The sequence below is a fragment of the Amphiprion ocellaris genome, chromosome 2 (genome assembly GCF_022539595.1).
Source record: "Amphiprion ocellaris isolate individual 3 ecotype Okinawa chromosome 2, ASM2253959v1, whole genome shotgun sequence".
Classification (NCBI taxonomy): domain Eukaryota; kingdom Metazoa; phylum Chordata; class Actinopteri; family Pomacentridae; genus Amphiprion; species Amphiprion ocellaris.
In genome coordinates, this window is record NC_072767.1 from 15,043,433 (window position 1) to 15,187,611 (window position 144,179).

At 39.4% G+C, this 144,179-nt stretch overlaps 1 protein-coding gene across 2 annotated transcripts; it reads right to left on the bottom strand.

The window, feature by feature from the left end:
* Nucleotides 1-20,365: 20,365 nt before the first annotated feature.
* On the bottom strand, nt 20,366-84,702 carry brinp3a.1 (bone morphogenetic protein/retinoic acid inducible neural-specific 3a, tandem duplicate 1). 2 transcript variants are annotated; one of them, XM_023282603.3, is made up of 8 exons: nt 84,078-84,702; nt 83,442-83,749; nt 61,663-61,853; nt 57,584-57,768; nt 36,098-36,203; nt 35,409-35,645; nt 31,420-31,642; nt 20,366-22,315 (listed from the first exon to the last, which is right to left on the bottom strand). In XM_023282603.3, the coding sequence occupies exons 2-8, from the start codon at nt 83,693-83,695 to the stop codon at nt 21,199-21,201; spliced, it is 2,313 nt and encodes a 770-aa protein (XP_023138371.1). In that variant the 5' UTR covers nt 83,696-83,749; nt 84,078-84,702; the 3' UTR covers nt 20,366-21,198. The 2 variants fall into 2 exon arrangements, with proteins under 2 accessions (XP_023138371.1, XP_023138370.1); XM_023282602.3 differs by having other exon boundaries at nt 83,442-83,752.
* Nucleotides 84,703-144,179: the final 59,477 nt, after the last annotated feature.

Consider the following 144,179-nt stretch of genomic DNA (forward strand, 5'->3'; position numbering starts at 1 on the left):
GGCCTGTTTCGGCCAAGAGACTCGTTTAAACCCCTAGTCTCTACCCAGCCTACAAGGGACCAAATGGCTGCCAATAAACATTCGGACTGATTCCTGAGCCATTGAAGTGGGGGAGGCTCAGGAATCTGGATAACAACTTCAAAGACATTCCACTCGCTGACAAAGGAACTCTGGACTCAAATCAGAATCAACAAAGACAATCATCCCACAATTCGGGACTCAACTCCTTTTTATGTACATCCATTTCACAGAACAAATTAACTTTTCAATAACATCACAGCCAATCTACATCTTGCTTGCCTTTAATCTTTTATTTCTCCTGATTGGTATCTATATGATAATTCATGACATGTCTGTCATTCACATGATCATATTTGGTATCGTTCTGATCCCCTGTCTGTCAGTAATGCACCAAGGTATATCCTGTTCAGTTATGGTTACCGCAAAATTATCTGCAATTGTAATTATGCGAGGGACATCTGGACTTTAGCCCTCCCCAACAGAGGTTGGTCCATATGCTCTCCTTCCTTAATGAGATGCAAGAATCCGTTTTAAAAGATCACATCTGAAAGCAGTCCTCCTTTACCATCAGAGCCTTCCAACTAAGGAGGTCTCCTTGACCATCGCGTCCTCCTATCTGAGAACAATCCATCGTTCCGATGTTCCACTCTGTCCACCGCTGTTCTGACCCACATCAGCAAAGGCCGACCAAAGAGGCATCATCATCATCATCATCATCATCATCATCATCACGGCACACAAGTACCTTTCAGTCACTGGAACTTTGTGCAACTTTCTCAAATTATCTTTTCAAATTTACTGGCTAACAAATTAGCCTACTGTCAAATTGACGGCTGCTTTCAGGTGTGGTCTCTTAATCCCTTTCCCTCAGAACACCATAGTTCAAGTCTAATATTAATCCCAGTGTTACGTTAAAATATTGTATTCTCTTCCTTCCCTTTTCCCATCATTGACGTTTCACCATCCGTTTTGTTTTGTGTTGTAGTTGTTTTTCATCTGAATGTGTATTGTTGTTGTTGCTATTGTTTAGTTTAACAAATGTACACAAATATAAGTTCAGCGCCTCAATTGTTTTGTTGTTCACATTTTGGTCCTTAACTTGTATAGATTCCAGCTGCCTCAACTTTATACATAACGTGTCAAGCTAAATAATTCCCCTTACAATTCCTGAAGCTCTTCTTGACAGTGCAACAAGAAGTGTTTCACATGCTGCATTATTATATTTGTCTAATCTAAATACTTCGCTGGTCAAATATTAGTTAGACTGTGTAATAATACTGCATGAAAACCTTAACCCCTTTTAAGCAAACATTTATCCTACATTTTATACATTGGTGGAGAAACATTACTAATAATCTTACAGTTATAATTGGTGGAGAAACTATTGAACCCTTACAAACACATATTAAGAAATCATAATGTATGCATTACCATGTTTTGATTTTTTTTATTTTTTTTGCTGCATTATTAACACCAAGTCACAATTTTTGCACTTTTCATAATTATCTCCTACAGTCTAAATCCACTTTATCCGAGAATCTCACAGAATCTAAGCAGGCAAATCAACTAAAAATCTATGTAAAAGCATTTAAAGACTTTACATCATGAACAATTATCTCTGAGATTCTAAGTGTCCTCAGCTGCACAGACGAATTCTTATTACACATCCATCCATCAGTGGATGAGATTATATCAATATGATGTCTTGCCAAAGCATTACTGTGCAGGTATTGACTGAATATTGTCTTCAGTTCAGAGCATCACAATATATTGCAACTCATTAGGCTTCTCCACTGTCTGGATAATATATCATGTGGCTTGTCTTTTGATAAGCATCAAAGCCAAATGACCAGGGCCCATCTGTAAATCAAAATTTATCATGAGTCCACCTTGTGCAGCAAATTTAACCACGCTCACTTAAAATTCTCCTGTCCCTTTATCACCCTGTAGAGGACTTTCAGATACTTGGAATGAAAGTTTCCTCCACTTTAATATAGCAAAGTCAAATGTTCTTCTTTCTGGATAAAGACTGAAACTCAGTTAATGGCCTTCTTTGTTATATTTAGACTGAGGTAAAGTAATGGGACTATAGAACTACTGGCCAGTAGTGATGCTAGAATATGTCTAGCACTGACTACATATTTTAAAGAAAAGCAAATGCACCATCCAAAGTTTATGCATTTGACTTTGCACAAATTTGACTTCCAGACTATTTGTGTTTATTCACTCCATTAGCCGGAATGCTGAGCATGACCCTCCCATCCTTACTGCTATTTCTCTCAAGACCTTCTCCCTTTCCCTCTCATCTTTTATGTTTACGAAGCCCTCAGAAACACAAAAATTGAAGTTAAAGCCCTTTTTCAGCTCATGTGTACAAATCTTTGTGTCAGTTCATGCCAGCAACATCTAATTGTGTCTTTGCAATGCGTCTCCTTTAAAATTTATTTTATGTTCACAGTCAAATATCCAGTTGTGTGCTTAGTTTTAGGGACATCTCCTCATGCATGATGGAGTTGTGTGCAGAGCTGTGTGCTCTAACATTTTTCTAGCACTCTGTGCTAAATCCTAAACTTGTGTGAAACTTTGTTGTTGGTGCCACACTGCTCTACATTGTTTCCAGGAATTGGAGTGCAAGTTAGCTATGACTCAGCGGGACATCTGACAAAATGAATGAGCTCCAGTCAGGTATTTTATTGCATGAGTGAGCTCAGGTGTGCGGCTCAGTTGTGTGTGAGAACACTTTCCAAATGTAATTTATTTAGCAAGAGTTTGGTGATGACATTTACTGCAATTGCTCAGTATGACTAAACCTATGAAACCGAGATCATAATCTGCAAATATTTCCAGAACAATGGTTAGATATTTGGCCATAGTTTTTCCCAAAAAATGACACTCTTGTACCACTATGCTCCATTTTTGTATTATAAATATATTTTTAATCAACATGTTTTTGCAATTTATTGAAGTGCTTTATTGTTGCATCTTTTCAGACAAATGAGCACATATTATGGGGATGCTTCTCCTCCCAGAATATGGAGGAAAAGCATCAAATTAGTTATTTTATAATCCAAACCAACATAATTTCCTAAACCTAACCACATAGTATTGGTGCCTAAGCTTTTCCAAGCTTCAGAAGTGTTCATATGTCAACCAAAGTAGGATATTTTCTGAATACCAACCATGCACATTTGGTGTCTAAACTTCACCAAACAATGAGTGAAAATTAAATTTATCTCTAAAAGTCATGCTCTATTATGACTTCAACAGCCTCCTTGGTAAAAGTTGTGTAGCAACATCATTTTCAGAAGACAGGGTGATTTGGTAAGCATAAAATCTGAATTTTAAATCCCTGTAAATGAAACTGTCTGCTGCATAGGCCCTGCTGTGGGTAGATACTGCAGTTTCTCTCCTACCTGCTGAGAGATGGCTGGCAGTGGTTAAATACAAAAAGTAATACAGCGTGGTTACTTAAAAATTGCCTGTGTTAAAAAGGCAAAGATAAAATGGCAATAATTCCCAATATAACCTGTAGTTTTGAGTAACCTCAGTGATCCAGGCCTATGGAAAGTACATTCTGTTGTAATGAAAAGGTGTGTCGTCCAGTACAACTGTGTGGCTCAGTGATGTTTTAAATGGTTTTTGGACAGCACTGAAGCAGAGGAATAAGCTCAGTCAAGCTTTGGGCACAGCTAATACATGAATTCTTTCTGGCGTTTTTTTCATTGGATTTATTGACAATAACAAAAAATGGAAAATCACTAAAGTTATCTATTAAAGTGGTGTGTGTGTGATTTATCTCGACTTCATTCAAATCAGTGTCTGATTGCTATTGTATCAGAAATGGCTGCCAGTTTCTGGATCCCTGTTCTCTGTGAAGCCATTTGACGATTAGAAAACTAACAAGATTACAGGCAAAACACTATTTAAATACAAAAGTCAGGAGCATTTATTGAAGCAAAATCTGAAATGCTGCCGTGATTAGAAACTTGGTAAAAATGTCACAGGAGACTTGGTATAAAATGTCACATCACATAATCTGTAAAGAATGTGATGAGAAGACTAGCGACAGTATTTGTGCAAAGTGTGCTTGGGTTTCTATTCATGCTGTCAAACTGATGGTAAATGACATGAACTACTTATGCAGGCCATTTTTACACCCAATCTAGACTCCAATCAGTATAACTCCTAGTTGCTCCTCGCACTGACAACTTGTTCTCTTATCTCCTCAACACTCCATCTCCTGTGTCTTATATGGCTGCAGCAAAAAGACAAGCACAAATTTACATCCAGGACTGCACTCATCAGTTAGCTTGTGTTTTGATCACCACGCTGATTGTTGTAATTTGTCGAAACAGCATTCCTTGAAAATGGCTTCAAGTAAAAGGAAAATATTCTGCAAAGAGGGTTTTTGGCTTTCGAGACATTTTCAGGATTGCTGGTGTGACTTTGTTGCTACGACCTGCGTACATGAACAGAATGCTCTTGTAGAGCTGAGCAGATTTTTGGAATGTCACAGTGTCTGTGTTCTCTCTCTGCTAAGATTGCTGCATAATGTTCAGCAGTGTGTTTAGTAAGTGTGTAGCAACAATAAACGATGGAAGCAAATGGGAAGCAGCTGCTGCTGCTATTTTTTCATGTTCTGGTTTGTGCAGATGGGAAGTTCAGATTTAAAAACGGATTAATTCATTATTTCATGTTTTTTTTTTTTTTAAAGCCAGAACATCAAACTTCATTTACCACAGATAGAATATGCCCATTTTCACTCTTTTCCTCTGTGTTAACCCTTAGATGCACGAGTGACTGGACCCTACACTTTTCCATAAGAAGGTCAAAAATGACCCATATAAGAATCAGTGTGTTTTTATACCATTTTTGTAATTTTCATTGAGAACAATAATTTGTACTAATGTTTGTATTATAATTTTGCCCATACAAAAATTATTTCATATTTGAAACATCTTTTTTTCACTTTATACCAGATTTTGAGCATATTATTACACAGAGCAGCAGTAGAAGCATCTCAGTCTCCATTTTGTTGACATTTTTCCGCTCTTTTTTCTCCAGTGGCTGCTGCTCTCCATCCCTCCAAGTCTGTGCACTACAGCACCTCTTATACAGTATTATCAGTGATAAAGAGGTTGGGGGTAGTAACACAAGTATTGCAATTTCTTTGAAAGCATAAAAGGTAACTTAAAAATTTAAATGGGATGATATCAACAACATGTTTTTTGAGGAATAGCTGGAATATGAAATGATAACAACTTTTCATTACAAAGATATTGCAAGAAAATGACCTCACTGGGTTATTTTTGACCCACTTATGCATCTAAGGGTTAACCAACAAAACTGATAATTGCATGACATTTAGGCATCTCAGTAGACCGTTGGACATTAATGTTAATAACTAGACATTAATAGTATTAGTCATTTTTACTTTGTGAAAAGATTCACTTCTATACATGAAAAACAACAGGCAAAACCTGTCATTTCAGGCATGCTGACAGCATTTCAAATTTCTATGAAAACAAACTTGAATTCAGCTCATTCTCATTTTGGTCTCCACATCTTTCATCCGAGACAGTGGATGAATTAAAATTCTTTTGTGAGCATTTTGGGCTCCTCACAGTTGAGCTGTAGCAGGGCATCAGCTTTGATTGCTCCTTGGCCTGGAGTGGAGCTGCAGACCTGCACGCGGGGCAGCAGTGGGCAGGTGCAGGAAAAAGGCCCTGATAATTGGCTGGCTAGCGTGGCCAGGCCTCCAGTGGGGCTGGGCTGTGACTCCTGAGGAAGACACACAAAATGAGCTACTGCATCAAAAATTGAGGTTGGCAACCTCCATGCACGTCTGGGCGATTTTTCAAATGAGCATTTCTCGGCCCCAGAGGAAACCACGGCTCTCCTGCTATCATAAGCAATTGGAATGGAAATGGACACAAAATACTTTTTTCTTGGCATGCATAAGTAGGTTGGGCAAGAGGGCAAGCTGTGATGTTCAAAGAGCGGCGGATAAGAGAGCAAGAACAAAAAGAGACGTGTTTTATTTTCTAAAGAAATGAGGTTAGCATATTTTTGTGACTGTAGTTTTTCTTTCAAGCCTCACTTTTCCTTCCCTGCTCTTTAAAGAACAAAAACAGATCAGAGAAATGGGCTCTGAGTCTTAATAAGAACTATGAGGGCTGTGTGGTGCATTTTGCTGCCACTGACAGAGCTTTGAAAAGCTCACAGCAGAAATAGCTCAGTTTTCACATCAGAGGCTCTAAACCTCTTTTAAAAGTTTGATAAATGTTATTCTAGACGTGTGTTATCAACTTTCTTTAATTCCAAGCAGCTATAATAACACGAGGGTCTGCATTGTTTTTTAGCTGCATATTTAAACACAGAGGGAAAGTGCTCTTTAGCTTGTGCGATATGACAAATTCTGGGAACAGAAAATCTGAATATATTTCAGATGGGATTTCATCAAATTGTGCAGAGATTTGATTTAATCTCTCAAAAGTGGGTGTGTTTTCGCAGGCATGGAGTCTGTGCGCCACACTTTCACCCACAACACGCTGCCACTGAAAAGGGAGCCAGAGAAAACAGAGCTTCAGTGTTTGGAAATGAAAAATAAAAAGAAGTTTTTGCAAAACGCTTTGTGCCAACAGATATCCAAACACAGCTAAAACACAAGTAGTGTCCCAGAAATAATGTTTCTGTACGACAAAACTACAACCACAAAATTGCAAGTTGTAAATATATTCATTCTGGTCATCCCCCCCCCCCCCCTCCCCCATCAACAATATTTGATCTGGCAGTACAAATCCACTTCTGGTGACTACAGTATTAGTTTAGGCACTTGAAGCACTTGGTGTACAGATGGTGTTCTTGAAATATAGTGAAAAGCATTTATGCAACCACAGTCTTTAATCTCAACTTTTACCAAAGTGCAGAAACTGAAGCACAGAGTCTAATGTGTGTCCTGGTCTCCGGTAGGAGAGTCAAGAGCTCTTTGTGCCTGGCATCCACCTCAACCACCTCCTGCCCACATGCACTTTCTAAATGTGATGGTTCACTCATTAAAACACAAAACCCCTCGCCTCCTAATGTTATCCAGGACCAAATGCAATTTGGAAAAACAATTTGTGGGTTATACAGCCATGCAGTTTGTTCTATGCCATCTTGACACTCTAACGTTTACGAGTACAACAATTTGCAGAATCTGGCTGCGTTACATCAGTTTAATGATATTAGATTGTGTAAGCTTCAAAGTTTGGGATGATTAATCAAAATATGGTGACGTTTCACAGAAGGATAAAAAATAAGGCTTTTCATATGTCATAGGCTACTCAAAACCATTTCCACACTGTATATTTTGCTCTTATATTTTGGTTGTATACATTTTTTAGTATGTGTTAATGTTGCTTTATATAGTTTATTTTTAATGTTGCTATACGGAGAGTAATAAACTGATTTTCATTGTTTTCTGTAACAATGACAATAAAGACCTATTCTATTCTATTCTATAACTACTTACATATTTTGTATTTTACATATACAAAGACTTATTGCAACAAATCAAAGAGATAATCAATTAAAACATGAAGAACATTTTTTTCCTTACTTTTATCGTACCGATAAAGTGTCAATAATTATTTTTGGTCTCTTATGGGAAATAGAGAAAGTTCAAAACAACATCTGATGTGTTCCGAGCTTTTACAGTTGGCTGATATATTAGAAAATTACACATGGAAGCAGCACGGAGCAACATTAGCATGTATTGTGATTCATTTTTTCATTTGATATTATTTATATGCACATACATTTTCCATTTTATGCAAAGATCTGTTTTAATCCCATTTTTGACAAATGTGCAAAAGTAAGTTAGCAAATGAATGTTAAAGTAAAGAAAGAAAAGTAAAGTTTGAGAGTTATATGGCTCTTGGATGCAATAATGGTATGACATCTATGATCCAAATACATGAATATACACTGTCGTTCAAAAGTTTGGGATTACTTAGAAATGTCCTTTTTTTTGAAAGAATTTCCCACCCCCAAAGAAGATAACATTAAAGCAATCATATATACAGTCTAGACATTGTTAATGTGGTAAATGATTATTCTAGCTGGAAACAGCTGATTTTTAATGGAATATCTCCATAGGGGTACAGAGGAACATTTCCAGCAACCATCACTCCTGTGTTCTAATGCTACATTGTGTTAGCTAATGGTGTTGACAGGCTAATTGATGATTATAAAACCCTTGTGCTATTATGTTACCACGTGAATAAAAGTGTGAGTTTTCTTGGAAACCATGAAATTGTCTGGGTGACCCCAAACTTTTGAACGGTACCTCTTCTTTAGGAATACTTTTGTGTTTCTTTCTGACACCCTCTCTCTTCAATCTCCTTTTCAGCAGGTAAAAAGTTCAAAAGCGTTTAAATGTGACTTGACCAGTGTAAGTCCAATTTGTGATGCTGATAAAAGCCACCGTGTTTGAGGTCACATGTTGTTGCAGGATGAAGGTTTGAGCAAAGAGATTAAAGGATGAGCTGTTTTTGTTTTCTCTCCCTACAGATGAGTTGTTTTCCTCTCACAGTCACTTCTCTGGTCTTCTTCTCGGTGTATGCCTTCTGGCTTCAATTGCAAACTGAAAAGATGAAAAGGAATGAAGGCCAGACTCCTCTACCCTTTCATGTGCTCAGTTGTTAACTCACTTTTGCACACCTGAACTTGGGGGCAGTGAACACAGCACGGGTAATTTTGTGAAGGAGTCAAATGTATGTGAATGTGGAGACCATTAAATGAATGTTGATAATCTCTCTTTGTGTTTCACATGTAACGGTTACATTTTGAATCCAAATATATGAATTTAATAGCGAAGACATCGAATTCCACTATATTGTTAACTTATACGCTGCCTGGCCAAAAGAAAGTCACCACCTGGATTTAACTAAGCAAATAGGTAATGGCCTTCCATTGGATAATTACTGCAGTGATGCTGATTCAGTGAGAAACTTCCCATTTCTTAAACAACCGTGCTGGAAGACATATCCTGTGATCATGGAAGGGATGTTAATCTGTTTCAGAAGGGTCAAATTATTGGTCTGCAACAAGCAAAGAAAACAACTAAGGAGATTTCAGAAACTACCGAAATCAGGTTAAGAACCATCCAACACATTATTAAAGCCTGAAGGATAGTGGTGAACCATTTTCTTTGAGGAACAAATATGGTCAGAAGAAACTCTTAGATGATCATAGGAAATCAACAGGAGAACTCAAGGCCATGTTTAATAGTGAAAGTAAGAGCATTTCCACGCCCACGATGCGAAGGGAACTCAAAGGATTGAGACTTAACAGCTGTGCAGCTCTGAGAAAACCACTGATCAGTGAGGCTAATCAGAAAAAAGGCTTCAATTTGTTAAGGAGCTTAAAGATTGGACTCTGTAGGGCTGAAAGAAGGTCATGGGGTCTGATGAGTCCAGATTTACCCTGTTCCAAAGTGATGGGCGCATCAGGGTAAGAAGAGAGGTGGATGAAGTGATGCACACTCATCGTGTCTAGTTCCTACAAGCCTGCGGGGGTTAGAGTTATGATCTGGGGTTGGTCAGGTTCAGCAACATTATGTTCCCAAAGAATGAGGTCAGCTGATGACCTGAATATACTGAATGACCAGGTCTTTCCATTAATAGAATTTTTCTTCCCTGATGGCATGAGCATGTTCCAAGATGATGATGATAAGATTCATGGGGCTCATATTGTGAATGAATGGATCAGGCAGCATGAGACATCATTTTCACACATGGACTGACCTCCACATAGTCCAGACCTCAGGCCCATTGAGAATCTTTGAGATGTGCTGGAGAAGACTTTAAGCAGCGATCCGACTCTCCCATCATCAATATAAGATCTTGGTAGAAAATGAATCCAACTCTGTGCAGAAATAAATGCTGTGACGTTGTAGAAGCTTATCGAAATGATGCCACAGTGAATGTGTGTTGTTCTCAAAGCTAAAGGTGATCCAATGAAATATTGGAACATTGTTTTTGGAAGGGCAGTGTATTTGGAGGCTACTGGACTTTGTCTGCTTGCTGTGGCATACAGTTGGTTTATCAGAAGACACTGGCCTACACCTGGAAATTATGCTAATGAGAGTCCTTAGAATGAACCTTGATAGTAAAACTGTGGGTTTTTTACAGCTTAGTTGATTTCTTCATCGGCAGTTGCTAACTTTATCCATCCATCTGCCATTTGGTACTTAATTTATCAGAGCTTGTTAGCTAAAAGCAGCTATTAACTAGAAATTATTTGGATGAGATGAGAGTTTCTGAGGCAAAAGAAAACCTTATTAGCTTAAAGAATCTATAAATTTCCTAAAATCTTTCTCTGTGGGTTTATACAAGCAAATCTTTTCACACTGTGACAGCTTTAAAGGCAGCTAATGGGACAGGAGACACACTACTATAGCAGGTAATTTCTTGAAGCTGAAGCTGTAATCTTTATATGCCATTATCCCACATATTTTGCTCTCAAATCAGATGGTTTTTAAAAAAAAAAAAAAAGAGCCTGCCTCCGATCCAGCTGCATGTCACGCCTGAACAGAACTTGGCAGAGTTGATTGAGGAACACATTTGCATTTGGCCGACCAAATCACTATTTTTATAGACCTCTTTCGCAATTACATATTCCCTGTGTTAATGTTACTTTCAGATGGAATTAGTTCTTTATGTGCTCCGATGCTTGTAGTCCATTAATTTAGTTTTATTGCCGCTAAATTAGATTCACTTACTCCCTCTGGCAAGGCGGCATAATGTGCATAAAAATAACTTATACCCCTAAACATTTGTTCTCAAAATATTCATCTCAAGTACACTGTAGGTAGGCCACATGAATGTCAATAACCTTCAAAACTCCTTCATGTTTCTGACATTTATTATGATATGAGCTGAACCACTCTCTCGTTTTGTCATTTGAGTTCTTCAAAAAGTCACAGGCTGCCTGTGCCAGGCTAGGACACCGTGTCTCACCGCCTACTTCAAATTTCTGAGGGAATGTTTTCTCTGAGGATCTGGCATTGAGATAATGATAATACTGTCACCTTCACCCACTGCATTCTGTGCAGACGGTGCTCTTTCTCTTTTATCCGTTAACATTATGCTTTAGTGCCACTATTAAGGCATTATGAGTTTGCAGGAGTGTTTTCTTTCTGCTGGAGAAAGAGCTGCGACTCTCGGGGTCACTTTGGGAATTGTGTCTGATTGCAGCTTGTGTGGTGAACTATGAAGTACATTTTCAAAGAGCCATACAGATTGTTCTTCAGCGAGGACTAAACTCAGGAGAAACAACACGACGCTGAATAATAAAAGCAGAGCAGCACATGCTGATTGTAGAAATAGTTGGACTCCCAAATGGCATCACATCTGTCTTTTAAGAAGGGAGATGCTGCTACTTGAAAGCTTTAAGGCCATCGTATAAAGAATCTATGTCAACAAAAGATTAGCATCTTATGTTATGCATTCAGGGTTTTCTAGTTTTGTCTTTGTTTCTGATGTAGACTTTATTTTCAGTCATATGATACATTAATCACAACATGTTGTTGTTTATGTAAAGCACTAGAGCATATTTCCTGATTGTTCTTGAATGAAAGGTGCTATACAAATATATGCAATTCATCTTCCTCTTCTTCTTCCTTGTTATTGTTATTATTGTTGTTATTATTATCATCATTATTATTATTAATATGGGTCTGCAGAGTGTCTTGGTGGTTAGCCCTGTTGCCTTACAGGCAGTTTAAATAATATTTAAAAAATAAGGACATTTCTAAGTGACCTGAACTTTTGAATGGCAGTGTATTGAAAACAAAAGATAGAGAGATTGTGTAAAATATGGCCAATGCTAATTATAATCTGGGTAAATTCTGCTTAAAGGCCAACTGACATCTGATTTGATTTAATTACTGTACATGACAGCTTTATGAATCCAACATTAAACATGCATACATGCTGTTTTTACTGTGTAAGGAGCTTCCTTAGTGTGAAATGTAAGGTTTAACAGAGTCTAAGACTTGACCACGTTCAAATGTCCAAAAGACTTCTTTAAAGATCTTCCAAAAAATCACCAGAAGTCAGCATTCAGAGGCAGCAGGATTTATTTTATTTATTTTACAGAAATCCAGGCGTAGTTCTTAGCAGTGATAACACCACAAGAATTGCTGAAGATAATGAAATGAGCTGGTCATTTTTTCTATGCCTATAGAACATATTATTGGAGTGACACTTTTGACACCATTGTACTTTTCTAAAAGTCAGATCTTGACGTCAGGTTATCATATCTCACCACTAGATCACACTCTATGGATCACATTAGGTTATCATTAGGTCATGTTTTAGAGAGAACATGTCCAGACATGTTCAGAGTCTGCCCTAGTCTTCTGTACACTTATCCATATTATTATGTGACAGTTTTTTATGCATGTTACACCATTATGTATTGTGTCTTCTACATTTTTTAACAGTTATATTGCCTTAAGTTTACACCATTATGTTCTGAGCACTCCATATTTATTTTTTCTGCAAAGCATGTGATTTGTCTTTACACCAAAAATACGTTTTACTTTATGATCTTCCAGCTGTGTGTGTGTGTGTGTGTGTGTGTCCTCCACAGAAACACGCACCCTCTCATCAAAACATGTCATTACTAGAATATTCATCATTATCTACTTTATACACACATTTTAACTTTATTCTTTAGTCTAATAGCATTTGAAATAATTATATCATCTTTTACTTTAAGCACATAGTACCCAGTAATATTGCACTACAGTGTATCCACCTGTACGACTGGCTAGATGTGTGTTTGTCTGCTGCTAGTTGGCTGCTTTGCAACTTCCTGCCATTTAAATTTCCTCAGTTTACCAGAACTCTGGTGACAGAAACCTGGCAGCAATGTTCCGTCCTCAGCCTTCAAATCTCTTTTGCAGTTTACTTTACTTTCCTGTGTCAAACTTGGGTTTTTGTTAGGCCCAGTGCCTTATTGTTTATGGAGTAACTCTGTATTTTTGTTGAAACATGAATCCACATTAGTTGTAAATAGCACTGTAGCTATAGGAGTGAACTGCCAATTCACTTCAAACCATCTGCTCCTGTTTTGTGTATTTTAGGGAGCTGGGTTCAGTGAATGTCTTTTGTTCTGCTTTCTTTCACCTAATGTTAGTCTTCACCTTCGAATGAGATAGTGTCTGCTAATAGCTTCAGCCTTGGTTCACTCTGCAGTAACATTGTTTCTAGTTATCATCACCTCTTTCAGCTTTAGTAGATGATGAATGATCGTACTTTATTGATAAATCCGTGCTCTCACTGATCCTTTGCTCTTATGTTATTTTGATCATGTCAGTATAAACATGTGGATTACGTGTAGTGCTAGGATCAGTTTCACGATAGGTTTTACTTTGTAATTCATGTAGGGTTTTTTTCTCCCCATTTTTGTCTCTTGTTTTGAATTATATTTGTGCTTCTCTAATTTATCTGTTTTTCCTGTGTTAACCTCAAACCAATTAGTGCACAAAATGTCAGTGTGCTTAAGTGGACCATAAATATTGATGTTCTTGTCTGGCAATGTGGTTGTTTTGTGGACATAACCACAAACTTCCATCAACCTGATTTGCTATGCACAGATGAAAACTTTGCCAGTGAATATACTTTTTAAAAAAAATCAGCAGAATACAGAATACTGTCACGTTGAATAAAATGGCCTTGCCTAAAAGTACTCAGTGAAGTTTTTTTTTTTTTTTTTTTACTTTTAGTGGCACTCTGGAGCAAAGTTTTTAAAAGCAGACTGTTTGTATCTTCAATACTCATGAGCAATGTTCCAGCACTGGCGAGCACGATGAAGGTTGCTAGCCAGGAATACAGAATTTAGAATATTCAAAAGATTATTTAGAAAACATTTTATGAAGAATGAAATGCATTTGGTACCTTTGTTCTCTCTCTGATCTCAAGGATACACTTTACATTCAGCGTTTCTCACAAACACAGAAACAGAACTTTTGTTGGTTTTCAAGCAAATTCCAGAGGGTACTTTGATAGAGCCTGAAGCATCCATGTGTTTAAATAAACTATTGCTATCAATAAAAAGAAAAATAAAAGAAGAAGTTTGCCTGCCATCTTAATTAGGCAAAGCAGAATAAATAAGCTGTACATCTTTCATTTTCTTTCGTTGCCAAATTACACGAGCATTCAAATATTCCACACTTGGAAAACGTGTTTATGAAACTTTCAGTCCATCAAAATAATCTTCCACTCAGCTCAGTTTGCTCTTCTAATCTTCCACTGAAACAGTAGATGAAGTGAAATTATTTTCTTTGAGGACTTTTGAAATGTAGCGCTCAGTGTTCTTGAGCATTGAGTTGATTGAAACTGACAAATTCTGAAGACCAAAACCTTGGAACACAATGCAGCCTGAAAAACTGGAACTTTTCCACAGCTACAGCTCTGCTAGCCTCTCACAGCTAAACAGCATTAAACTTTGATTGCTCCCTGACCTGGGAGGGAGCACACGTGGGATTTCAAGCAAGTTCGACCTCAGTTCATAGCCTATAATTTTTTATGTGGAATGGGGTAATCTTTGGTCTTATTTTTAAAGATATTATGTACTCTTGCCATGATCTTGGCCACGTCTCCAGTTCATCTCTTGCATTTGTACTGTTTCCCATTCCCTGTCAGTCTCTGTCCTCCTCACTGCATCAGACTACAAACCTGTTTCCCATCATCTCATCAATGCTGCACTACTTTAGCCCTGGTTCTCCATCCACTGCATCATACTGTTCAGTCTGCTAGTGTGGTACTAATGCTATGGCCTCTTAAGAGTTCGCTCTGTTTTTTCGAGTCCTTGTGGTTTTGACTGTTGAATTAATCCTGTTTTGTTTGCTGTCCTGTGCTTCAGGTCCACTTCTCACTCTGTTTGCCAGTCTGCTCCGCTCCGTCCTGCTTCTTCCTGGCATCCCACGACTAATCCAGCCTGCCATGCTCACTCCCTGGCCTCATTCCCTGCTCTGCTGCTGCCTGCTTGCCACTCATTCAGCAAACACACTCCCTCTGCAGCCTGCCACTTGTATCAGCGTTCTCTGTCATCAGCTTCCCTCAACTCTCTGCCTTCACCAGCCATACCTCCATTGCCTCCCTTGAACCTTACAATACACTGCTCGGAACCGTTGCTTATGCATTCTGCTTTTGGATTCAACCGCAACATCTTTTCAGTGAAGTCAGATGTTTTTCTTCGTAATGGACGAGCTATACAATGTTTGTGTTAGAGCGTACCGATCATTTCATGGCCTTGAGACAAAATGAAGACTCCACATGAGTGAATACAAATGTTCCATGCATGGTAGCAAAGCCTAGATGGTCTTAAGATCTTGAAAATGTATTCACATATTAATGCTGCCGTCATCAGCAACTGCTTTGGATGGAATCTCTGTTAATGTGAATGAGAGGGATTCAGATTTCTGCTTTCAGCTCAAGGCCAAGATTTGAGTCTCTTAAGTGTGGACAGAAACATCACACCATTTAATCGCGTCCCAAATATCACAGGGCTGTTATCAGCCAGCTCCTGTCTGAGCATCTGAAGATCGATATGAGAGGTCAGACACAGTCCTTATCACCAAAACAGTAAAAAGTCAAAGGAAATCTTAACTTTTAAAGTTCTTTGTGGCAAAAATTGCCCTTATAATAAATGACTGTGCAGACACTCTCATGGCATTTCCTTTGCTTTAGTTGGCTGAGCTTAATGCTCTAATTAGCACTTGAAATATTACTAAATAAAATCTTTTGCATGCACTGCTCTTGCACTTTGACTTTGCTGTTCTTTGCTTTGATGAATGAGCTATGACAGCTGCCTGAACATTAAGAAATGTGATTCATTCTGGCCTCATTGTTCCATTTTGACCTGTGTTTACTGAAAGTATCAAATGAGAAGCCAGATAACAGCGCTGGTTTCCTCTGTCTTACAGAGAGTCATAAAGCAAAACATTCCACGCAGATGTTACTTTTGATTGTTGTAATTTATGAACAATTTCAAACCAAATCACTTTGGAGAAAAATAATGACAAAAGCAAAATACCCGGCACAGTGATGCATGATGGGACTTAGACTATGTTTCATAAAATGTTGGCAGAGGATAATTCCCTGCTGGTATGGTGTAATTACAGTGTTAGTATGCTGAGCTCAGATATGAAAAAGGAAATGAATTTAACACTGCTGCTTGTGTGATTAGATTTAACCAGCAAATATATATGTTTTCATGCAAATGTTAATGTTGCACTATGTCAGTGCAAGCTATATATCAGTTAGATACTCATATCAAGCATCTCTTGTTCAGGATCCAGGATGCTGCAGTCTGTCTCAGCATGCACTAGAGACCAAAACTAAACTGATGTTAAAACTCCTATATTTCATGCTTAGTTTTGCTTAAAATAATAACAATTTTGAGATGACAATCATGTTAAAAATAACCACAGCAGAGTTTGTTTTTTTAGCTGTTTTTATGCTAATGTCAGTTAGCACAATCTTGGAAAATTTGTGGTTGAGAAATCTCTCTCACTCTACTTGTAATTTCCACTGGATCCGTCCTTTCAGTATTCTAGCAGGAAAGAACAATTTGCATTTTTCTGACATCTCTGGCATAAAAGCGTCACTGCTGACTTCACATGTGATGGGGAATACTCTGGGCGCTTTGCGTCTCCATCATATGAAATGGTTAAACATCAGAGAGGTGGCAGAGAATGGCTGCGTGTGGTGCAGTTGGGGCTGTAGCACAAAGCACCTGCAGGACTTGGAGTGTGATGCTTTTATTTCACGGCTTGGAGAAAGACATAAACTACAGCAAATTGCAACCGACTATAAAGCATGTGGGAAAAGTACCTGAGATAACGAGCTTTGATGCCGTGTCTTCCCTGCTGCTTCGAGCAGCCATCCATCAGCATAAATCTGACGTTCAGAAGAGATCTAAACCCCAGAAAATCTCTTCCTCTTGCTGAAGAGTGTTGCACGTCTCAAAAACCCAGCAAACATCAGTTAACCGAACACAGAATTACAAAAATGCTTGACGTTTATCAAATTCCCCATAAGTTGCTATTGTTTGATCAGAGATAATAAAAAAAGTTAATAAGAGTTGGTGTCTGTTATCAGCAATTGATGTCCAAACAAATAAACGACCATTTAATGAGCCATAGAGGTTTTAAATGTAACACAGCCATACAAGCTGCTGGTTTATCAGTAATTGTTTTGGCTACCTGACCTCTTACAAAGCCAAAAAAAAAAAAAAAAAAAAAAATCATCCTTATGTACTTTTAAAACAGTACATTGTAGAACGGCACTCAGAAATGTAATTTTTAAACTGTAATGAGAGTCTTAGCTCTTCATGATATATACCAACTAAGGCTTTTGGTGAAGATGTAATGAATTTGATTGCGGCTTTCTACGTTGCTGCTGTACGCCAATCGTCACATAACTCCGCCGTTCCTTGGCGGAGTAAATATATATATAAAATATGTAACAGCATAAAGAACATCTTTTGATAATGCTGAACACAGTGGCTCAATTTGTCTCCTGAATATATTATTTCCATGTACAAATCGGTGACAATAAAAGGAAAAGCCTGACGCCTTGAGTCTACAGTAGGGGGATACGAAGGCTCTGTTATGCTGTAGGGGACATTTTGCTTGCATGTTTTGTGTCCACTTTTAGAGGGAAGAGTCACTGCAAATCAACGCAAAGCTGTTGTTTACCCCATGATGAAAAACTTCTATACTGAAGGGAGTGGTGTCTTCCAGGATGACATGCCTCCATCCATACGGCACAATGGGTCAATTAATGGTTTGATTAAAAAAATCTAAATAAAAAACAAGATGTAAATCATGTGCTATGGCCTTCACAGTCACCAGATCTCAACCTAATTGAAAAGCTATCTGAGCATTCCCCTTTACCATCATTTAAACACCAAATTAAGGAGCATGATGTTCCATCTCTCTAGTTGAGTTCCAGAAAATTGGAGGATCAGCACTAAGAATACTAAAACACTTCATGTTGGCTTTCTCTTTAATTTGTACTATGAATTAGTTTTTGTGTGTATTACTGAGAGTATTACTACTGCTGCTCAAATTATGTTCATTCTTCAGCATTAGTTGCATACAAATTAGCAAAGCAACCTTATGCATCTGTTTCATCTGAAAATTACAGCTTAAAAATATTCTTGATGGAGCATTAACTTGCATACAGGTAAAGAGGATAACTTAGGTAATCAGGCACAAACTCCTGGAAAAACTATGTCAGGATTTTTGGCACTAAATCACACATCACCAGCTGTGGGTCTTCAGCTAGCTATAGAGTATGAACATCACGGCAGTGGGCGAGGAGACCCAAGTGTGTGTCAATGGAGGATGCTATGAGCAGAAAAATGGAGAATCACCTGGCAAGAGACTGGATAATAGCAAAGGTTGTGAAACAGATGCTGAGCGGACAAAATTAGCTGGATTGCTATGTTTTGTGTTGTAGCATTTGCTTGATGTTTGGCTGTGTTAGCAAAGTTGTTGAATCACAAATTTTTGGTTTTAAGCCAAGACAACCAATTTTGAGACATATGAAGTCATCAGACACGTGAATGGAGAGCATCTGGTTGTAAAACTTACAACAAACCTTTTACTGTTTTTAGTTTAAGCGAAAGTTTGGTAAGGGAATTACGTTTATCTCATTGCTGTCTGTTGCTGTCAACAATAAAACTGCCAATTTATATTCATACGTTGATGATGTTCTTTTGTTTCTTGTGGGAGAAATAGGTAAACTACCATTCAAAGGTTTGGGGTCACCCATTCAACTTCATGCTTTCCATGAAAACACATTTTATTCATGTACTAACATAACTGCACAAGCCTTGCAATGCCATTAGCAAGCACAATGTAGCATTAGAACACAAGCGTGATGGTTGCTGGAAATGTTCCTCTATGTAGCTATTCCATTATAAAATCAGCTGTTTCCAGCTAGAATAGTCATTTACAACATTAAAAATGTCTAGACTGGATTTCTGATTCACTTAATGTTGTCTTCATTGAGAAAAAAATGCTTTTCTTTCAAAAATAAGGACATTAGTTCTGAGTAACTAGCCCTGAAAAGTTTAAAATACACCAGAATCCTGTAATTACCACTTGTTGCCGCAGAAGCTGCTGTCGTTAGTACTCATCTAAAGTTATGAAGTGTTGCTCTAATGATATATAAATTGTTCACCAACAAATCAAACTTGCATTCATTTACGTGTGAATTATTCAAATCAAAAAGTTTCTATTAATGAGGCAAGCATAGTTAATAAATGTGTGTACAAATGGCAACAACAACTATCAATATTGTTAATGATGCTTCTCTTCTGTTTAAATGGCCCAGCAATCAAAATGAAACGGCAGCCAAAAAGATGTATTTCCATCATTACTATACTTAGGAGTTAGATGTCATGTTTCCTGGCTCCATTGTTGAATAATGTGAAACCTATATTTGTGCATTGTGACATTTTTAGATATTTATAGATATATAGTATTGCAGTTCTGGGTCGCTGCTCTTGTGGCTGACTGGTCAGCTAGTAGAGCAGATATATATGTATTTCACTTTGGATAGAAAATTGCGATAATTTCCCCAACAGACTGAAATGTAACCTACATGTCTTCTACTGGCTGCACAGTGTCTTGGCGGGTATCACTTTCGCCTTGCAGCTAGAAGATCTTCGGTTTGTGTTCTGGCTTGACCCTGGGATCTTTCTGCATGGAGTCTGCATGTTCTCCCTGTGTATGTGTGGGTTTTCTCCAAGTACTCTGACTTCCTCCCACAGTCCAAAAACATGCTGAGGTGAACTGGTAACTCTAAATTGTTGTAGGGGTGAATGTGAGTGTGACTGTATATGTAGCCCTGTGATGGACTGGTGACCTGTCCTCTGCCTTCACCCTAAGTCAGTTGGAATAGACTTCAGTGCCCCGTGACCCTAATGAGGAATGAACAATGTATAGACAATGGATGGATGGATGTTTTCTACTGAAGTCCTTCTTTATCATACATTTAAGAGATGTGGCCTTTTGTATTAGAGTTTCCATCTTGAATATGGTGTTAAACAGTGAGCAACTGTAGGTTTGACTTCATGCAATCGTTGCTCTGACAACAGCTCCTAAATTTTAAGCAGGCTTTGAAGAACTGAAGAACTGAAAACCATCCATAATCCACCAACAGAGAACATGGTCTCGAAGGTTTTGACAGCCAGACATTTGAAATGTCTTCGCAAAGAAAAGTTATTTATAACCTTAATGAAGGTTGCGTTCAAGTCCATGCATGACAAGTACACCGTCTATAGACCACACATAAAAATGTATTTTATTTAGTGTATTAACAAATTGTATTTTACATTTTATAGACAGTGTTTTTGTAACTTTTGTTTCACAAACAACAGCATTATAAAAATAAAAGCACATGTAACATATATTGTGATCATTGTACATTTTTTTTTCCTCAGCAAAACTGGAGTAATACAGCATCTATTTATTCTTTTTGTTCATTTTGTTCTTTTCTTACAAAAGTAGTGTGTAGTAGAGCTTAAAAAATGAGTGACTTAATCATTGCAGTGAAAGCTAAAACGAATGAGGTGCCCATCATGTCCCAGGTTAAAAGGGAAGGCCATGATATTAAAACAAACACTGGTGCTATTTTTGCACCTGAAGATAAATGTGATGAGGAAAATACAAATAAAAGACATGCTGGTGCTGCAGTGTTTGTTTTGTGAGATGATTACGTTGCTCGGGTAATACTTTATCAGCAAAAGCTTCTGTTTACGTATGTGAGTGATTCAAATTTGTGCAATCTACAAACGTCAGCACATTAGCAACATATCAGTGACGGCAGAGTTTTAAATTTATATTATCAACTGTCAAAGTTATCGGTTTCATCAGGAGAAAGAAAACGCTATGAGGCAAGTATGGTGAAATCCTCCTTAATTCTAATATGTTATACAAATTTATACGAAAAGCTGACATGAGAATCCCAAATGCACTCTCGAGATCCATGACGACGATGACAGTGTCCCCCAAATGTCCCTTGCATGGCTCCAGAATTGGTCTTAACCATCATCAGGCCTGTGTGATAACTGCTCTTCCATCTGTGCACCTGGCCACCTGCCCACTTATTAGCTACATAATTTGGTTGTTTCATATTCCATCGAGTTGGGCTGCTTGGCACTGAAAGTCTGCAGCGCTGCCTGAATCCTGGCAACGTCTGTGGTGGACAGTTTGAGTCGGTGCCGCAGCAGACAGGAGAAGAGATCCAGAGGCTGAGCTCCGGGCGGGGAAAGCCTGTTGACCCGATCCCGGATCTCCAGCAGCTGCAGCAGGGCTGAGTCCTGCGATCCCTGAGTATATGGGTAGTCCAGCTGTAAAATCAAGTCCTGGATCGCTTCCGGGTCAAAGTGCATACTATAGCCATATACCTGGATGCTGTTGATCTTCATGTAGCCTAGATTCCGTCCTGGTTCCAGGTACTCCAATGGTTCATAGTATACAGTTCCATTTCCGTTACTCGAGGTGCCCCTGATCCGGCTCCGTAGGTAAAAGTGGACTGTTTCAAAAAATGTTTTCCACTTGTTGCCTAAAGTCAAAGTCCAATTATAACAGTCATAGGGAAGGTCTAATTTAGTCCTCTCCCAGTCTGGGTAGTTGTTCTGGTCAATGGGCATGATCCAGCTCTCTGAGTGACTCCCCCCAAACGGGTTGATATAGACAGACAGCATGGGGTCCAGAGTGCTGTTCTTGGTAAGGCAGATCTGTAGAGACATGCCCAGCAGCATGTGGACATGGTTTGACTTGTATTTATTACTTTTCAGCGTCAGCAGCATCCTCTTCCTCCATGACGGGTCGAACCAATTATTCAGCCTGACGTCGTTGCTGACAAAGATCCCGTGGATGCTGATGCGGTTGTCACGTTTCTGCAGGAGGAAGCGCAGCTCCAGGTCCTGCAGGTCGGTCTCAAAGCCGATGTAGTGGTCCGTGGAGTCCGGCACTTCGTTGCGACACACGCCCTGGCTCAGCATGTAACCCTGGTTGCAGGTGGCGCAGCGGGAGCGGTTCTCATAGGAGCAGGATGCGCAAGAGGTGCCCTCCCCCACCGAGCAGGGGATGACACCCTGGCAGGGGGGATGCTCGTAGGGGCAGGAGCAGCTCCGGGTCTCCTCCAGGTAAGAGCCGATGTGGTTGTTTTCACTGCAGTACATGATGGAGAGGATGTAGTTGAGCCAGTAGCTTAAGGGCCTGCAACAGAGACAGAGCAGTGTGTGAGCTTCACTGCAGCTTGAATACATTCACGACAGAAAATTAAAATGCATGCAGCATTTTCTGTTTTGCTCAGAAACAAAATTAAATCAAATAAATAATTGCCTTATGGGGAACTGCCAAAATGTGCATGAAAAATGAAAAGAATAGTTTGAAATCTAAGCAACTAAATTATAAAGAAGTAAATGAGCAAGTTCAAACTTCTTCCAAGATTTATCATGTATTGATTGCTTAGTTATCTCTTAGCATCTGTCAAATGCAAATAGAATAGTACCATTTTTCTGCCTGCAGTGGATACAGACCAGAAGAAAGAAGACAGCATGAAACACAACTATGGTGGATACAGTATCACATTCACATGAAGATTGCAGTCATGAACATGTGTCTTAACAATCAGACTACCATAGCTTTCTGACCCAATAGTATACATTTATCAAATTAAATCTGATTTAGGGAAACCAATAGACTCTTCCATTAGATAAAAAATGGCTCATCATAGCAGAGTGATAACACGGGTTTGAGATGCGTGTTTAAATTTAATCTGAAAAAAGCAAAGCTGAGTTCAAACATCTCCCGTGTCTTCTTCCTGACCTATCAGTGTGGGGGAGGGAGCTATAGGTGAAGGTTAACAGTCCTCCACAGCTCTGTATCGCTTCGTATTCTTTAGGGACTCCTGCCTGCTGAGAAAGACCCAGGTTTTAGCCATCCATTTAAATTCTGAAACATTTTGATCAAATCCCTGTCGAAATGTTATTCCGTCCATATATTTGGTCTCACTCCAAACTACACCCACATTCAGAAGCTAAAAATGATTTAACTGCCGTTTCACTGGGCCTTCAATACAGTTAGATTAAAAAAGAAGAAGAAAAAGAAAAAAGCGGGCTAAATGCTTTATGGGTTGATCGACAATTGTGTCTCCATTGGTGAGATAAACTAACAGCAGGAGAACTTTATCAGATTCTGATGCTTGCTGGAAACATATTTTTGATTTTATTTTGTTTTTCCCATTACGGTCTCATCCATTTTAAAAGTGACAAATGCATAAGGAAAAATCGCATCACTTGCAGTAATAATACATTTATAGGATATATGTCTTCTGGGTCTTTAGGAACAGTGTTTAATGTCACAATATCTGATTTTGAAAACATCTGAGTTTTGTTCAGTCCAGAGGCACGATGTAAAACAGCATGTCTAAGTATTATCTGTTCCAAAACACAAACTGTAATGGTAAATCAAAATTCCTGAGATTGTTTATGAATAAAGGAGCAGATGGACTTCATGACAAGAATATTATCAGTCTTTCACTTGCTTTGTTTCACATCTGTCACATTCCTGAATCCATTTCAGTTCCCAGGCAGAGCTACCGGCTCCATTATCGTAGCCGTGTGCAGCTGCTAAATTAATTTAGAGGAAACAATAGTGCATGTATAAGTAATTTACATTCAAAGACATATTTCTGAAAGGGAAAAACAACATTTGTCCAAATAGTTGTTTGACTAAATAATAGCTGGGCTGCAAAGTGTGTGTGAGAGACGCTGGGGATTTAAACTTTAATGAACATTATATCAGAGTCATTAAAAGTCAGCCAAGTTTCTTTCCACTTCCAGACACCAGGTTTAGAGCGATATGAAAGGCATATTTCAATATTTTCAAGTGTCTGCTCCATCACTGCTGGATTATGTCACATTCCTATGCAGAAACTAAAGCTGTGTTTGTGGCTGGCTTTTCTTTAATAAACATGTAAATGCACCAAGCAGTTTCCAAATGAGGCAAAATGTTTTTCTCAAACTCAGCTGATAAACGCTTTGAGACCTTACATACAAAGTTTGAAACAAAAAAAAAATACAACAAAGAAGCAAAGAAATAAAAAAAAAAACACATATGGTCTCAATTTTTGCTGCTGTGGTTAAACAGCACAAAAAACAAGGGAAAAAATCTTTTAATTCCATCTTAACTAACTCATGAGTGGGTGATATATATATATATACATATATATTTAGAAATACAGATACATATCACACCTTGTGAAGGAAACAAATGAAACAGTGACAGATTGTGTTTCTCCATTTACCAGCATTACGCTTTGTTCCCGCAGGTGCATCACTCACTAAGTGTGCATATCTTAAGTATAAAAATAAATAAATAAGCGTCTATAGACAGTTTCAGGTGTGGTTTGTCAAATCAGTTTCTATACAAGTGCTTTGAACCAGTAAGCCACTCTAATATTCCAACATGACAGTGAGTGTCATCAGTGTGTTGCGGGGACGAAAAATGGAAAAGAGCGAGCGACATCTTTTCAAATCATCAAATTTAAAGACCGGTTTTGTCACAAGGTGGCCGATGTAATGCGTTAACAGCCTTAACAGCGCCCAGCTTCTCTGAAACTCATCAGCGAGAGTCAGCTGTGCATATCTCACCTCCAGAGTGGAGACTGTGCACAGCAAGAGAGAGGAAGCTGTCTCGCCGTCGTAAAGCGCACACTGTCAGCAGGACATGTAAACTGTCATGGAGACGCAGTGTGCAGTAGGAGCCAAAGAGAAGCTGGGTGTTCTCTCTGCAATCTGTTCATTGTCTGTCAGTTCATTTCACACAGATCAATGCCACACACCAACTTTCTCCTTCTGCTACAGATTCTATTTCTGCTGCTGAGCAAAACTTTTTTCATCACAGAGGACATATTCGTTTTTTTCTCAATTACAAGCATATATATATATATATATATATATATATATATATTGATTTGTTAAAACACACACAAAAAATGGCACATCAGTTGTTTTGTGCTACTCCATTACAGCGGTTCTGACGCATCTTGTATTCTCAGATAGTTCAGCTAAAACCTCACAAAAAAACCCCTACTTTTCTCCAAACAAATGTGCTTGAAAGTTACAAAAGAAACTCCAAAATGGATTTGTGGCGAATAGAGCCTACAATATTTTTCTGTTTACTTAGTCTTCCTCTGACAAAGACCATTATGCTTTTGTACATGAATAATAGTTCCAAAGATACACCAATATTACTCTTAATAAAAAGGGGAAAAAAAAGAATCCTCCATAAACTGGGTCATTACACACAGGGGACTATGAAAAGACATTGTTGTATATTGTTAGGGTTGAATAAGAAATTGTGCATTTTTACTTAACTTTTCAAAGTACGATGCATAAATGCATAAATGTGTATCTGTGCAAATTTTAAAAAACAAAACTGATGTCCACCTTTAATTATACTATATTCACATAAAAAGACTTTGAAGAAAATTTCACTGCTCACAATAGTGTTTTCTTTGTCTTATCAGACATAAATCATCTTCCTATTTGGCTGTGACAGAATTTTGATTGGTTTCTAAGAACCTCAATTCTTAGCAGGAATAAGGAGCAAAAGAATAAATCACTATTAAACAGATGATCCTGTTCAGATTAAGAATAGCAGGACAACCACAAGAAAAGCAGGGCCCATATGTGTCTCTGCTCACACCTCCAGCCAATGTGGAGTCACCAATATAACATACATGGAAGGCCTCGACAAATGAGGATTTGTCACTGATACTTGGAGTCAATAACCAACAACCTTGTATTACATACACTACCGTTCAAAAGTTTGGGGTCACCCAGAGAATTTCATGTTTTCTAAAACTCACACTTGTGCTAACATAATTGCGTCAATTAGCCTTCCATTAGCTAACACAATGTAGTATTAGAACACAGGAGTGATGGTTGCTGGAAATGTTCCTCTGTACCTCTATGTAGATATTCCATTAAAAATCAGCCGTTTCCAGCCAGAATAGTCATTTACCACATTAACAATGTCTAGACTGGACTTCTGATTCATTTAATGTTATCGGAATTGAAAAAAAGTGCTTTTCTTTCAAAAATAAGAACATTTCTAAGTGACCCCGAACTTTTGAATGGTACTGTATGTTTAATTAAAAGAGAATCTTTCAACATTTATCCTTCATTTATCCTAAGATTAGCTATTACTTGTGATGTTTAACCAATCAGATAACACTGTGGGTGGGACATCGTTCCAGACCACTGGCATGACTATAGATAGAGCGGCTGCATCATAGGCAACATAACACATTTTAGATGCATTTATTTTATTGGATATCAGTTAAAGATTAACAATGATACCTAGCCTAATGCCTGTTTGTGATAGGCTGACCTCCACCATACATGTTGCAAGCAGAAACCCTCTAGCTGACCAGCAGGTTCGCAGCTACAACCTTCTTGTGGGGCAACTATGCCCACTCTACCACCATGACACCCTCGTGAAGCTGTGTAACAACTTAAATCCAATAGATGTTCACAGAAATGGCACATAAAAAGTATGTTCTGACAATAAAAGCAGTGTTTCCTCTGTATTTACTCAGCTGTGATGCATCACATGAAGAACATCAGTATCACAGCAACCTGGAAACCACCAATTTTCACTGGACTCCACAAATGGCTACTGCACGTCCAAACTACTCAACACTGCACCTTCTCAAGTCCCCAGTAATCCACCCACCGAGACTGCAGAAGTGGTGAAGTTGAAGAAGTAGTGTTAGTATTTGTGACAAATCTTAGAAGTGAGACAACTCCCAGAAGAGACACAATACACAGACTTGAATTTGATCACACGATTCTGATATTGTACAGACTCATTTATATGCCAATCAAGTTTTCTTTTGAGTCTTATTATTATCTCAAGAGCTGATTATTTCAGACAAATAAAGATCAGAGCAGTGAGATGGAAGGGAGGCTGTTTCTCAGGAGCTGAATTTAAGAAATATGAGAAACAAGTGAAAACCTCACATCGATATTAAAGTGAGTTCAGTTATATCTAAGTGAAAAAGGCTGGACAAAGAGGAGATCTTATTTTGAATTCTTCTCTCCTCCTAAAGTGGCTGGCTTTGAACCTCGTTGATATGAACCAATAGACTTTTCCTCAGATCATCTGAGAACACCAGGTTATATCACAGCGGGATCTAAAGTATCTACTCAAGTATTTACTTTTATCATTCCCACTCATCTCATTACTGCATTTACTGTTCTCTGTAAATTTGCTCCAGGTAGTGTCCATCTTAATTGTGGAGAAATACTGCATATTAGATTTGGTGCACACACTGCTACAAATGTGCTTTGTATCTGGGCTCCACATGTTCTTACTACTTCATCATCATAGTTTAGCTATTTGCAAGTTCACATTTACTCACCCTGTCAAGTCCTCTTACATAACAATGACACTGCCATACAGATAAACTGTATTCTCAGTTATGTTCTGACAGAAGCATGTTTTCTGCTAGATTATGTTTCACTGATGTATCACAAGCATGTTTCCAATCAAATCCTTGCCACGTATTGAATTGTTTGGCTTCTGTTGCTGATTTTTCTGGTGATCCAGAAAATGGAGGAGATGTGTGGTTAATGTTGTGAAAGGGTTTATGTTAACCTATAACATGATGTTGTCGTAAGCTAATAAAACTGCGAGTGAAACCAAAACTCAAGGCTATGAATAAAAATCTCAGACCCGATTCTCCTGGGTGAAAATTTGATTCTTGACTTGTACAACTACCCCTACAGCCTGCTCACATGCCTTTTGGCTTTTTGAAAGTGAAGAAAGTTTCTATTATATTATAGCACTGCTTCCAAAAATTTGATACCCATACAACTAAACTGCATTTAAATTGAGAGAAACTGCATTTTCTGCTGAATTTTTTGTCTCTTTTTTTGAGGTATCGCAATTGTGTGTCAAATTGACATATCTTTGTAATTTATTTTGTTTTGCTGTTCCTTTTCAGGGCTTGGTGGTTAGCATTTTTGCTTCACAGCTAGAAGATCTTTCTACATTGAGTTTGCATGTTCTCCCTGTGCATGCGTGTATTTTCTCCGGGTACTCCGGCTTCCTCCCACAGTCTAAAACCATGCTGAGGTTGACTGGTAACTCTAAATTGTCCGTAAGTGTGAGCATGAGTGTGATTGTTTGTCTCTATGTGTAGCCCTGTGATTGACTGGTGACATGTCCAGGGTGTCCCCTGTCTTTGCCCTAAGTCAGCTGGGATGGACTCCAGCACCGCCGTGACCATACTGAGGATTAAGCGGTGTATAGAAAATGGATGGATGGATGTTCCTTTTTCAGGGCTGTTTGGTGGTTAGCACTGTGGCCTCACTGCTAGAAGATCCCTGGAGTCTTTCTGTGTGAGCTCATGCTCTCACTGTGCCTGTGTGGGTTTTCACCGGCTGCTCCACGTTCTTCCAACTGATTTTAAATTGCCTGTAGTTGTAAATATGTGTGCTTGTTTGTCTCTATGTGTAACCCTGCAATAGACTGGTGGCCTATTCAGGTGTCCCCTGCCTTCGCCTTTATTCAGTCTGGATAGACTCCAGCGCCCCCGAAGCCCGACAGAGGACTACGTGGTATATAGATCATGCATAGATAGATGGATGTTCCTTTTCAGCCACCAATCTGAAAAGATGGAATCTGACTATCACCCTGGTAACCCTGAAATTTTGAACCCAAGCCGTGATATTTTCCTAACCTTGACCACGCAGTCTGAGTCTCTAAACATCGTCAAACAGCGAAAAGTGAAAACCGAAAGTAAACAAAGAATGGATATGAAACTTCAGTGTAAGAATATTGGCCTCATGTGTCCTTTAAACTTCGGTGAAAGTCATGTTGTCGGCTAAAGCCTCCATCCACTCCTCCCACTGATGTGGACTTTGTGACTCCTTCAAACTAGACGTCTTTCCTCCTACATCATAATCTTACCATTCAGGGAGAAAATGTGTTTCTTTCAAAACATAAATGAGGATGCAATTTAGTTATATAAGGACATCATTTTAAGGAGGCAGGTCTGGCCTCGCAATTTTCATCAGCGATGCACATTTTGCATCTCTGCAATTTGTCATGTGGCTGAGCTTTGACTCAAACTATAGCTGCAAATGAGCTCTGTAGCAAAACACCTGATTTGGATAAAGTGCTGCTAAGTAAGATGTGATGCAGCATTGTTCTGGAAATATATGCAAGGAAAATTTGGTTAAATACGACATTACACTGGACTTGAACCGCTGTGAGCCATAAATTTAGGAAAATATATTTATCAGAGGAACAGTAATGAAATCTTGTGGAAAAATAACAGATGGTTGTTGCATTGCCGGTCCTTTGTTTTGTGTTGCTGCTGAACTCAGTACTCCACTTACGTAACTTTGATGCATCATTTAGTTTTCATTCCTTTCTCTTACTCACTGCACTTTAAATTTCAGAATTGCAGTTTCTCTGTGTCAGTGGTCAGTCTACGATGATGAATAAGGTATGCCAGCTTTGTGAATTCCGTTCCCCATCTACCATCATTTATAAATCCAAACAGGAATGCCTGTAGACATAAATGAAACCAGACCTGCAACTATCAGCTGTGCATATTTCTTCCATTTAATCAGTGCAAAACCTGTGTGCACTTTGGTAAAAAAGCAACAAAAAAAAAAAAACAAGGGCTTTAAATCCTCAGTAAATATATTTCACAGTGTTCACCAACTCACTGCCTGTTGAGACTGATGCTAAAACTTTCTATCTGAATTTGTAATGAATGTCTCTCCAGAAGCCGAAAATATGAACTTGTAGGGAGCCTCGTTTTGCAAAGCAGAGAGGAGAGCTGGTGAGGCTGTGGAACTGCTTTGTTCAGTTGCCACAGGAAACACAGACCAAAAAGATCTTTAACTGGGATCGTGCACACAATTATCCTGGGTGCAGAGAGGTCACCGCAGTATTTTACATTTGAATTTCATTTAATGGAACAGCTTGCAGTCCAACAGAAATACATTCAAACATAAAAACTGCCAGGGTGCATAAGGGACACTGGAAGAACATTTATGTGAAGTCTTAGTAATTACATTTAAATTAAAGATGATCACTGTGAAAACATGCGGGTATATAGAATTTAATTTACAGAGAATACAAAGGTCCCTGTGTGCTCAGGAATTGGTGCTTCGCCACTCAGGTAGGCGGATATAATGGTTTTCCTGAGGAGGATCATTTGTGTGTTTTTTGTCATGTTGGATTTTTTGCTGCTGTTTTCTTGAGGCGGATTTGAATATGGAGTCTGTTATTCCTTACAGGGATTTATCGAAGATGCTTGGCAAATGAGACACTGGATGCTACGTTCAATATAACTGTGATTTTTTTTTTTGTTATGCAAATTGAATGTTCTGAAATGCACTGTTTTTGGAATTTGTGAAGCTGTACATTATGACGTCCAGGATAATGAAACGCGTCATGTTACCTCGTATGCACTGAGAAAAAGATGAGCACAGGACACTCAAACAATCAGTCGTCTAACAGCTGCAAGATTCTGTAGATGAATAATACACTGTTTGGACGTTCATGAATTATTATTTAACAGAAAGTAAAGATGGGGGCATTGAGAGACTGCAGCTCCAGCTAAAAATCACATTGCATCGGATAAATATCTGGTTTCTCACCTGAAGTAGCTCCTAAAATAAACCTAGCTGTATCAGCTGCACTGACATAATCACATTTCTTTTTCATAAGCTTGTCTTGCAGGCAATGTGACTGATTTTTGTGGGGAAAAAAACACAAAAATAGATGGAATGATTTTCCGACGATGCATGGAAGACTTTTTTTTTTTTTTTTTTTTGTATACGATTTTATCATAGTCGAGCTAACCAACAGTGGAAATCTCCTAAACTTTGCATATTCCTTTAAAACACTGCAAACTTTAATTTCACAGGAGGATAGCTTTGATTTCCTGGATGTAAAGGAGACCTGAGCTGGGCATGCAGCCAAGTCATCAGGTGTGACACTATAGCTCACTTCTGTAGGACCTCAGTGGAATATCAAAGCGTAAATGTATTGTGTGTATTATTAGCATAATGCCTAGTTCAGGGGATAACAAAGTGCTGCGGACAGAGCGGGCTGAGGAAAATAAATGAGCACTGCAGTTCACAGCTTGCTTGAAAGGACTTGTGATGTGGCTGCAGGCTTTGGAATTTTTGCTCGTTTTCACACAGGCACACACACACACACACACACACACACTTCCACAACCACATCAACAGAAAGGTCAGCAGGAAAACTTATCAGCTTCTCACCTCTCCCTCAGCATAATAATTTTGGGCTGAGTTTGACACCTCTTGCTGAGGGTGAAGAGCTTGTGGACGATACGCCGCGCTTTGCTCAGGAGCTGCTGGGTGCTGAGCTCCAGCTGCTTGTAGCGCTGGTGAACAGTCGGCTCCATCTTCCAGAAATACTGGATGGCAGACGTATTGAGGGCGTAGAATGTTGGAAGCCGTCGGACGAAGTTCTGAAACTCATCTGGAAAGGCAGAGAGAAAGATGAGAGAGGGCTAATCTATTTCCCTTCCAACACAGGCCAAACTAACTCTCTTATTTGCTTCCAACTATATTTGGCTAATTTAGTCGGACCAAATGAGGGAATCACTTTGCAGAAGCCACAAGGACTCAAGAGCCGCAGGGCAAACTGGAAGTGATATTGTTTGACGCATATGCTAATAGAAGAAGGCAGGGCTAAATACGGGGATGGGGTTAGATTTTTTTCTTTCATTAATGAACAGCCAGCAGCTTTTCCAGGGCTTATTCTGCAAGTGTGTCTTGGGGAAAATAGGATGGACATGGAGCTCAGAGGATAATGTCTGTCAGCCCTTCAGAGTTACTGTCTGCAGCGTGCACAATGCAGAGTAAACAGATTACATTTCCAGGGCATTCAATAACAATATCATCATCACCATAATCATAATTTGCTGTATGGATAATCGAAGCATATGCAAGACTGATCTGAAAATATCCATACCGCTGTTTGTAATTAGTTAACGTTATCTTGATAATGAAGTATCTGATTAGAAAATCAATTAAGTGTCAAAGGCTTCCCTGGTGATTATTCAAGGTGTATTACATGTGCCTGTGAAATTAATAAGTTGATTAAACAGGTTGTCATAAAATATATTAAAGGGTATTTGCGGGGGGGGGGGGGGCTCTCCGTGGCCTACATTGGATTGTCGAGAGGAAAAGAGAAATTACACGGTGCAGCTTTCATATTCTTATTTAATTACACGTGTTCCTTGGAAGCTGCCTTCTGACATCTTCATTTGTCTGATGTTATAAAATGAAGGATGAATCCATTGGAAATACCAAAACCAAAACGCGTTAATTCTTCCTTTCAAAACTTCACACGTTTGTGCTCATTGAAATCAACATCAACAGTGGGGCTCCTTAATAATCCACAACAATGGAACATTCAATTTTGGATACACACACACATTCCAGCTTTCATATTCTTTATTTGTTTGAGTTAGTGAAACATGATTCCTCATGACAAGCAATAACAAGCTCAGTGGAGATATGCAAATGTGACAAGGCAAAGCAAACAATAGTGACATGAGCTGTTAAAGAAAGAGCGAATAGGAAAATTACAATTAAGGTTAAAGTAAAAAAAAAAAAAAAAAATCAGCTTGATATCGAGACTCTACAGTCCACAACTATGGTATGTTTAACAGGCTTCAGGATGTGTGAAATCTGCTTTTATACACTTATTGTTATTTGATTGTGTGTATTTCATTGTCAGCTTTAATTTTCAAGAGAAGCCAAAACAATTCACACTCAAAAATTGGCAAATAATGTAAATGACTCCTAAGTACTACTAATTATTTCATGCTGCCTTTTGGCAAAGCTTCCTCGAATAGAAAATATACTATCTTTGGACGCTTGCTGGTTAATAAGCAAAATAAATTAAATCATTTTATTAAAAACTGTTAGCAAAATATTAAAATCATAGCGTCGAGTGTCCTGGGAAAGTGGTGAAGTGCAAGCATTGGCTGAAGCAGACCATTATATCATCACCGAGAGAACAATAGCTCATCCCTGGAAAGCTGCTCTCTAACCACCATTATTATCTTGTCAGAGACTGAACCCAGGAAGGTAACAGCGCTTCCCGTTTGTATGATTTTAAAAATAGAAGACACTGTCAGATTTGGCGAAGCACAAGTGAAGACACTGTGGGCATTATTAAAAATAACACGAGGAGGTTGGAGGGTAATGTTGTGTAGCATGAGGATTATTGGCAGAATCTTCTTAAATTATTGAACTATGAGGTTACAATTTAAAAAAAAACTGTCTCACATAATCAAATTATTGCAACATATTGAAATATAATTTGACTAAGAGCTCTTGGATCTGTCTTTGATATGTATTGTACCCTTCAGCCAATGCCTTTAAGTATTTCAATTCACTCTTATGATTCTGAATTGTTACGGTTAAAACAAAAGATAAAAAAAAAAATCTATGCAGCCAGTCAGAATTAAGCATATGCTATCTTAATTAGACCATATCACCCTCAGTGGGAAGTTAAAGCAAATCATCAGCTGACTGTAGAAACCTCATTTCACAATCACAGTTATAATTATTAATCTCTCTGCTACTGATGTTAGTTCCTCTCAATTAGATCACCTATACAAGTAGATCCGTGGGGTGTTTAACGCGAACGTATTTTTCTTTATTTAATACAGCCCAGCAACTGCCATTCTCAGGGCACCTTGCTGCTAAAGTTATTGCCAACTGTGCGCTAATCAAGTTGCCCTTAGCACAGAAGCATGTAGCCAGTAATAACACTCTCAGCCGGCAAAGTGCTTAAGAAAGAACAGCTTAAGGCCGAGCTGGAAATGACTGAAACAGCAAGATGCCCTCAGACCCTGTGGTTGCAGCTCAGTTTCAGTAATGACGGTGGAACACAGAAACAGAGCTACATGTCGGAGGATCGAGTAAATGTGATACACAACTCTGAGAGAGTGCAACGTTTTACATCTTTGTCAGCATGTGCACCGGACAGCGTGTTTATTACTGAAAGCAGGACGTAAAAAAAGCTTGTTGGAGAGCTTGAATTTAGTACACACTTCCACCATGTTAATCAGCTAAGAGTGAACTGATAAAATGGCAACAACCGTGCTGTGATGTGTGGTATTAGAGGTTGCATTATATGCCGCTAATAGAATACAGCGACGGCAGTTTTGTTTCTGGGGCATGACAGCTCCTCCTCTCGATGCTGCAGAGCCTTCATTTGACTGAATCACTGTTGACCCAGTCATTTTATTCTAAACGCTCCCCTTTCATTTTCTGGACTTTGAAATTTGAACCATGCAATTTCTCTACACACACACACCGGCTCAAACGGCAGCAGACGGTAGTTGTTTGAATGCCAACGAAGAGGGTTGGGTGTTTTTGACAATCTACACTGTGGGATGTCAGATTTGTCAAGTCTTACAGATTTTGCTCTGCTCTTTCTACTGACTCAGCTAACCCTTTGATATCTCTGCCTGTATCAGGCCACAGAGGGAAATGTTGCCAATCAATAAGCAGCGCTGCTTTATGGCAGTATTGGATTTACAGGATTTTTGCATCAATGTGATGAAGTACCTTAATTTGTAAGGCATTTCATTTAGCTGATTGTTTGTAGATAAAATGCTCACAAACATTTACAGAGGTGAATATGCAGAATTTTTATTTTTTTTTAAATACCACTAATAAAATGGCATAACAGATTAATTTGGAGGCATTGTGTAGCATGACATCAATTGCAACGTCGTCATATCTGCTGATTTTGCAATGATGTTTTCAATTCAATTTCAGTTCAATTCGATATTGTTTATACAGCATTAATTTACAATATATGTCATTTCATAGCAAAGTGAAGACCTTACACATTTGCAACACAGAACGCAACATATCCAAAGTTTTATTCAACAAAGTCACATCAAAATTTACAGAGGAGTTATATCTGATGTGGTGATTCTGGGAAAATCCATCAAATGTAAGTGATTATACTTAATAGAGATGAGATGCTCTTCTCAGTTATTTTTATATTATTTATGTATTTTTTTTTCCAAGATGCTGCTCTACAAATGGTCCCTCTGTCTAGTGATGAATTCTCATTACATGGATTGGATGTAATTGCGCCTTTTTCATGGTCCGTCTGTTTTCTTTGCCCATCAGCCCTTTTAACAGCAGGGTGTAATTTGCTGTCAGTGGGAGGGTCACCGCCACTGAGTGAGTGCAAGAAAGGAAACACTGACCTGACTCCTCAAAGTCTTGGTTGGCCATGTTCCAGGAATCTCGGATTTGCAGCAAACTGGCTTCCATAGCCCTCAGATCCACCTCGGGGCAATTACATTGTGGATAGTCGACGGCACACTGGCACCAGCAGTCATTGTCCCGGCACACAAACTGGCCTTCCTCATTACAGCCGATGTAGCTGAGAGCTGCCTGCACAAACCTGGCCCTCAGATACTCTGGCAGTATGGCCTGGAGCCCTGAGGCAAGGACAAAATCAGGACAAAAACATGGAGATGTCACATGGACGAATGAAGAGGGAGCTCTAAGTACTTTAGGTATTGCAGAAAATGTGTTTAGATGGCTGTTGTAAGCTCGATCTGTAAATCACTGAAGGCTGGCGCTCCTTTTCTCTGTTTTCTTTCTTTTTTTTTTTTTTTGCCACACTCGGCATATGCTTGGCGTCACATGCAATATGCTGAGATTCACTTAAAGTTGTATTTTTGCTGCACAGTTCTGCTACTTTTGTTCGGAATCATTACTGCCTGGGATTCACTTCAGAACTCCGCGAGCATGCATGGCCAAAAAGTGAAAGAGTGATTGAAGCTAAATTCGTTCTGACACTCTCGTGCTGCAGTTATAAGCTTGCCAGAGAACAGACACTGTGACAATTCCATCAGAAATTGGGGGAGTTCAATTATGGATGGCCAACCTTGCAAATGAATCTTGTTTTCAGGGCTCTGAACCAAAACGGAGCTGACAGAGTCGAGGTTGTCATAGTTACTGCATCCGAGAGGGCCCGTCCTTGTTTCGGTCACCTAAAGGGAGGAAAACAGAGGCACATAACAATAATCCATACTGAGAAAGAAATCCACTAATGTCATTAAATATACAGATTGACACACAGAGACAGAGGATAAACAAAGGAAAAGGAAAGACAGAGCACATGACTAAATGTCACGCACAATAAGATTAGCCGCCTTTCCCTTTACTGTCTCCTCTTCTGAGAAACACAAACTATATTACGCACTATTTTGAGTCCTCCATTGTGCAAATCACATTTAGGATAATGACTTTGTGAGCCAGCGAGCTGGAAATTAAGTTGTGATAAAGATCTCTGGTGTAATGTGTAATGAGTAAGTTGTGGTGTCATCTGTCAAATTTATATCTACATGGTGTTTACCAATTATAAAGCCCACCGACACTCATAACATGCTAAAATCCACTGTATGATAGTGAAAGCATGTCATCTTCAATTACATATGCACTCGAGGATTCATGTAATTGCTTGGTGCAAACTTTTACACGAGGTATGCAATATTGTTACGGAACTACGCAGGCTCAAATGCGATGAGAGGATTGGAAACACACTCATCACAGTCGACTGTGGAGCCATTCTTCAAACGTGGCTCAACTAATCAGGACTTTGATGGTGACAGTCAGATAAAGCGCCTCGTCTTCGGCTTAGGCTGCCTTTCTTGACATAATGCCACACAAATAAACATTAGCTCCGCAGCAGTTGGAGGATTGATTTGTTAATCCTAAATAAAGTTATCTTGAAAGTTTTCTCTTATTTTAACAAGACCTAGAGTCATGCTAGAGGCTCTGTGAGACTGTAGGCACAGCAGGGTGTAGAGCTGAAAGCAAATGTCAGCATGCTCGCAGGAACATTGCTAAGAAGCATCATGTTCACTTTTAGTTTTGGCGGGTTATCGTGCTAGGGTTTTCTAATTTGCACAAAACACAAATGTGCAGCTGAGGCTGAAGAGAAAGTCACAAATTTTGCCAGTATTGGTTATAACACCATCAATGTGCTACATGGGGATGTGAAATAAGTCTTGGGATCAAAAAATTAAAAAATCATCTTGATGTGCACTCAGTAGTTTCTTATACAGAAAAGAAACATCTATAGAAAGTTTCATGGCAGTTCATCCAGTAGTTGTTGACATATTTTAGTGCAGACGAAAGTGGTAAAGAGACAGACATTGCCAACTGTAAAAGCCACAGTACGGTGGATAAATAACTAAATAATGAAGCAACTGTGACTGAGAAAAACCTTTATCTGATATGCAGATTTCAGTTTTAAGATCTGTTGCGCTGACACAGTTCATAGTAGTCTTTACTCAATGTGTAAAAATAATTAGACACAAAAGTAATTTCAGTAACTCTCATATGTTAACTGGCAACTTGTCATACATCCGTCCATTATCTATTCACTGCTTAATCCTCATTATGGTTGTGGGGGGCTGGAGTCTATCTCAGCTGACTCAGGGTGAAGACAGGGCCAGGTCACCAGTCTATCACAGGGCTACACATACAGACAATCACACTCACATTCACATGGACAATTTAGAATTACTATAATTGTTTTTGAGTTGTGTGGGAGGAAGCCAGAGTACCCAGAGAAAACTCACACATGCACAGGGAGAACATGCAAACTCCATGCAGAAAGATCCCAGGAACACCGGGAAGCGAACCGGGGATCTTCTAGCTCTAAGGCGAGAGCACTAACCACCGAGGCACTGTGCAGCCCGGCAACATGTCAGTGCTCTTTTCCTTTACTATTCTTTACTTTCTTGATTTCAGAATCATCTACCTCTGACAAACTATTTCCAAATTGTAGTGCCAGTGCAAATGTTGAGATACTGAACAGAATTAATCATAAAATAACATGCTGTCAACAGATAAAAGGGAGAAAATTTCTGGACAGCCATCTGAGCAGCTGTGGTAAACAGAACATGCTGTAATATTGTCTGGTTCATTTCTCTTATCATGTTGCAAATGTGATCCTGAGTATCTCTAAGTTTGCTAAAGGATGTAAGAAAGGAGAGCTGCAGGGGATTAACATCGATCTACCATACTCTGTTAAAACTGAGAAAGAAATTAAACTTTAACAAATAAGTAAACACAAAACATAGAACAATGTTTTATTTCATACGGATATAGAAACACACACACATACACACATACATATGCAATCTTCTTCTCTATATATTAAGCAGACTATTTTATTAACTGTTGAGCTCTTTTACCAGAGTACATCACCATGGTAACCAATGCTGCATACCTAAACTGCTCCAGAGCAGGTAATCTTCGAGATAACAGAGCAACATGTATAAAAGCACTGCCTACTGACCAGAAAATTGTCTTGGAAAATGGCATCACCATTCATGGAAGATCCCATGGAGCTCAGTGCACACAGAGTGAAAGGGTCTCAAAGGAGGGCATCAGATTTTGGAGACCATCTAAACCCTTTGGCTTTTCCTAACAAGCATCTATATCAAGATATAGATTCTCAGTGGAGGGAACTGTTTTCCTTTGTGTGCTTCTTGAGCCGTGTGTTGTCAGTGCAACACAGCGAAGTCGTGCACTTGCGAAGTCCCTCAGACTGTTTGCGCTGACTTGTGTTGTTTTGGAACAGGCACTTTTATGTATGCTGTGGGTGAAACAGAGAACCTAAGCAAACACGTGGTCTGTGCACAATTCGCAAAGGTGGTTTTTGGTCCAACAGAGATGCTTGATGCATTTGTTTTGTTCCTTGGCCACCTGTTCACACAGTCTATATGAGGGAGTTTTATGAAACAGTGGATAATATCTTGAGTTGACTACCTGATCTATACAGTAAATAATGTAGATCCTTTAGTGTTGTTTATTAAACTCTATCCATAGGGTTCCCAAGACGGATTGATGCCGAAGCATATCTGGGTGAGATGCAGGCGACGTTTTCAATTACAAGTCGTTCCACAGCGTCAATGTTCAGGTAAAGATAAATAAGAATACTTTGGTCATACTGGCACATTGCCTGCACAGGCACTTGCAGTTTTCAGAAAAAGCAGTAGTGTGGATAATTAAAGGTCATTCCTTTTTAGCACAGCACATTGGTGTCAGTTGGAATATCTTTCTCTCCTTTATGCAGTCATTTGAAATACATATTGGTTCTACATTTACTTTAATGCTGTTGTGTGACTACCCCAAATGTCTGAATTCGTTCTCTATATGCTCCCAGGATTCTTTAACACCACCAGGTTTGCAGCTTAAACAAAAACTTACACACTGTAAGAATACATCCAAGCAGTTTTTTTTTTTAAACAATTGCTTACATTAGTTTAGGGTTACAGTTTGAGAAATATGCATCCCTAGTCCTGTCTGTGTTTATGATTGATCATCTGGTACAAAAATTGCATTTTTTTCCCTTTTTACACATGAATTGGCTCATGGTTAGATTCAGAAAACCTGGGCTGATTCACCAAGCTGATAACCAGCTTTGTGACACCACTTATGCATGGTTGTCGTTGTTAGGCTTAGTGAAGCCAGATGTCAAAAAGATATCCAGGATATGTCTTGCTTCGTGGTATGAGTCCCTGGAGTGGTATGTGTCAGTGAGAAATGAAATAAAACTGGCAGCAGCCTTGTTAAAAGTCTTTCCTGTATGTAAGAAAGAATGGGGTTAAAATTTTCTCTAATGTATGATGGTGTTGCATAAAACTAATTACATATCAAATATCTCATTACATAGCTCAATCTCTCAGTTAGTTGTTAATTAATCAGTGTGGCTAGACTTACTCTAATTATGTCAGCTAAGTCAAGTTCATATATAAATACCTCTTGAAGTGACAAACATAGATGATACTGCTTCACAATCAGACATTTTTAAACATGTTACTAAGCAATAGAAAGGACCAGAGTAGTCTGTCAATGTTGATTCTCAGTCATTTAGATCATAGTAATCCTAGGCACTTCCATAAAAAGCAATTGGACTTCTCTTTTTGGTTTTTGAAGAGGCTTCACCCCTCATCTAAGAGGCTACTAGAACCAGAGTAGTCTCATCAATGATTTTAAGCACATTTACTTGCACTGTATTGCCAGTGTAAATAAACTTGGAAATAATAATAACAAGAAGACACTCAGAGAACGCAGTACTCCGGCAAGGCTGCTCAGTCTTTGTATCATTTCCAAAGGATGAAATCTTTAATAAACAATTACCGTGCGGTGTTATGCATGTGTTAATTATGTACAGATACCGAACTGCATGACCAAAATATGTAGTGGGCGGCGAGAATTAATGGAACTCAGAAACAGCTCCACAATTTAATCAATTGTTCCTTGTATCATCTCCGACTGATAAGTCCTGATAAGTTTGCAACGGTCAATTTGTAGTATCAATCATGTGATCATCAGCAGGCAGATGAGATAGTGTTCACTTGTTGTCATGGTTACAGTGACACCATGCTGCTATCTCGCAATGATACAGAAATCTTTAACAAATCCATAGATCCAGACTATAAGCCACATTACTACCAAAATCTAATCACTTGGTCCTTGTGTCATTTCTGACCTTCCCTGAAAACTTCATCCAAATCTGTTAGTCCGTTTTTGAGTAATGTTGCTAATAGACAGATAGACAGACAAACAGATGGACAAAAATACGCCGATCGTCACATAACTCCGCCACATTTCTTGGCACAGTAATAAAAAAGAATATATATATAGATATTTATATATTTGGGGGTTAGAGTAAGATCCTTAGCATTAAATTTGCACATTATGTATTTAGTGGTACTGATGTGACAGTCTGATCACCAGCCAGGAGTGGCCACCCAATATCAAGCAGCCCCTGCTGTAGGAAAGCGGGATGTGTCGATAAAATGTAAGTGGCATACCATCTGACCACTGTGAAATTGGAACATGCCACTACACCGGCAGCTGTATACCATCAGCCAATTTTCAAGCTGCTCAAGCTGCTTCTTCAGTAATTAGAGTTCCTTCATGATAAACATCCCTTGTTGTCTGTCAGGACTTTTTGAGCTGCATTGTGGTTATAAATTCATCATGTAAAATTTTGCTTAATACTGGTCACTTGTTTCACAAGTGTTACATGTTGCACAACGATAAGCACGATCAAGTGCAAAATAATTTCTCACACCCATTTTATGGTTTTATTTTTGAAATCAGTGACGCACAACACAAAGCTCTGTCAAAGGTGTATAATGTGAGCTTACATGGCGTAACAAATGATTTTTGGCAACTCTTGGTACACCTGTGAAGGAGCTGAAAACAGAACTACAATTAGATTACATTATCAGTAGGTGTGACTGCTTCAGGCATGACCAGTTAAGCTGTACTTTTTCATTGAAACGAGAGCATTTTGCTCAGTGACAGTCTGACAAATTGGAGATTGAGAGAAGAGAGTGGGAAGGTTTCGCAAAAACTTTACCAAGAGGAGACGGATGTGGCTTTGTGGAAGGTGTAAAATCTTCATGAGAGAATAAAGTACATTCTAAGTAGGCTATCAGTCTGAGGATGTTAAATTACTGCAGCTTGAAAGGAGTAAACACATTTGGTTAGCACAAGTTTCTCTCGTCCCAGGAGGACTCTTGTACAGATCGCAGAAACAGTTCAGTGACATGAAGTGAGGCGCCGAACATGTTGGCAGAGGTTGTTGGTTTAACACTGACAGAGGGTGAGATACCAGTTAGTCTATGGAGGATTCGGCCAACATATTTATCCGCACTTCATGCACCATTATGGTATTTCTGTATACCTACCAATCTGTCACACAGCAGTAATGTGTATGCAATTATTCCTACTTTAAAGACCCCCCTTGGTGAAAATCTAGTTTTTTATGTTGTTAACGTATCCATATGGTGTTTTTATATGCTGGACGACATGTGAGAGAAATCACCAACACCATGGCTGAGCAGTTCCACCTTGAAGCTGCAGTGTACCAATGACAGTCAAAAACACAGACTCAGCAGGATTTCACATATAGAAAAGCTATATAAGGAACCGATCATGTCCCGTGTGCAGCTTTCTCTATCATTATTCTTCCTCAAATTCTTCCATTTTGCCAGTGTGTAGTGTTGAGTGGGCTGACAGTATGTGAGCAGTCCTGGGTGAGCTGGTGTGCTGGAGTTGCTGTGGGAGTGGAAGCGTTAGTAAAGAGAACGGCAAAGGCTATGCGATCCAGAGAGCTATATCTAAGCCATTTTAAGGCAAGAAAGATTTACATTAAAACACATTCTGAATAGGTAACTCTGATACAAAGACATCAGTTCCTAAGGTTTAAATCAAGGACCACAGAGGTACTTTAAGGATGCAAATTTAAGTCACATTAAACCGCAATTACAGTAAAAATCCCTGGAAACAAGATTTGATCATGACTGTTCTGTCCTGAGTGGGAGTGTTGGAAGCATCGGCTGGAGGCGGTGAGGTCGTTTCGTTTCACACTCCTGCTCGAAGTCAGGTTAATTGACTCAACAGAACAGGTAGGAGTAGGAGATGAAAACAAATCACATCGACTGACGCACACGGAGGGCAATTCCGTCCAGCCTTTTTGCACTTCGTATTTGGGAAGCGAGTGTTTACTTGAAGAAAGATGAGCATGCACAGTCCTGTATGCAGTTAAGCGGTGAGTTGTGTGGGCAAGGACTGTCCAGATTGCCTGAAAGCCGCTGTTTGCCTGAATAAACAGTCTGTGTAGTAATCATCCCCATGTCCTTTTGTCTGTGTTGGACAGCCAAGTGAAATAACATGCAGTTCGCTCTGTAAATTTGTGGAAATAGCACCTGTGATTCATACTTGGAGCTTGTCAACTCCCACCCTAAATCACCATAACGCTTAACAACAGTGAAGAAAAAGCAATAGCCAACAGTCATGGTAAAGCTGTTTTTGCAACAGATGTGGAATCTATGAAGAGTGTCCAATACTAGTGTAACATTTTGGAAAACAGGACCTAAATGACAGCGAATCTAACAGAGTGTAGAAGATTAGATAATATTTCTTGTGGAGCATCTGTTGCTTGCTTGTACTTACTTATGAACAAGGAAAGTGAACCTGTCCTTGCTTCTTCTTTTTTTTTTTTTAATCCCCTCCTGTGCGCCAGGGGAAATGATTCTCTGGGACAAATGATGCTTTAGAGGCTGTTTAGGCAGATAACTGATCCACAGCTTCACTCGAGCTGAATGTGTTTATTTCTGCAACTGCTTGGGTGATCTATTAAAACTCACTGCTTATTCTCTGCTGGCTAAACTCTGTAACAGATTCTTTATGGGTGAGCTCAGTATAATAACACTGAGAGAGCAAGACAAAGAGCAAACTTGCTTTTGGAAGCTGCTTCAATTTTCCGGTGCCATTAGGTCATTCTCTGGTGTCAAAATTAATCTAAACTGCTGAAATACAACACATTGTGGACAAATGGGGTCTAAAACACATTAACTGAGTGCAAGAATATGTAGCAGCTGGTCATACTCATAGTATTTAATGTACCAGGAACCATCTAGCCAAATTCAGCCTGTTTAGCCCTTCAAAATACAGTCACTATTAGTTGTTCTGGATCAAAGCTAGGTTATTTGTATGTATGAAGGGGTGGTGGCATTTTGGTTTAAAAACTTTGAAAGGGTTGTGCTTCAAAGTTAGCGTTCATATTATTCAATCTCAGGCAAATACTCTGTCAACCAATCCACTCCATAGATGGAGAGGAAAAAATTCCAAGGACTAATTTCTAACGTACTTAGTCATTTCCAAAAACTGTGTTGTGGTTTTCATGCAGGCGAGCCCACTCTCAACAGAGCATGAGTGCACCTAATATTTCTCTAGTATATAAGGACATGAAAGTATTTGTAGAAGAGGAAAAACAAGCGAAAAACCTTTTGTTGATGTTGCAGCTGCAGATTTTATATCACCCAGGTCTGTTCCGATGGTAGTTTTGTTCAAAAAGTTGCAAAATGGTAAAAATTGAAATTACAGGAGCTGCTAACATTCATGCAAAAGTGTATGAAGTAACAAAATGGCACAGGCCAGCATGCACACAGACACAGAAAACTTACAAGCCTGTCTAAAGAAGCTTAAAGGGCAGACTGTTATCTTTTTAGATTACATGGCGATACGGATATTGTGAAAGAACACAATTCTCCCCTGAAGAAGATGTGTAAAGTCCTCATAGCAGGAACTGTAAAGGAAAACCAGAACAACTGTTGTGACAGACGTACAAAAAGTTTGCCGGAGGTCTTGAAAGATGTAAGCCTCGAAGACACAACGCCAGATTTGTGCTGACAAATCATGGACTGTATAAAAAAACAAAACAAAAAAGTCACCGTAGAACCCCTCCTCTCCTTCGAGCTCATAGTTAGATTGTTCACAATCTCAGTTCAATCATCCTTGACAAAAGCTTGATTTAGAGCATGCGTGTATCCATGGTCCACCGGCAGCAAAGATAAACTGCCAACCTGAAGGGAAATCCATCTCCTCAGCTGTCACTTGCGAATTATTGCCAAACACCATGACGGTGTCTTCTTTTAATATTTTCCCAAAGGTCCAATAAAATTAACCACATCTCCTTGCTAGATTAATGACAGCAACCATGGTAACCAGCCAGGAGGAAAAGGAAGACTTTTGCTACTTTGGGCAGAAAAGTTGTGTTTCTTTTGACATCTACTTTTGACAAGTACAAGGTCAATGAGGAACATCGAGTACAGAGACGTGAGGAGGAATAAAAGCCGGGAGCTCTGTAGTAGTCATACATCTAGTGTCTCTGTCAGTCTCTCACTAAAAAAAACCCTGAAGTGCGGAACTGTTTTTTTAATTTACAGTTCCTAAAATATAGTCTTTTGAATACAAAGACATCATCAATTTACCCAGGACAGGCAGACTGGGAAAGAAAATGTGTGGGAGAGGGAGAGAAACTGACTTCCATTCTTCTTTTTATTATTGATGCGTTAACACAATTAATTAAAATCCGAGCAGCCTCCATAGGGAGCCACAGATTAATTTCTAACACAGACAGATGTCCAACTTAAAGGAGAAAATTGACCAAATGCAAATCTAAAGATGGCTTTTCTATGCATAGCAATGAGACCATCTGCAAAAAGAACCCAGTGGAGCAGAGCATGTGCGCACAGTCAGCCTTCTCTATTAGGAAGCGACCCCAAAATGGAAAAAAAAAAAAAGGATTTTTGTATATTTGACTGATTTCAAGACCTCCACGGGCATTTTTATTTTTATTTTTTGGCTAAAAGGGAGAAAACACACAAGTTATTCTAAAAATGCGATATGTAAATGACATGGATCAGTTAGCGGGGGAATTATTAATGTACCATAATTTAAGTACAAGATAATTGTGCTGACTGTGTTGGAATAACTAACAGCTGCATTTAATGGAACATTTAATTGCACTTAAAGGCTTTCCTAGAATAAGCAGTTTGCGATGCTCATACTCACTGTGGACGTGACTTGTTTATCTTATCGAGATGAATTTAACTCTGCCCTCCAGGAACGCCGTTTGATGTCTTCTCACTGTCTAAATACTTCTCTGGAATTTATTAAGCCTGAAAACATTCCTTATGTAAATTCCTAATTTCTTTTTCTTAGTGTCTTTGGGGCTGCCTAATCGAGCTGTAAAGTAACATCACTGCAGTAATCGAAGTATTTCTTATCACAGAGTAATAAATCAGAATCATTCATTTGAATAATAGAAATCTAAAACTAAAACACAAGATAATCACATCATTGTAATACAATCCCCACCGGAGTGCAGATGACAGTATTGAAATGTCATCCTGCCCTACACGTTTCTGTGATAGCAGCAGTGAATCACAAAAAGTAATCATTTTCAAAGTGTTACAAAACAAGACAGGGTTTCAGGTTTTGCGGGTTGGACTGCAGGAACACTGTGCACCAACCGTGGCAGTATAGCAGCACAACTGACACTGGCAATTTTCACAAACTCACACTCCAATCATTCCACTCAAGTCTACTCGTACAGAAGTTAATGCCCATTTCAATGTTCCATTAAGCTACAATTTTTGACCTTTTAGGTAATTTTTCTCCTGCACTGTACCTGTCTGTTTTCCGCCAATTACATCTGTGAACAGAAGCTGCGAACCTGCAGCCTTTTTGAGCTTGCAAGAGAAAATCACTCACCAGATCAGCGTTGACGTTTCAAAAGTATGAATCTGTATTGATAGTCTGGTGACATGAATGACAGCAATCGACTCTTCAATGTAATGTTCTGTTGGGAAAACTTTGATCCTGCATCCATATACACTACCGTTCAAAAGTTTGGGGTCACCCAGGCAATTCATGTTTTCCATGAAAACTCTCCCTTTTATTCATGTGCTAACATAATTGCACAAGGGTTTTCTAATCATCAATTAGCCTTTCAACACCATTAGCTAACACAATGTAGCATTAGAACACAGGAGTGATGGTTGCTGGAAATGTTCCTCTGTACCTCTATGTAGATATTCCATTAATCAGCTGTTTCCAGCTAGAATAGTCATTTACCACATTAACAATGTCTAGATTGGATTTCTGATTAGTTCAGTGTTATCTTTGTTGAAATAAAATGCTTTTCTTTCAAAAATAAGGACATTTCTAAGTGACCCCAAACTTTTGAATAATAGTGTACATGTTTACTCTGCCACCCACCGCATCATTGTTTCAGATTAAGTACACACCCTCATGGCAACAGCACTCCCAGACGACTGTGGTTTCTCTCAACAGGACAATGCTGCCCTCATTTTGCCAAAATTCCCCAGATTCTAAACCAATCAAGCATCCAAGAGATGTGCCAGAAAAAGCCTGATCCACAGAGGACCCACCCATCAACCCACAGGACCCAAAGGATCCACTGCCAACGTCCTGGTGCCACATATTGCAGTACACCTCCAGAGGTCCTGCTTCCATGGGTCAGAGCTGTTTTGGCAGCACATTCAGGGCCAGCACATTACTAGGTAGGTGGTTTTAATGTTGTGGCTGATTACTGTGCAGATAGGCATATAAGAACGATCAAGAGATCCATTGTGAAACATTAAACAGGAATTTAGGGAAATCAACTGATCTTTTCTTGTTAACTTGATGTTCACTAGGGACAACCGTCAATTTGAAGCTTGATTGTTTATTGGATGCAAATGAATGTCATGTTGATTGATGCGGTGTAGGGAAATGATTAGTCAGAGATCAGCAGCGGCCGGCAGACCCCCTAAAACAGAGGGAAGACAGGAAGATGAGGCAGAAATAAAGGGAGTGTGGGTGGGAGAAGTATGTATAGACGTATGACAGGAAGTGGAGTGATTGAGGTGTTGCCCTGCTCCTGAACCTCAGCTAAAGATTTCATCTCCATTAAATACATAAGTTTTGTTATTTCAAGTTAATTCAACCTAAAATATTTAGTTCTGGACCTGTCCAGGGTGTCCCCTGCCTTCACCCTAAGTAAGCTAAGATAGACTCCAGTCCCCCGCGACACTAATGAGGATTAAGTGGTGTATCAATAATGGATGGATGGATATCTAGCATTGCTTCTCAGACAGTTTGAGAACTTGTGAACGCTAGTCTGGTACAAGGTCTTTTACCTTAAAGAATGCTAAACTGGATTCACCTTCATCTGCGATTTTAATCAAAACACTCTCCTTTTGTATCTTAAAGAACCCTTCCACAATGAAAACTTGCTGTGCCATTTTAAGATGTGTTAAATCCTGGTTGTTTCTCTACATAATGATGAAGAACGGTGCAGATCATGAGGAAGGCTAGTATTAATCAGTCCATCTCGTGTACTTCCATTTTAAAACAAAGTCAGTGGAAGCAACCTCTCATGTTGTTTTACTGTAGGTATGAAATAGTTCAACACTTGCAGCTGATTATTCTCAATATTAAACAAAGAACTGACTCCTTAAACTGAGAAATTTTTTTTTTAAAGTAATTCTCTCTAACAACTGTCTGAGAGAGTGCACAGTTGATTTGATTTAATATCTTAATGTAATTGAATCTGGACTTATTCCGTTAACTCAGCTGATTGTACATGTTGAAATGATTACTTAATTTAAGTTCATTTAATTTTTAAGGCAACAGGGGAATTTGTGTTAATTACAATGTTTAACAGTCTACAAACAGGTGACAAATTAATGGAAAAACCAACATACAATTAAGTGTTCCAATATTTGTTATTTTACTGCAAACTGCCACAACAACTGCAGTTTTCCAAGTCTGTGGAAGTTTATGTGAATAATGAATACAATTACTCCCAATTTCTCTCACATTTAGTGTATCTAAAATCTCCCATGGGCACTGAGATCTCCAAATGCCGCTGCATGCGTGATTCATATAATTTCATTATCCAGTGAGCTTCTGTGCTCTGTATGGAACTATTGACATGTGCTGTGTCTCTCCTCTTGTTTATTCCTCTTTTATTTCTCTGTAAAATCACAGGCAAAAATTCCCAAGTGAGCCCTGAAGGCATCCTTCTCAGCTCCGTATGTAAAAACGCGACTCTGTCTTCTGCCACACACATTAGTTCAGGGAAACACTGCTGCTTGTAAAGTTGACATAGCTCCCCTCTGAGATCGCACACAGCGGCCCAGCACACAAGTGCGCTGGCTCAGAACGAGTCATTTCAGCTTCTGGAGCAGGTGAGAGCCACAGCCGGTATTTGGCATCGTAACTGGATTGAACACTGCACAGCTGCTGGTTTTACTCAGTTTCTACAGCGGAGGGATGTATATAGTGGAGCTGAGTTCTCCCACTAGAGAGGTTAAGCACACACACAGAAAAGAAAAAAAGGTGCCTCAATTCCTCCCCCAAGTTCAAATATGTTTTATTTGCTACAACAGTAAATATGGGTGTTGTTGCAAAGGCAAGTGTATAATGCAGCAACTAGGAATGCATAATGAAAAACAATAAAGCAAATGTTGATTATTCAATATAGGAAGGATGAAATATATTTTCATTTTTATTTGATTTCACTGAGAACCTGGAACTGGATATTTACCGCTAGAAAATCAAATGAAAGCAACTTGATAAAAGGAAAGTATGCTACAAGTTGGCTATTAAAATACCTGTCTTATCTAAATCAGATTATGCCATGTCTTGGCTGTATAGATGGATGATAGCCTGTGTGCCACTGGTGTTAAGTCTTTGCAGGGCAACACAGCACTTAGCCTGTTAACATGGTCCACTGATACAGAAGGCTCTGAGGCACATCCATTATTTAAAAATGTAAGGCTTTAATATTATTATAAGACCAGTTAGGCGAGAGCATTTTACTGATGAAGATTCATCACTGCTGCGAATCCCTCATATGAATAATTCTACAAAACAGCATAAAATGTCACTTAGTGAGCTTGTGTTGTCAGATGTTTGAGCAACAATGGACTTTAAATGGCTGCACTTTCCGCTTGCCGGAGAGAAAAAAAAAAAGAAAGTACAAGCCAGCATTAATGTTTCATGAAAATCATCTCTCATCTCAAAATTGCCTCATTCGCTGCACCTTCAAGAATTGTCATTGGCTTAATCACCACGGTATAGGAGATGTGCAAATCCACATTTGCATCTGAGATACGTTTCCGCCTGTTTATTCAGTCTTTGAGGATTTCACTGCATGTTTTAAGACCACTTTGTTGCTCTGGCTTACACTCTAATGTCAACCAGAGAGGGATAAGCTTATAAAGTATAAGCAAGAAAACGGAGAAGAGGAAGAAAATAGCATCAGAATGAGATTATTGTGTGCCTTCAGAAGAAGAGAAAAAAAAAAGCCACTTGGAGCCACAGGGGAGCATAGGGGGACCTTTGGTGGAAGAAAGTGCAATTTAATACTGCATGTGGTGTTATGTTCACTGAGGGAAGCCAAGCTAGGCTATTTTACAGGAAGTACGAGTCACTTGAAGATGGGCCAAGGGAGCAAATTTGATTTTGTGTATCTTGTTTTTGCACTTCAGGCTTCACTTCTTTTAACCAGCTGCAGATTTAAGAGGAATAGCTGGAAGAAGTGACATCCTTAAAAAATCTTGACACAAGAAGTCAGAAATCAGACTAAAGCCACGAGCTATCATCCCTCTATTTACCATACAGTTATCGGAGGCCCCCTCATCTACAGCACATCAGGGGAGGAAACTTATCGCGTTGAAATTTAAAGGGATTGAAGACATGGTGAAATGACAAAAAATGGAACATTTATCATCCTTTCTGAATAATGAAGATGCAGAGAAAAGAAAAATCTTATGAATTATTCATGCGTGCCAATGATAACAGAAGACAGAGTGCTTTGTTTTTTATTTGGTTTTGTTTTGTTTATCCTGCCTTCAAAACCGGTCCAAACTTCGGGAGTCGTGTTCCCTGTAACTGTTGCTCAGCAGCTGTTATCTGATTTTTGATGCTTCAGTCCTACTTGTGTTTTCTTCTACTATGACAAATGAAGTGTAACACTGCATGACTGACTGAACACTCAAGGCTGGCACTGCAAATTGGGTCAAACATTCCTTATCGCTTCTCCTCCCCGTCAGTGATATTCTCCTCTCAACTTTGGTTTAATGAATCTTCAATAGAGACGAGCCTGCGCTGAAAATAAAAGGTAAGCACGGTGATTGATGCAGCTTTTCCTGTGTACCTGCCGCACCGCGAACCCGGGCTAAAAGGCCTGCTAAATAAGGCCTTTCTGTCCTCGTCTCATCTCTTCTGTTCAGTCGCATATGACACCTTAACTCATTCCACAAAATGTTTGACAAATGACAGAGGCTCTCAAAGGAAATTACTGGAATGGAGGGGCTGATTCATCACACTATGTAACAGCAGTGCCATTTTTTCCTGCACTCTTATCTCATTTTTCCCGTCTCTGATTATTCTGCAGAGCTGCTGCACTCAGTCCTGCAGGCCTTCAGGCCAGGCATTTCTACCATTTAAATATGTTATCTCTTAAAACCAGGGGACCAGTGCTCTTCTTAAATGCAGCTTTGTTTTGGCATCTGTCTTCATTGGGGTGAAGTAAAAACCCATGTTCGGAATTAAAGCCTGCTGACGCTGTGAATATTTTACATCAGTCACCTGAAAATGCCTCACAAACAAATGTACCCCAGAGGGCTTTTTCTCTATTCATCTCAATCAGAGGGGTTTTTAGCAGCACTTTGGTTCAGTGGTGGCTGCCAAATCAGCTCAACGTCCTCTTGCCAATTCACTTTAGAGAATGTACAGTTTTATCTCTGATGGACTGCATAGTGGGGCATCACTAAGGACAAGTCAATGAAAAATGGGCTGCATCTCAGAGAAAGGAAAGCAATTTAGTTTTTTTTTAAAGCTGCAGCTGCACAGTCAGATCGGGGGAATTAAACAGTCATGTTTCTGCTTTTCAAACAGAGTTCTGTCTCAGAACTCCTGTTGGCTCCGTGTGGCACAGCGACAACTGCTTAGTGTCTGTTTACTACCTGGTCTATGGATGATGTCCCTTTCACAGCGTACTATTCCAGCATTCTACAAAGCAGGCATGCGGTGTAATAGAAAATGTTGACCAGGCCTTACAGAACATCTGAACATGTCTGTGTGTGCCGGTGGAAAATACGTCCTGTACGACTCAGGCCTCAAATGCAACCTTTGAAATGGAATATCTGAGCACTGGAAAGGGGTTTTTAAACACACTGTACGAGCCATTCTTGTTCATGTTTCTATTTATAATATGAATTTAAACCTCACAATTTAAAATCAGACCAAATGCAGCTGATGTAATGCACATATAGTACTCACAGCTGTTCATTCACCCAGTTAGGACATTATAAGCCTTTAATGCCATTAAATGGCATTCATCATCCCACATTATTCCAATACATAAAGGCCAGTACGCACATTTTCCACCTTCTTGTAGGTCAGAAGGAGCATTGTGACCTATTCTGATCACTGATAAACAGAAAGTAACCCTGATAACATAGCTGACCTCCTTGTTGTGTGAAAAGTGCATGCAAAATCTCCAGTGGAGTCGTCACCATGGAAACCTCCTTTTTTTAAAAACTTAACCCAGTGGTTTTGGTGTCTAAACCTGACCAGCCAAGTGCAGTACAGTGAGTCAATGAAGACGTTGAAACAAGACTTACACTACTGTTGAAAAATTTGGAGTCAATTAGAAATGTCCTCATTTTTGAAAGTGAAGCAGTTTTTTTTTAAATGAAGATAATGTTAATTTAATCATAAATACAGTCTAGACATTGTTAATGTGGTAAATGACTATTCTAGCTGGAAACGGCTGATTTTTAATGGAATATCTCCATAGGGGTACAGAGGAACATTTCCAGCAACCATCACTCCTGTGTTCTAATGCTACATTGTGTTAGCTAATGGTGCTGAAAGGCTAATTGATGATTAGAAAACCTTTGTGCAATTATGTTAGCACATGAATAAAAGTGTGAGTTTTCATGGAAAATGTGAAATTGTCCGAGTGACACCAAAGTTTTGAACGGTAGTGTACATCAAGGAAGAATATTGCAAGGATAGTTCAAGACAGAACTGGAAAAATCAGGTGACTCCATCCTCTCCAACCTCTAGTATAAAATCAAGGTTTCACTGCCATTAAATAATGTAATGATGGAGCGCCATTAAATGGGATGATAGTGGCCCACTGAGGAGTCCCTACTGGCTCATATGTATAGGAATGGTGTGTGATGATAACAGCCATTTACAAAGCAGACAGCATCTGAAAAGGTTGGTTCATTTCCTTGTACACCTCAAGGTCTTAGCAACATGAGTGTAAGACTAGAACCAAAAACAGAGTTTCCTCCTTGTTCCAACATCTTATCATTTTATCATATTAGAGTTTCTCTATTATCACACTTTGATTTAAAAAAAAAAAAAAAAAAGCAGGTACTGTTGGTTGAGAAACAATTCTAATGATTCGATTTTCAACAAAATAGATACAAACAGCAAGGACTTTGGCAAACAATTACCTGATTGTCCTTAACAAACATCTGTGCCAAAGTTGTTAGTTCTGGGGCTTCCAATGTGAGCTTGTGTTGTTTGTTTTCTGTTCTGTTGTCATTGTAATGCGGTCTGTTAGTCAGAGGGAAACAAGCAATTTGAATACATCACCCTGGGCTCTAGGCCAAATAGTTAGTAGAAAAAAAAATGTTTATGGCTTCAGTTCCACATAATACATAATACTGTCATCAGCGACAATTATGCTAACATAATATATCAGAATAATTGTATTGTGTTTTGTGGTGCCGGTACTTAAGTGTGTGTTTCCTAAAGCTGGTTTGGGTCATGTGACCTCTTACACGTCTTGTAATGACACCTGGAACAGATGCCATCACTTAGACGGTGCAGGTTTACATTTTGCAAATGCTGGTGACTGAAGCTTTTCAGTTGAGAACATTTTTACAATGTTTTATTAAATCTTTTTAATTTACTGTTTTTGTTTTGTTCTCTCCCCAAAGCCAAATTAATTTCAGCGCTCACTTTAGGGCCCTTATGTGCCAGATGCATCTCATCAGAGGACATTTTCAGATTATCTTTTTCAGTACAACACGTGTCTTCAAGATGTAAATGTGCTCTCGCGTCAAACACGCAAGAAAACAAATCCCACCACAGATCTATATACAGCTGATATTGACCAATATAAACGTGGATCTGTTAGTCTGGCCTGAGTTTTCTGCTTCTGATGCATTCAGTGACAAAACTATCCCTGCAGGAACAGGTGCAATCACATGACAAACAGACTGTAGAAGCTGACAGTGTCTCAGAATGGCGGTTTTGCAGATTGCTGTCATTACCTGCATTCTGTGACGTTAATCTGTTGTTTAGCACAAGCAAGCGCAAACAAAATTAAAGCCACGTGAGAGAACAGATTTCTCAGAAGACAAGAAGAAGAGAAGTCTGCTGCGAAGGGCGAACTCTGCCTATTCAATTCTTCGGGCTTGATAACAACTGACAGAGTGATGAATGAACACACCCTGAAGGTATTAAGCAGTAAAAGATGCGGGGTGATATTTACATCATAAGCATATCTTGATATGCACAGCAGGCTGTTCTATGTACAAGCTTGTGAAAACACACATGAACGAGTGAGGAGGGAAGTAAACAATGCTGCTCGCTTCAGCTCTCTTCTTGGTTGAACTCTGTGTTGCTCGGCGAGCAGAAACATTTACTCAAATGTCACATCAAAGCACCGTAAAGTGAACACAATGCAATGTTGGCAAGGAAGCATATATTCTTAATCATACAGCTGAATAATATCAAACAGATCATTCAGTTAAGCGGCATGTTTCTTCTAGTAAATGTACATATTTTACATTTCGGTTTGATCAAGTCTAACAGCAGCACATGAATATCATGTTTCACAACCAAGTGGTTGTTTTTGGATGTATTATGATGAAGGCTCCCTAATCTAAGTAAAGTTATTTTACCTTACTCAAATAGCATCAAATAAGAAAATGCTCTTTTTAAAACATGGATTTGTTTTTGGAGACGCTGACACACAATTACTTTCTGCTCACTGGTGACAGTGAGCAGAAAGACAGAATGTACACTAGCGTTTAGAAATGTTTGGGGTCACTTAGAAAGGTCCTTATTTTTGAAAGAAAAGCATTTTTTTTCAGTGAAGATATTGATCAAATATGCAGTCTAGACATTGTTAATGGGATAAATGACTATTCTAGCTGGAAACAGCTATTTTTTGAAGTTATTTTCTGGTCTTTTTGTTGGCTTTATTAGACAGGTTAGTAGAGAGGCAGACAGGAACGTAAGAAGAAAAGGATGGAGAACCTGCAGCAAAGGGCCATGAGCAGGAATCAAACCCAGGCTGCTGCATCAGGGACTATAACCCCTTTTAATGGGTCACCCACTCAGCCAGCTGAGCAATCTGGGCACCAAAATGGCTGATTTTTAATGGAATATCTCCATAGGGGTACAGAGGAACATTTCCAGCAACCATCACTCCTGTGTTCTAATGCTACATTGTGTTAGCTAATGGTGTTGAAAGGCTAATTGATGATTAGAAAACCCTTGTGCAATTATGTTAGCACATAGCAAAAAAAAACTATGAAATGCCTAGGTGACCCCAAACATTTGAGCAGTAGTGTGTGTGATTTTCTGGGAGGTGTGGACAACAACATATTTTGTGTTTTAATCTGAGCCTTCTGTCAGGGTTTTGTAGTATGGAAGTGTTGTGTTTTACTCATATCTCCCCATAGCACAGCTGTCAGTAGGGTTATCAGTAGAGCTACGATGGTAGGACACTGTATAATTTATCAATCAGGAACACAGTATGTGTCTAGTGCTGAACAGAGAAAGATGCCAGGCAAATGTTTCCCTGTAACCATCAAACTAGGGGCCCTTAATGGCCATTTTGAGTCTAAGATTGACACGTGACCTGCCAGTGTCTTTTGAACACAAGTTTTCATTGCAGTGAAAAGCAAATGCATTATTTTGTGTGTATGTGTCATTAATTGGAATGTAACATCAGCCTTCTGTTGGAGGGAATGCAGCCATTTACTGTGGTTTTAAATCAGACTACTCTTTGGTGAACAGAGAAACAACCTGTATCATCGGAAAGATTAAGTTTAGCTCTTCATTTTTTCTATTATTTACTAAAGTCCGGTTCCACTCTTACTTGTGATACTAACATTTGAATGCATAAACACAAATTGTAGGCATGATTGCATTGCGTACATATTAACATATCCATGCAATGAAGAGTTCGGGAGTAATTCAGATCTGAGCAATGGCTGTGGAGATGTACACAGAGCTTTATGCAGATTGTAACTGTGATTACATTTGATGTAAATTCAAGAATATTTGTTTTTGCTGACACCTGGTTGCACAGACAAGCAACCAGCATTGTTGGAAAGGTCAATTCTTGTAGCTGCTGCACCTCGTTGCAATAAATACTTTAAGAGCAATTCAACCAGAAAAAGAGATGTGAATTTGGATGCAAAGTGTGTCTGTTGAGCTGTGAGAATTAATCTTGAGGAATTTTGTCAAAAGTTTGAATCAAACCTGCCTGTAGCCAACAAACAAATATGTTTAGCTACTAAGAGACATAGTGGAGCAGAAGTGTCTTGTGTTTAAACTAACTTCTGCAAAGAAAGAAATACATTTAACCAATTTAAATACAGTATTTCCACTGTCATATCTGTGCAGCAAATGCAGAACTTAAGAAACTTGATGATCTTATGAAGCTTATCTTCACATTAACAGAAGAAACGGGAAAAAGGAATCCTGTGATTTCAAGAAAAGCTTGGCAACCACCTCTGTAACCCGACAGTTTTCTGACACAAATCTGTGAAGTAAGAAAGAACCTGCCTCACTGAAGACATTTTCTCTGGATAATTTCACTTTAAAGCACTGTCGAAATATTGAAATGACTGCCACTGGATCTTGGCTTGAACATTTGGTGAGGTCTTCAAATGTGTTCACTCTTAATGGTCCATTCATTAAAAACGGTAAGAAAAAAAAAGCTGTCTTTTATTAGTCCATATGGAGGTTCTGGTCTTTAAAAAGTTCTAATTCTCTCAACCAAGGGCTTTAAAATATGTTTTAATAATGATATCCTGCTTTTGAAGCAAGCCAAGGTTGCCCATTGAGGGTCTATCCATGGGTTGTAAACTGCATACAGTAATTGGTAGTAAGTGGGAAGTACTTGGCAAGTACTGACCACTGTAGAGTGCGGTTTTCTTAATTTGTTCCAACATGAATTCCCAGAAGGGAGAATGAGTGCAATTACCATCTCAAAAACATCAGCACAAAAAACAACAGTGAGTCAGAGTCAGGTAAAGATCCCATGATATTCTGCTCACATCGTTCTGTGTTTTATTTAAACAAGAGTCTCATGTCAGCCGGTGCATTAGAGGTAATGTCTGATAGTTCAAATACAGTGAAATACAGTGTCTGCAGGGGTATATATGGAATCAATTTGGAGATTAAATCCACAAAGATGAAATAATTGGCTGCACTTTTATAAATGAGCTGAATCTGCTGATTGTAGAGCTGCATTAAAATGCCCCATACTGCCCATGATTTTGGTAATTCTTTAGTCAGAAATCAAATCACGGTCACTTGCCCTATTTTGAAAAATACGATAATTACATTCATCCATTGAAAATAATTAGAAGAAGGATGTCATAAAATGGCTGTAATTATACACTCCCAGTCAAAAGTTTGGACACACCTCCTCATTCAATACTTTTTGTTTAGACTAATACTGAAGATGAACACTTTTTTTTGTTTACAACATAATTCCATATTTATTCTTTTATAGTTTTGATGTCTTCAGTTTCAATCTACAATGTAGAAAATAATCAAATAAAAACCACTGAATAAGGAGGTGTGTCCAAACTTTTGACTAGTAGTGTATGTGGGAAAATTCCAGCAATGGGGGGGGGGGAATTTAAAACTTGTACAAAATTTCTGAGTCTCATTGTGTCTGACAGAAGCCCAGAAAGAAGCAGGCTTTTACCTTGATGGCAGTGGAGGCGATCTGGATGTGGTGCAGCTTGTGCAGGGTGCTCTCCCTGTCGATGAAGTAGGAGGCAGCCAGCTGGTGCAGAGCTTCCAGAGTCACAGCTGTGCCATTGGATTCGCTCACTTCAGACGTCCGACTCAACTTCCGCTTGTCCACAAAGATCATTAACGACTCCTCGCCTAGGAACACAGACCCACAACGACACGTACACAAGCTTAATGACTCATCCCCTGCGAACACACACATACCGTGTTCCAACGTTCTCAGCGGGGCGGTGGTAAATATTAACCCGTGAACACCTGCTCATTATATCATCACGTAAACAGGGAAAAAATTCCTTCTGAAGGTGGAAAGCCGCCGAGAAACCAAACAGCCCCCTGTTAATTTTATACTATAGTCAGACTTGGTGATAAATCTGCACCTATAATGCAGAAAATTTAGATGGTTTGTAGAACAAGTCTTTCAATAAAAAGAGGGACGAGGCTTTCAGAGGACAGTGTATTGACACATGCGCGAGGGGAAGATCGATTGAAATTCCTTTCTAACAAGATTAGGTTTTATGGACAATGTGGCTTTCTTCTGGAGAGACAGTGGAACCAACATGCACTACATTACCACTGTAGATAGATAAAAGGTTAGCACTCTTCACCATCATGCTGCTGCGGCATCTCAATTTACACAATTATGTCTGTTGTACAAAACAGAAATGCGGGGGATTTTTCTTCGGATGTGTTTCCAATACAAGTTACAGGAACAATAAAGCATGCGTTTCTTGATCACGCTGCAATGAGCTTCTTCATTTTGTCTTTTTTCAAGATATTGACACGCTTTTGACAATATCCTTTGGAAAGACTTTTAATTGTTATCTTGTAAAATTACTGTACTGTTTTTCAAATTTAATAGGTAGAATATTATTATTGTTAATTCTGAAACAAATCTGTGTTTGAAATGCTACATAAAGCACCTTCAAACCATTCTGCACCTTCCTCTAATAAAAACTACTAATATATTCTTCAACCTTCATTCTACCAACATAGTTACCACACAGGGACTCTTGACTGACGTCCCTGAGGGCCGCAATAATAAATGACTGTAAGAATAATCATCATGGCCATTTGTTAACTTATTTCTTCTCTAAACATTATTATGCGACACTCTGCGTATGTTTGTCTGTCTGTGTGTTTGCAACATTACTCAAAAACCAACCAATGGATTTGCATGAAATTTTCAGGGAAGGTAAGAAATGACACAAGGATGAAGTGATTAGATTTTGGCAGTGATGCGGCTTATACTTTGGATTCATGGGTTTGTTAAAGATTTCGATATCATTATGAGATACCGACATGGCGTCACTGTAACTATGACAACATGTGAACACTACGTCAGCTGCCTGCTGATGATCACATGATTGTGATCCTACTAAAAATGAGGACTTATCGGGACTTATCTGTTGACAACTGATTAAATTGTGGGGGTGTTGACAAGTCTACATATTTAGGTCACGCAATTCGGTATCCATATATAATGTAAACATTCAGAACACATGCCTGTGCTCAGCGTGAGGTCATTTTATTTGTGGATACATCTATATTAAATGGCCACAATCCATGTTGCAGTGATTTCTGCTAATCAATAACTAATAAACAATTGCTGCTTTTCTAGAAAAAAAAAAAAAAAAAACTGCATTTCTGACAATGCCATACGGGGAATGAACAACCTTGGAGGAGTACTGTGCTCTCCGAGTGCTTTTTCTAGTTAGTAATGCCATTACTAACTAGAAAATGTGAGACATGAATATACAGAAAAACAATGACTGAAGTCATTAGGGCCACAAAATGTTGGACAAAGTCATGCAAAACTGAAACAATAGAATAAAGCACCTAAGATATATGGCAGAAAGCATAGCTGTGGAATCGGGAAATATCACAACCATAATGATGATCATATAGAAATGGGAAAAAAGTGCTCAAATATATCAATATTTCATTTACTCAAATGTCCTCATGCAGCAGCCTACTTAGAGGCAAATGAAAAAAAAAATATCTGCGCAAGGCCAACATTATGAAATTATAGACAATCCATGACATATTGAACTGAAACACAAGAATATGAAAATGAGTGAACAAACTAGTAAAGATATCACTTTACTAGTTAAAGATCTGTCTTTACAACGTGTGTGTACATGTGTATGTACAAATATGTAATTAGCATAATTACAAAGCTTCCAGCCTTTTTGTGTTGTGACATTAACATATCAATACAATGAAGTTCATGCATAGTTCAAACCAGCATAATGAATGTATAGATGGATGTAGAGCTGTAGTCAGATTGTAATTATGGTGAAATCTGATGTAAATTCAAGATTATGTTTTCTAGTCGACACCAACTAGCAATGTTGGTCAAACCATCCGGTTCCATGTGGTAGGTGCTACATCGCGGTGCAATAGAACAGAAACTGAACTGAGAAGAGGAGAAGTGAAGAAAGTGCTTCTGTTGGACTTTGAGGGTGAAGGTGAAAGTCACCATGTGGAGTTTTCTGGTAGCAACATGTTGCAGTTTTTATGAATGTGTCACTGTTTTGTTTGTCTAGTGCATGCACAGATGCACATGTGTGATCCTACCACAGGTTTCACACTGGTGGCAGTAATGCACCATGAATACCAGCAAAGTTAGTGAAGAAGACTGTCAGGAAACAGACAAAAACAAGACAGGAAAAGACTTTAAAATACTCCTTAAAAATTAGCTTTTCAGATGTTTTATGAGGAAAGATATGAATTTGTTATAGGTTGCAAGACTGCACCTGAGGATTTTTGAGTAACACTGAATATAAACATTTTTCTTGGTATGTATATATATATATATATATATATATATATATATATATATATATATATATATATATAGTTTTTTTCAGTGTTTCAGTGTTATTTATTTATTTTCTTTTTGCTTTATTTTGTGTTCAAACTCAGCAGGACATCTCTAACTCAGGCTAAGTGGAATACTGAAGGTTATTTTTTTCTAGGCAACTTTTGGCAGCTGTATTTCTTTCCTTTTGTTTACAACAGATAATGTGCAAGACTGTCTTCCCAATCTATTTGAATACTGTTGATATGCATCATGGCTTTGAGAGTTTATGCACTAGAGACAAAAGATGAAAAGAGCCAGCAGATGAGCTGAGAGGAGATTGTGCACCAGATAGCCGCTGGAGCTTTGCAGTGCATTTCAGCACCCTAGCTAACTTAGATCTATTGTTCTGGAAACAGAAGATCCACTGGCATCCTTGTCAAACAACTACAAAGACAGATTTTACATGTTCAGTCAGAGAATATGAGCTGAAACAACCACAAACAATCCCACATTCACAGCTCAGCCAATATTTAGTTAAATATTTAGTTGTGTGAGCACAAGGCAAGGAGCTTCATTAAATATGTTGACTGAAAACCCCATTTCTGCTTTACACTTAATTTTAACGTATTACATTGTATGGCAAGTCACTGAGGTTCTAAATCAGCAGAGATGGGCAGGCAGAGAATGCAGGGAGAGGAGACTATGACTGTATATGTAAATCAGGCTTCTGCAGGAACAGGAGCCAAGATTCTCAATTTAAATCCAAAAATAAAAGTCCCTTTGTCCCTTTGTTATTCTGTTTCTGGAAAGCATCACCTTTTTGTGACCTTTTTTGGGTTTTTTTTTGCAGTTTAATGTTGCATGACTTTGACATTTGAATAGATCTGGGAGAAATTCCGAGTTGGCAAGAGAAGTGAAAATGCTCCAAAGTCTCAAAAACAGTAAAAACCCAGTGAGTGTTTCAGGCAATTAGCAAGTACATTTTGTACTTGCTAATTGCATTTCACTCACTATTGGATTTACTCTGCTTTTTCAACACTGACAGAGTTTTTAAGGTCATAAAAAAATAATTCCTAGAAGACGCCCTGTTGAGGAATAGCATAATGTGTTTGTCATGGGTACAGGACCTAGATTCCTAAAACCTCATCTTTAAGCACCCTGTTTCTCCTTGTTTGAGGGAAGGTCAATAACAGCAAGCAAGTCCACAGCACATGTACTTTATTTACCTCCCAGTGTAGCAGAGAGCAGGAAGTGGGTTCCGTATTTCCTGATGATGTTGTCAGTGATGGCGCTAAGACTGGGCCTCCTGCCCAGGTGCCTAATGGTCTGGAGGAACTCCGGGTCCAGTGGCAAGGAAAAGCCATTGTTCTCTTGTCTCTCCAGGGCCAAGCTGTTCACCTTCCAACGGCCAAACTCCCTGGAATGTCACACAAACACATGCTCAGAGTGAAAAACAATGCACAGTGCATGGATGCTGCATGCAGGCTAATTGGAGAAAGGTGCAACTGAAGCCAAATGTTATATGGACACATGCACAGTTTGTCCAATGGCAGGGATCTGGGAGCTCTTTTGAGACGTTTCTGTACACAATGAATAGACCAAGTCCCCTGATGCTAATCTGAACAGTAGTTTTCTATTCTATTATTGTCATTTCAAAGCAGAGAACACGGCTTGCACTTCGTGATGAGGCTCGCAATGAAAATTGTTCCATATGTTGTATGCATGACCTCTGAGTGGATCCTGTGTTCCACTCCTTAAAAAATGAATGGTCTCATGCTGGTTCTACCTCCGGCTCAGAGAATTGCTTTGCACCATAGTGAAAAACATTGTGTTTCTCGACCGATTTTAAATAATAGCGCAATCTTTTCTCATCTCAAGTCACTTGCTGAGGTGCTGCGGTTGGACGGCCTATAATCATGGATGGTGTCTTGCTGCTTTCAGGGCCTGTTCTGGAGAGAACAGGCTTCATCTGTAGTCGTCTGATATTCAGCCTGGCCTTGGAGCATGCCAGCTGCCTTTATCTACCAAGTGCAGACTGAGTGCTGCTGCTTGATGCGTAGATTAGCTCTATTGAAATACAGCTGGTAGTAATCATAGTTCTCCCCCAACCTAGCAGGGGAGAAATCGAAGACCTTTCAGTCATTTTTGGGTAGCTAACTTGTCTTTTGAGAAAAGGATTACAAATAAAATCTTACATATATTTAAATGTATGCTGGCTTTGCAAAGCTGCAGAAGGTAAGATTTTCATGTAAAAAGTCGAGTGGTTGCAACACAAAACATAGCTTTTCATAGACATATTGAGTAATATATTGCACAACTGCCTTTCTTCTGAATGAACCAGCAAAGAGTTGGGAAAGAATGTGAAGTTACAAATAAATGAACGAAAATTAGAAACCTCTCTGGCTGACTGAGCTTCTCCAGCCTCACCCGCTATACAGCAACAAAGACATTTAAAGAAGGTTGCAAATGATTATGTGATGAGGTGCCATCTTTCTACTGGTGTTGTGACAAAAAAAAAAAAACTGAATATAAAAATTAAATACAATGGAATGTCTGTTGGTTGTGATTAGAATTCATCGTAGCTGCTTTTACACCTAGATGCTAAATGAACACAGAATGACATGAGCATCTGGGTTGTAAATAATCAGAGCCATCACTCAGACAACCCCACAACATCTGACAAGAAACAGTGCATTGCTTAGTTATGATTTGATTACTGCTGTTTTACAGACAATGCACAAAGAATCTATTCATCATCGCAGCACTCAGTTTTCTCAAGCATTTTATCCGTTTTTATTATCGTGAGTTGTAAAGATGCAATCTGGAAGACGCTGTAACAAAACAGACTTACTGGACCAACTGGCAGCTGCTTCCCATCAGTACTTCTGCAATTTACTTCTGCATTTTATTCAACAACTTCTACAAAATTTTAGCTGTTGAATTTGTACATGAAGTATGCTTGCAGCTGAAAATGGCTACCCTGGTGACCATCATTTGCATCTCCACGGTTTGAGTTCTGCCAGCAGGAGACCTTTATTACATGCTCCACTCTGTCTCTGTCCTCTCATTTTCTGTTTGCTTTATAATGAAGGCACAAAATTTCCCAAAAGACCAACTGACAGTTTCTGCTCTGTTGACTAAACTACAGAGGCTGGTGTTTGTCAATGCGAGAATATTCTATAAAACAGATAAATCCATATTTCTATCAAAAAAGCAATCCATCAGACAGACACCTGTGACATATAGCATGACACTGACATGCTAATGGCAACTGACGCTTACAATAACATGAAGAGAAAACACCATTGGGGTTTTCTGATTTTGTCTGTCTGAGTTAAAGTCCAAAATATATGTTCCTTTTAGCTCCAAATTGGTCTCCACCTACTCCTGGTAAAATATAAAATGCTTGCTGGTGGTTGCTAAATTAGTCCGTCTAACATTTGTTGCTGAAGAGATAGCATCCAGAGGATTTATCATAGCTTGTTTGCTGAAAACAGCTTGTTGCTGCTGCCCGACAGGGTTGATGAGGGCACTGAGACTGAGCTGCATAGCAAATGTGCAATAAAGAAAGTAAAACAACTAGATAAAAGATGCTGAAAAGCTCCACTGAGTGTCATTGGGTAATATTTCTATGTGAGTTGATTATTGAAGGTTAAATAAGCCTTCTCTGGTTGTACCTTGATTTGTAAGGTTTTTTTTTTTTTTTTTTTTTTTTTTTTATTCATTTGGATATGAATACAAAATATCTCTCAAGAGCAGAGAACTGCACATAGTCATACTGTGGTTTCTTCACATTTTTAGAGAATAGTACTGACAACCATCACCTGCTTGGAATGCCAACTCATGTAGTTTCTAAGAAGTACAATCACTCAAACTTTTAAAAGAATTTAAATAGTTTTCTTTGAACGCTGTTTTACTGCTTGGATTGTCTTTTACAAAGGACAGATGCAAATGGACACTAATGGAGTGTGTTTTTTTTTCTCTAACGTAGTTCTAGCACTACAGACACAAACCAGCTCCCACATGCAAAGACACAGGCCCATGCACATGCCGTCACACACCCTGCAGCTGCAAATATCTACACAAAGCTGCCCTCGCTGCAACAACTTTGCGATCGGCCAGAATCTCACACGTCACCTAGGGGTGCGGGTGTGCTGCCAATCAATTTCTCACCAATAACAACGGCCCCCTGAGAAAAATACAAAACAGAAGACAGCTCATTAAGGCCTGTTTCATGTCGGTGTTTCTCTGTAACGAGCAGCCATTAGTGGTTCTTTCCATCCACTGGGGCCGGCTGAAGAACAGAACAGCGACGAGAGAAAGAGGGAGAGCTTAGCTGTGATCGACACTCTGCCTTGCTGTGCTGCTCGCTGATGGACATTTATGAATGGCGTCACAACTAAAGCTGCATTATAGAGCGCACACACACACATCTGTTGGGGAAGACTTCAGTTCGACCTCACTTTTTGCACGTCACGCACATACATGCATGAGAAGGTCCTGAACTTTATGGCAGACTGCAGGTTTATTTCACCCTTAACTCTTCAGTGTGAGAAGCTGAGAGACTGGAATAGCCTATCGCACACACACACACGCACACACACACACACACACACACACACACACACACACACACACACACACACACACACTACCAGCAGGTTTATTTCACCCGCAGCTCTTTTCAGCAGGGGGCTCCCTGCACATTTACCTGTCAGCCCCCCTCTGAGCGAGCCCGAACGCTGCATGCACCAATAGATGAAGAGCTGCCAGAGCTGCAGGGGTCATGATCAGAGCAGGGGAGTTGCAGCCCGCTACCTGCCCATCACAGTGCAGGTGTCTCAGATCCATCACAGAGTACAGGCAGCCCGAGGGCACTTCTCAGTGCCCAACATAACAAATCAGGGAATCAACTCAGTGAATAACCTGCTGATGTAGCTGAAACATGCTACTGAGCATAGCAATTCAGACTTCAGTCAATTCAGCGTGTCACTGAGCAGACTACGGGTGAGTCTCCTTCTTCTAATCCCCCCCTGAGGTATATTAGAGTGGAAATTACTGTAAGAGAATGGAATGTTTCAAACATGCATACAAAACAGTGTATTTTAAAAACAAGAGGCATTGAGTTGATTAAAAAAACAAAAAACAAAACTTAACAGCAGCAGTGTGACAATCAAAAAGTACCTTTAAGCACAAAGGAGGCTTTTTGAGTGAAACATTTTCAATCACTTCTGTCCCAACACAAAAACTGCTTTTTCATTTGCCTTTTAAACAGACACCATCTCTACCAACGCTGTTACTTTTTACTCCACCAAGAAATGCGGCAGAGTTATGTGACGATCGGCGTACGTTTGTCTGTCTGTCAGTTTGTCTGTCTGTTAGCAACTTTACTCAAAAATGGACTAACAGATTTGGATGAAATTTTCAGGGAAGGTCAGAAATGACACAAGGGCAAAATGATTAGATTTTGGCAGTGATGTGGCTTATAGTCTGGATCCACAAATTTGCTAAAGATTTCTGTATTATTGTGGGATAGCAGCATGGCATCACTGTAACTATGACAACAAGTGAACACTACATCAGCTGCCTGCTGACGATCACATGATTGTGATTCTACTACAAATCCACCACTGCGGACTTATCGGACTTATCCATCGGAAATGATACAAGGAACAATGGATTAAACTGTGGGGGTGTGTCTGAGTCCCATCAATTCCTGCCGCCCACTATATATTTAGGTCATGAGATTCAGTATCCGTCCATAACATACACATGCATAGCATATATCTGTGCTCAGCGCAAGGTCATTTTTTATTAAAGATTTCATCCATCGGAAACGATACAACGACTGAGCAGCCTAGGCAGTGTTGTGCTCTCTGAGTGCTTTTCCTGTTTAAATTTATTTCACAGTTTTTTCTTAAATTCTTCATGTTTTCATTGCATTCCACTAAATATATAGAATTCTATCAGCACTTTCCACTGTAACTGCATTATGTTTCACGTTGTATATCACCCGAGTCATTACTGTGCAGTAGCTCTATTGTTTAAATCTGCCTCAATGTCATTCTCTGTACCAAAGGGAGTATCTATAAATCTGGCGTTTAAGCCACAGGTTGAAATCATGACCTGTTTTTAAACTACCTACACTGTGACAGCTTCATAATGCCATGTCCTTCATCATGCAGACAGTTTGAAATATTTTCAAAGAGAGCTGCACGTGCGTTTAGTTGCTGGCCTTCATTAGCCTGAGCACCTCTGTGCCCCCATTTACAAACTGTGCACACATGAGTCATATGTGACTAGCAACGTGTGAGAACATCATGTAATTGATGAATAACACAAACCTCTGCTCCTCGATTACATGGAGTGCTTCTGCATAAAATCATGGCCCTAATGACACTTAATAATTTACCCTCTACCATTTATACGGATTCACGCATTTTCAAAACAGCAAAAAGATTTATTAAATAGGATTCTGTTTTCAATGTATTTAAATTTTCTCAGCTAGTTAATTAGACTGGAATGACTAAGCCTGATATTTCTATGGCCCTTCTGGTGTTTCTCTCATGCAGATTGTGTTGAGTGACAATGTATTTTCATAAGAACACCTGAATGGCACAGAGAAAGAAATAAGAGAAAGAAAGGAAGCAAAAATGACTCAACATGTCTTCGCAGGTGTTCTGGCTATTTGCATTCATACACTGTTTCCAACAGTGAGCTGATTACTGTTAGAAACAGTTTTCTTCCATTTCTCATTTCTTCACTGTTTTAGTCAGACCGTGTATAATGGCTTTGCAGCAGTTAGGTCCAGATCATTGCTCTATATACCAAAAGTCTGAATATAAGCTATTTTTTGGGGAAAAAAGGGCAATATTTAAACACGAGAAGAAAAAGTGTATTGCAATTCAGGCATTTTTTTTTTCTTTTTAATATATTGTAAATAATTTAATACTCATTTTGAGTCATGCCGGTGGTCTAAAGGTGAGAACATCTATTCAGTGGCTTACTTTAATTGCCTCAGAAAATTGTGATTTCACCTCTGACTTCATGTAGCATTGAACCTCTATTTAAATTTCCTATTTGTCTTTCATTGCACGAGTTCTGTTACATATCGTGAGCTCCAAAATCTTGTCTCCCCATTTGAGATTAGTCTGTTTATACATTTTCCTAATTTATTTTGCTTCATTTTTGTTTAAAAAGGAAGTCTAATTGCTGGTTGGATCCTTTTCACTGGCATGATATTTCAAGCAGAGAAAATACACCGTTTTTGTACAATTAATACTCAGGACCAGGGTTTGCATTACCTTTGTAGTTATGTTTAGACAGTAAAAGCTCTTTGGTTGAGTTTTGGGAAATATTTCAGTTAAGTATCACAGTTAATTTGTGCTGCTTGGTGCTTGGGGTCATACTTAGGCAAAGCTAAGCCAAGTGCTGTGAGTACCAAAACATGACCATGAAGAACTGCTTAATAGGGTTTAGTTGCAGAAGCAAATCCCTCTGACATGGCAGGTTTGTATTGCAAGAGCAGATATTGTGAGGAAAGTAAATGAAACAAGTTTTGAATTTATAATTGAAATTATATACACCATTTTGAGAAGAGAATTGTACTACCAGTATTTCCACATTACGACTGATACCTGGGCACCATTACATTTTATTAAAAATGTATGAATACATTTAGGACTTGGGGTTGGAAAACTTACCATGTCAAGATTAATTTTTAAGTCTTTAAAGTTTGAATAGATACACTGCCATTCAAAAGTTTGGGGTCACTTAGAAATGTCCTTGTTTTTGAACGAAAAGCAGTTTTTTTTCAATGAAGATAACATTAACTTAATCAGAAATCCAGTCTAGACATTGTTAATGTGGTAAATGACTATTCTAGCTGGAAACAGCTGATTTTTAATAGAATATCTACATAGAGGTACAGAGGAACATTTCCAGCAACCATCACTCCTGTGTTCTAATGCTACATTGTGTTAGCTAATGATGTTGAAAGGCTAATTGGTGATTAGAAGACCCTTGTTCAATTATGTTAGCACATGAATAGAAGCGTGAGTTTTCATGGAAAACGTGAAATTGCCTGCCTGGGTGACCCCAAACTTTTAAATGGTAGTGTATTTGAAATAAACACTCGAGGAGGATTTTAATTAAATTAAAACAAGGCAAGAAACAAAAGAACATCTTTATGCGTAAAGGTAATAATTCCCATTTCTCTATTTGAATCCAAAAAGAAAGAAAGAAGAAAAAAAAACAACTTGCAAACAACATCTACCTTACAATGATGGGCAAACATTGGCTTATCATCAATAAGGACTAAGTGAGAACATATTGTTGTGTTTTGTAGCTGGGTTACCCCAGATACCAAAATAACCCACTGTGCAAAACAGTTGCTTGATGTAGACTCAAAGTTATTTCAAGGACCTCCCCAAAGAGAATAGTGCAAAATGCTAGAAAAGTCCTTCATGCTTCATTCAGTAAGATAAACTGAATTACATTTATTTGGAAGACCTTGTAAGCAAACCTCACCCGCTCAGCTGTTTTCAACACTACACATTTTTCCTTCTTTGGTGCAGTTTGCTTATTTTCCCTCCTCTTCATTTAATCTAATGTGACATTGATCCTTCTCAATATGCATGGATCATTAGCAACAGGAGGATGATTTTAGAAATTAAGAATTACAAACAAAGAGGCTTTTCTTTAGAGTGACATCAAAAGGAATTCTACACATGCCAGTTTGGATAGTGGGAATTATCCTGAAAGGCACCTTCATAGTGGTACTCATCAACTTTGTTAATTGAGCTGCTGATGATCCAGTCTTAACAAGAGAGTTGGAGAGTGAAATGAGAGTGGGAGTAAGACAGGAGAGAAGAAGATAGACTCTAGCTGCATGTTTTAGTCATCGACCCGCCACAGAGACAAACTAAGACACAAAGCAAGATCAAGATGGAAAAAAGAGAGTGTAATGATGTAGTTGATAGCTACTGGTTGTGAACGTTTCACAGTTTATCCAACAACATCAAACAAACATCAGTCCATTAATTTGTGAAAATCCCATTAAACCGTCTGAGAAGTCCTTTAAACAAAGCAGCGTGCTTCCTGCTATTTTGATTTTCCATGCCTTTGATGCTACTAAATGTTTCTCAAGTACGAATTTTAAACACTGTGACAATGTGACCATTTTCATTGACATCTAGAAGCTCCTGTAGAGGATAAACCTTTTTTTCACAGCAGACACCTTGACTTGTCACAACAGGAAAAGACCCACGATATTAATGAGGGCTGCATTCCACTTAGGTGAGGTCCTGTGTCTGTCCATGCTGCTTCAATGTCATGGCTTATTGCGGCAATGGAACTGACCCATAATTAACACACGTTTTCCATACTGTGACAAGCCAAAATCTATGCTGTGAAACTTTATTTTAAGATTAATTGGACTGAAGATACATTCGATTTAAGAATCAGGAATCTTTGTCATGGTTTTCACACAGTGAAATTTCAATTGGTGACTCCCTGCTCTAGGTAAAAAATAAAAAAAGGTACACTATGTACAAATAATTTAAAAAAAAGATCTAAATATGTAAACAGAATTAGTGCAAATGAGCAGTGAGATGGGTGGTAAAGTACAGTCCAGTGTAAGACTCAGTTCTTTACTGCACATAGTGTGTATGTTTGTGTGCAGGGGGGAAATGGATTAGGCAGCTCTGGGATAAAAACTGTTTTTCAATCTGGAAGTTAGAGTTTTTATGTTTCTGTACCCTTTCCCCAAGGGAAGCGGAACAAAAAGTCCACTTCCCGGGTGGGTGGCGTCGATGGCGAAACGAAATCAACCAAGGCCTACCTTGGGCCAAGATTACACTACTGGAGTTTCAGGTCCATGTCTTTGCCAGTCAGAGGAGAAATCTGGTCATGGATCTTTGTCCGAAATCTTCTGCCCAGATTCTTTGCTAATGAGAGTGGATTACACATCCAGTCTTTAACATCTGTAAGTCTGCGAGAAGTTCAGGTGTTAAAGTCAGGATGGGTACAATTATCGCAGTATTTCCAGAGCAGTGGACACAATTGTCAAGCAGCACTAAACTAGGGCTGAAATGATTCCTCGAGTAATTCAATTACTAAAATGCCTCGAGGCAAAATGATCTGCCTCGAGGCTTCGTTTAATCCCCTATGTACTAGACTATACATGCACGATACAGCGCGCATGTCCACCCACAGCATGCTCACTTCCGCTCTTGATGCTGTAGCGTGTATGCCGAGCGTGGAATGCAAAATGGAGACGGATACATCCAATTACTCGATAATTAACAGAATAATTGGTAGAATACTTCATTATTAAAATAATCGATAGCTGCAGCCCTACACTAAGCATTCTAGCCCTTCCGGCACACATTAGCTACAGATATAAAAAAAAAATATTGTTAAAACCTCCCCTCCAAATTGTAATGAATGGAACTCTCCAACCACTCTCTCATCTAGACTTGTTTTGCTTTCTTCTTTGCATGACAAGAAGTTGTTGCGCCGCAGTCTCCATTTTGTTTACATCTGCTTCCCCAAGAGATTACGTTGTGAACTGCTCCCTGACTGCTGTAGTGTGAGTGCTGTGCCATTATTAGTATTTTTAAATCGTGCAGTGTATGCATGTCTGAGACTAGAGAGAAGAATATCTGCAGAGTTTCATATCATGTCATGATGCAACCAGGCTTCAAAATCTGTTAGGATTTTAAAGCTCCTGTACTGTGAGCCCAGCTTTACTGGACATCTCTTTCACATTCCACAGTATTTTGCTGTCAAACTAACTTCCCACAGGCAGTATAACTACATGGATTAGACTAACTAGATTTCTTTGCCACGGTGAGCATGATGAAAACAGAAAGGGGGACCAGGATCCAGACACAAAGCAGACTGGCAGGATCAGTTCAGTGCTTTTATTAAACCAAACATAAAGAGATGTAGCGCCGGTGCAGGTGGAAGAAATCTGTGCTTACCCAATGGTAAGAACACAACAACATAAGAAACGTGAGTGACAAAGTGGGATAGCAGGTATACACAATGAGAGCTGAATGAAAAATGGAAAAGGAGTTTTTTGAGTCCTTCCCAATGTCACTGACTGCTTTGCTCATAGGGAATCAGAAGGCATCTTTGGTTTGATGGGTTCTCTGATCCTTGTTTAACATTCTTAAGGTCTTTACCTTACTATGTGAAGTGCTGTGATATGGCATATATTGTGAATTGGTGCTACATAAATAAAACTAAACTGGACAAAACACGTAATGTGGGAATCGGGTCTATGTCATTAGGGAGTGCGCTCCAGTTGGGCAGGTGGGTGTGGAGAGTCAGATGACCAGGAACCAGGAAGAATCCCAGAGGGCATCTGGTGGACAGATGGAGAGTGGAAGAAGATGGGGTGAAACGGTGAAAACAAACAAGGCTGAAATAAGAATTGTGACATTTTGCTTCTTTTTCCATTTTAGCATCATAGATAAACTATTCAAGAATAATACTGAGCAGCTGGACTGGAGAGAACTTAAGTCAGATGAAGGAAGACTGAAGTAAGTCATTATCATTCTTTATTCAGGAGGATCTGGCAGCCTTACAATGACAACAGCACTCAAGATATTCTTAGACCTGTGCAAGACCGAAGGATACACTACATAAAGTTGTCTTTCTTTGGACTTCAAATTTTCAAAATGAATTGAAGATATGTGAATGCAATGCGTTAATCAGTGAGCTGCAAAAGTATCGATATCCTTCTTTCTTCTTTTTCTTTTTTAACCTCTTGGCAGAACAAGAAAAAAGCTTATTTTGCTTGCAGTCGAGTTGATCTTGTGAACCATGAGCTATTTTCAACAAAATTTCATTCCCTGTAAAAGGTAAAAGCTTGTACACTGATCATTGTAAGGGTTAGTCATATGTATGATGTTGGATCAATCCTGATCTTCTTCCTATTTACATGAATCTCACCATAAAATGCTGGAAGTGGAGACATCTTTTCATAATTGTGTTGGAGAGATTGTCTGAAATCTGACAACGTCTGAATCATAGTAGTGGGATAGTGTTGGACTTAGCATTTTGAAGAAAAAATGTGTTTAGTGATAAATGTAATTGTTTCATTCACTGCTTACATACTCTACCCAACTTGCAGAGGTGGTAAACCAGGCCAATGCTTGACCACACCTCAATCAATTTAATTCAGTTTTAATTTTATAGAATAAATTCACAGCATACTGTATGGCATTTCAAGGCACTAAACATAGTAAGGTGAAACCTTGCAAAATGTATACAGAGAAACCCAGCAAAAGCAAAGATTCATTTGGATTCCCTTTGAGCAAGCACATTAAAAAAAAAAAAAAAAAAAAAAAAAAAAAACACTCTCTAGGAAGGACGTGTCCTCAAAAAGAAGGACTGCCAATGGTCACTTTGCCTTGAGCCCCCCAAGGTGAAGAATCCTCACTGCCTACTTGTGCTCAGGCGAATTACTCTTACCTTTTGATCACAACTGTTGAATCATTTCGACACGAAGAAAAATGCATTATGTTGTGTTTATTTTTCATACAAAGTGGGATGCAATTGCATTCTTGAATCAGTTTCTGCACGATGCTGGAGACGTAGCGCAGAAAGTAGCTACGTCTTCAAAACCAAATCACATGACAACATTGATTCCATTGTGTAAGGTTCTGCTGTTTGGTTTGTTATGTGGAATGCTTTGGAAAAACCTGATTTATTCAACTAAGAAGTCGGTATGTGAAAATAGGTGGAAAACTTAGGAAAGATATTAGTTTACAGAATGTGTGATGTATTTCTGTATGTACAATTACACTACCTTTCAAAAGTTTATGGTCACTTATAAATGTCCTTATTTCTGAAAGAAAAGCAGTTTTTTGAAATGAAGATAAATTTAAATGAATCAGAAATACAGGCTAGACATTGTTGATGTGGTAAATGACTATTCTAGCTGGAAACAGCTGATTTTTAATGGAACATCTACATAGGGGTACAGAGGAACATTTCCAGCAACCATCACTCCTGTGTTCTAATGCTACATTGTGTTAGCTAATGGTGTTGAAAGACTAATTGATGATTAGAAAACCCTTGTGCAATTATGTTAGAACATGAAAAAAGTGTCAATTTTCATGGAAAACATGAAATTGCCTGGGTAACCCCAAACTTTTGAATGATAGTGTATGTAGCATCACTCGAAAGCTCTAGTTCTGCTTTCTTGTGACATGAGTTCCGTATTTATGTAATGGTGAGTTCAGAAGTAATTCAAACCAGAGTAATGCATGTGGAGATGGATGAACCGCCATATACATGTTGAAACTATGCTTAACTTGTGTTGTAAATTCAAAAAGATTTCTCTAGCCACACTTTGGAACCCTAAGCCCAATCTCAATATTATCTGAAATTCTGTATTTCCCTTTTAAATATATACTAGCACTGTGCAGTATCTACTTTGTAAGTACTTGTGAACAGAGACATATGAATTTAGGCACAGTGTGTCAGAGTCTCAGCGTTAAGCTAAATATTTGCTGGCTGGAGTTATCTAATAAGAACACTAGCCATTTTTTTCAGCCAATTGTCACCAAAAAAGTGAATAATTATATATGCTAAACTATTTCTTTAAAGCATTAAGTGGACTGTAGGGGAAAAATGTTGCACAGTTTCCATTCAGATACTTCCTAGACCCACTCATCTACCCTGATCGCCTCCTAAAGTGGGTTGGGTGTGCTGCTTCTGCCTCTCTTCTCCAAGACAGTTCACATTTATCACACATCCAAACTTAAAAGCATAGACCATTTTGACAAGGCTCATTTTCACTGTCCTCACAAGTAACTGCTGCCATTTTTCTGTCCCCATTTAAAGGAACTACACTAATATTTATATTATGTGAGAACATGTATTAACTGTGCATGCAACTCATTACTGTTGTTGCCAAGTTATTACCACTTTTGTTCAACGATGTTGATGTTCTATGCCGACCAGAAGAACAACAGGCATCTCTGCAGAAATGAGAGGACACAAAGAGGATGCAGAGGAAGTGACGGAGGGAAGAGCTTGATCCAGACAGCAGGGACTGATGGAGAAGCGATAAGTCCTATGTTCGATCATGTGAAACGAACAATGTGAAAGCGCCGAACAAAAAGATGGACAAGCTTACAGCCTCTGTGAGGAATCGAGGGCACTTCCGTAAGTGCACTGGTACGGGAAAATATTCTGGACCCAATCGGCACCATTGATGGCTTTTAGATGATTCAGGCCCGCTGGAATAAAACCGTGAGTGAAACGGTAAGAGGCGGATGGTTTGTTGCTTTTACTCCCGTCGAATGGTGCCACTTTGGTCAAATTGCTGTGAGGGAACATTTCTGTCCACATATAACTGTTAGCTGTGGGAGCCCCTTCCTCATACATACCAGGGGAGTTTTCATATACCATTTCGGCTGTTGTTTACATGCCTCACGCCATTAACCTGTGTGTAACATTATCCATGCAGTTACACCTTTTTACATATTTGAGGAAAAGTCACATAGCAACTTTCATGGAGATATTCTGTAAGTAATTCTGATTCTGATGTAGATTCTGGTATTAGTTTTTTTTTGTTTTTTTTTTAAATTCAGTACTATTATTGTAGGGCCTGGTAGATGTAAATCAAAAAAAAAAAAAAGCGTTGTATGCACTGGTCAAGCATGCTGCTACAGTAGTCCAGGTCACATTATCAGTGGCTCATTCGTAAGCTGCATGGCTACCAGCTGACTAACGGGTTACTGATGCAGTCCTGTATTACTGATAAAGATGTAACATGCGAGTGTTGAGAAGAATCATCTTTGTTGCTCTGATTCTTTGAAAACTCCCTCAAAGAGAGCCCTCTCTGCCAAATACAAAACAGTTTGAGTGGTCACCTCTGACGATATTGTCTCTGACTGAACGGATTACGTGTGTTTATTCCCCAAACAAAACCAAAGAAACACCATCTTTCCTACTTGACACCTTCCTAAAAGAACCGTTTGTATAAAATAGCGACTGTCTTTTTCTTTTTCCTGTTCCTTTGTAGCACGATTTTAACATTTAAATTTTGCCAGCAGAAAAGGAAAACATGGGTTTTTTACCATTTCACCGTATTTTTTCCTACTGAGGTGATTCAAACAGAAGCCAATTTTGTGAAATTGTGAAACTGCACAGTGTGAAAAAAGGAGCAGGTACAATGCTGTAGGGGAGTGAGCTTTGTTAAAAAAGCAATTGCATTATTGATTTGTGGCTTCCATGAATATCACGACGCCTCTGATCAAGGAAAACAAGGGCAGCTCAGAGGGAGCCAGATCATGATTTGCAGGAAGGTTTGCTGACATGAAGACTGCTTATCCCCTTTGTACTGCAATTTGTCATAACACTGTTGACAAGAGACTGCTCTTCACACACAAAACGAGGAATGCCTAGAATCACATTGTCTACATAATGAGGCGTGCGCATGCTGTTAATACACGCTGTGTACACACACTCAACCTCACCAACACAAACATACACACATAAATGGAGCAGATCATACGGAGCCACCAGCTACAGTAAATCCTGCTCTTCACGACAGTTTCCTTCTGTCAACAACAGACCAGTGTAGGCTTTTAAGAATTATCAACACATACTGTAACTCTGTACGATGCAGCTCACATAAAGACATAAGCACACCACACATTGACACATTCAAACAAACACAAGCTCTGTATACTGTGTTGTGGACGGTGTTTGTACATGTTTAACACTTACACTAAAAAAGCTTGGGGCCTTTTCGAAATGTCCTTATTTTTCATTGAAAATCATTTTTTTTCAATGAAGATAACATTAAATGAATCATATATCCAGTCCAGACATTATTAATGTGGTAAATAATTATTCTAGCTGGAAACAACTGATTTTTAATGGAATATCTACATAGAGGTACAGAGGAACATTTCCAGCAACCATCACTCCTGTGTTCTAATGCTACATTGTGTTTTAACTAATGATGTTGAAAGGCTAATTGATGGTTAGAAAACTCTTGCGTAATAATGTTAGCACGTGTGTGAATTTTCATGGAAAACATGAAATTGCCTGGGTGACCCCAAACTTTTGAACGGTACTATACTACCGAAGACTATGCAGAGAGGTTGTAAGTAAACTCAAATTCCAAGCAAAACCAAAATTTATGTTTGGATAAGGAGCTTACAGTGAAGATCCTTTCGCTCTAAACTGGCATATTCACCACATTTAGCAGTAGGTTAGTTGAAATACTGTTTTGCAAAATGTAAAGTGCATTTACATTTTGGCAATACTTTTACATTTATTTTCTCTTCGAAGAAAGTGCAGTATAACTGTGTTTATGACCTTTTTTGATCCATGAGTTGCTGAGTAAAATGCAATCATGTCACACAGCACTGGTCAAAACCACTGTGTTGCATTTGAGGCTTCAAGGGGCAGCTTCACACTGTGATGACTCACAGCAGTTTAAAATTATCGATTGACTTGTAGGTTATAGGACTCCATTGTAGACAAGACATCTTAAAAGGTTTCTTCTTCATTTTTCAGTGAGGTGGTCAAGAACCCAGCAAAAGCTGTTATTGATCATACTTGTGTTCTATGCCATCTTTTTAACATATCCTGCCATTGACACTTAAACTGACATTTTGGCAAACAGACAGAATCCATAGCTTTTATGCTAAGTGTTTACAGGATTTTTGCAAATGCATTTTGGTGTGAAAATTGTGCTGATTCTTAGGGGACAAAATGTTCCACATTGAAACTGGTTTACAGACCCCAAACCCAATGATCACAGCTCAAGGCATCCATGCCAAATTCACTCAAACACTGATGCAGAGTCTCTTTTTCATAAAAGCTGATTCCATGGACCTCTGGCCCTGGTAACTCCCCCATCACACACTTGTCAGAAGCCATAAGCTCTGTGCTGGATGAAGTCCTCGTCACTGCCATTGCTGCTGGTGATCGAGAAGAAGAGGCTGCTCTGTTTCTGTCCTGAGGACGCATTCAACCTCAGACCGGAGGACGACGGAGTGACTTGTCTCCATCACAGCTCTCACTGAACAAGCTGCTCAGGCATTCATGCATGACAGAAAAATGTAGTTTGAAAGAAATTGTCTCTCACTGTACACTTGTGCTCTCTCTGGATATGCTCTGCAAAGTGTTCGCTACAAAGCTTTACCACAATCATTTCCAGACATTATTTTATTGATTATAAGCAAACAAAACCACTGCAGGGAGGATCGACAGCCAAGGTCTGCAAATGTGTTCTACAATGTGTACCACAAGGTCAGATTTCATTTGGTTACGTGTGTCAGAAATGTGGAGAGATGGAAGGGAAGAGCTGCAATGTGTTCTGAATTTAAAGAAACAGCACCAGCAATGAATGAAGCATGAAATGGGCCAACTGTATGCAATCCTGTATTTTTGTTTGTGATTTCCCGACAAGCAACTTCTGCTACCATACTGCTCATAATACAGTCATACAAATCCCCCACAATAAACCATCCTCGTCTCCCAGTTCCTCTACAATTAAACTGCATTGCCAATTATGTTTTGAGGGCATTGCATTTTCTGTTCACATTTCATATGTTGTCACATCTTTAGATTAATTCTGTCAATAGATTGTCATTGCCACTGAAAATTAAACGTTTGAGTATTTTTTTTTTCATCTGGCAACCCTTTTAAGGGATTTTCATCACTATTTTAAAAAATGTCTCATTAGACCATTTTCTGATCAGCCATCTCTATGATTAAGATTTAGTGGATTTTAGTGGTAAAAGCATTTCATTAGGTTAAGTAAACATCATTGTCACAGTTTTAAAAATGATAGGGAAGCAAATATTCTCCCCACCATGACCTCAGGTGATGACTGCAGCAATTTTCATTGCTAAAAGGGGTCAGTGGAAATGAAAATAAAGGTTGCTTTTGAAATCTGAACAAAAGATCTAGAGAAAGGTTGGAAGTTTTGTTTTTAAAAAATTGCAACATAGTCAAAAGCATGTGTAATACACAAAATAAAAGTCATTGTTCTGCAGTAGGTTTGTGTTATTCCTCTCTGTAAATAGAAGAGAAACTGTACTCAGAAAATAGCCACGTACATTTAAAACGTACATTTATGGCCCCAAACAGAATCAAGGAGCAAGTGTTGCGCATTATACCAGTCAACAGTCTGAGTTGACTACCTGATGTTCTTTATACAGTATCTAAACTTTCAGAAACATTTATTTGGCACATAAATATAAGTAAATAATGATGATTAATTACATTAATCACCTAAATTAGAAGTCTTGATGTCAAGCAAGTGTTTTCAATAATGTGGAATATATGAAGTATTAATCACTTATTACAGCTGGTCTGTGTTATTTATGTCATAGTGGAGTGTTTAAGTGTTTGTGTGCACTATGTGTGAGAGGATATAAATGCCTTGACTGTTTAAAGGCTGGCATCAAAGAAATAATTAAATCAGTCAAGCACTTTTGACAAACTACATTTATTTGCATGTGTTTGATACTTGCATTAAATCATGCGAGGATAGTTACTGAGAGTGGCTGGATATGGCACAGCCCCACCTGGAAGGAACTTCACCCGCCAACTTATTGTGTCCTTTAAATATTAGAACTTGTTGGGTAATTAGTTTAATTTGTTTGCTTGTGGGTGCAGTTTATGTGACTGGGAAGATGATCCAAACTGCACTCCAGGCATGACTGTTTCCCATCATAGCTGTGCATTCAAGCAGACATGCATCAAATCCAGACTTGTATACTCCTGTGTCTTTGTTTGGAGTAAGACTGGTGAGTCAGTGATTGTAAAGAGAATGAACTGAATTTATCTGGATGAGCTACAAACATATTGCATCATTACGTATACCTTCACAGTGCATGCAAACATATAAAAACTGAATTAATGTAATCACCACAACCTAGATTTAAAATACACACACACACACACACACACACACACACACACACACACACACACACACACACACACACACATATATAGAGAGAGAGAGCTGTTCTTTTGATTTGACAAAGATGCTCATTTCAAAAAAGCCACCATGTTTAGCCTGTATTAGGAGATTTATATTTCAGCTGTGCACCCACAATATTGTCTATAATATGGTTTAATGCTGTATTGTGTTGCATTGCAGTGCATCACGGTATTATGCTCTTTAACGCTTTCTCCTCTTCTGTTTTTATTCTCTCCATCACTTTTTCATTGGGGCTGCAGAGCCATTTATTCCAACCCATTTCATAATCTCTTTTAAATGTGCTCTCACATTTGAAGCTTTCAAAACACAATAGCAAAGTCGTAAACACGGGATGGAAAAAGCACAACAGGCCGAGCGAAATGACAGGTATTGTAACATCATGCCTCTGCAGTCTGTCCTCTCTATAAACATGTCTGCACATAATTGAAACACTAATCACCCCATAATTATGAGAGACGACTCCTTAGATCAAATGAAGTCAATGTAGTAGCCAGTGGGCTGACAGGAGAAAGGAGAGGAGAAAACACAGGAGATGAGGCGTGATATAAAAGTTATGGCCCATGAAGAGGAAGAAGGGAGGAGGTGACATTTTGACTAATATGCTTCTGTCTGTGGATAGGGCTCGACTACACACAAGAAATCACAGAGTAACAGCTTCTCACATTCACAGAGATGATTTCACAACACCACGAGCTTCTAAATTATTAAATGAAACACATTTTTGTTCATTTTACACTCATTTTCACCTTTGATGCACGTGTAGCAACTGCACATCTCGAGCTTAACCTCATGCTATCAGTGCGAACAAGAAGAGCAGTCTAAGAAACGCTGTTAATTGCTTCATTTCTGTCTTTTTTTTAAATTCAAACATAGCAAGGTGAATCAGCTGGACAAGTAAACAGGGAAGGAACCGACTACTTTCAGCATGAAATAAAAGCCACAAAGCCGTTTGTGAGATTTGTGACCCTCGCCAGGAGAGGAGAAAGATTGAGCGAATGAATAGGTGTTTTAAAAGTGCCATTATGCCTGACATAACAGGTGCATTTTTCTGCAATCACAGTGGAAGTAATACCGTTAAGTGCCCCTGTGCCTGTTTTTCACTTTCGCTTTTGAATTCACTGAATCCATTAATTTATCGCTCCCATTATTGCATTTGATCAGACCTTGAAAAGTGAAAACTTCCTTCATTCAGTGGATTTGCAGGTTGAAAATCACATTTTTACAATGTTTGACAGGACACCACTGCGGCAGAAAACTGTAAATCCCTACGCTTTTTAATCTGCCCTTTAATGCAGTCTAGACAAAAGATGAAACACTGTTACTGTTTAAAAAATAAATAAATTAACACGTTTCGACTTTTACCTTGAAAAATACTCCACTCATTTTAGATTTTTTTAATTATAATTGGAGCTGGCTGCAAGCTGCTCCGTGGCATTGACCAGCCAGCAGGGGGAGATAAAGCCGTGGTTCCTCTCCCCTCCTGTGCCCAACTCCTCCAGCTCTCCCCCTCATCCCCCGACTCCCTATCCCCTGTCCCCTGACGGGAAAGGCCAACTGAGCTCTGGAGAATATTTATGAGCAAGAGAGAGCAATTGGTTTGAGATCATTCGACACAGGAGGGTGAGAAGGAGGGGGGAAGAGAGAGGAGGGCAGATGGGAGAGAGAGACAAGAGAGAAAATGCGAGACAGACATGGAGATAAAGGCAGAGGCAGAGGTGAGATTTGAATGTTTTTATTTAACCTTCTATTAACTGGTGGATAATTAAAAGTGATTTTGTGCTGCTATTTCCCGTTGTGTGCCTGTGCTGTAAGCGTTACAGCATTTCTGCACTTAGGAGGAGGAAAATCTGCATGAGCACTGAGGAAATCTGTCCAAATCGAGAACATTTTGGCTGCTCGTCAGTCCCACATGAGGCCAGTTTGGGGTTTGAACTTGGATTACGATGCATAACGGTGACAATTCCAGAGGCAATAACAAGGCATTTACTGACCCATAAAGGGCTGCAAAGTGTCTGCATGAGGCAGAATGGTGTTGTTCATCAATACAAATGACTCAAAGATTACTTTGTCTGTTTTTTGGTTTTTTTTTCATGGCTTTCAAAATTCACAAGTCTGTATTGGACTAAAAATAATAATAATAATAATAACTGCACAGCCCATTGCAGTTTGAAGGCACTTCTGATGTCTTCAGTTCGCAGCATCCTCGACTGCTCAGCGATGGATGACAGAGCTACTGCTAGAAAAGCAAGATATTTAAAGCCTAAAAAGACTTGTTTTGCAAGCCTGGGAAGGCAAATGACAATGCAGGAGCATTATTTCACATTTTACCATCATGATATTTCACCTTTTCACTTGAGTTTCTAGTGGATTTTTGCTCTAATTAGCAAGCAAACGTATTTTTCAGAGGAAACTGAAAAGGCCAGTGTAGCCCAAGGGGAAAGGGTTGTTATAGGCTTGTCAAGTTTGCATTTCAAGATATTTGCTGATAGAGGTCAATAGAAGTCATACTGTAGGTTAAAAAAAATGCTCGAAAGGGCTTAGAGTTACAGTTCTGGAAAAGGAAGTCTGTATGAGTTTTACTAATGTAAAACTATTAATCATGTATATGCAAATATCTCTTGGATTTGCATGCCTTGGGTGAATGTGCAGAAGGAACTGGAGGATAGAAAACAAGAAGGGAGCAACAGAGGTATGAAGATATCCTGTGGAATGGAAAGAAGACACCAACAGAGAGGCAGCGAGGGAGGAAATGATGGATGTGGGGAAGCCAACAGCGCTACATTCTCTATCTTTGCCTGGTATTGTCACCCCTGTCAGCTGCTAAATGCCAGTGTCAGTCAACCCTCTGTTCCGCTGGCAACAGCTCTTCCACTGCTCGGCTGCGGACACTCCGACATCACTCTCATCACAGAGCATCAAAACACTTACCTGGCACATACAGACACAAATACAGGCACCGAAGCAAGCACACCCAGCCGCGATCACACGTAATGTACAGCATCCTCAAACGATTGCCGTGGCTGTCGGCTAGAAACTTTTAATATTAACACAAAACCAGCTTTTGATTTAGGCCACACTGAATCAAACAAAGCAATTCAAGGCTCTAGATTTTAGTTAATTAGAGCAATTTCCCTGCCTGTAGAGAACCTTGACCTTGGCTGCTGGTACAACATTTTTGCTTGTGTATATACAGTAAATCCTTCAGGTGCACGTTAACTTTGGTGCAATATGTGAAATGAAAAAAAAAATCCTCATCCCTTCTTTTGTTAAAAATAGGACTTTGAAAGAGGGTACAGTATGCCATGTATCCAAACAAAGACGACAGCTGCCTTAAATTTGATGCACGTATGGAAGTTTGCATCTTGAAATACTTTGTTTTGTCTTTAATTCTACTATCGCCTCCAAAAAAAATGAAGAAAAATGACATCATACATCATAGCAAGCTTTCAAACAATACCCTGCTGCTCCTAAGCACACACCCACTATACTTCACACCACACACTTCTGAAGCCATCCTGTCTACAGACTGTCACACATCAACTGGCTCAGTCAGATATCTGTTATGTCCCACTGCTTTGCCCAAACCCTCCTGCGGTATCTCCACTTTGAGTTTCCACCGATATGCACCATTCTGGGAGTTTGTATCACACTCAAACCATATGTCTCCGCTGCCCACAAAAAAGGGGGAGCAGGCAGTCGCACCCAAAGAGGCTTGCATCTATACAGAATACATGCAGAGCTTTCATTTGTATGCAAAACTCTAAGTAATCTTCTCAGTTTCATCCCACAGTTTGCCACCTACTAAATCTGCATCTTTTATAGTGTAAGGAAAAGTATCTTTCCCCCTCCAGGCATAGGGGAAAAAGGAATCTGGGACTATATAAAGGTACAGACTCTACATTTGGTTCACTTTGGGCTGGGATTCAAATTTCACAAACAACCGTCCTTTCAGGCACCTCAGCTCTGCAGACGGTGCATTCATCCATGACGGTGCTGTCCACCGTCTCTCACCTGTATATCTTGTACTTGGTGGTGAATCCTTGCTGGTAGCGCTCTGTGAAATCAACAAACTCCTGCGAGTTGTGAAAAGGACCCTTGTCCGACAGGAGCCAGCCCAGGGGCCCGGTGGAGCCGCTGAAGCCAGCCCCGGCAGAGTCCGCCGCACCGGCCCCTACTGGCAACCAGCTCTGGAGCAGGCTTAGTGTTAACCACTTCCATAGAAACATGAGGGCCACCAGTCTAATGGAGATGCACGGGCCACTCATGCTGCTTCCCCCGGCCCCGGTGACTCCTCATTCTCTCTGCACTCCTGATGAGTCCTGCTGGAGGGAGCGAGGAGAGCAAGAAGGAGAGGATGTGAGGCAAAGTGGACACAGAGAACATGAGATTGTAATGTTGGTTTGGGCGTGGGAGGAATAAAGGTACACTGAAGGGGTTTTATTTGTTATGTATTGCTGGGTAAGAAATCATGGGCCACAATTATCAGAGATGAATGGATTTACAGTCTCTGTAAATAATCTGATCTAATAAATTGTATTTAGGTGTTAATAAAGCTTTAATATTACATTTTCATAAAATAACAGAATTTATTTACAGTTTTAAAAATGATATAGATAACCCATACATATATAACCTTGTGCTCTTTACCTTATTCTGCAAGTATTGTGGTCCGTGACTGGTCGGAATTAGTCTCCGCAAAATCCCCTGATAGGACCGTGTACTTGTGTTCTGCTGAGCGCAAAGACGGGGCGGCATTGGAAAAGGACTTTTACCGGGAGAGGTTATTGCCACAAATGCAAACAGACGCACAATTCGGTGGCAGCGCAACTTCAGCAAAACAGAGGATGAGCATCCAACGTCCTCAGAGCGCGCTTCTCTTGCTCACAGAGGTGTATTTCCAGCGGAGAGCCTCTGACGACGCGCAGTTGGTACTGTAGGTCCACTCCAACGGAATGAGCCGCAGCGGACGCGATGCTTCAAGATGCTCAAACCTTCCAGGTAGACTGATTATTTAAACAAACTCGTATGACTTGGACCCGGTGGATGCGCAGGGACCACCCGCATGTAGGGAAGCGTGGCAGGCTGCTGCTCTCTAACTCATATCTGCTCCTGATTGGTGAGACGCGCTCGGGGCGCATGCAGGACGCACGGAGAGCTGCCGCCGCTGCTGACGGTGCCTGGACTCCCAGCGCACGGAATGTGTGAATGGCATTCGGGGCACTCTCTCCCCTCCCTGCTGTAGCACACCGCCGCAATTTAATTTATTCCAGCAGCGAGCGCACTCCCGGTTGGCTGGGACGTAACTAGATGAAGTGAGAGTAGGAGGTGTTCAGAAGGGGGCCAGGCTGGATGAGGGGATGGTCAGAGAGGATGTTGCTGTGTTGGAGTTAGATGCCTCATTTTAGAGCAGCGATCGATGTCACCTGCAGTTCACATTAACACAAATTAAAGATAAGATCGAAAGAAAGGACACGGCTGCAGGAAACCAGGATAAAATGTCAGTTTTAATAAGCTGGCTTCCCTTGTATTTACGTCCTATCTTCCGTGTGTAGTTCTGGTGATAAATGGCAAATCCAATTTCCAATAAAAATCGTGGGGAAAAAAAAAACAACAAAAAAACCCTCTTATCAGGGAAATTACGCTTGGATTTAAAGGGTATTTGGGAAGGCTGAGTTATGAAAAGACCCAGAGGAATAGTTATCACAATGGAATTTGAGTTAATAAAATTAATATTCCGCGGCTCTGTTGGATGTGGAGGGAATCTACTAAATATAGAGTGCAAAAATGGATATTATCTTAGTGTAAATGAATCCCGAAAAAGTTTGAGTCATTTGAATAATGACTTTAATGATGGTTGTGGTGGCGATGATGATCACCATCATGAGGAAGAGGAGGAGGAGGAGGAGGAGGAGGGGGAGGAGGAGAGGGTGTATGCAGCCCCCCTGCAGTTATTCTCGTTATCTCCTTTGCCCTCTTCCTCCCTCCCCCCTTTTCCTGCAGAATAATCATCACTTTCACCATCAGCAAACTTAATTAGATCTGCTCTATCCCCGCTCTATCCGCACGCCTGTGCGTCGGACACTGAGCGCGGATCAGAGAGGCAGCGAGCAGGCAAACGGAGGGAGGGATATGTGCTGCCTTTCAGCTTTTCTGTAGACGTTCAAAGGGAGGTTTTATACAGGGATTGGATTAGAGAAATGAGCACCATTGAGTCGCGAGATTCACTAGCTCCCAAACTCAAAGAGAAGCTGAAATCCCGTGGCACAGCGACTTGCAGGATCTGGAGTGAAAGAATGAGTTGATTTGTCACGGTTTCATCATCATGTCTTGGGATTGGGTGGCTTTTTCTTCTGACCCTGCCTTGAAGCCATAACGACTTGTGAAGGACAAGCACCTAATAGGAACAGACCATCTCTGGCCTGTGCTGTTGTTTCTGGAGCCACGCTTTATAGGCTGCATCGTGGTTGACCATTTGAAGTTAGTCTGCAAGCTCAGGTTTAACTTTCCTCTTTAAAGTTTTGAATAAAAACAATTTTTTTTTTTTTTTTAAGTGGAGAGATTGTTATGGCTCATTACGTCCATGGGTCTGCACTGCATTTTCGGCAGTTGTTGGAACACTGTTTTCAGGTTTCAGAGCCCCAAAAACTCATATGCGCAGAGCTGGAGCAAGTCCCCACAGCTGATATTAACAATTTCAAATAAATCTCTCATCAGTTTGAGTGTTTTCGGGTGGTAGAGTACATATATTTATGTGTGGGTGCTGTGGTGTGCGCACAGGCAAGAGTGCTCGTTTATTTCTTTTTAGGAGAGATGTTCAAGGCTGCGGAATTGATTGCCAATTGATGGAACATAAGGATGCCCGTGTGGACCAGATGTAAACCAAGCGAACAAAGGAAGGAAAAAAAAAAATCAAAGACACTGTCACAGCAAAGTGCTCATTAAAGCTCCAGAAAGGTGCACAGAATGTGTAGGTCACAGCAGCTGAGCAGTGACCTGTAACAAAGAGTCATCTTTACGCTCCTTGAGGCCACAGTCGCCTAAGACTGCAACAGCGGAACCTTGGCAACTGCATTCAGCCAGACCTCTTCTAGCAGAGGTTTTGAAATGTGTAAATTGTAAAGAAATACTTTCTCAAAGTTTCCAGTATTTACTGTATGGATCAGTGAGAAAATGCATTTTAATTTATTTTATTTACGCTATCCATGGTAGAGCTCTTTACCTTTATTGGCCATGAAATAATTTGTCCTTCAGCCAGCGGTAATGCAGATAAAATGCACACAAATGTAAGACAAATGTGACACAAAGCAAGATAGAATACCTTAAAAAAGCAATTTATTTGTATCAAACTGCAACCCACATAAATTCCATTGTGGTAAACACCAGTTTGCTCAAATACTACACTTAAAGCTGCCCCGATTCAAATCTTAGATGAACAATAGCTGAAAGGATTGTGAAAAAGGCCACTCATAATGACAAACCTACAAAAACAGATCATAAAACTCAGCTCTACAGAGCCTTTCATCTTACAGGTTATAGTTTTGGTGTTACTGAGATATTTTATGCAAGAGTTGGTGGAGTCCAGAACAGAGCTCAAAGATGAGTGAATTTATGTTTGCCAGAGAGCCAGAAACTGAACTCTAAATGACTATTAATCTTTGGCACTCGTTTGTGCATATTTCTAAAGTTTGCACTGTGCTTCAAGGTCGATGCACTGCTCCCAAGTGTTTATAAAAATCAAAAACAAATTGAAAAATTATTTAGAGGTTCTTGAGTATTGTGGTTTAAGAGAAACATATTTCACATTTTGTGCTACTATATTTATTTGACCGCTAATTGTATAATATTATTATATAAATAATAATAATAATGATACTTTATTTATAAAGTGGCCACATAACTCCACCGTTCCTTGGCAGAGAAATAATACATATGCTAATAGGTGAAATAAATAATATAGCTAGATTAGCACACATATCAAATAAAGGCAGTTCAGAAACTTCAGAATAAGACTGAATGATTATGATTGCTATTACTTTGCAAGTTATCTTAAAACAGACAAACAAAAAACATCATATAAAATGTGTATAGCCATATGCTTAACTAATTTGGAATTCAGGACTTTCCATTGCAACTGGCTACTTTAATGCTATAATTTGATCACAAATACATTTGAATGTTGATGTTAGGCATAGTGAGTATATTCTGCTGGCTCCAGCCTACCTAACCACCAAGAGTTTACTGGTAAACCAGCCCATTTTTATTATTTAGAAGTGTATAGCCTGTCCCAGCCTGAAATGGAGCAACTGGCACAAAAACACCCTGAGCACGCCATCGGTCCATCACAGCGTAAACACAGATAAAGAGACATCCACTTTCACACTCACACATGCTGGCAGTTCACATTCCTCCGTCCACCTCGCTTGAATTTTATATGACAGAACGGACGTTCAGTTATGAGCAGAGAGAGCAGAGAGGTGTGGACTCCAGTGAGCATTCCTCTTTGTCTCAAGCAACACAGTGAGCCACTGCTGTCCGGCAATCATTACACACGGTAAAATAATAACAACCTGCAAATAGCCTTGTGTCACCAAACAGCTGCTACACAGACCTCGGGCTGAGGTCTCGTCTCTGCATGAGTCTGTGTAACCTCAACGAGTAGCGGAGAGGACCGAGACAGATAGTCATTAGAGGAGGTAAACATTCACTTAAGCCTGAGCGTGCTCATTGATGCCACTCAAGGGTCTTTGTGAGGAGTGATCAGGGAACAGAGTAAAGCTGAGGTTTTAATTAGCCTGAAAACCTGACAGCCTTTGTCAGTGCTTTACCACAGCGCTGTTGGCTTTACCTGTGTTTTCATTGTGAGCGATGTATATGGGAAAAAATCGAGTGTTTGCTTGACACCTCCACATCAAACATGAAATACACACCTCACCGTACTGTTGCAGATGTGATCATGCTCAAAAAAATAAACCTTCAAAGTCATCTCTGCCTGTGAGATTTGATGGATAAGTCATTAAATCTTTTCTGTTTTGATAAGTAGCGCTAAATGGCGCAGGATGCCAGTTAAATGTCCCCGTGGCTCTATAAAATATAAATTGCTACCAGTCACTTGTGAAGAAAGAGAATCATCCTCAGTTAATGTTGTCCACAGAACATAACTCAGCGGGGTCAGAGGCACACACACAATTGGGTGAAAAGCCAATAGCCTGACAAAGCTTTAATCAGAATCTGGATTACTTATGGCTCATTTGGGTCACCAAACTCACCATTCATCAACTTAAGAAAACCTCCTCCCTCCTGTCTGGTCCTCTGGCTCCGTCATCAACATGGTTTTCTTTATACCGCAGCTGCACACAAGTAGGAGTGCAAGAGTATTTAGGTTTTTCTGTTTTTTAATGAATGCAATAAATAGCCTGTTTCTCATTAAGAGCCTCATTCAATGCGCAGTCTTGTATTGTTCTTTGACTGCATGACACACATTGCTGCATTGTGCACACAGACGGCAGTCAATAGGAGATAGTGGCAGTAGATAGTGGCCATGTCTTCAGAGCATTTTTTTTTTCTTCTATGGCATTTATGCACTTTTCTGAAATAGTTAAAACTTTTCCTGGATTAGCATCTTTAAGGCCAGCTCTGTGATGACATTTACATTTTCAGAACTTGACGTGACCTTTAATCAGTTGATCATTTTAAAATTAGTTTTGTTATTCAAAATGTGTGAAAATTCCAAGACTTCAACTGTGAAGAACAAGTTTGTGTGTTGCTGTGTGAAAATACACAAAAACTCACATACCTGCAGATTCCATCCTCACCTGCCAACAGCTCAGAGAGAAAGCAGCTGCTTAATGATACTCTGTGTAGAATTTATATGTACAGTATGTGTGAATGTGACTGCAGTTGCAATGAATAATGAATATGAGCTCGTTTTTACACATACACTACCAGTCAAAAGTTTGGACACACCTTGTCATTCAATATTTTTTCTTTATTTTTTACTACTTTCTACATTGTAAATACATACTGAAGACATCAAAATTATGACACACGATATATGAAAATATGTAGCAAACAACTGTGAAATAACTCTAAATATGTTTTATATTTTAGATTCCTCAAAGTAGCCACCCTTTGCTTTGATGACAGCTTTGCACACTCTTGACATTCTCTGGATGAGCTTCATGTCGTAGTCACCTGAAATGCTTTTCACTTCGCAGGTGGAACTTCTTGCTTTCTTAATGGGGTTGGGACCATCAGTTGTGTTGTGCAGAAATCAGGTTGGTAGACAGTTGACAGCCATATTTGACAACTGTTAAAATCCATAATATGGCAAGAATCAATCAGCTAAGTAAAGAGAAACAACAGTCCATCATCACCTTAAGAACTGAAGGTCAGTCAGTCCGGAAAATTGTAAAAACTTAAAATATATCCCTAAGTGTAGTTGCAAAAACCATCAAGCAGTACGATGAAACTGGCTCACATGAGGACCACCCCAGGAAAGGAAGACCAAGAGTCTCCTCTGCTGCTAAGGATGAGTTCATCCGAGTCACCAGCCTCAGCTATGGCAAGTTAACGGCACCTCAGATTAGGGCCTAGATAAATGCCACACAGAGTTCTAGTAGCAGACACATCTCTACATCAACTGTTCAGAGGAGACTGTGCCAATCAGGCCTTTTTGGTCAAATAGCTTCTAAGAAGCCAATACTAAGGGAAAGCAACAAGCAGAAGAGATTTGTTTGAGCCAGAAAACACAAGGAATGGGCATTAGACCAGTTGAAATCTGTGCTTTGGTCTGATGAGTCCAAATTTGAGATCTTTGGTCCAATAAGTGCTCAGCATCTCTGGGAACTCCTTCAAGACTGTTGGACAACCATTTCAGGTGACTAGATCATGAAGCTCATCAAGAGAATGCCAAGAGTGGACAAAGCAATAGTCAAAGCCAAAGGTGGCTATTTTGAAAAATCGAAAATATAAAAAAAATGCTCTCATTTATTTCACACTTTTTTGTTTACTACATAATTCTGTATGTTCATTCATAATTTTGATGCCATCAGTGAGAACCTGCAATGTAAATAGTCATGAAAACATAGAGAAACCATTAAATGAGAAAGTGTGTCCAAACTTTAGACTGGTAGTGTACATGCTAGCATCCTTGACTCCAGTCTACCACTGTGTTCAGAGGTTTATATCACTGGTTGTAGCCGCCTCACCCACCACTGTGAATTGGATGCTAAAGCTGGCATGTCTTCCTTGAATGTAAGGTGATATACACATTGGATGACTCTGGTTTATAAGGCTCTTTTTGGCTTGGGTGCTACTTATTTATGCACTCTTCTTCAGAGAACTAGGAGCCGTTATGCCCTCATTGGAAACCTTCCGCTCTATTTTAAGATACTGACAACGGAAATCCTTCGAACAGTGCCTGTGTTCTTAAATTGTTACTGTACAAAAAAACTCCTTAATTGTATGTATCTAATTGCTTGTATTTAATATTTTAATGTTTGTTGTGATTGTTATCTGTCTGTTTTTTGTTTACTTTGACATTTACTACTGCCGCTCTTGGCCAGGTCACCCTTGTGAAAGAGGTCTTGATCTCAATGGGTCTTTTATCTGGTTAAATAAAGGTCAAATAAAAATAAAATAAAAATAAAAGTCTTTGTCGAATTAATTTCATATGCGATTTTCTGTTCATGAGCCAAAAGAAGCACATTTTTAAGTGTTGGATTATTTGTTACAGTATTTACAGTATTCTTGAAGAATTGCAAACTCACCTATCAACACACATTTGATATTATTTAAGCTTTTTTTTCTTTTTTTTACTATACTGTAATATTAACGATGTTACTATATACCTCCCTCAGCATTTTGGTGCTAATATAAATTAGCTTCATCTGACTAGATTCAGAGTATATAAAATATGTAAGAATACTGTGCCTCTGTGCACTGCATAAATATACAGTGTGTACTGTGTTTGTAATATACTATATATCATGCATAAATGTTGCATTGAGTGTTTATGCATGTAGATTTTCAACGGAACCAGTTTCTTCACTCTGTCATGTTAAAGTTCCATGTTTTATTTTCCACTGTCACTGATGTGTTATCGTCTGTCACGCCATATGCATCCTTTACAATTTCCATTACACATTCATGGAAATAGAAAGTATCTGTTGCAAGACGACAACAGAAAGGCAGAGAAATAATAAAGTGTGTCAGTCTATCCACTGATGGAGAAGCTCAAACCTCTCCTTACAGCCTCCCCAGATGCTCAGCCTCTCCCTGTTGTTGCCTCTCATTGAACGATTCTGACATTCACATACTCAGTCATGAATGCAGTGACAGCCGGTGTGTTTATGTGTGCTCGCGCGTGTGTGCATATGATATGATAAGGAGACTGTGTGAAATCGTTCCCCACTGTCAAGCCTGGTAGACTTTTCACCTCATCAGGGAGTTGAGTTCATTTGCGAGAGCAAAATTGTTATTTGCCAATGCGGCCACTTCAGTTGAAAAACCATTAACTCCAGAGATTGAAATATATAGTGTGTTGCATAGTAAAGAGTAAACATTATTGCATTTTTAGTGAGTGGGAAAACACAGGCCTAACAAGCAGATGGCCAACTCCAGTATGTCTGCCTTTCAAGATGTGTGCTTTGCAGCAATTATACTATTTTCTTGCTTCATGGTCAGAGATATAAAGTGGAGATGCAGGTATGCACGCACTCAGTCGAATTGTTGGAGTTACATTGCATCATCCACTAACTGTGTACATAGAGAAGGTGTAAAGAACTGAGACAACAGAGATTTCTGAGTCAACCTTGAACATGTCATAGAAAAACTAAACAGAAATGTCTACAGAAAAACAACTACATCAGCAAACAGAACGGTCAGCAAACACATTCATATTGCATAAAGTCTCACAGAGTGGCTTTATGTAATGACTAATGCTGCTTTGCAGGAATGTGGAAAATTCCAAAATTCCTCCCTTACATAATCATTTTCCTGCCATGGACTGCAGCTTTAGTTAGCAAAAAGTCAGTTCAATTTGCTGACTCATAAGTCCCTGTTATGTAATCGGTTTGTTGTTAAAGGGCCACTGTGTAGCACTTAGTTGCCTCTAGCGGTGAGGCTGCAGATTGCAACCAACTGAATACCCTCTGCTCCGCACTCATTCTCCTGCTTTCATGGTAATCCCCTGTCCAGCACCTTCATCCACCCGGGCTCCGTTGACTTGTCTCGCCTATACCCTCTCTAGAGCTGAAATGGGATTGGAGCAGACCAGACTACAGCCTCCAATCAAGATGTGATTTGACCTTCAAAAGGCTCAGTCACCCGGCATTCAGTGGCAGTTCTTCTCATGAGCAGATAAGCTTGCCCCTGTGTGCCTCTGTTGTGAATATCTTGTAACAAGATCTAGATGAGCTGTTGTATGCGAGGGGTAAAGCCTTAGATAAGGACTCCACGGATTGTTGAACATTTTTGAACTAGTAAACACTTAGTTTTGGTTTAGGGTGCTACTTTGTATTTCAGTTTGGACAGGAGTAGTTAGGCTTATTTTGTTTTTTTTCTCATGGTTTTGTTTTTGATTGTTAGATTGCAAAAATAATTCACCTTCCAGAAGAAATTTGCTTTTAGTTATGCTTATTTCTTTGATTAAGCACTCATTTTGCCTTTATCCTCCTGGATTTTGTGCTGTGGCGAAACCTTTCTAATAAATAATTTCCTATCATTTTAGAGCACTGTGTCTGTACTGTTTTTTGTTATACCATGACCACCTTAGACAGCCGAGTCGTGGCTTGTCCATTGAAGGCTACTGTAGAAACATGGTGGCACAACATGGCAGACTCCATGGAAGAGGACCTGCTCCCTATGTAAATATGGAGGGATCAGTCTAAGGTAGAAACACAGCAATTTTTACGTACAGGTTATTACAGAGTAATGAAAATAGAATTATGGATAGGGCATTTCTTCTAATATATATCTTCCTAAATCCTTCACACTGGTCCTTTGATCCCTTAAAGTATGCGTAGAGTATGTGCTGCAACCTTTATTTGAAAGGTTTCCTTATGATGCAACTTCAGATTGTTAATATACCCCATGTCGCCACAGTCAGTCTGTAAAAGTAAACTCACAATCAGATAACAAAGATTATTTAATTTATGTCCTGTCACCTAATTAAATACTGATTTACTGATTGCTCCTGAAATGGTGAAAATACATTACAGTGCCAAGCTTAGGGTCACTTAGAAATGTCTTTATTTTTTAAAGAAAAGCTTAGTGTATATATATATATATATATATATATATATATATATATATATATATATATATATATATATATATATATATATATATATATATATATATATATATATATATATATATATATATATATATATATCCACACTTATCTTTTGAACAAAGCTTTGGGGTCACCCAGGCAATGTCATGTTTTACATGAAAACTCACACTTTTATTCATGTGCTAACATAATTGCATCAATGATCATTCATCAATTAGCCTTTCAACACCATTAGCTAACACAATATAGCATTAGAACACAGGAGTGATGGTTGCTGGAAATGTTCCTCTGTACCCCTATGTAGATATTCTATTAAAAACCAGTCGTTTCCGGCTAGAATAGTCATTTACCACATTAACAATGTCTAGACTGTATTTCTGATTCATGTCATGTTATCTTCATTGAATTTTTTCATTTTTGTCCAGCTGGGCTGAATGTGGTTAAGGGTCTCATAAAACATAGCAAGACTGCTTATCTGACCAAGCAGATTGTTTGGCTGGTGTACTACCAATTGTACACACCTTGTTAGCGTTATGTTTTCCTCCTTTTTCTGTTGTTACTAGTTTAAAATCATTCCTCCTTGATGCTGGACTGAAATTGCAAGGGGGGCAAGGACGATTCATTCCCTCCAGAGAAAAGAAAAGCAAACAATTCTTTAGTGATAGAGAGACTTTTTGCAGAATAAAAAACAGTGTTAGTAGGACATTGTCTTGGTTTATAGAGAACATAGGTCAGGGATAGAAAAGCACCCAGCCTCTGCCTGTGGCGGCTGGCTGCTGATAAATGACCTCAACCAACATTCCTCTGGCTGCAGTGTCCAGCTGAAATGCCTGAAAGCTCTTCTGTAATCATCTACATGCGGAGCACATATTGTATACAAGGCTGATTTCTCACCCACTGTGAGTGTAACTGCCATCAGAGTATGCAGATTGCCTAAATAGCTTAGTAGTACAACCCTGCTTTGCCTTGCACTCTTATAACAAATGACACTAAATGGAAGACACACAGAGAGGTGATGGATTAAAGGTGTTGGAACACTATGTGGCATCAGAAGTTCAATGCACCTTGACTTTGATTGTAAAAGTCTCTACTGGAGGGATAGAACACATTTCCTCCAAAATAAATTCCCTTATTTAGTGTTTTAATGATGGTGGTGGAGAACTGTACCTAACACACTGGTCCAAAATCTCCCAGAGGTGTTCATCTGGGTGAGATCTGGTACCTGCAAAGGCAATAGCATATCATCATAATCATTATTTTCATCAAAAATCATTCAAAAACCAAACCACCGTGACGCCTATGGGTGAAGGCATTGTCATCCTGACCACTTCCATTAGGCTGGAAATGTTTCACTACAGGACAAAGATGATCACTCAGACCGACTTTGTAGGATGTTGCAGTGATCCTTTTTCTGAGCGGACAAGTGGATCCCAACCATGTTAGCAAAATGCACTCTACAGCATAAAGAAGCCACCAGATCCACTCATTGTTAGGCTCAGGTTCAGGTTTTCTTCTTAACATGTCACTCATCTGTACATCTTCATCATTTTTTTTCTATTAAAGAAGCCACAAAATTATTTTCTGTAGGTGCATATTTAAATAATGAACTAGGGCTTCAGTTGTAGTTCTGAGAGGTTTGCTCAAAGCAAAGTATTTGGAGCTAAATGTTAATGTCAGCATGTTAACAAGCTTGCAATGACAACACGACCATTTTCTGTTAGAATTACAATAATGGCTGTATATCATTTTATACAGGAAATTTTTAAAAAATATTATTTCAAAAATGTAAAATTGCCATCATCATTTTCCTAAATCCATTGGTAATTAATCTGCTTTAAAATTTGTTGTTTTCACCCAACAGCTGGTCACAAACTATTCACTTGCAAAGGAAGCACCAAAAATTGGGAATTTTTGGTCATGCTTGAGGTTTTGGTCAAGGGTAAAAGTTTTGATTTGCTTACCAGATGGAATGTTTAACTCAAAAATCTAAATATGTTTTAGGGGAACTTCAGTGGAGTTTGGTGCGGATGTGCATTGTTCCTAAATATGAAACATAGCGAGTTTTATGAGTCCATGATTCTCCATTTAGCACCATCAAGAGATCAGAGTTTTAAATTTAAATTTCTGTAACATACTGGCACAAACGTAGGTGCAGATATTCATCATCAGACAACCTTTTCACTTTTTCCAACACTTTGGCTAAAGACTAAATCCCTAAAAAACAGTGGCATTCCCATCTGCTTTAGCTGTATTTTGTGTTTAGTGCTAATTACCAAATTAGCATTCTAAATCATACATACTTCTCTTCAGACGACAGCGGTGGACTTGCACTGAGTCAGAGATTGCACTTTCCTGGACACTGTGACTGTTGCTTGCCTATGCTGATTTATTCCACACAAGTACAGTTGAAAACAGGATGGCGACCTACTGACGGAAGAGGATGAGTAAGCGTTTGGTGTGAGCAACTGCTTAATGAAATAGGGGAATACAGTGTATGTGCTGCATCAAGCGAGCATTTGATTTACTTTTGTAGTAGCTGCATCACTGGTGCACTGTAATGCATAAGGTCAACATAGACACTCATTTCAGCTAAATGTGGATATCAGTGTGTGGACAGTCGTGGCCTCTTGTTGGTTTAGCAAGGAGACTGAAAATATTCTTAAATGACCATTAGCAGTTGTAATTATTGAGTAAACTTTCCCTGTGGTCATTACTTAAAAGCCTAACTACTAATCTCCATACATCAAAATACAACAAAACTCCACATCTGGAGGATGGAGGGAATGGAAGATGTGTGACTTTCATCAAGAGACTTCAGTTGGAGTCCCGTCTCCAACTACTCTTATCACATTATTTGTGACTTAAGCCTCATTTTGACTTTTGTTTTCACTTGATAGTTTCAACTCTGTGTTTACTTGTGTTTTCTTTTGGTGCTTAGTTAAGTTTAGGCACCAACACTACTAGAAGGTCACCAGAAGGTGAATTAGGTCATGGTCCTCTCCCATGCGTACAGGGATGATATGCACCGATAAAAGGCAATTTAAAATCAATTTGAAAGTTTTTTTATTCCCCTTTTGAATGTTCAGATCTATGAACATCTACTTTCTCTTCACCCATCCATTTGCTACTTCCTGCATCTTGAGCACACCAGCTCACCCATGACTCTGATCAAACACTATTTAAGCCAGAAAACAATTCTGAAGAACAATGATACGGAAAACATTGTCCCACAAGCTGTCAGGATTGGTTCCTTGGATTTGTGACGCATGAAACCCCAGAAGAATCTGTTATGAGTGAACTGCAATTTCAAGGTAAAAATGCTCAGCCACAGCATTGACTGTATATTTTGTTCATGATATAGACATGTTAATAAGCGGAAAAGCTTGATTTTCACCAGAGGGTGTCTTTAACTTTTGTAGCTCAACTAAGTGATTAACCATCAAATTGTTTTGATACCATTCAATATTGATATTTAAACATTAAGCATGTATTTTCTTATCATTTCACCAAAACATTGAGATTTGCCTCACTTGGTAGCCACCATAATAAATCCCAGCAGGATTCTATTATTTCACAATAATAAGTATTTTGTATTTTGGTCTTTAAAAATTGAAACCGAGAGCTTCCACAGAGGGCATGAAAATGACTGCAGCACTTTCCCATGTGCTTCAGGGCCATGAGAGCACTGAGAGTGGAGAAAATCTAGGATATAATGAGGTAAATATTGGACATTTGAATAGTTGGATTGTGCTGCACAAGATGTTTGCAATAATTTTATGCTCATTGTTTGCCCACGTTAGATCTCAAATAACCTTGTTAAGGGTCAGCACTGTTTTGAGGGAGAAGCTGCACCAGCTAACTCGTTATGCTATAATGACATGCAAACTTCATCTGTGTTAAAATGGGAAGATTTTCATTTTAGGACAAACTAATCACTTGACAGCTTTGGATCTTCTCTTCTCTTCTCTTCTCTTCTCTTCTCTTCTCTTCTCTTCTCTTCTCTTCTCTTCTCTTCTCTTCTCTTCTCTTCTCTTCTCTTCTCTTCTCTTCTCTTCTCTGATTCTGCACCATCGTCATCACAGATAATAGAAAAAATAATTTAAAAATTCCAGAGACTTTTACCTTAACGAATTGTGGATATTGCTCTATAAGTTGCTGCAGGCTATATTTGCAATAATATGATGGCTGGGACTGAGAATGCATTAGAATCCCAACAGAATGGAAAGAGGACGTTAAAAGAGCTGTGAGTATTGCAAAAATATCATCATATCTCTTGTGTCCTGCTCCAACTTGTCTCATGCAATGTACATCATTTACAGTCTTGTATATTTCGCAGTTTTCATGTTGTATCTGTTTACAAAGACTAATTTCTCGCAGAGTGATATTTATGAATTGATTTGGATGCCGCCTCTCATATGGCATGACATAATATCATTTTATCAGAGACCATATGTCCCTGCAATACTGAAATTACACAGCAGTGAGATTTTCAACAGCAGACAACAGACTGCAGTGAGATTTAATGGAATGACTGCAGATGGACGGATAGTTAGAGCTAATGCAGCAGTAAGACAGACCGAACTGGTTAAAGATAGTATATTCAGCGTGTGTGTGGCAGTTTGTGTGACAGACTGCGTGCATGAGTTTGGCTCTGAGGCAAGGCCAGATGCTGTTTTGGGACATGATCTCAGGAGAATAAAAGGCTTGGCTCTCTAAGACCTCATCAGCTGCCATCAACACTGGGACAGTGGAGAGAAAATCAAATTACATGTGATCACAAACACTTATCGAATAAATGGAATGTTGTGATCTGAGGGTGTTTCTGGAAAATGACTGACGCGGGGCAGACTACAGGGACCTGAGCTGTCAAAACTCGGGCCGGGGAGAAAAAAAAAAGAGAAGAGGTTAGAAAAATGTATTGAATATTTGCCAGGCCACACATACCTATAGCGATAGAGGATTGTGAAAGCACCTAAAATCATTTAGTGAAATAGAATCTAATTTTAAGGTTAATTTAAACTGTTCATCATTTTAAATGTTATCGTGTGCATGTGCAAAGGGTATTTTAAGGGAAAGCAATACTTTTCTAGGGTAGAATTTTATTTTTTTTTGTTTTTTTTCTTACTGTTGGTTGTTTATCTTGTGTTATTCAGTGGCTGAAGGTCATATTTTCCCACACCTTTTTTCATTTCTTACTGCATCATTACCCACCCAGCAAATACTGGCTGTATCCTTGTACTAAAAAAATGCATAAAAAATGTGCACTTTGAACATATCGCTTTTAACCATGTTCACCTTCTCAGCATTAGGCTGTATTTACTCAGGTCCTGTGGGCCTTTCACAAAGGCTAAGAAAAAAAAGTGTATTTCTGATAACTAAAAACGCCAGAACCTCTCTTTTAGAACTGTTTTCAAAATGTCCTGTCCTGGTTGTATCCACAGTAACAATGCAAAAAGAGCATTTCAGGCATGCATCATATTTCAGCTCTCATTTATTTTCCTCACGGAGGAAAAAATGTTTTTGCCATAGTGCTCCCAAATAAAACTGATCAAGTACAAACACAGTACAAAATGTACCATCACCACGAGGAGCCCATAAAGTAACATTTCCTGTTGGGTTTTTTTTTTGGTTATTCGCGGATGCAGCTCTGCAGTGTGACCAGCAGATGTTTTGACACCCTTCCAGCTCCTTTCGCTGCCTGGATGTTCTCACAAGGGTCCTTTCCTGGTTTTATTTTTAACTGTCATGAATAAATTAATTACTTGAGAAGGAGCAACAAATGAAGCTCCTCTGTGAAAATAATGGCATCACACACACCATACTACTTTGCCCCAGTGCAGCACTTTCAAGATCACACACACACAAACACACACTCTCACACCTGCTCATAAATCTCTCTCCCAGAGGGACCTACTGTTTCTAATTGCGGTCATGTAACTTATGTGTAGCTACGTTGTTTAGCCTGGAAATGATCAGTGCATGGCATGCACAACAATGTCACTGGCATTGCCTTCACATTCATATCCAAAGGCATAAACTAGTTTCAAATTTACAAGTTAGTTTAAGGGCCAAGACATCTGATACAGTTGAATTTTCCACCTCAGTCTCTGTGAGCTAAAATCTAGTCACCCAGGTGGCTGGGTCTTCTCAGTGTTATGGTGATGGCACTGTTGTCTATTGCTCTTCCCCACTGACAGGATGAAGGAAGTTGGCGTTAATGCACACAAAATCATGGTATTTCCACAGGAAAAGAACTACCATTAATGTCTCTTTTTCAGAAAATCACCCACAGAGATGGTTTGAAAATCAGTCTACCCATCAATCATGCTGAAACCATAAATGAATCCATCTCACCAAGATAACAAAATGTCACAGTGAATGAAATATATCTTAAAGAAAGCCCGGACATGAACATTTATGGAGTAAAATATCCCACAAAGGCAAGTTTGACAACTTTTAACCCTCTAAACCTCAAGTAGTTTCTGGGTGCTTTTTGCTCCTGTCACATTGTAGACTTATTTTGTTCAATTCAGTTTTATTTATATGGCACCAATTCATATCTAACATATGCCGTCTCATAGCACTTTACATAGTAAGGGAAGACCTTAAAATTTATTGTTCACTGCAAAATTAAGGCCCCGTTTACACAACAATGTTTCACCCGAAAACACAAAAGTATTTCCTTTGCCTTGCTGGGTTTACACAACAACAGAGTGAAAAAAATTGTAACGCTGGAAGGACTGAAAACGCTGTAGTATGCATGCCAGGCTGATAGTCAGTGATGTAACTTTGTAGAGGCACACAGCATGTGACCACTGCCCGTTCCTCCACAGACCAGAAGAAGTACAGTCATCTATTAGAGGTGGGCTGATTATCTGGTGTATTGAATGCATCTGGCTTGCTCATGACAACTAGAATAAAAGTGTAATGCACATGCACAAAGCGGAGCGTGACATCAGCGTTCTCACTGTAAACTCCAGCTACTCGTTCAATGGTGATGGCGGGTGTTGCATTGAGAAAAATTCCACTCTGGAGGCTGTATTCAAAAGTTTCTGTTTTAGGTTGTCTAAAATACCATTTCTGTGCAAACAGGAGGCTGCAACAAAACAAAACCTTTGTGTTTCATCCCTTAAGTCTGCACTGCTCTAAAAACAGCAGAGCAATGCTTGATTTCACCAAAATTGAAACACCTGCAATTGAGATCTGTGTAACAGGTGTTATGAGGTGTGATGCTACATATTCACAACTGCAAAATATATTTTATTTGTTTTTATACTTGTCTCCTATCTACTCTGTGTAAACACAGCCTGCAGTTCAGCCAAAAAGTCTCTGAATTTCTGTCATGGGAGTTTTGGTTATAGCTGAGCTTCCTACGTGTCATTATATCATTGTTTACTACACTGTGGCTACTTCAAAAGATTTAGTCTTTGTGAATTTTTAAATGAGACATGGAATAAAATTTTTTTGATGAAATGTTCACTATTACTCTGCCAAGGAACGCAGCGGAGTAATATTCGTAATGACATTGGGCATATGTCTGTCCATCTTTCTGTGCACAGCACTGCTCAAAAACAATTTTCAGGGATGGTCAGACATGACACAATGACCAAGTGATTAGATTTTGGCAGTGATGCAGCTTATAGTCTGGATCCACGGATTTGTTAAAGATTTCTGTATCATTGCAAGATAGCTGCATGACTCACTGTAACTATGACAACAAGTGAACACTACGTCAGCTGCCTGCTGACGATCACATGATTGAGATCCTACTACAAATCGACCACTGTGGACTTATCGGGACTTATCCGTCGGAAATGAACAACTGAGCAGCCTTGGCAAAGTACTGTGTTCTCTGAGTGCTTTTCTTGTTACTATTGTTATTATTATAATTGTTTATAAATGGCAGTATTTTGAAGAAGAAACTTTTGAAAATAAAAAAAAAACAAGATCACAATTTTTAGCTTAGGTTTTCATAATTGTTATATTTCACTTCTTCCTGTTTTCACAGTTTCTTTTATGATAAACAGTGTAATTTGGGAACTGGTGGCTCAGCGAGGAAAGGCTTTGTTCTGCTGAGAAGGTCAGAGGTTGAAGCCCCAGCGCTGCCTCCGTTGGGCCCTCGAGGAAGGCCCTTAACCCCGTCTGCTCCAGGGTGCTGTAGTGCGGCTGACCGTGTGTTCTGACCCCGGCCTCCTAACAAGCTGGAATATGCAAAAGGTCTAAAAAATAAAATTATTTTGAGATAACACAGCTTTCAAAACTGTGGGTTTTGGTGTTCAGAGGGTTAAATGATAAAACAATGAATACACTGAAGATCAGAGTAGCAATGTTTCAGAATTTACTTTTTAGGGCCCTGGGAGGTCATTCTATGACTGTCTTATCCAAATATAGATCTTTTTTTCTCTTTCGCTGACTTCTTTAAGTTGGCATTCCGAATGAACACTTTGATACACAGTAGATCATTCCAACGACAAATACAGCTTCACCTGTACTATTATAATAAAAGTGGCCCCGGACCTTTCTACCTCCATGCTGTTCTGTAGCCTCAGTGTAATCTGCTTGGCATTCTTCCTCTGGTGTTCTCCACATTAAATTTCTAACATCAGATCCGTGTGAGTTGAATTTGGACTCATCCCAAAACAAAATAGAATTCTAAAAAGCCCTTTTCTTTGTCCTCCTGAGCGTGTTCTTTTGAAAATGTAATCCTTGTTGTTTTATTGTTTCATCTCATAAATGCTTTGTGCCGGATCACTCTCCCTCTGTATCCAGACTTGCTGATCCTATTTCAAATGGTCTGTGAATTGAGATGTTTCTGGTAATTCGTGTTGATCTCTGCGATGATCCTTGGTGCTGTTTCCTCCTGTTTTTTTTCTCTTGATTTTACTCACAATTATGCTGTCCAATCTGCTGCTGGTCTATCTGGGTCTTCATGTGTGCCTTTTGTTCACTGTCACAGTCCTCCATCTTTGAACTTTTCTATAAAATAGCCCACTATGGAGGATTGAAGAACAAATGCAGTGACCTTCTCTGTGCAAACAAAAGACACTTGGCATCTGTGTGATGATCACATCTTGTCCAAATACATTTTTGTTGCCATTTATACGAGCGCGTTCATGTCTTCTCAGTTGACAATGTGACAGATTTATTGCAGCAGACAATATTTGTTCATAGTTTAAGCTACATTAACATCAGGCATCAGCCTTTGTTCTCTGTTTCATTTCCACAAAAAGTGAAATCCAGTTCACACCAAGCTGCTGGGACCTTCAAAATTACCTTACAACACGATTAGGTAACACAATGTAGCATTAGAACACAGAGGTGATGGTTACTGGAAATGGGCCTTTGTATCCCATTTAGATATTCTATTAAAATCAGCTTTTCCAGCTAGAATAGTCCTTTAGCTCATTAACAATGTCCAGGCTGTATTTCTGATTAATATAATGTTATCTTCTTTGGAAGAAAAATGCTTTTCTTTCAAATACAAGGACATTTCTAAGTGACCCCAAACTTTTGAATGGTAGTGTATATTGCTTGTGACTTAGCCAATAGTGTGTAGGACAAGACTGATTTGCAAATGAGTTAGTTTATAGTTTGATTACAAAAACAGCACTCTAGGTCAGTGTGTTTGTTTCTATTAATGTCCTATTTTTTTTTTGTTGTTGTTGTTTTGTTTTCTAAATTTCTGGAAACTCATACCTGCTCATACAATTAATATATGTGTATTCTACTGTAGTATTGTGATGGATGGAGGAGGTTCCTCCAAGTCCTGGTGCTGTGGAAGGAATCATCAGGCAGGATTGCTCGCACCTGGAAGGAAGTGGGTGTGGCCCCTGGTCTGGGACTGCAAAGCACTGCTCAGAGCAGTCAGTCTGTCTCTGGCTTCCCACCTGGCTGGATCTCCCACACCTGGTGTAGTTTGGGTTTTTCTTTTGTTTAGAGAAGTATGTTTGGTTCATCATCTGTTTAGTGGACTATGTTTGATTGATTCTTAATTCTTTGTTTTGTTATATCCATTTATTTGTTAAATAAATTGCTTTATATTCTATTTAGTATAGTCTTCTCATGTTTTGTTCTTTGCCACAGAACATGACAAAATGGGGGCTCGTCCGAAGCCAATTTGTTATAGCACTAGTTTTTGTGATAGTGTGATTATTAGTGGAAAGTTACAGATATATGGTGGGACCAGAGTTTGCCAGAGTTTAGTATATTGCAGATTTGTCTAAATTGGAGATGGACTGGGTGTTGTACTGTCGTGAAGTTTTCACTGGTATTCCCCTCTGGTAGGTGTAGCGGCAGTCGCTAATAGAGGGGCTGCTGCAGTTTCTTTTTGCCTTTTATGGTTTTGGGTGGTACTCCGGGAGGGCCTCTGGCGAACTCGGCAATGCCACTGAAGACTAGGGTTGAGTTTATTTAGTGTCTTGGATAGACGGTCAGTAGGGGGGGGAACCAGTGTTTCAGTGACTTGTGTTTTTTTTATCTCCATTGAGTGTTTGAACTATCAGGTTTGGATTAAGTTATGGCTACCGTTGTCAATGAGTTTGTTGAGGCTCCATCCAGTGAAGCTTTGGAATTACTTACAAAGGAACAGTTGCTCAAACTAGCACAACATTATGCAATTGATGTGGATGCCAGACGCACAAAGCAGGCAATCAAGAATATTCTGAAAGCAAACCTCAAAGAGGAAGGAGTTCTGGAAACAGAGGAAGGTAAGAGTGATATTTCTTTACCTGGTTTAACCTTTGAACAACAAAAGGAATTGTTATTGTTAAAGTTAGAACATGAACAAAAGTTGGAGAGAATGGAATTGAAAGTGGAAGAAATGAAATTAGAAGTTGAGCAACAGAAATTGGGGCTGATTAAAGCAGGGGCACTGCCTGTGGATACTGGTGAGGGTGCAACACTTACTCATTTTGATGTTACAAAAAATTTAAGGTTGATGCCTCAATTCAATGAAAGAGATGTTGATACATTTTTTGCACTGTTTGAACGGGTGGCTAATGCTAAAAGTTGGCCTGATGAAGAACGAACATTAATGTTACAGTGTGTCTTTACAGGAAAAGCACAAGAGATTTATTCTTCTTTGTCAGCAGAGGAATGCAAAAGCTACATAAAGGTAAAAGAGGCTATTCTGAAAGCTTATGAGCTGGTCGCTGAAGCGTACCGACAAAAGTTCAGAGGCTGGAAGAAAACAGGAAAACAAACATATGTGGAATTTGCAAGAGATCTGGAACTGCATTTTATTCGTTGGTGTAAGGCAGCTGAGGTAGATACTTTTCCAATGTTATGTGAGCTGATGTTGGTGGAACAGTTTAAACAGGCTGTACCAGATCACATTGCCACTTACATCACTGAACGTAAGGTTACTACTCTTGGTGAAGCAGCAGTATTAGCTGATGAGTATTTATTAACTCACAAGTGTGTCTTTGGGGAGCGCTCTCATTGGGACAAACCTCACTCTAATGGGGATAAAAGTCAGAGACAGGGTGGACCTCCGAGAGTGGAACCACAGTTTCCCAGTAAACGGGGGTCTGATGTGTGTCATTACTGTCATCAAAAGGGCCACTGGAAAAAAAAATTGTCCCGTGCTGGCTGGGAAAGGCAAATTGATGCAGGTTAAATCCGCTGTTTTTAGTGGCACCAGTATGCAAAAATATGCCTTCGGACTTAGTTGAACCCTCTGGTTTTACAGTTCAAACAAACAGCATCTCTGAGATTGATTCATGCTATCAGATCTTCATCTCTGATGGAGTTGTAAGATTAAGGGATGGAGACCAGCAAACCTCAGTCGAAATTTTGAGGGATTCAGGAGCCATGCACTCTTTTGTAAAGGCAGCTGTTTTGCCTTTTTCTCCACGGTCAGACACCGGGGGCTGTGTGCCCTGTCGAGGTTTGGCGCTCCAAAATCTTTATGTTCCGGTGCATAAAATGTTTTTATCATGTTGTTTCTTCCAGAAGGAGGTGGAGATTGCTGTTCGGGAAGAACTTCCAGTCTGGGGAGTTGATATCATCTTCGGTAATGATCTGGTACCTGATGGTCGTATATGGCCCGATGATAAAAGACCTGTATGTGCATCTCAAAATCCCACCTTAGTACAGATTGAGCAGCAACAGCTACCATGTCATCCGGTAGCAGCGCCTCTAGGGGGCATTGTTGAAACTCCTGTATCCATGCAGACTGATCTCTCATGTTCTTTAGATCCTGTACAGGTCACTGTTCTAGGTCCTGCGGTGCCACCTGGTGGGGGCACAGCAGCCAGATGAGGGGGAAGACGTTTCGTCTGCTGTGTGTGCTGTAACTCGTGCGATGGCAGCAGCATTGTCCTATGGTGGTATATCTAAGCAACTAGGCAAGGTCTATTCCTTTACTGTGCCAAATAATCCTTGTGTTTCTCGTGCAGACCTGGTGCAAGAACAGAACAAGGATTCATCCTTGAAAGATCTGTATGCGTTGGTGGTGCCATCCAATCAGGTGGGAAATATGAGACAAGGTTATGTACTACAGGATGACCTTCTGTTGAGGATTTGGACTCCTCGTGGGGATGAGGTTAGTGGAGATCCTATTCTGCAAGTGGTACTGCCTCAGAAATTTAGAAAATCAGTGATTCAGACGGCACATGATAATATTGCAGGTCATGTGGGGGTCAAAAAGACTTACCATCGTGTGTTGCAACATTTTTTCTGGCCTCGTGTAAAACGTGATGTTGCTGGCTACATAAAGGCATGTCATACTTGTCAGGTTGCCAGTAAACCAAATCAGTCTCTGAAACCAGTGCCTTTGAGTCCAATTCCTGCAGAGAGTAAGCCATTTGATCATTTAATAATAGATTTTGTTGGGCCTCTTCCCCGATCTAAATCTGGTTGCTCATAATTACTAACAATAATGTGCCTGTCTACCCGATATCCGGCTGCTTTTCCATTGCGGTCCATTACTACAAAGCCTGTGGTGAAGGCTATCAGTGAGTTCATGTCTGTGTTTGGCATTCCAAGAGTTATACAAACGGACCGAGGGTCGAATTTTACCTCTCGAATGTTTTCTCAGGTCCTTGTACAACTCAATGGGAAGCATAATATGTCCTCGGCCTATCATCCACAAAGTCAAGGGGCACTTGAATGTTTCCATCAGCATTTGAAATCCTTGCTGCGCACTTATTGTATTGAGTTAAAGGCTGATTGGCAAGAGGGGTTGCCATGGCTTTTGTTGGCAGCCAGAGAAGTAGTGCAAGAGAGTACAGGATTCAGCCCCAATGAGCTTGTCTTTGCTCATAAGGTGCGGGGTCCACTATCTTTAATTCGAGATCAGTGGCTCAATTCTGATCCACCAAAAAAAACCCAATCTCTTATGTAAATGGGTTTAGACAACGGCTTCAGGAGGCGGGGAGTTGGCCAAATAAAACTTGAAGATGGCTCAGAAAAAAATGAAAAAAATGTACGACCGAAAAGTGGAGCGGCGTGAGTTTTGTGCAGGTGACCAGGTTTTAGTTTTACAGCCGCTGATTAATTCTCCATTCCAGGCAAAATTTTTTGGTCCCTGTAATGTAGTTCGACGAGTTTCAGAGCAAAATTACATGGTTGAGATGCCAAATAAGAAGAAATCTGTCAAAGTGTGTCACGTTAATTCTCTGAAACCTTACTTTGCCTGTGGTGACACTCTTGTTTCAGATGGATCTGTTTTGGTGGCTGGGACTGGTCCAGAGGAGATGTACAACAAGGTGGTGTTACAACCCCGGCTAAAAAAATTCTGAATCTTTGGCCAAGTTAGACTCACTACTGGAGCAACTTGATGAGACCAAACGAAAACAACTAATTGAGATAATCCAAGCATATCCAAGGCTGTTTTCGGATACCCCTACATGCACCAACTTAATAGAGCATGATGTTGATGTGGGGGATGCTAAGCCCATCAGTTAAAGGTTTTATCGGGTTAATCCAGAAAAGCGACAGATACTGGATTCAGAAGTAGATTATATGCTTGAAAATGGCCTTGCTATTCCCTCCACCTCCAGCTGGTCATCTCCTTGTATCCTGGTACAAAAGCCTGATTCTACTTTTAGACCATGCCCTGACTTTAGAAAGGTCAATGCAATAATGTTTCTTTTAAATGCATTGTAGCACTTTGAGATTTTATATGTCAAGTGCATTAAAAATTAAAAGTATTATTATTATTAGTATTATTAACGAAGCCTGATTCCTTTCCTCTTCCCTGTATGGATGACTGTATAGATCTCGTGGGGTCTGCCAAGTATGTGAGTAAGTTTGACCTTCTTAAAGGCTACTGGCAGGTTCCACACTCTGCCCGAGCCCGAGAAATTTGTTCCTTTGTGACCCCATCTGGTTTATATTCATATACAGTTATGCCATTTGGGCTGCGCAATGCTCCTACAACCTTTCAGAGGTTAATGAACAAGGTAGTGCGGGGACTTGAGGGTTGTGCAGTTTATTTAGATGACATTGTCATATTTAGTGAAACGTGGGAAGATCATTTGGTGTGTGTAAAAGCCTTGTTTGACAAACTTCTTTGGGCACAGTTGACCGTCAATTTGGCAAAATGTGAATTTGCCAAGGCCACTGTGACTTATCTGGGCAGGGTGGTTGGACAAGGTGAAGTGGGTCCCCTGCAGGACAAGGTTCGGGCTGTACAAGAATTTCCTGTTCCAACCACAAAACGGGAATTGTTGCGTTTCCTAGGAATGGCTGGGTATTATAGGACGTTTCTTCCTAATTTTGCTTCAGTGTGTGCTCCTTTAACTGATTTGTTGAAGGATGATGTTAAATATATCTGGTCTCCCATCTGTCAACAGGTGTTTACCCAGGTGAAGGAGCTGTTGTCCTCAGCTCCAGTGCTTGCAGCTCCTCGGTTGGACCATTCCTTCACACTTCAGGTGGATGCCAGTGATGTAGGGGCTGATGCTGTATTGTTGCAGGCAGATGAAAAGGGTGTTGAGAAACCTGTTTGTTTCTTCTCGAAGAAATTCAAAGGGTACCAACGCCATTACTCAGTCATAGAAAAAGAAGCATTGATTCGCTTTTGATTTTAGCGCTGCAGCATTTTGATGTTTATGTTGGGTCAGATTTCAAGCTGGTTGTTTATACTGACCATAATCCATTAGTTTTTTTGAAGTCATTACAGAATCCCAACCAAAGAGTGATGCAGTGGGCATTATTCTTGCAACCGTATCATCCAGATATCCGTCACATTAAGGGCAGAGACAACAAGGTGGCAGATGCGTTGTCTCGTGCATGTGTGCAGTGAAGCACAGTCGGCTTCTATGTTCTTCTCCTAGCCTGTTTGCATCTCATGGTCTCGTTCCTATGTTCCCTTAAAGGTGCTTCTTCTGGATCCAAAGTTGCTGGGTCATAGGAATGTGGAGCATTGGTGAGGTAACTGGGTGGGGCAGGGAAAGAATCCACTATGTGTGATGTGTTTTTTTGGATAGTCTGCAGTTTGTAAGAATGGAACATCTTCTGTAAAGTGTATATACTTAATGGTTTATGAAGAAATAGAGAATGGACCAGTCTAATTATAGTAGGCTGGCGTTTTGTTTTTTTTTTTTTTTTGGTTCTTTCTGTCTTACAGGGTCAGAGGTGGTACCTCTGTGTTACATGGGGGGGTGTGTGTGATGGATGGAGGAGGTTCCTCCAAGTCCTGGTGCTGTGGAAGGAATCATCAGGCAGGATTGCTCGCACCTGGAAGGAAGTGGGTGTGGCCCCTGGTCTGGGACTGCAAAGCACTGCTCAGGGCAGTCAGTCTGGCTCTGGCTGTCCACCTGGCTGGATCTCCCACACCTCATGTAGTTTGGGTTTTTCTTTTGTTGAGAGAAGAATGTTTGGTTCATCATCTGTTTAGTGGACCATGTTTGATTGATTCTTAATTCTTTGTTTTGTTATATCCATTTATTTGTTAAATAAATTACTTTATATTCTATTTAGTATAGTCTTCTCATGTTGTTTTGTTCTTTGCCACAGAACATAACGGTATTCATAGGTTAGTTGTTGTAATGACGGTGTAACAGTATTACCGATGTTTGACTACTCCTGGCCTCGTCTAACCATAACCCTAATCCTGGAAAAAGACATAATGTCCATTAGATGTTAAGAAATGAAAAGCAACTATCTGGCAGAGGGTAAATCTATTAAAAAGGATTTGATGTCCTTTGAGCCATCATATCATAGTTCTCAGGAAGTTTGAATATAGTCATGAAGTATGAAATGAGGAGCTCAGACTGGGGTTTTTTGTAACGCATACATAGTGAGACACTGGCCCTCAGTTACTGCTTATGCTTCAATGCAAGATAAGATATGCCTCCGTCAGCACCAACTTTGCCATCTTTTACACCGCATAAACACTTTTAAAGCAGATTTGATTGAATCTGTGTTTCATTATTAAGGAGTGCATTATGAATTCATCCTCTACCACTCACAGGCACTTAGTCACCCTTGACATAAAAATCTTCTAAGACACAGTCCATTCACTGAAGGATTGTTCAGTAAATTAACCAAATCCCCCACTGCAGAAGTGTCAGGTAATGATTTCCCTAATTACACTTTAATTCAATTTTCTACTATATTGACACCCTTCAGTGCATCTCTGACTCTTAGGCTATCTCCCGGCGTTACCGTCTCCTCCCTAAAGAGGCAGGAAACAGCTCAGCACTGATATCTTTCCTTCATGCTCGGTTTGCAGCTGCTGCAGTGAGCTTCTGTTTAGAATGAGGACTCCCCTAAATGGGACCTATTATGCTTTTCCTTGTTTTCTGTCAGTTCTGACAGCATGTCATGTTACGGTATTCAGTGTTCCCATTAAACATGGCCAAAATTTGAGATAATAAGCTAAACCAGGGCTAAATGTTTTGCATCAGCTGACTGGTGTGCCTAACTTTTTCATCTGGTGCACTGGTACACTATTCAGAGATTACTATGCCATGAAAAAGACTGACATTGTAATATTTTATTTTTCTGCTCCTTATATTGCAATAAGAAAAAACTGCTTGGTAAATGTAGTATGGGTTTAACTTACCAGTTGCAAGATGCAGTCTGTGGCCAAAGCTCTGCAGCCTGATCCACTTGTTCAGCCCGGCAGCTTTCACTATGTTCACTGCATTGTCAGTTACAAAGTTTCCAGACTTGATGTCTCTCATCGAGGCCCCTAGCAGTTAACACTTCTTTCATATCCCCAGTGATCTTCTTGGTTGTCGATCATTCAGGTATAATGCTGTGCATACAATGGCTCTTTAGGTGGAAGTTCTTATTAATAAAATGAACAGTGACACATGAAACTAGAAAAGCACTCAGAGAGTGCAATACTTCACCAAGGCTGTTCATTCCCCCATGGCATTGTCACAAATACAGCATTTTTTTGGGGGGGGGGGGGCGGGATTGCAGCATTTGTTTATTTGTTATTGATGAGCAACATAGAATGTGGCCATTTAATATAGTTGTACCAACAAACAAAATGACCTTGAGCACAGACGTGTGTTATGCATATGCATGTTATGTACGGATACCGAATTGCATGACCTAAATATGTATCTATGTATGTGTGGCAGGAATTGATGCTACTTGGAAACACAACACAATTTAATCAATTGTTCCTTGTATCATTTCCGATGGATAAGTCCTGATAAGTCCACAGCAGTCGATTTGTAGTAGGATCGTAATCATGTGATCATCAGCAGGCAGCTGATGGAGCATTCACTTGTTGTCATAGCTACAGTGACAGAATGCTGCTATCACACAATGATACAGAAATCTTTAACAAATCAGTTGATCCAGACTATAAGCTGCATCAATGCCAGAATCTAATCAGGTGGTCCTTGTGTCACTTCTGACCTTCCCTGAAAATTTCATCCAAATCCATTAGTCTGTAATGTTGAGTAATGTTGCTAACAGACAGACAGACAAACCAATTGTCACATTACTCCACCATGTTCCTTGGTGGAGTAATTATGTTGCCTCATGTGGTCACAACAACTGCAAGACGTCACTGACAGTACCTCTCTCTCATGTTACTCAGTAATTTAGCTGTGCACATGCAGAGCCTGGATGTCGACAAATTTTGTGACTTTTAAAAAAAGGCTGAAAAAACTCAGTATCCAAGAACCCTTAAATTGGAGTATATTATGCTTTGTGAGGGACAGGCTTCTCTTGTAGATTAGTCAAAGAAAATTAGAACTGCACACATTTTCTTTTTGTATCAAGCACCGAAAGTAAAGGTTTTGACATGATGTGTTGAAATGTATTTGTCTTACTTCACATTTCACTTCCTGCAGTGTCACTGCATGTACACATCACACCCCAAATTTTTTTTTGGTACAATTTTTAAAAAATATATAAATTCTGATCGTTTTGGAATCAAATAATATATTTTAATCCATATCCATACTCACTTGTAATTTCTCCTTCTAAAAGACATTATGTAAATGAAAACAGGAAAAAAGTGCAGAAAAACGTTTTCTACATTTAACTTGTTTAAAAATGATCTGGTACTTAACATTAGGAAGAGGTACAGTGTCTATAAAAGGTCTTCACCTGCCTTGAAAGCGTATTACTTTTCAGCATTGAATCATGATGAATTTATTTGGCTTTTTGACAAGATTTTACATAAAAGACCCTTTCATTACAAAATAAAAACAGATTTCTACAAAGTAATGTCAGTTAATTTGAAATGTAAAATAAGTAAATGCAGCAGTATTCACTGTCTTTCACACCTTTCAACACAGGTGTGTCAGATGGGAGAGACTGTATACAACAACTGTTGCCTGCTCTTCACCAGACAAAACTTTATGAGAAAGTGGAATGGAAGTTTATATCAAATCTCGATTACAGTTCTCCAGAAGGCATGTGTGGGATTTTTAAGTCACCAGGTTTCCTGAGACCAATGTTTACACTTTAAATCATCACAAAAGGGAGTGAATCGAAAGAGGAGGTGAATACTTTTGATATTTTAGGCAGTGGTAAATTTTATTCATGTTTCTACCTCCTTACTGCTTCAGTTTGCTACTGAAACACTGTTGACAGAGGGGGGCTACACACCTGTCACTGCACAGGATGAATTTGATGGATGCTTCGGTAATGTTTCAGTTTGGAATGCTGATGGAACTCTTTTAATGCAATGCATAATGCTGGCTGTTTTATCATATCTCAGTGCTTCCCACAGGGACAGAGGGGGTGTCTCCTCCATCTTCTTTTAGGCTCAGCAGGCATGTTATCATCCTTTGTGATCATTGATAAACAGAAACTATGCCTGGACTCTGGTGAAGTTGTTACCCTGGACAATATCGTGGAATAACTTGGAGTTTTCTAACATGTGGTGAATGAACAGGTGGATGTATTTCAACCATAAACATGTTATTTTTCTAAAACTAACCCAGTAGTTTTGGTACCTTAACTTAACCCAGCACCAACTGAAAATGCAAGTAAACACTGACTGAAAAACTGCAAGTGAAAGCCAAAACAAAGACAACAACTATAATTATGGACCGTGACTGCTGACTTACACCTCTGCCATCCTTCCACAAACAAATGTGTAATTTTATTCCTCTTTGCCAGTGCAATATCACAGCTCCACTGCAATTACAGTAGGTGAGAACAGGTCTGCTGAGCCTACCACAGGTTCTGTACTGACTGGTTCATATGTATGGGAACAATGTGCACTAATGGCAGCCATTTCAGGAGCTGAAAACATCCAAAACGGGTGTATTTGGCAACAGCAGACATTTTAATAACTATGCTACTGCTCATAGTTTTGGCAGACGTTTTTTACCTCATTCACCATGTTAGCACATTTCCCACGCACACACCCAACCAAATCCACCATTATGTCTCACAATAGACAAATAACAAGTGTAATATTCGCTAAACATTGACATCCTGGTGCCATTTTTATTGCTGTGGATGTTTGTGCCATCCACACTCACATTGCAGATTAGATTTGGGTTCAATCATGTACAGATGGATTTGAGAAAGTGGTATTTTCAACCAAGAACTACAAATTATGTAATTAAATTAAAAGTTTGCTTTTGGAACCTTATCAGTGGTACACAAACATTGGGCGTTGCCTCATTGCAGGCTTCCTCAAACCCGGCCAAAGACCTGTGACTTCTGCAAATCTCCTCCAGTAGAATCCCAGAAGAAAAATGTAGAACTGGAAATGACCCCCTTTATAGGAGCTGACCAGGTTTTTGGAGCAGTGGTTGATTGTAAATGTGTCAGCATCCTCCATGTCCCAGCTTGATTTGTCTCTTTAGTGCTCCACCATAACAATATAAAAACTTTTATTACCACGCCTTATACCTTTGGGTCATGTCAGAGACTTGTACGGTTTTTATAGCTTGCAAATGCGGAGTCTTTATTTGTATTCAGCCATTCCAACCTGAATCACTAAATACCCCGCATGTACTCACACTGAAAACTGCATAAAAAAGTGTGTCTTCTAGATTTTATGTTTCATGGTTTTTTATAGTGGTTTGGTTTTAGATATTTAAACAATGACAGCTCTTTTTTTTCCCTCTAAAAATGAATCTAACATGAATGTCCGATATTAGCAGGCATTAAGACTAAAAATAGTGCTGTTTTAAAAACTATATGATCCAGAAAGTCTAGTTTAAGTCATAGAACCAATGTGATTAAAAGCTTATTAAATGTGTTTACACCATAGTGGTTTAAAAAAATGCATCCAAACAGACTGTCTATTCAACAAAATAATTTTCTTTTAGCAACATTGCTAGCTCAGTGACATGTACTTCCCAGTATACATGTTGCTGAGGATGAATTCTCCACAATTTCTCATTTGCATGAAAAAACGATACATGATGGAGACCATCCTGCTTCTCTTTACACTTTTGCACTACACAACGGCAAGCTGTAATATTAGAGTGATTCAGTCATTTCTGAACTTGAAAGGGATGATAGAGAAAGTTCTACACCGCTTGACAGTTGGTCGGATTGGTTCCTTAGAAACAGCCACAACTGTGCCCCTGAAGGCTCTTTGAGGTGAAGGACTTTTCCCCTCCAGTATCCCTTGAAGCAAATATTAGTGTGGTGGAGGATCCAAGCTATATCAGAACGAGCCTTTGGCTTTAGTCTGAAGCTCTCAGAGCCGAAGCAATGTAGTGCAAAAGAGTACGGGGACACTCTCTGAATGGCAAGCTAATGCTAGTCAGAAGGAGGGCAGCATGAGGATTTGAAGGGAATGGATGCAGTCAGACGGTGCCCCCAATTTCAACGTTACCATACCATCTCTGTGTTCTATCAGTGCACATCGTTCCCATACATATTGGCCAGTAGGGATCTCCTTATCCTTCTACTAGGCTCAGTGGGGCACTATCACCCCATTTAATGGTGCTCTGTTATCCCTTCGTTCAATGACAGTGTAGCCACGACTTTGTGCTTCCAAAGAGGTGCAGAAGTTCACTTTGAGGGGATGGAGGAGGCACAAAACAACAGATCCTTACTCAAGAGACTTGAGTTCAAGTCCCCCCTTGAATTTTAACTTCAGTTTTACTTTTTGACTCCAGTCCCATTTTGACTTTTTCTTTCACTTGCTCTTTTTCCTGTAAGTGTTTAGTTAAGCTAATAGACAAAACGACATAGTTTGGTTTCAAAAAGGGGTTAAAATTCACCCTTTCACTACATTTGATGTCGCAAAGCTTAGTTTTGTCCAGTGCATGTATAATTATTTTCTTATATACATTATTGTAAGAGTTTGGCAACATTATCAGGGTTCCTTTCTGTTCTTCTTTGACCAGTGAGGATGATAAAATAGCTATTGAACTTACTAGAATGGGGATGAGGTCTCTAGCAGCCAATATATATGGTAATGATGTACACTGATAAGGGGGCATTTAACCCAGGAGGGTGCTGCCAAAACCCAAATCCAAACTGTCAAACCAAAATTGAAAACTGCTTAGCAGAAAGGAGGGTTAGAGGGTTTGCAATAAATAGCTTAAGTGTAGATGACACATATTGATCAAGACTTATTTAGAGCTATCTCTGATTGGAGGGTGTTAATTTAACATTTTTTTGAATATGAACTGCATAATGCAGAAAAGTCCCAAACAGTGAACCCCATGTTAGCAATTGCCTTATATAATTATTTTAAACACTAGATAACATGTGAAGCCATTTTTACTCCACCAAGGAATGCAGTGGAGTTACGTGACGATCGGCGTATGTTTGTCCGTCTGTCTGTCCGTTCATAACATTACTCAAAAACAGATCAACGGATTTGAATAAAATTTTCAGGGAAGGTCAAAAATGACAAAAGGACCAAGTGATTAGATTGTGGCAGTGATGCGGCTTTTGGTCTGAATCCACAAATTTGTTCAAGATTTCTGTATCATTGCGAGATAGCGGCACGGCATCACTAACTATGACAACAAGTGAATACTTCGTCAGTTGTCAGTTGACGATCACATGATTGCAATCCTACTACAAATCCACCGCTGCGGACTTATTGGGACTTATCCGTCAGAAATCATACAACGACTGACCATCCTTGGTGGTGTACTGCGCTCCCTGAGTGCTTTTCTTGTTAACATATGTTGCCGATTTTCACAAATTTGGTATAAATGTCAATACTAACACAATGTGTATCATTACAGTGGTGACATTAGTATACAGCTCAAAAAGCATGTTCAAGTGTGCAGTCCATCAAGTATATGTATAAAAATTACACACTGTGAGTTTTTTTTCCCAAGAAAAAAATCTCTTCATGCCTGAACATGGCTTAGATGTAACTACGTCTTTGACTAATTCAGCAGGCCATATGAATATGCAAATTTGTCCCTGCCTGTATCCCTTCCCACCTGTGCACAGGGACGTTAAGCAGTATACTGTTTTCCACAACCTTCACTTTCTGTTGATGCAACAAAAGTCGTACCACTAATTTAAAACCTTCTATAAATGTGGTATTTTTGGAATTTTATCGGGGCCTTACAGCAGACATCCACCTTTGGTTGCATAGAATTTAAGATCTCAAAATTTACCCAACATAGTCTTGAGTCTCATAAAACCTTGGTATATATATATTTATATATTTCCGAGTGTGTCAGCCACCTCGCCCTCTGTGGCAGATCAGAGCCTTTATTCAAACAAATCTCAGGAAAGGGCTGCTAAGAGCACCCTGTCTGGCACCACCGGGACTGTAGTCTTCCAGTAATTCCGCATCACATGAGCCCTAATAAACCCAGACTTAGCTGATTTAGGAGTAGCAAACAGAGCACATTTACATACAGGCCGGGAAAAAAGAGAGAAACACTTTCTAACATACACATACCCACACAGGCATATGTATAGTGTTGTGTACACACACATTTCCCTCCATAACAGGCAATATGTTTTCCTCACCCACACCATTGTCGGGGAAATTAGCATAACTCTCACAGTCAGCTTCCAGAGGATTTTCCTGAGACACACTGAGGCAGAGAGAGGAAACAAAAAGAAAAGCAGCATGCTGGGCAGAGAGACGGATGGAACAGGTGCAAATATTGCACACAAAGAGGCCAAACAGAGAAGCCAGTGTCAAGCACATGGAGGCGTTTGTGCGAGAGCAGAAATATTTAGAAGGCTAAAAACAGTGGTGGCACTTAGACTCCACATCCATCACAGAGGAGACTGCTGTGTTTGTCCAAAGGAGAGGGCTGTGCGGGTGTGAGCAGACTGCAAAGTTAGCTGGCTAGGTGACTGGCCAGGAGATGAAAATCTTGTGGATTACACACACACACACAAGCACTGAAACACACACACACACACACACACACACACGAAGCAGTCCAATGCATGAGGATTTCTAATTTTGTTGGAAAAAAACAAAACTGTTGAACAGTTTGGCAACCAGAAAAGACAGAAAGCACAGACAGTTTTAAACAAATCAGAAGAAAAGCTGAACCTGTAACTGCAGAACAGCAGCTCAGCAGTTTCCTATCTGCTGACTGAAGCAGTGATATTTTCCACACTGTCATCTTAAAATTGCATTCATTTCTTTTACTTTGTGACATTTATTTACTGCTCATTTGCAACAACAAATAAGCAGGCTTGCTTTTTAAAAAACAGAATCATTATGAGGTAACATTTTCGGCTCTATTTGTTATGTTGTAAAATGTTTATACTGACTATGTCTGCAAAAGGTCACAGTCAGAATACTCCGTTTGTCTCCCTACAATGTACACTTGTGGCACCGTAAGCAGAATTACCAGATTTTATGGTTCTGTTTAGCTGACTCTCTGGTTAGGAGGGAAATGTCCTAAATATTTTCTTCCCTGATGGACTTCTGTCTCCATTCATTTTTAGAGTTTATGTGTCAGAAAAAAAAGTGTTTCCTGTAGATTGTGTTAATGTGTGACTACTTTTTGAAGAACTATGTCTATCCACATGTCTGGTCCATATGGATTACAGTCATGACTTCTTCCTGAGCATGTTTTCCAGAATTTCAGCTTTTTACAGTTTAGTGTCTTGTTTCTTTCTATTATCCTGTACTTTTTCGTACTACACACAGCAGCATCATAACAGACCGTAGTCTCGGACGTCAAAGTCTCTAAAGCCTGAAATCTCTCTAATATTAGGTTGTCTTGTGGCTGAAGAATGAGTTTGTTTTACATCCAGGCTCAAGCTGTTGCTTCATTTTCCAGAAGGTCTCTGAAATGTCATTGCCTTCTGTGCTGAATGTCTGAGCTCTGACTGGTGCCATTACAAGACCATTTGTTAAGCCACAACAGCTCAGTACCTATAAAGGTTTCTGCTTCCCAGGTTCTGTTCCAAAGGTGCTGCTGCTAACGTAGAAAACCAAATGTTTTCAAGCGGCAAGTTGGCACCAACAGTGACAGAGTAAGATTTTGCATCTCTTTACATTTGCATTTTACCCTGCATTTGCACCTGCTTGAGATCTCTTTTCGACAATTTAATCGATCTAAGTAATTACTGAGTTTTTCTACAGTTGTAGGCTGCATTAAATATCTTTAACACATTTATGCATCATGACACATGAGGCCAAACTGCTTCAGTTTCACACTGCTGGTGTTGGAGAAAAGACATCACTGGTAATGAAAATGCTAAGAACTAACTTAAGATTTTTTTCACAAATGCAGCGTTTTTGTGTTGTGAGAATAAGAATTTTCCCCTCGTGTTACCAAAAGTAGTACTGTTGTGTTTATACACTGCAGTAAAACAAACAAGAAAAGAGGTCTGGGACTACGGCTCACAGTATGTTTCCACAGTCATCAATGGTTAGGTTTGAAATTGCAGTACCAAACTTTAGTTTTGCCTCTCTGTCAGTGAGTAATTACCCCAACACTGTCGATGTGTGCTTATGACGTATACTTCACCATCGATAGCTTTATTTTTCAGACTGTAATCATTCCTCTATATGCTGTTTCCTTTTTATCTGGACCATTATGAAACTTTTCTTGGATGCTGATTGGGTTTTCCTCCATGGACTCCATCGTACTCCTTAGTAGCTGTAGCCTACTCTGGTTCTGTCACTACAACTGCTCCTGTCTTCAACTCTGGCAAACCAATCACTGCAGGTAGACATAAAACATCACTACCTGTGCGCCAGTGCTGAAAATTTGCCACAGAAATGGATTTGAAACTTCAGGTTAGTGTTTGAGAGAGTGTGATTGACAGCCAAAGCTTGCTGTGGCAAACCATCAACGATGTGTTTGATTGAACCAACTCAAAGGGTGGTCCGAAAATGTGTGATTTAAAAAAAAAAAAAGTTTTTGTCAGTTGCTTAAAATAGGAAAAGAGGATATTTATTTAGGCTGCTTAATATATTCCTCTGATTGTGAGCACTGTATGATGACAAGGTTATTTATAAAAAGACAAAAAGCGGGATGACAAAACCATAATTTTGCTGAGCCAACTGAACAAAGGGGATACATTTGCTCCAATTTCTCCACAGCTAAGGAGCCTATCCTGAGAGGCTTAATCAGCATTATGTGAAATCGTTTGGCAAGGGCTTGAACCTAACGGGCGTTCATTTAAATGTAAAAGTCTCACATTCTACACTACCATTCAAAAGTTTGGGCTCACCCAGACAATTTCATGTTTTCCATGAAAACTCACATTTTTATTCATGTGCTAACATAATTGCACAAGGGATTTCTAATCATCAATTAGCCTTTCAACACCATTAGCTAACACAATGTAGCATTAGAACACAGGAGTGATGGTTGCTGGAAATGTTCCTCTGTACCTCTATGTAGATATTCCATTAAAAATCTGCTGTTTACAGCTAGAATAGCCATTTACCACATTAGCAATGTCTAGACTGGATTTCTGATTCATTTAGCATCATCTTCATTGAAAAAAAAATTGCTTTTCTTTCAAAAGAAAAAAAGGACATTTCTAAGTGACCCCAAACTTTTGAATGGTAGTGTACCTTTTATCATGCAGTGCTTTTCACTGCATCAAGTAGTTTGGTTTGTCTTTATCCCACCAGTGGAAGCTTTAGCTCAATCATTTTAAAAGCACTGTCAAATGTAGTTATGGTGACAGTTAAATTTGACAGTGAATTAATTTTTTTCAAATTCAACTTCAGTTTGCACTGTTCCTATCCTATTCTAAACAATGTTCTAAATATCTATCTATTTAGCTATCAAACAAAAAATCTGTTGGTAAAATTGAAATATTACCCGATGTGATAAACCCAGAGACAAAATTAGAGAACACGAGAGCTCTAATTATGGTATCAAGGGAGTTAGCCAGAAATGAGCATTTGAATTTAATCAAAATGAACAAACAAACAAATACATTAACATTTTCAATGTTGTCATGAGTGGCATAGTGGTTAGCACTGTCACCTTGCAGCTAGAAGATCCCTGGTTCACGTCCTCGCCTTCCCAGGATCTTTATACATGGAGTTTGCATGTTCTCCCTGTGCATGAGTGGGTTTTCTGTGGGTTCTCTGTCTTCCTCCCACAGTCCAAAAATATGCTGAGGTTAACTGGTGATTCTAAATTGTCCATAAGTGTGAATGTGAGGGTGATTGTTAGTCTCTATGCGTAGCCCTGTGATAGACTGGTGACCTGTCCAAGGTGTCCCCTGCCTTCACCTTAAGTCAGCTGAGATAGACTCCAGTGCGACGCTAATGATAGATAATGGATGCATTGAATGCTGTAATTAATGCTATACAAAATTAATAAAATCTAAAGTCTTTTCAGGTCTGAATCAGAAATACAGGTCTAATACAGGCCTTTCCAAATGTGCATGCTCAGCTCTGCCCTGTTTAGCATGTGTGACTTCATGTGCAGTCAAAATGCCCATAACAGGATTCATCAGGATGCATGCAGGATGCCTTTTAGCCACCATGGTTCATGGGCTGCTGTCATGCGATGCTCCCTGCTCCTATACATAATAATTGCGCATGGATTTGGTGTCACATCAGCGGTTCTCAATGACCAGCCACTGGCGCTCACCTTCACCTCCTTCTACTGCTCTTCTCGATACTGAGGCTGATTTTAACTTTATATCAGCCACAAAACAAATGAATAGAGTAGTTATGGGAGCCACCCTCCCAAAGCAATTTTCCAATGCAGTGACAAACGAATAATGAACCAAATTAGTATGAAACTGGAAACAGGTCTACATTTGTCACCAATTAGTGAGCTTGTTATTTCCGCTTGTAATGGTTGCTATCGTGCCATAAGGTGGTGATTGCTTGATCAAGCCTCTCTCTTCTGTATAGTCGTCCTACGAAACTCCTCACCAGATTGTGAACATAAAACGTTTCCCCAAAATATTCTTTATTGGTTTTACAATATGTCAGACCAGTCTTACATAAATTCCATTTATTCTGCCTATGTGAAAAGGTTTAAATTTCTCACTTAATTTCCCCGGTAGTGAGCTTTTACTCATCCTTGTAATATTTGGTGTGAAAGATTGTGATAGCCTAGTGGAGCCACTCTCATTGTCTCGCCCCTCCTGAAGAAGTGTTACATTGTTCCGACAGGTTTTTGGGACAGATGCATCACCTAAAAAACAAGAGGTCTGATCTGAAATAATGGAATATGCTCTGACTCAGAACCACTGGATTATACTGGTTGTAATTTTTACCCGTTCTTGTTGTTTTGACACAACCTAAAGGTGCCAGATAATATATTATGTATTATTTCTACAATTCTGAGAGGAAACATTTCTTTTAAATCCTTCTCATCACCTTCTGTCTGCACCTCTAATTCATTTTTAATCCAGCTTTGCCTGCATGGAGACATTTGTGTCTGGGTGTAATATCATTACCTTTAAGTGCTATTTTGCTAAAAATCCATGGGAGAGAGAAGGAATCGTTGTCACTGAGCTTTTGGGATCCTTTAAGGAAAGCGGGGAAGAGAATATCCCTTCTTGACATTCTGTGAATAATCTACTCCCCCTGAGCAGGGCGTCCTTGCTAGATAACAAAATGCCACGCATGTCAAATTGGTGAGAAAATGACTGTCCAGCAGAGCACAACAGGCCAACAGCCAACACCACCACAAGGTTTCTATCAGCATTCTCATCAAAAGACACCTCCCCGCCTGGCTGAAGAATCGTGTGCCAACACTTCTGTCGCCTTCGAAGGCTCTTGGAGAGCGAGGGAAGGAAGAGACACAGTGCGACTCTCATAATGATGGACGGAGTTGAAGCCCTGCATAATGTCTGCATAAAGTCATTTTCGCAGCATATGTCACAGAAAATTACAGCTGCCTGATGTGAAGACTGGAGCACTGTGCATCACTAGATCTTACTGATGATAGATGAATGCATGCATGCGTGTTTGCATATGATGGGCAGCTTTGGTTCTTGGTTCATTTATGAAGTCCCCAGTTTTTCACTTTGCTTTCTGAATTTTATTATGCACCTAAAAGCTGCTTCATGTGTCTACAAGCTGCTTCACATGGCAAAAATATATCAGAGTCAGTGACTGAAAGATGTTTGGACACTTCCATCTGCCATGTTCAACTCTATGTGATGCCTCATCAAAGTCAAATGTGAAAACACTGTAGAGTGTAACTCACAAAAAAGGGAAGCAAGAGCTTCCCTGTGACACTAAATAAATAGGTTTCCTGTTCTTTCTGTTCCTTGTCGCCCTAATATCTTTTGCCCAGGTATTTTTACCAGTAGTTTTGACATAGTGCACTGGAAAAACAACCATCAAGGGGATGGTCTTAATTAGTTCTTTGTCTTGCTCAATTCTCAAGTCCTATAAAATGCCCGTTTTTTTTCTTAAAGTTTCTTATTTGTTGCATTGTAAAGCCTTTCTGCTTTTTGACTCTACTATTTCTACAAATAATAAAATAAATGCTGCACAATCCCCTCAGGACAATGAGCAGTGTTTGTTTTTCTAAATAGAGCACGCTCATTATTTATTCTGTTATTTATTTGTTCTATGCTGTTATCGCTTGACACTGGCGCTGTAGTGGTAAATAATAATCGGTAAATTATGATCATCACAGACCAAAAGAAAACTTCAGGATGCAAGAATTTATCTTTCTTTCTTTCTTTTTTTTCCAAGAAACTTTTTCCTAAAGAAACATTCTTATGTATCCTCAATAAGTTCAGGCACAAATAACAAAGCCAGATCTCCATTGATGCACTCACATGCTTTGTATGCACAACCATCCATCCATTCAAGCCTCATCCCTTATGTCACCTTAAAATCCAATATTACACATTACAGTGATTCAGCTAATTAAAGTGGAGCCATGCACACATTACTTGTATCTCTGACATATTAACAAATTACTAGGCATACATAGTGAACATTGTTCCAATTTCTAATGTAGACAACATTTGCATTCATCTGCTGTGGCTACGAGGCAATGAGGGTAATTATATTGGAACAATACCTGAATACCAAGCCCTCAGGAACAACACCGGGCTGTGAGGAGATTAAAGTGCAAGTGGTTATAGTCGGTAATACAGGTTTTGTGACTGTCGCTGAACCACAAATTTACTTTCCCCATACGGCTGTGCTGTGAGACTTTTTTTCTGGCTGCATAAACCCCACAAATTGGCACATTCTATCTTAAAATTTTGGTCCAACAAAACTTAGGTTTCAAAACTCCTGCATCAGTACTTTTTATGCCATTTGTGAATGTGTGGAGACAGAATGAAGTCATGTTCTGTGAGTCCCAACTGCGAAAGAATTTCGAGGCATTAAAACCATATCTGCATATGCACCTAGTGAGATATTTTCATCGGAATGCACAGGCTCCATCCAGTTCTGGTAGAAATATTTCCCTCCTGGAATAAAAGGGGAGTTAGCTGTTTTTTTTTTCTTTCTATTTGTTGATATGATGTGAATGCACCATCATTGTTTGGTCACACTGGACAACAGCTCAGTGAAATACACTAACGTTCAAAAGTTTGGGGTCACCCAGGCAATTTCCTGTTTTCCATGAGAACTCTCTGCACAAGGGTTTTCTAATCATCAATTAGCCTTTCAACACCATTAGCTAACACAATGTATCATTAGAACACAGGAGTGATGGTTGCTGGAAATGTTCCTCTGTACCCCTATGTAGATATTCCATTAGAAATCAGCTATTTCCAGCTAGAATAGTCATTTGCCACATTAACAATGTCTAGACTGTATATCTGATTAATTTAATGTTGTCTTCATTGAAAAAATGCTTTTCTTTAAAAAATAAGGACATTTCTAAGTGACTCCAAACTTTTGAACGGTAGTGTAAATTTCAACATCTTTGCAGAATAGGTGTTGTCACAGGTTGTAGTGACTTTGTGCAGGTCATAGTTGTAGTCTGCTTTGAGTAGTAGCTACTTTGATTCATGGTTGAAAGGTTACTGAGAGTAAAGCTTCATGGACGCTGCTTCGCATCAGCCTAATATAAAATTGTACAGTGCAGTAGAGCTAATATGAGAGCAGCAGCAATTTTAGACTCATTGAAATCATTGTCAGAATGGTTGCAGATGGCCAGAAGCACAAATTTGTTTGTCACAGCAACAAAATCTAAATTTTGCATAAACACATTCTGCATTTGTTGTGTAGTTTAGTTGTGTTTACAGTGATTGGGTATTGTGCTTTAGATGCTTCCATACCAAAGGTGACCTGCATAACTGTGCTTCCTGTGTAGACACACAGAGCACCAGGGCTGCTGATCTGCTGATGTGCTGCTCTCACTACGGCTTCTGTGTACACTCCAGTTAAGAGGTTGTTTGCAGTGCCGTTTTGCTGGTAAATTCTTCGCCACGTCAACAAATGAGTCGCTTCAATACAAACGTCTTTCCTGACCTTGCATGCTTCCACCCTACAGGTAAGATCCTGCCTAATGCGTACCGCCTCTGACACCTTATCCTCCGGTGGTCTGACATCCTCCTCACTAGACCTATATAAAACTGCAGAAAATAGATAGCTAGGTCGGCAAACTTTGTCCGGTGTCTCGGCATGCTCTGTCTTCAAGTGCTCTGTGATATCTTGGTTTTATGAAATATAGAAACCATTTTCCATTACATACACCTCATGAATTGCAGCTTGATGAAACAGTAATCTTCTTTACTGAACATTCAATGAAATTATACGCTGTTGTAGATGGGGCAGAGAAGTTTTCCCCTCCTTCTTTATTGCATTGCTCTCCACCTTCAAACAATGCATTTTATTTAGCTTCCTCGAGTGCTCCCCTTTGCTGTCGTTTCTCTACATATTAAATGAAATCAGAATGTGGTGTCTTTTGCCGCAGTCATTACTTGGCAAAGTTTTCCAAAGTAAATAAAAGAATCTCACAGTTGCATTCATACATCTTGCATTTTATTTTTTTTCCATTTTTCACTCTTTCACAAGAAGCTCTTGAGGATTCATGCCCCCGTTGAAAAAAAAATATATATAGCCGGTTCTCGGTTTCCATTAGCTGCAACTGGTAGTTTCAACATTGGAAAGTACATGAATTCAATGAGAATGACTCAGTTCACTTAAAGACAGAAAACCATCTGAAGTAGAAATTCAAATCATGCTTCACAGAATGCACAGACTGCGGTGAATGAAAAATTTCATGCTCAGGCATGTCTGCAGACAGACTTGACTCTGTGAGAGACTTGACACTTAAAGCAGACAGAGGATATAATATTTAAAGGCCAGTTCATCTTTCTTCTTTCTTTTTTTTTTGGGTTTCATTCCTACCACAATTTTATGGTAGACTACGCATCAGCCTGACACATTCCAGCTATATGTATTTAACAAGGGTCTGCATAACAACATCATGCATGTCCACACACTGAATGCATGTTCATTAGCAAGACAAATGGCAACTTCATGCCAACAAAAAGAAAATCTCCTACACTTGTTGGTACTGACAGAACAACAAAGTAAAAATCAAGACAGGAAAATAATCATCTACGTATCTGTGTACTCATTTGTGGAATTCTAATTCTAAAGTGTGCATTAAACAGGATCTTCAGTACAGCCTCTCCTCAATGCAACATGCACATGTACTTAGAGCTGCAATTATCTCCAGTAAATACTGTTGTATTGTCCTGACTCTTACAGCCACAGGTGATTGTGTGCCGTTTTGTTTCTGGGGTGGGTATCTTTTGGGCCTTTGTATATGAAGATGGCATGTGTAGGTCCAGCCGTGACTGATTTGAGAGCCTCTCCAGAACCCCAGCTGTCAGTCATCTCAGCTAATGAGTCTGGAGCTGAAGACCTGCACTCCAGTCTTTGTTCTCCCTGCCTCCCGACCTGTCTGATTGGGCCGCCACTCAGTTCCCTCCACCTTTAGCCAACCGGTTGCAGCCATCATTGCAACTGGAGAGGATAAATCCTACAACCAAACTCTCAGTGGAGGTGGCTGGGATTTAGCGACCAGTTCACCCATGTCCATCTTTGCATCTTGTGCGTTCCGTAGATTCCATAGCCAATGACGGGTGGCTACCCGGAAGTCAAGCTTCTGTTAGCAGCTGCTAATTCGGTGAGAGGTTCCCAAGTCTTGGTGGAGACTACAACCTCTGTTAGCAGCTGACTAACTAGGTGAGAAGCTACTTGCGGTGTCTTGTATGTGTGTGTCCTGTAGTCACTGAGGGCTGGTGATTCATGTCTTGTGTTTCATTGGAGATGTGTGTTTTGAGGCACCAGTTTTATTTAGTTAATTCTAGTCACGAGTTTGTATTAGTTTCTGTTGTTTGTGGTGGGTGTTGCTATGTGTTCAGGTTCGGCTAAGGAGTTTAGTTGCTTTGTTTTTGCATAGCTAGTTTAAGAACTCTGCTGCTTTTGTTTGGTTTTATTTGGTTCTTTGATTTAGCAGAATCCACCTGTTGTCCTTTGTTGGATCACTTTTAAGTTAAATTTGTCACTGAGCAATAGATTCTTTTCCTAAACCAACAACAACTGGTTGTTTTTGTTACACACAGCTGACCCTAGCGGTTGGGTCGTAGCACTGACACGTGCAGTTGACAGGTTGGCAGCGCTGCATTGAATGTGGGCAGATGATGGACAACCACAGATGATGAAATCAGCATCACACATACCCATATAGACACATGGAAATCATGAATTACCAGAATGAGACATCACCTGCAATAAAATTCTTTAAATAGAAGGACCAGTAATGGTTGAAATACCAAGTTTTAAAGCCCTAAAGTACTGTTCAATGTTCATGTATTGACGTTTGTGTATGCATGCTACACTGTCACCATTTACAGAGGTTTCACTGTCAGTCATGCTGAGCCTGTTGTCTTCATTCGCTCTTTCACGAACACTTTGAACACTCGTTATGAGCCGACTGGTCGTAGTGTGGATATCTGCTTTCCAACGTGGCTCTACCAGAGATGTTTAAATGTTTCACCAGCCCCGCCCAGCCTGTTCCCAGCCAAATCCATTTCATCCTCTCTGCAAGCTCAGTTACAGACAGATAGATCCTTTCATCCCCTAAAGAGGTGCCCTGTGCTTCAGTATAACAGCGTGACATACAAAAGCTTGGGGGAATGCCCGTGGCCAGCCCACAGTCTCATCTCCTATCCATAATCTTGCCTTCCTCTGCCATTGCAGATTACCTCCATGGAAATCAGTGGTGCTTGGCTGTGCTGGCAAGCTGCTGGCAGCAACGGCAGCAGCATATGTAATGACAGCATCTGTCTCTCACTGACAGAACAAGATAAACATTCTCTTCTTTGCAGGAACACGCATGACAAACATGTAGGTATGTTACTCAAAGTTTTTGCTGCGGAACAATTGTGAAGGTGAGAATGAAAGGTTATCACGCTTCCATGTGGAGGGAAACTCGAGTCCACTGTACGTGGATGTAATCCGCACTTTCAAAGAGAAAGGGATTAACGGAGATGAAAGGATTCTGAACAAGAGAGTGTTAAAGGGCTGTTCATGTCACCCTTTACACAGAAATGCACACGGGCCCCAGTTCTGCACAAAATAAGGTTTAACTGAAATAGTACAGTTACATTTACAGTATGGATTGATGTTGAATTTGAATAAAACTATGATGTAAAATGTTAGAACTGATGTGATTGCTCTTCCTCTTTTGTCTAAAAATTCTTCACCCACTGCCTCATCATCTTTTTATCCTCTACCCCGTTCTCTTTTTGGTCTTCATTTACTCATCTCTCTTCTTTCCTCTGTAATGTCTTCTTTTACTTCTCCTTGTCCAGCTTTGCCTTCTTACGGTATCTTTCCCCTCACCCTCCTCTATATCTGTCTTTCCTTGGTTGTCCTTTCCATCACTCATCCTTTTGAGCTGCTTTTTCCGTCTTCACTTCTGTCTCCTTTATCCTCTTCCCTTCTCATGTTGTTTATGCTTTGTTTCTGCCTCCTTCTTTCTCTTCTTCTGCTATTTCTCAATATTCTTTTCCTACTTCTTGTCTCTTCTTCCATCTCCCTTTCCTTGTTTTTCTATTCTGTGTGCTTATTTCTCTTTTCCTACTCGTCTATATCATTTTCTGCTCCTCCTATCTTTTGGTCCCTTCACTGCCCTTGTCCTACTATATGTTCATGCTAATTATAGGATTTTAGTGGTTTCTAAGCTTTGCCAGGTATAGCAATTGTGGAAAACAATGCTTTATTTTTGCTCTTTACTGAACAAACAACAGATTGAATGCTGGCACAGAATAAGCAATCAGTAGCTTCTATGTCTCCATCCCTATGGAAACAATTAAATGTGACAATAACATGTAATAAATGCCAGCAATTGACAAATATGTGTGTTTATCTCAAGTGACATTAAAGTGCCAGTCACATACATACAGTAATCACACACACACTAACGCTGAAACCTATAGTATCATAATAGAGGGATGCTGATTAAATAACCACCCAACAACACTCAGTATAGTTTGCATTTATTTTTAGAGGTCCCTGCAGTGTTGAACACACTGACGCAATAATCCTGGCAGAGCATGTGCTTTATAATGCAGAGCTCTGGAAAAACCATAACATGCATTGCGGTTCTTCATACGTATGGTTGTGTGTGTGCTCTTCAAAATTAATATTTCACAAAATTAATATGTTGCTGTGGTGTCTGGATATCGCCGTATGAGAGGATAAATCCCGCTGATGCATTGCTATGATTCATGCACTCGTTGTGTTTTCCACGCTGGGTTGATTTAGTCAGGAGTTATGGGTCATTGAGGAGGGCAGGTTCTGTACTAAGGTTTGGAATGATGGCATGTGAATAAAGACCAGCCCGGCAGTGCTGACAAACTACTTCCCACACTCTGTTTGTTATTAATGAACAGCTAACAAGACAAATGCAGTGAGGGTGAGAACATACTCCACAGTCAGGACTTCCCCATGCACCTCCTTATGCTCTAAATCTCACCAACATCCCTCATTCACTTGGTAGTTTATTGACAGGGAGAAATATTTATTCTGTGAACTGTAAACCGGGGCCGGCTATGGTAATGCACCATGCTTTATTGTGAAAAACATCCTTTAGTAACACCAATCCGTCTGCAAGAGTGATCTCAGAAAGGCTTCAGAAAAATGCAGTGGTGCTATGCAGAAGGCTACTGAGAAATATGGAGTCTGGTAGCTGTAGCGTTCTACTGTAAGAAGTAAATCGAATAGCAGTGTGTGACAGCAGCTGTGCAGGACTGTCATAAAACATTTCTTTTGCATTCATTTCTCTTTAGATGTGCATGTAGCCACTTGTTTATTGCAGAATGCCTAATGGAACTGACAGTCTCTTTCACATGTTTTCTTCTTGAAGTGCACCACAACCCTTCCAAAGGGCAACTATTTCAATGTGAATCCACTCAAGGTTTGAACAACAGTTCTGCAGGCTGCTTCACTAACTAAACATACTGTAAGTTCAAGCATTTGCCATTTCAAGTCTCAAGTCTAAATGGAACGGTCGTTTAACAAGTTGTGGATTATAAAGCATACATAACAGGCCTGGCAGTTTATTTGAATAAACAACAAAATGTGACCAGACACTGTGTTACACATGTGAAATAAATGCACTCCAGTGCAACAGCTCAGTCATTAATCGTCTTTCACAAAGCGTCTAGCTTTTCATATTTTTTTCAACGCTGTCTTGAGCAGGTTGTGGTGACAAGTATTCTTAATGTCTTGTCCCTCTCATGTGTCTTTACGGAGTGCACAGTATATGAAGGACACGTTTAAATGTAATGCAGTCCAGTACACTGCCACCACTGAGTAAATAGAATTATCATCACCATAACAACATACATGCAAATTATACATTCTATTACTCTACTGTTCATCAAATGTGAAAAGCAGCAACCTTCCTGTTAAATAGAGAACCATGACTGACACAACAGTTCTACTCTTCTGCCACAAACAGCAATGTACTTAAAAATGGGTGAACTTTTCAAGGCAAAATGTTTTTGTTTGTTTGTTTGTTTTCCTTTTAAATATTATTTTTAACTGGAAAATGCCAAATAAATTCAGACTGGTTACATGGTTAGCAGTCTAAACTCTAGTGGTTGCATCCACCAACACCTGTTTCTCCTTATATTCATACACAGACTGTGTGTTAATGCAAGGTGTAAATGAAGTTAGCGATAGGCACTCAACTCAACATGAACTGGTAAATTTATCATAGGAAAGTACTAATTTTAGACCAGACTAATATTGTATCTTTGGAAATTCATAACTGCATTCTTCCATATTTAAGCTCCTTGTTCAATCGTAACTACGCTGAACTTTAAAAACTAAATTATATCTGAACAGTATTCAACATTTAAGGTAGCAGCCCGCTTTAACATTATCACCTTCTCTGTAAGAAAACAGTGTTTCATGTCAGTGGAAAGTGATGTTATTGGTGATAGTGTGTCAATGGCCTGAGGCTGTCTGAGTGTGTTTAGATGTGAGGTTGTAGAGGAAGGAGAGAGAGAGACAAGTTCACATAATATTTTAGCAACAGCAAAGGAGTCAGGCAGTAAAGTCTGGGTGATTGCAGCTTGGGTGACTTATCAATATGAAATGTAATCACTGAATAGATGAGGACGTATCCTGCAAAGTATGTTTTTCCAAATATTTTACACTTTACATTTCTATCATATTCTGTTTTCTTTTAATATGGAATACTTAGTGGTGTATCTGAATATAGTCTATTTGGTTTGTGTATGTGTGTGAGAATGTGGTTTTTAAAATTATGATTTCACAATGCAAATACGATGCATTACATCCAAGTATTGTTAGTATGCAATGGTAACATACCTATTTCTTTTAGCCCCTTGGAGCCAATGGGACACTGCCAAGGGCAGAAACAGCACTGTGCTTCAATAGCATGACTTACTCCCATCTGACTCTGAATCTTTACGAATGAACCAGTTTCGTTCACCTAATGCACACAGCAACTGACACATACCCGTAGCGAAAATCCACACACAAATTTCATTCACACCTGGCCATTATTTTGTGTCCTGGAGGGATAAAGACCTAATTAGAAAGAGTACAGGGGTCCTTATGAAGTCCAGAAAGGTTGCAGCAGTTTGCTTTGTAATCACCCAGATCCAGAGTATACATACACTCAGGGATATGCCTTAATGTCAAACCAATTTTGAAATGATTTACCTGCAAGGGAAGTAAACAATTTAGCAGCGGTTCTTATTGACTGGAAAAAAAAAATTGCTTATTGTGCAAGAAGAAATGTAACTTGAGTAAACTCCATTACAAAGAATGTGCAGGAGGCATTTCTCCGCATCTTCCCCTCCCCATCTATTGTTATCATTGTTCCTTATTCTCCAAATCCTCTGTGCCTGATATTACCAATAATAATTCAGCCAAGAGAATCCATATTGCTATGTAGCTATTATTAAAAAGCTGGATTACACTGTGGCATTCCACTGTAATTTCTCTTTCGCTGTTTCTGTTTCTGAAATCAATTGTCAGTTATCATAGCAACAAGAAAGATGGTTGTCTTGTCTTTCTGACCCTCACAGTATCTGAAAACAGTTGTACACAAACCTTGTCTCTCAGCAATGAATGGTGGAATTGCAACAGAAGACAGTGACCTTTTAATCTGTGTTTTAGTGTGTGATGTGACTCTGGCTTGCAGCAACAATGTTCTTTCCTATGATGTAACAGAGCCATGTAAATGAACAAGCTCAAGTGCAGGATGTACTTTAACGAAGAAAATACCAACAGATGCTCATGCAGGAGCTGTGAATTTGACATGTTCCTATTGCTCAGAATGTACATGATGGAATAAAGGAGGTGGAGGTGTTTCTTTTTTGGGGGTGCTATGCCATCAAGTATGATAGATAGGGAATTTAAACTCACTTAATATTAGAGATGCATTTTACCTACAGACTTCTGGTAAGGTTATTGAAGTTTGGGCTGATAATCAATCAAAGAGACAACAGTCGCTACTGCAATCACACTGGTATTGGTTTCCCTTTGAAAAATGTAGAAAACTACTTGCTGTTGGCCTTAACCTTTATCATAGTATCATATTTAGGGTACTTTTCAGAAGTGAAAGCCATCCATTTGCACTCGTTATATACATGCCATTAGATTTGATAATAATGATAATATTTCCCCGGGGACCTTCACTGAACCGACACTGGCATTTAAAACTCTGAATCGTAGTGTTTGTCCAAAGGCAAGAACATAAGTATCGAGTGCCAATATTTTGGACATCCATAAAGGTTATGCTCACATGGTTCAGGTTAGGAAATGATCACATTTACTGTAAAGGTGAAGCTTAATTTTAGATCTGTGATGGCGAACTCTAGTCTTCAGCATGAAACTGTCACAGCCTTCACACCCTGACTTTCTACCTTGCTGCAAAAAGGTTGCACAGCTTCCAGAGGTGTGAAAATGCCCAAGAAGCAATCCCAAGATGCTGTGCTGCATGACATGCACCTACAAATGTATGTGTCTCTTTTTCAAATAGTGTGCTATGAAATGACTGAATTTGCAGCAATACATTTTACACGAACTTTACTATCACATTGGGGAAAAAAAACTTGCAAGAATAGTTCAGAGTTATTGTAGAATTCTTCACGCTTGGCAATGTTTTGCAGAAATAAAGGAATATTTTTTTTAAAAAAGCATTACAAGATCTTTCAAATATAAAGGCATTGTCTTAACTTGAAAGAGAACAAAATTCTGAATTTAGAGAGACTCATTTATATGTATTCTTCCACATGTGGAATTGTACTGATAGAATCCATTTCGATTAAATAGACAAAAGAAGTTTTAATGTTCTGCAACATTTCTATGTGTTACCTGTTGTTCACTTTGTCCCACCCTGGACTCCTCGTTGTCGCCTGCAGGGAAGGTGTGTGGATACACAATGAAAACTGTGTTTCATTTCCTCACTTACATTGATTATTTGTGGCCAAAGTAGAGCAAAGGGACCACTTGATTTGAACATAATGTGAATTCAAACACTGAAACACTGGCTGTTAGTGTCCCACAAATCGTTTAGAGATAGTCAGACAGCTGAACAATGTGGACAACACAAATTTGATCAGCTTAAAATGCACCTTATACTGCATAATAGCCTGATGTCATCTATTTTTTGCATATTTCTCACACTTAAATGTTCTAGATCATCAAACTAACATTTCTATATATTTAATATTACCCGCAAAACAGAAAATGCAGTTTTTAATTATTTTTTGAAAAAAAAGATTTATTGAAAACCTAAATAACCCCTGTGAAAAAGTAATTGACCCCCTAAACCTGATAACTGATTCATTTTGGTGTTTGAGCCACTCAGAGGCGAACTTGTTTGTGTGCTTTGGGTCATTTTCATGCTGCAGAACCCATTTGTGTTGAGCTTGAGATCATGAACTGATGATGGATATTCTCCAGGAAGATTTTCTGATCAAGAGCAGAATTCATGGCTCCATCAATTATGACCAGTCGTCCAGGTCCTGAAGCAAAGCAGCCCCAAACCATCACACTACCACCACTATGTTTCACTTTTGGTATCATGGTCTTCTTGTGGAATGCAGTCTTAGCTTTACACTAAATGTAACGGATCCCTTCCATAAAGTTCCATCACTGACTCATCAGTCCACAGGATGTTATCCGAAAAGTCTCGGGGCTCATCCATATATATATATATATATATATATATATATATATATATATATATATATATATATATATATATATATATATATATATATATATATTTTTTTTTTTTTTTTTCTATTTTGCAAATGCAAACCTTTTTGTTCTTTTTGGTCAGTAGTGGTTTGTGCCTTGCAACTCTCCCATGGATCCATTTTCTCCTAGAGTTTTCCTTGTTGTGGAATCGTGTAGATGGACCTTAACTGAGGCCAGTGAGGTCTGCAGGTCTTTGATGTGTTCATTTTGTGATTCCTGGATTAAATGTCGATGCTCTTGGAGAAATGTTGGTCATTGGTTCACTCCTGGGAAGGTTCACTACTGTTACATGTTTCCATGTGTGGATAATGTCTCTCACTGTGGTTCTCTGGAGTTCCAGACCCTTAGCAATGTCTTTGTGACTCATTCCAGACCGCTAAATGTTTTGCATCTGTTCTTGAATCTCTTTAGATCGTAGCATCATGTGCTACTTTTTGAAACCCTTTATCTACTTCACAATACCAGACAGGTTCTATTCAGTGATGTTTAGATTCAACAAGCCTGGCAGTAATCATATGTGAGTGTGGATGTTAAAACCGAAATCAGATGCCAAATGAATTTGGTAGACTGGTAGCTAGGGGGGAAAGTACTTTTTCACAAGATGGACTAAACAGCATTTTACCTTTAATAAATAAAATCATCATCTGAAAACTGCATTTTCTGTCTTTTTGCGTTGTCTTTGTCTTACAATAAAATTAGTTTGATGATCTGAACCATAGAAAAGAATAGAATATATCTGTAGGCTGACATATATAGATATAAAAAGACTGAGAAGATAGAGAGAGAGGCACAAACTGACCTTATCATAATTCACTGTGTAGGCAGGTGATGACATCCCAGTCCTCTAGATGTACTGAGCACATGTGAATCCAGTGACCCATGCAGGGGTCAGAGCTGTAATGTTCACACTGTTTGTTGCATTCCTCACGAATTAGCTCATAGCTGCACAGATAAAGCTCTACATGTAGAGCTAACACTTAGTAGTTGTCAGGCAGGTTACACTATCTGTGTGTGTGCAATGATGTGAGAGCATCTGAGGCTTTCTGTCGGGTCTTTATACTGCAGAATGGAGATTCGCCCAGTGCGAAGGAAAGTAATAAATTACTCTGGCAAGATTTTAGTTCTGCATAAGTCAGGAGGAGTCACCACAGGGGAAACAGATTGTAGATTGTTTTGTGTGCAGAGAGGGAATGGGGGAGGTTAGTTGTGGCATTTAGATTAATGCATCTGCCCGCTTTACAAAATGCCTTTGAATTTGCAAGTGCAATGTAAGCTATAACGTAAATGTGAGATACATTATTTTCAATACTATATGTATGGCTTTGGGATTAAACAGTGATTTGCCTATTTTGTCAGTAGGTGGAAATGTTACTCACCATACGATATTCAGAGAGTATAGAGGTGAGCTCTTTGATACTCATTCAGACATGGCACTCGCAGGCTGCTGTTTATGATTAATGTCATTACCCTGCACACCGGTGGAAGGAGGTGGCTTGTGGCTCCAAGCAGCGACAAGGAAATGGAGCCACCATTTGCAGGAATATTTAGTAAATAAATAAAAGTGGGACATCACTAAAAAAATTTAAAGTTGTATTTTCCAAATACACAATCTACAAATGCTATGCTCCCAATATATACAGTGTAATTATTAATCATGATATCATCACGATATAACAACAAAATAGAGACACAGTGGTTTATTCTGAAATAAGTTAAAATCCATGTCACTCTTTTTTTACAGGGCGATTGGGGAACAAAGTGTCAAAATCAATAAATCAACTAAAACCTTTCTTCCTCGTCTTTCTGAAATTCAACAAATGTGTCCATCAGTTCCCAGACAGTTCTGTGTTTACATTGCTTTTTTGTCACAGAGAAAATCAAACAGATGCATTTATAGATTTTACTTGCAGTCAACTTAGCTGCAGAAAGATCACATTGTCAACATACTGAGCTATATCACCACCGTTGACTCTACCAGAGCTGCTATCGATAACACAACCTTCAAACACCATTGATTGTATCAAAATGTACTGTCTGACATGATATTATCGGTGCCTTTATTTCTATTCTACCTCAAAGTAAGTAACTTGCCCTGAAGTTCAGCTGTATCCAGTAGTTAACATTTTTGAATGTCTCACGTTGATAAGACATTTAAAAATGTTAACCACTCCAACAGTTGACCTTCTCATCATATTGTTATTCAGGATTCTGGTTTGAGGTAAGACTGTGGTTTCTGAAGAGCAAAGGGACTGTGCATGCAGATCTGAAAGCTGAGAATATAATGATTATGGAGCATTTACAGCAGCCATTGAAGGTAAAACTAATTGACTTTGGCTTAGCCTGTGAAGTCTCTGAAGCACAGAGGGCCTCACACATTCAGACCAGGTGGTGCAGGTGGGTATCTGGCAACATGGCACAGCTCTGGAAGCAGCTTTAATAGAGATCTTCAATAGAATGTCTTCGCATATGTGCAGGACAGAGAAGTGGATCCAGTCATAAAGGACATCACATGAAAGGCACGAAAACTTACTGGACTTGCTTGGTAGTTTCTCAAACTAGTTGTATCAGTCAAACACTAAAATGCTTGACTACACCTCAACAGTCAAATATCTCTGTATAAATGTTTCGACATGCGAAACAATATTTCCTAATTTGATTTAGGTAAAAGTTAGTTTTTCTGTACTGAAGGAACAGCAACATTACTGATATAAATGCTCTATGTTACTGGACAGAATCCATGAATCCATAAGGTTCATTTACTGGCTTGTTCAGAGCTTTCAACCAAGATTTTGTCAGAGTGTTGGACCTGATTGATGGTACATAGTTGAAATGTAGACAGAAAGTGTGGGCAAAGGGGAAAAAAGCTATATCAAGTAATCAAGCCTTCTGGTCAGGCTAAAAACCATGGATATTGCAGTCAATGTTTTAAATGACTTTGGGTGATGCCCTTTTTTGAAACAACTACATGGTCTGCACCAGCTGCTGCAGTAAGTCTAGTTGTACTGAAACAAGGATATTCAAACTTTTTATTATTTGGACCATGTAACAATCACTTGAAAAAAAAAGGAATTTGTGGACTTTAAGTTGAGGTTGTTTTGCCAGATGTTTTTCTAATGTAAGAATGAACCATCAAGCTCAACTTTCACACCTACATGGATGAGAAGTCCTGGAGGTGCTCCGAACAGTTGAACGCTAGAACATTTACAATTCCGTGACGACTGAACAAATTGCATCTGTTGGTGAAGGCCATGTCCTTCTCGTCAAAGGCTCCAGAAGAAGTAAGTAAATGTCTAGTTAGGACATCTTCTTTCACTATAGCTTCAGCTATATCTCTTAAAGAACTTGTTGAACTGGATAAGTCAATGGAGTGACAGTTAAAGGAAGCTATTCAATTTTTCTCTGTTACACTTTTCATGAGGGTTTGTGCTTCACTATTGTTCCTCACAGTAAAGTATCATACCCCTATGAGCTGAACATTTTCTTCTTCCAATATACAGTCTACAACAGGGAAAAAGAATTATAAATTCTGGTTAAGTAGCCTACAGGCATGATTGATACATGGCTTGGCATCCAATATTACTTATCATCAAAGCAACGACCTGAGTTAACCTTAGGTCTATGTTTGCAGTGCAGAAGCTCTCAAATGAAATGTGGGCCTAATTACATTTTATCTGATGCCCCACAGCAGGCCCTGCCCTCTGAGAAATTAATATCTGAGTGTCCACTGCACCCGGTCTCAATTACATTTCTTTTCAAATGCATCAGCTGCCATCCTTCTTGTTAATGTGCAATGCAGGAATGAAAGTGTATACAGTTATGATTTATTCGTCACGCCCCAAAGACCGAGAGAGCAGCTCGGCTGCATGTGTATGCATCTCAAAAAGCAGTAACACAACAACAGGAACAAGCATCGACACTTACATTTTTGAGAAGCTTAATGTTTTGCTCTTACCCAATACTTTTCTAAACCTTTAGTGTGGATTTGCCGTTTATGGAAATGGCGTTCTGAGAACAAGCGTTTGAAGTTACCCAGTATTGCTTTTCCACTTGCTGTTGTGCGGAGTTGCATTGAAGTTTGTCACTGCAGCCAGATTTGTGAAATTGATGGGTTTTGTTGCCACCCTGCTGTGGCCATGTTGCATTTGTGCCTCGCTGCCTTCACCTACTCAAGTCAAGCTGAGGACCGTTGATCTGCTGAGGATGTCTGTGGTGTTCTTGTGGCAGTAACTACATGCCACAACTACGGCGACTAGCAGGGGGACTTGCTGCCCTACAATGAGTCACCCTGTCAGTGATGACCCTGGGTTGCTCCTATGGATAATATTGTCTGGATAATGAGCATTACACCTCCATGGGCACCGGAAACAATGTTTGTCAGTTTGAAAGACTAGCTGCATATGTGTGCAGGGCAGAGAGAAGCAATTGCACTAATACGTAGCAAAGCAAATTGGACATGTATGATATGCATATGAGTCTTCGATTTCTATAACTGTGCATGCGTGTGTGTGCCGTGCAGTAAATAGGATCTACTGGTGCATTCTGCTAACTTAAGTTTAAAAAAGCTTTGCTCTGCATCAGGAGCTGAAAAGAAAAAGGGAACTTTCATATTCTTAAGCGTAACTTTGGCAACAACAGTAGGAACAGTAGTGTTTCATAAATTACCAGCTTCAGTAGCACCGAGTGTAATGGAAGTTTAATGTTACTCCATGTGATCATAACTGTATGAGCTTAGATATATTGATGAGCACAGACATCCCCAGTGCCTATAAAGAGTATTCACCCCCATTGGAAGTTTTTCTCCTTTATTGCTTTTCAACATCATTTGGCTTTTTTGACAAGAATTTACAAAGAATGACTCTTTTAAGTCCAAGTAATAATAGATTTAAACAAAGTACTATCAATTTTTAAATTAAAAAAAATTAAGCTTGGTGATTTCGTAAGTATTAACCGCCTTCAAGTCAGTCTTTAATAGATGCCGCTTGGGCACAGTTACAGGTTGTGTGGGAAGGTCTCAATCACTTGCACATCTGGACACTACAATTTTACCCTATTCGACATTACAAAACTGTCAGTATGCATGGGGTTCATGAGTGAATAGCTCTTTTCAGGTCCAGCCCTAAAATCTCCTCTGGATTGAGGTCTGAGCTCTGATTTGGCCACTCCAGAATTTTCATTTTACTGTAGCTTTGCCTGTATGCTTCAGGTTGTTGTCAAGCTGGAGAGCAAAACTTTCTCCCATGTAGCAATTCTCTTGCAGATTGCACAAGGTTGTCGTCCAGAATTTCCATATACAATGCTGCTTTTATTTTACCCTCTACCTTTAAAGCCTGAGAAGGCCTGTTGTCCAGAAGTCACATCATGATGCTGCCACTACATGCTTCACGGTGGACGGTGAGGATGTTACATTTGAGACAATGTGCATTGTTTGATGTCCAACAAACATACTGTCTAGTCTTATGACAAAGCTAGATTTGTGTCTCATCAGACCAAAGAGCCTTCTTCCAATAGAGTCTCCTATATTCCTGTCCTTATAGTTAAGGACAATAAGGACAGGAAATCATAAATCATAAAAAAACAGAAAATCTCTAATCTCTATATTCTGTTCATCACAGAGTTCAGTGAAGTTTCCACTTGATCCTTACTCTATGTGCTCTTTACACTACTCTTATACAAAACTTCCCATTTTATATTTTTTTGCACCAAATTCCACATTAGGGTCTTTCTAACAACACAGTTGCTAACCTTACTTTTAAACAACATCACACTTATATTATCCCTCAATAAACAGTCATTGATGGTGTGGCCCTTGCTTGTGAACAGTATATTGTTTTTATTGCTCTGACTCTGGCAGCTGTAAAATTAAACTTTACTCTGTATGCTTTACATTTTTGTCAGACCGGAATGGATTTATTTATTTATTTCCTTTTTCACACAGACATTGGCAAAGCTGTTTAACTTACTTCCTCTTTGGGAAGCTCTGCCCTATGCAGTCACACAACAATAATGTAATAACTTTGACAAATATTAATGCAGAAGTGATGAGCAGCACAACGGACTGCAGAACTCAGTGAAATCTTAAGGTGTGGTGGAATTCCAGTACATTATGAACATGAAGAGAATCCACTGACTGAAACTTTAAGTAAAACACACTGAAACTGTAAACACTATAGCTGTAATTGCTGGTTTGATCTTTCGGAGACTAAACTGGCAAATACACCAAATACACTCAGCTGCTGATGTAAATAACACTCTTTGATGTGAGAAAAAATATATATCTTTTACCGATTAATGAGGCTGCACCCACATACTGCTGGTCAGCAGGACTGTGTGACAACTTTTTTTGTTATGAAACCACATCACTGTTTTGCCAGCTCCCCAGCAAGAACACCCTCATGGATGACACTGCCGTCCTCCCTGTGGTCGTGAAAACTTGCCAAGAAAAACAACACGATTAAACAGCGTGCCAGGTCTGGTGCTGTATAGAGTATTCCATTTATTTTTTTACACCACAATCCAAATGCAACACTGATTGGAATTTGACCAGCTGATATATACAGGATATATATAGGCTGTGTGCTTCGAAAAGTGCAGAGCGATTCAGAATGTAAAATATGATGATCCAGATGACTTCAGGATTCAGCTGAAACCAAGAAAATACTTTGGAGTTAGTAGCATCCAAACAGAAATGGTCAGTGCTGACAACAATAATGAACTTTCTGAGTTCTGTTTTTGCTCAGTTTTCACTCCCTTTATTAACAAGATTATGTCAGTGTTACGTTGTGTTTTATAATTCTGTGTAGTCTCTCAAGCATTCATCCATCCATCCATCCATTATCTATACACCTCTTAATCCTCATTAGGATCGCGGAGGGGCTGGAGCCTATCCCAGCTGATGTAGGGTGAAGGCAGGACAGACTCTGGACAGGTCACCAGTCTATCACAGGGCTACATATAGAGACAAACAATCACACTCACATTCACACCTACAGGCAATTATTTCCCTGCATGTTTTTGGACTGTGGGAGGAAGCCAGAATACCTGGAGAAACCCACGCATGCACAGGAAGAACATGCAAACTCCATGCAGAAAGATCCCAGGCCTAGGTTGGGATGCGAACCAGGGATCTTCTAGCTGCAAGGCGACAGTGCTAACCACCAAGCCACTGTGCAACCCACTCTCAGGCATTCATCTCATGGAAATCTCAAGTGCTTTAGTTCAAGACAACTGGATTTCTTTTTTTGTTCTGGAAAATATTTTACCTCTCATCCAAGAGGTTTCTTTATTTTTGGCTTATGGGGAGTCCCAGATATTTATTCTAACCTCCAAATCATGTAGCTAATGGCTCATTAATGACCCAAGACTCAACTTGCATGGAGATATGAATGGTTAGTAATGTCAGGTGAGTTGTGACTCAGGTGGTAAACTTTCTGGGGAGGGATCTCAAGACTGCATTATACGTACCTGATAAGTGGCGTTATATGCTACCCCCTCTGTTTGTTCAGAGGTGGTTTTTCCAGTTTAACATCCTCTCACATATCTGTCTTCTCTGCCTAGACAAAACTGGTTCATCCTAAAGATAAAACACCCAAACACAATGAGAGCAATATTGAACACACAGTGCAACACAGAAAGAAGTGCATGGACCTACATTTAGAGGAAACAACCACTCCACAAGCGCACGGCACAGCACAGCACAGCACAGCACAGGAAAACCAAGCTCTTCAGGACAAGACTCAGCAGCCCAAGTCCATTTAAATGATAAGCAATATCTTTTACATTCTGTTAAGGGGCGCTTGGTTTGCGACAGAGTTTAGGTGGGTGGTATGTGTCAAAGCTCTGTCCCCATGAATGCCTGGACCTAAAGGCTACACAGCATAACATCGTATTGCAATGCAATAATTGCAATAATGCAATAATTAATGCCATAAAGTCGACCCGTCAGTGATTTTAATGTCGAGGCTGATCTGTGTATAGCTTAGTAATGTGAAAAACTGTACATACGGGCAACATGAAAAATACTGCAAACTGTAAACCATGTTTATCTTTTAGCAGTTATCATTTGGAACTTCCCATTTGAAGCATATAACCATATGTACAGCAATCAATTAGATTACTGAAAAATACTGAAAAAAAAAAACATCTGAGAGATAAATGCAGCCCTGAGGAGTATTTGATTTCTAAATAGATTCAAAGCAGATATCAGACAAGATGGTATAACTGAAAGTCATCCATGCCTCTTGGCATAAATCAGTTATTAAGGCTTAAAATTGTGCAACAATGATAAATAAATAAAATAATTATAACCAATATTTGACCAAAGATCCAAATAATGCTGCCTCATATGCATATGCACATATCCAGGTACATTATAGGTTTTATGGTGATTTACCATTAATACAGAACAGGGTGCACAACAGACATGTATGTTTTTAAATGAAGCCCCTTTGCAATTATATTGTGAATTGAAAAGCTGAAAAGGAAACTTACCTGCCAAAAAGAAAATAACACAAAAAGTGTGTGGTCCCAACAGCTTGTCCTTGTGTTTACATGGTAGTGAAGGACAGTAATAGTAGTTGTGGGAATTGCAAGGATTAAAGAAACACCCTGTACAATCTTCGGGCCACTGCTTAATCCGCTCAAGTAAATACCTGACACTCAATTTCCACCAAGGCCGTCCACAGCTGCAATGACGGCTGTTGTTAGCACCGGGGTTAACTCCATCTACTGAAGGACGTGTGAGGGTGATGAGGTGGCCCGGCCTCTTTGGTGTCCCTCACCTTTGCACCACAGCCTAATACTAGCCATGGAATGGGACAGATTAAAGATAAAGGCTGTAAATAGCGCTGATAGCCGCTGTGGCAGGCGTGACAATGAAGACAATATGGAAATACGGTATATCACGGTGCATCAATTACCCTCTTAAAACAGACCGAATTGTTATTCGTAAACAGAGGGAAGGAAGCAGCAACTGCAAATAAGGTAATTTAAGAATGTGTTGTGCCTGAATTTGTTTACTTATAATATCTGGCCACCACTCAGTGTCTGCTGTGGCACAGTTGCCCTTAATTACTTGTCAAAGCATGAGGCACCGCGAGTGTTTCTCTCTCTCATTTATTACACAGCAATCACAACTTCACGCTCCCTCTGTGCTACTTCAAAGCACAATTCACATGCATTCAGAAATGAAAAAATGAAGGAATCTGAAAGAGTAGAAAATATCTTGAGTGGAAGCTTATAGCATGACATAAAAAAACACTTCTTACTCACCCACTGTGCTTCTCCAGAGACTTTTAAATCCTGCATTCAAACGGAGAAGCATAGCCACAAGCTCGGGGGGAGAGGGAGCTTTATAAACTGAGGGTGCAGGAGCAATGAAGGCTCGTATTACTCTTCACAGTTACTGCATTTATCCCCTAATTCCTGATTATTCTGCAGTGAGCTGCTAGGTGTGCTCAATTTACAACAGAATAGGAGACAGATTTCATCCCTGGGGGTTCAGCAGCTGAATGCATTTCTTCTTCTCCTTTTCTATTTTTTAATTAGAGCTTAAAAGTTTAGCGGTAAATGCTTAACCGTTTGGGGCAGCGGTGGTTATGATCATGGGCAAAGTATTTTAATAACAGATCATTTAGCATTTTTAGTCACAGAACCCCAGTGAAAGGAGTATTTCAGCACTGGCCCTTGAGGCAATGTACATTCTACACATTCAGAGGAAGACCCTTTTACAGAAGCAGTTTTTTTACCCGTTTAAAAAAAAATTACAAAGTTACTCAGCAGCCCTGCGTAGTCTCAAATTGCAAAACTTCATAAATAGCAAATACACCTGAAAGTTTAATTTGAATAATCCACAAACATGGTTTAGTTTTTCAGGGTTCTTTGGCACTATCACACATGTTTTAGCTTGGTATTTTACCACACTTTGGATTTTAAATTA

Bases quoted from the DNA above. Each gene is read 5' to 3' on its own strand.
- brinp3a.1 (XM_023282603.3), bottom strand. From the start codon at position 83,695: ATGAGTGGCCCGTGCATCTCCATTAGACTGGTGGCCCTCATGTTTCTA. The intron at 57,769-61,662 runs GTAAATAAAGTA...CTGTGTTCCTAG, and splicing joins GCTCTCTGCTACACTGGGAG to GCGAGGAGTCGTTAATGATC. The intron at 35,646-36,097 runs GTTGGCCATCCA...TCCTTGCCTCAG, and splicing joins AAACAAGATTCATTTGCAAG to GGCTCCAGGCCATACTGCCA.